At 39.7% G+C, this 144,179-nt stretch overlaps 4 protein-coding genes and 1 pseudogene across 4 annotated transcripts; 3 read left to right on the top strand and 2 right to left on the bottom strand.

The window, feature by feature from the left end:
- Positions 1-16,602: 16,602 nt before the first annotated feature.
- htatip2 (HIV-1 Tat interactive protein 2) lies at positions 16,603-21,055 on the top strand. The gene is made up of 7 exons (XM_006793768.2): positions 16,603-16,657; positions 16,758-16,981; positions 17,327-17,516; positions 17,604-17,711; positions 18,193-18,330; positions 18,410-18,471; positions 19,313-21,055. Exons 2-7 carry the CDS (start codon positions 16,857-16,859, stop codon positions 19,527-19,529), a joined length of 840 nt encoding a protein of 279 aa, XP_006793831.2. The 5' UTR covers positions 16,603-16,657; positions 16,758-16,856; the 3' UTR covers positions 19,530-21,055.
- A 9,056-nt stretch (positions 21,056-30,111) lies between these two features.
- prmt3 (protein arginine methyltransferase 3) lies at positions 30,112-87,496 on the top strand. Its single transcript, XM_006793770.3, has 16 exons — positions 30,112-30,163; positions 30,318-30,447; positions 32,294-32,376; positions 32,467-32,516; positions 32,664-32,769; positions 34,544-34,691; positions 35,227-35,368; positions 37,175-37,240; positions 39,612-39,733; positions 42,705-42,804; positions 55,815-55,893; positions 63,633-63,820; positions 69,714-69,800; positions 76,992-77,042; positions 77,636-77,723; positions 87,275-87,496. Exons 1-16 carry the CDS (start codon positions 30,142-30,144, stop codon positions 87,382-87,384), a joined length of 1,572 nt encoding a protein of 523 aa, XP_006793833.2. The 5' UTR covers positions 30,112-30,141; the 3' UTR covers positions 87,385-87,496.
- A 6,679-nt stretch (positions 87,497-94,175) lies between these two features.
- Positions 94,176-98,830, bottom strand: LOC148106442 (uncharacterized). Its single transcript, XM_087844873.1, has 7 exons — positions 98,745-98,830; positions 98,578-98,643; positions 98,183-98,271; positions 97,343-97,448; positions 95,088-95,193; positions 94,877-94,932; positions 94,176-94,629 (listed from the first exon to the last, which is right to left on the bottom strand). Exons 1-7 carry the CDS (start codon positions 98,781-98,783, stop codon positions 94,522-94,524), a joined length of 570 nt encoding a protein of 189 aa, XP_087700999.1. The 5' UTR covers positions 98,784-98,830; the 3' UTR covers positions 94,176-94,521.
- An 8,297-nt stretch (positions 98,831-107,127) lies between these two features.
- Positions 107,128-126,769, top strand: slc6a5 (solute carrier family 6 member 5). Its single transcript, XM_006793771.3, has 16 exons — positions 107,128-107,311; positions 108,326-108,799; positions 110,538-110,688; positions 111,163-111,294; positions 111,466-111,639; positions 113,105-113,255; positions 114,156-114,288; positions 115,426-115,560; positions 115,665-115,768; positions 116,645-116,769; positions 116,846-116,958; positions 120,640-120,771; positions 121,056-121,155; positions 123,034-123,134; positions 124,100-124,267; positions 125,419-126,769. The coding sequence occupies exons 1-16, from the start codon at positions 107,309-107,311 to the stop codon at positions 125,572-125,574; spliced, it is 2,352 nt and encodes a 783-aa protein (XP_006793834.1). The 5' UTR covers positions 107,128-107,308; the 3' UTR covers positions 125,575-126,769.
- A 7,405-nt stretch (positions 126,770-134,174) lies between these two features.
- Positions 134,175-136,495, bottom strand: LOC148106441 (uncharacterized; annotated as a pseudogene).
- Between the last annotated feature and the right edge of the window lie 7,684 nt (positions 136,496-144,179).

The following is a 144,179-nucleotide window of genomic DNA, read 5'->3' as shown; positions in this document are numbered from 1 at the left end:
ATGAATCAACCCCATGGGCCAAAACAGTACTGTTCAATATCAGTGTTTTACAGTAATTCATGTAGTATTTCTGCAACAGTCACAGACATGGAAGAACCACTGAGGATAACTTTGGGGAATTATTACTCCTATGCTATGTTTAAAGGATGGTTAAGAGTATATGGCCGAAACATGAAGTAAGGAAAACTATCACAGTAATATTGCCCCTCATCGTATAATGTTAGTAGAAATGCTTGCACAAGCTTGGTGCCTGATAAGCTTTCACACTAGACTGGACTGTTTAAACATTGAAATCTGTTAGCTGTAGCACATCACCCACACAAAAACCCTGGCATCTAGACTTTAAGCTCATGGCTCTACGCACATAAGAAACTGGGGAGTGAGGAGTAAGCCTTTCCCTGGAACCTACAGGTGGACGCCTGGGCTGAAATAGGCATCAGCACAGACATGTGATGGGGAGAGATGGGATCACCAGATTAGGAGGATATGTGGATCTATGGCATAAGTGAGGTGTGTAAGCATGTATGGTGCACTGCAGCTCAAGTCACCTGCCTAAAGTAGCTTTGCTCCATTTCTCCAACTTTCAGTTTATATTGATTGCCTGAATTAAATACAGGAAGAGGAATCCTCTTACCCTGAGAGGGTGTATACCCAGAAAACAGGGCTGAAACCCCACTGTCATCAAAGCTGGTCAGTTTTTGGTACAGTCGAAAAGATGAGTATTGACACTGAGTAGAATAAATGATAAGCCAGATAGATGTTTAGTTCCCATTGTTTTTAATAAAAGAACTTTGTTCTCTGTTAGGTTTTCACGTTCCATATACCAGAAAGTCCCACTTTCTCTAACACAGCCTCCTCTATCGAGCTCTGGGAAAAGCAGGAGGAGCATCACTTATTCCAACATATGGTCCCGTGATCCTTTCTCCCTGATCTGTCGACAGCATCTGTTGCCAAGTGCATAACACAGACAGAAATTACAAACATTGTGTAGATGACACCAGGAGAAGACCAGGGGAGCACTCAGAGTTGGAAGGAAAGGTACGGAGAGGGCACGGGGCTGGTGGCCACTGGGGTAAGGTGGGGGTGTGTGTGAGGGCACCAGGAGGGCGTAAATAGAAAGGCATAGAATACAGTCATTACCCACCCAGGGCTATTCCTCTCTGGCCCATTAGCTGCTGGCGGCCGTGACCAATTGGGTTTTGTCGCTCCTAGCAGGGTCATCCAGTGGTGGTCTGGGCCTTTTCTATAATGGACGCTCACTCAGCCGTCCTCACACAAAACCTTTAAGAGGGAAAGAAATTCTCTCCCTGACTCCCTCTCCTCTCCCTCTCAGTTTAAAAGGAGCTAGTCAGGCAAGAAAGCGAAAGAGTGAAAAGTGATCATGAAAGGAGATTTGTTGCAATGCGAGACGTGCAGGGAAGTGATCGTTTAGCCACACGTGGGTTGAAGGGGGACTCCATGGCGGTGGGTCTTGTTAACCCTCTTGACTTGTATGCCAGGAACCACATCAAATTGCTCTGCGCCTCAAAGTCTGCGGACGTGGTTCCTTGTGGGATAAGCTCACAACTTCACAACCTAGCGGCGTGTGTAATTTTCAAAGAGGAAAGGAGGACTTTGAATAGGTCATTGCAGATTATCCAGTGTGCAAGAACACAGCACCTTGAACTTCGATGGTGAAAGCGAAGTTCGGTCTTTAAAAGAATCAGAAAAGATTACGAGTCAGTGGAAGAAACACAAATTCCTAGACATTGCCTTTACAGAATCATTGCCTTGAATTATCTTCATCATCGACACACTGCCATTTGAAAACCTGAAACATCTACTTTGTGGAAATCTGTATGAAACTCTCATCTTAATGGCTGAAAAAAACCCAAAACATCATAAGACTCTCCAGGCAAGATGTGGAAATGGGACATTCACACAGAGTGATATTCAATTGTGTGAACATAAATGCATATTGCATCTTATGGGATGTACATCTGTCTGTGTGTGGGTGTTTTGGGTTTTTTTGTTTTGTTTTTTGTCCAGTCCCAAGCTGAATAAAAGGCCAGTTAGCCACCTAGCGGGCTGCTAATTCTCCATGTCAAATACAATAGCTGCAATTATATGGTAATCAGTGTTGGTGGCTCATACCTTTCTGCTGCTTTTCTGCGAGTGTGTGTCTGGTCGAGCTGCTCCTCAGGGAGACGGTTAGTCACGGCTTATTATTGACCCATTAGACACCCGTCCCACTGCCAGAAAGAAACCAGTCAGCTCACAGGCCGTGCTGCATTTGCGGAACAATAACAGAGGGGAGAGTGAAAATAAAGTTAATCATTTTGTTATCTGTGGACAAATTGAACACGTCGCTGCCAAAGATGATTCTTTTAGAGGCACCATATCCAACGTTTTGCATGCTTTCATTAAAAACTAACAAACTAATGACTTTAGAAGCCATAATGCTAGACTTTAGGCTCTTTTCCAGCCTGCACTAATGCATAATGAATTATTTGTGCTGGTAAAGAACAGAGGAGACTTTTCAAATCAGAACATACTAAAACTCCATGACCATCTAGTAATAATGTAGCTTGATAAATCTAAAAATATAGGCTGTCTAAAACTTTAGGAACTTTATGAAAAATATTCCCATGAAACATCTTAGTTATAGTTACATTTTACGTACACACCAGTCCTCCAACTCACAGTGTTGCTGCAAATAAAAATGAGCAGTTACTCATCTTACTTTTTTGGCACCACTGAGTACTTTTTTGCTGCTTTTTTTTGTTGTTGTATACACTGGAGAACAAACTTTACAAGTCAAAAAGATTACTATACAAAGGAGACTCATAACATGACACAAGCTTGTGAAGATATTCTCTCTCAAAACACATCCTCGTGTCTTTGTTGCTTCTTCTCTTCGTCCCATAATCGGTAACTGTGTTGTTTTGATATAATCCTCCAGATCTGTCAACTCAAAAGCTTGCCCTCTGCCCCACCCATCCGTCCATCCCCTCACCCCGCAACACACCCACACAGACCCCTCTGCCACCTCCTCAGCGGTCTCCACCCCTCCAAAGCAAAGCTCTCTTTGTTAACCTAATGTGCTTTTACCAGTTGCTTTCTGCCAGGGAGACATCTGCTGTGTGCAACCAGTCAATATTGTGAGGACAGTTCAAAGCAGCCAGTTCATTATCTGTGTCAGCTTAACAACCCGAAGGTAGCGGTCTAAGGGGCACAAGGAGGAGGTGGTGGTGGAGGGGGAGGAGGGTGAAGGGTGAAGGGGGGGGGGGGTACAATGTGTGAGGACACAATAGACTCCTCATTAACCAGTGATTTATCATGATGGGATGCCCGGTTCAACCTTTGCCCCCCCTCCCTCTTCGTGCACACACCTCTAGCACCCCTAGAATAAGATTCCTATTGTTGGAAAAAGGGAAAAGAGGACTGTGAAAGTTGGGCTCAAAGCAAAATGATACAGTTAAAAAGTCAAATGAAAAGTTAAGGTGGTAAAGCATCCTGCATTGCTAAACTGTGCTCTTTTGAGCATGTCTAAGGTTAAAGAGTCAGCGAAGACCAACAGTCTAACTTATGAGCTTATCACATTTTTTAAACAAATAAAAACAGACAAAGCCGATAGTTTCTCTGTTATATTTTTCAGTCTTCCCACTTAGATCTGAAACATTTAAACACACTTTAAAGTTTGAGACTTCTTTGATTGCCAAATGCTCTAATCCTGACAACTTAAGAGAGAGCCCAGAGGCCTGAAAAGTCAACTTTATTAAACATCACATGCTATATGACTCACACCGTAAAAAATTTGCCTTGCAACATACACACCCCTCCCTTTTCTGATTTCAGGCTATATGAAAGTCAAATCTCTCGGTCATGATGATATCATACATGTCAGAAAGCCTCTAAAGATGCTCCATGCATGCATATGCAGAGAGATCATAGTCCATCCTCGGCCGCTCTGCCCTCACACAGACGGAGCCTCCCTTTGCACATAAAGGCTGTATAATGAGCGTTTAATGTATGGCTTCTCAAAACGTGAGAGAAAAAGAATATTTAGCGTGGCCCATGTGGTGGTTTTGTAAAGCTGCTGCATGAAGGAACACACCCCTTTTCACTTTCTACTTTTCCATCCTTTCCATGCAAACCCCCTCTCTCTCCACCCCTCCCTCCCTTTCTGAATCCATTTGCCTAAATCAATCCCGCAGGAGGCGGTCGTGGATAATGTATCAGCCAGGGTTTGTAAACCGTTTTGTTAACAATGCATTTTGAAAAGAAAAGAAAAAGGAGGAGAGAGATAAAGCGAGACGGAGAGAGTGAGAGAAGGAGACAGGGGGAAATGGGCAGAAGGGTGCTGAAAAAGGAACAGTTGGGTGGGTGTGGTGCACTGGGCTGCTTCGGACAGGCCCTGCCGACTGGTGACACCCCTGTCCCATCTCCTCCTCCCTCAGCTAAAGCCTGCATCCGCCTAATTCGGCCCCAGTCCTCGCTTTAGTCACACCACCTGCTTTCACCATTCTTCACTAACTACACATCCACCCGTCGGCTGACGCGTTGAACACACAGAATAAACTCCTGTGAGTCAGCCTAAACCTCCTTTTTTATATATTTATAACACATGTTACACCAGCAGCAGACCGATAGGCCCAGTGTAATAATAGTGATAAAAAAATAAGCTGTGAAAGGTGATCAGCTCCTCAATTCCAGTGCATCATTTTTTGTTTGTTTTTTAGAGGGAACAAGGGAACACCTGAATACTCTGGAACGTTTCATGTGATCATGCAGACAGTGAGAGGACAGTCATACTTTTAAACTCAGCATCTTTTCCTTTTTTATATTATCATTTGTGTATATTTATTTATTAAGGCTGCCACATCAAAACTGTCAAGATATTTGACATCCATAATTGAAAGCTTTCAAACTTTCCTTGCAAAAAGCACATGATCTAAACAGTCTGGTTTTGTGTGTGAGATTGTATGTGAGCCACTTTGTCACTTTTTAATGTTGTCTCTGTTCACTGCCACACTGGAGTGTAACATCAAGAAGCCATGGACATCACAAAACATTGCGTTTCCCCCTTGAGTCTCTCTCTTAGGCCTTCACTACAGCCACCTTCAGTTGTTGCTTGTTTGTGCGTCTCTCTGCATTTGGTTTTATCCTCACTGACTGACTTGACAGCTGAAGAAAAACACATTTCTTTGCCCTAAGAAACTGTTGGGTTACTTTTGCCGTATGCTAAGGGTCAATGACTGGCAGTGGCTCAGGTGCTAGGGTGGGTCATCTGCTTATCAGGTCGATCTCACCCCAGCTTCTCCTGTGCATGTGTTGACATATCCTTGGGCAAGATACTGAATGCCATGTTGCCCCTGATGCATCCATTGGACTGTGAGTCAGAATGTTAGGTAAAACTGCTTAGGTATAGGCAAAAGCATGTTATGACTCTGTGTGTGATTGGGTGAATGAGACTGTAGTAGAAATGGCACTACATAAGTACCAGTTCATCATTATCCATTTGCACTGTAAATAATGGCAAAATATCGTAATAATATCAAAGTAACATCAAATTAACTGCTAATTAGGATGAAAACAAACTGATCAATACATTTAAGCCCAATCACAAAAGCATCTTGCAAACAAACAGACAAACCAGAAAGGGAGGCACAATTGTCCTCAAAACTTTACCAGTTATATATTTTCAGCATCAGTACTATTACAGGCTTTGCAACAGTTGAGAGGGGAATGTGGACAAAGCTGCTGAAGCTTTTTCAGTCCCTGCCGCATCAGTTTACATATTAGTTTCAGGTAATTAAAATCTGTTCAAATATTGTGCAAAGCAGATCAGAGTTTTAATTCAGATAACTCCAGGTTTGGCAAACACTCAACATATTATCACTGACAAGACTGAAAGGGTTGTCTCTGTGAGCTGTGTTAGCAAGGGGTCATCTGCTTCAGTACAAGTTAGTAGTGACATATCCTATCAGCTGGGACCTGTTTCTCAATGTTCTCTTTGCCCAACTACTTTGCCTATCAAAGAGCCTTTCAGCCTGAGGACGCCTGAGCCAGTTTAACATCATATTCCCTTAGGATCCCTCACATATCCACCAAAGCACCCATTACTGGATCATAAGCTTCAGAATCAGGCAACACTGGACAGGAATCCCCAGCAGAGTCCTGTGGATCTGTGCTGATTTGCAACATAAGCCCCCCTGTGATTGCCCATTAGCCCCTGTCCCCACTGACAGTGGCTAGTAGGGTAGCATGTGTAGGTCCAACCAGCTACTGTGCTTTCCCATTGAAGGTTTGCTACCATTACTTCCCCTAATTGGCTGTGAGGGGTATTAGTAGAGGTTGTGCCTTTGGGGAATTGATACTGACATCTGAACTGATGTCCACTTAAAATGAAGATGATGTTGAGTCATAGTGTGCTAACAGAAGAATATTCCCTTGGGATGCAGCTTAGGGTCTGATGATTGATGGGATATTCTAATACAAGCCCCCTTTGTCAAAACTGATTTTATGTTTGCTTCATTTTCTGTGTTCCTTACAAAAGCTAAAATCTTCACTTTACTGTTTTTCTTAGATTACCTCTAACCATATAAAAGTAACGCAGGTGTGCTTATTAAACAGCCATTTGATAAGCTCAATTATGATGGATACAAAATCTGCACCCAGCATTTGGAACATTTTTTGCTTTGACAGCTTTGTCGCAGGAACCAACTATAATGTGTGACATTGCATGCTGGGATACTATGCTAAATTTTACAAACTAGCATAATGTCCTATTCTTGTGACATTCAAAATAAGCTCTCTAAATTCAGTAGTAAACAGCTTTATGATGTCATTTTCTATTGCCTCTCTGTTTGCTTGGGAAACTCACATTTTTAAGCAATTAGGTAGAAATAAATACTCCATTATATATCCATCTGATATAAGTAAACTTTTAGATTATTTTCTTCTTTCTTCTTTTTGATTTGCACAAACATTTTACGGTCCAAAGTTTGAACATATATAATAAATGCTGTGATTTATTTATTTATTTATTTATTTTTAATTGGCCGTTGACCCATCTTTGGGTCATTTTTCACACATTGAAATCTGAAGTAATGGTTGAACATGAACATCTCAAAAACTATTAAAGCTAAAAGCCAGAAATTTTCACCGGCCCTTTGTACCATCAAAAGTAGCATCTGAATACTCCAGAAGTTTGTTTAATTTAAATTAGACTATCTGTTAATATTTCCGTTTGCTCGATTCAACATGAAAGTTGAGCAACAATAGCATTTTTTTTCCTTCTGTGTTACAAGAATTTCATGTTAAAAATATTGTGTTTTATTTCTGGATTTTTGTGAAATATAATGATTCAGAAATTGTCACTAGTTATTAGTGTATGGTCAAACATGGGATTTTATATGAGTGCTGAAAATGATTTTATATTTTAACCTCGGAGGGAGACAGATAAGGTTAGACCAGGTTTACAGATGCCTTTTGACAATGATGGAGAGTTCTACAACAAAAAAGCTGGACAATTTGTACAAAAAACTCCACTGTCTCAGTATTACTACATAGAAACGTGTCTGGTTTCCTATGCAGACACAGGTCAGGGGATGCACATGATGCTATTGTCCAAAACAGATTTCTCGCAATAATCTTACCCCTGCTTTCTTACAAACTGAAAAGCATGCAAGGCACTTTTTTTTTTTTTAAAAAAGGACTTTGGGAGAAGCGTCAGATACCTGATCTGCTAACACTTTGTAAGCGCACCAGAGGCCACAACAGGCCCACTTGGAGCCACCCACAGTCAGAACTAGTGTGACACATGAGCCAAGGGGCTCACAGTTTTTCTGCATGATGTCTGCAGATCAGAGGACACCAACACTGAGTGTGGTCCATCAACAGGTCTTCCTAATCAACCTCAGAGACCCCAGTCTTTTAGCCGCCAACTCTCAACATCTCTCGCTGTGTTTACACACACTGATTAGTTTGGTAAGTGCACAGAATGTCCCAAGGATGGTGATCTCTGAATCAATGTGCCCCTCAGTCCCATCCTTTATCTTTGCATCCCTCTGTCACAAAAGCTAGAGCTCCTCTTGGAATCGGTGAGAGAAATTAGGGGATCAGAGTCGGCCTACTCTTGGGCAAACAGAGTGAACTAATGGACCAGCCGCTTTCTCCTCCCCTCAAATTATTAGTGCAGTGAGGGAATGTAGCCAGTCCAGTCATGATGTTAATGCTAAAGCTCACTAATCCCTTACACACACATTGGCTTCGCACTCGTCTTGATACACACATGGCTACTGGGTAATCAGCCCACCACCCATGCAGTGGGAGAGGATGGGAGAGTGCAAGACAGCCAAGGAAGCCAAGCGACTGAAAAATATAGGTTTGAGAGATGTGGGGGAAATTCCCAAAAAAGGGGGATAACTTGTGGTCCACAGCATTTTGGGGGTGGGGGACGTCTACAGGAATGCTAAGGTAACCCCTTATTGACCATTTAACACCTTTCCCCTCCTCTTTAGCAGTACATCACTGCTGAAGCTATCTCTTTTGGGTTCAGGTTAGCAACAGCTGGCTTGAGAAGTATATGTTAATGCCACTGTTTGGGAGGAGTACTTTGGGCTTATGAGGGATTAGCACTTGTTGGCCAGCCCTTACTCCCTGCCGAGCGAGCACGCTAATACAGGTGTTAGTAAACTGGCATTAGACTCCAGCTAATTAGCTTCCATTCAGCAAGTGATTGTCCAGCTAGCTCTGCCATTTGTCGTGGTGTTTGCTCATCGGCAGGGAGGTCTCTGTGCTGTGGTGGGTCTGCCATGATCCAGCATGATCTCCCTTTTTCCCTCCCTTTAAACCACCACAAGACAGCATGGCCCATCCAAAGGAGAAATTCAGGCAGTTTTATAAGACGCTAAGATAGAGAAACAGAGGGGAGGACAGAGTTTGACAGCATGAGTTGGGTAAAGCATGAGTTTGACAATGCTTCTTTTTCTTCACGTTTTACCTTCCCTTCACACTATGCCAGCATATCCTACCAGTAAAAACAGAGCATATGGAAATGTATATGAGTCACTTTGAAGACAACTCTGAAGTGAGTGCACCTGGAAAAACCACCAATCACATAGCTTATGCTTATGCACACTACAGTAACTGCAGTAGGTTAAAGCTAAAACAGGGAACGTGATGGATGCATAGAATTTGGATCATATTTGTAATTTTTACTACTCTAACTTTTTATTTCCAAGGAAGTTTTGTCTAACCTGGAGATTTCTATCATCTTACTACATGACCAGACCCTTCATTTAAATTACAGTACTGATATGTAAAGGAATATATATGCATATAGTCTAGTCTATGAATATAAATGTATGGGAGCAGCCCATTACACATAGTTTTAAATTGTTGTGAATTGTGATTTCGACCCTGAATTGGACAAGCGCTTTGGGTGCCTTGAAAAGCACTATATAAATGCAATCCATCATTATTATTATTATTATTAAGCGTAATTTTGGGGATGAATGAATTTTTGGATATTCGACAGTGTGCAAATACAAGGTTGAATTTCATTCATGGCGCTACTTTTAAAAGCATGACTATGTCAAGATAACATGTTTTATTAGTAATCATGTAGTTTAAGCAAATACAATCCTACAAGGTTCAAAAGAAGTTGAAAATCACATCACCATCTTGGCGACTTTGTATTTTCTCTTCCAAAGATAAAGTTGTAATTTGTACAAAACATTAAAAATGTGGTAGGCTAGCTCAATAGGCTCATTACCATAAAAGCCTCATGTCTGCGTGTGTGATATACAAAATAATTAACTGATTACGAATACAGGAGAGGGACAGGAATCAAAAGATAGGTATTACGTGCCCTTCACTGTTGCTTCATGTGGGAAAGAGACTAAAGGTTAGTTGGCTGACATTCCCGAATCCAATCTGCCGGGGATGTCGGCAGTTCAAAGGAGTCATTAGCCTTCATCCGTCCTGCCACAAAAGGGAGATTTAAGACAGCAAATAGATCTGATAGTGAAAACTCAAAGCCAAACACAGATATCCTCTAAGAGGCTTTGGTGTATTATGCTATTATTACATACAAGACCATATAGATTTAACAGTTTCAAGTTTAATTTTCTCCTGGGAAAAATCCCATCCTATGATCATCGGTCTTTTTCATGTTAACTAATATTGAGGAAAGAAAAGGCAAGGAGAAAATGTCAGTGACAGTCAATTACAATTTGCTATTTCAGTGAGTTCTGGAGGTTAGACACTCAAATAAATCCACATCTCAATTAATTATACATTTGGAATGCATTAAATATTGGAAAAAGGTTAGTAAACCCTAGCTAATATATGTGCAATAAGGGAAAAGGAAGGCCCTACCAGTTAGCTGTCTGACTTTAACAAAGCCAGACTCGTGAAATGGGCTCAAAGGCCAATACACATCCATTCAGACAAAGGCAGCAGAAAACATTTGGTAAGGAAACAACTTTTAGTAAATGGGAATGGAAATGTTGACCAAAAGGCACAATACAGCATATCAGCAGTTTACTGACAAAAAAAAATCTGAAATAAATAATATAACCTGAAAATAAAAATAAAAGTGCATTTGGTATCAGCCTTGCTCTTTAAAGTATCGAAGATTATGTCTTTAAAAAAAAATCATAGGACTGTCTTTCTGCACTTTTCTGCCTTTTTATGTCTCTTTATGACGTCTCAATCCCAGCATATGGCAATAGCACCATTTGTTTATTATTTGAAAAATGTTATTATTAATTATTAGCTAAATGAATGCTTACTATATAAACTATATTGTTTCAACTGTATTGTTGAAACAATACAATATAGGCTAAAAACATTATGAAAATGAATGCAATCGCTGCTCATGGCTCTGTTTATGCTACACGCACGCATGCATACAGTCCACTATTTGTTAATTTTTCCAGCAAACCCTGACAGACAAGCAGATGCAAAACCTCTCAGGTTAATTAGCCAAACTTCAGACCCTTTTGGCAGTTACCTCATAACTTCGCTGTTAACATTCAGTTTCAGCACTGGCAGACTTGGAAACATGGCCTCGTGCTTCAAGCAATGTGAGACACTTTGATGTTCAAAGGTCCAGATAAATCATGTTCTTTATGTCACAGCATCTTGTTTAAACCTAGATTTCATACTGTGAAGTCTGTTGACAGAGAAGATAATAGATTTTGCGATTTGTCTTATTTAAGTGCAAAAAGATGCAAAGTAAAGATATACAGTTTTAAGACATCAGAAACCAGCAGGTCAGCCAGATGTGCATGGGCAATCTTAACTCTACATGCTGGGAGCTGCTAGGTCCCCCAGACTCCTCAGGATCATCTATTGAAAAACACAGATAATCTGTTTGCTCTTCTAATGAGCTCATTGTTCCGTAAAGAAGGAAAAAGCAGGTGTCATTGCTGCTTAGCTGTGGCTCTTTGAGCAGGAAAGCTCCTCTGAGTCCAGCTGATACCTTGATTTGGCTCAAACATATTGCTAATGTCTGAGCCTGCAACAAAGCCAAGCCTGAAGAAGACTGGGCCTTTATCTTTCTATGCCATTATTTTTAAAACTTAAAACTGATCAGATGATTTGATGGCAGGTCCGACCTTTTAAGCCTTTAAAGTTAAACCTTCTCTTTTTTAATTTTGATGCACTCTGTAAAATTTGTAAAACATAGGCTGTTTTTGTGTGACTTGATTTTTGTTATATTTTATATCTTCTCTACATATTTACAGGGATTTTCGTTCAGAAAACACATGCTTTTCTTGCTTAGATGGGACTGCAAGGGGAAAACCTTTTTGCATTGCGCAGAATAACGTCTGCACAATGAATTCTCTGTACTACATATATGTTTTTATGTTTTTATATATAGTGCAGTGAAGTGTATATGTCTTTATCATGCCAAAAGTGCAAAACATGTGTAGTGACAAAACACTGTCAATTAATAAAATCAATGAATCAAGTGGGGAGAAAAAAAATCCATATGATTTTTTTTTAACTAATGACACTGACCAGTAACAAGGTCACTTTAGGCATCCTAAAGTATTCATGGATATATTATCATTTGGACCACAGAACACAGTGGAGATGATTTCCCATTAAAATGTATGGCAACAAATGAACGTAAGGTCAGCAAAAAGACAAAAGACACATTTTTTCACTACTGTTAACATTATTAGACGCCGCAACATCTGATGGCAACAGTCGGCTTTAATGATGGAGCTTCGCTCACATTTCTCCCTCACAGACGCACCATATATATCACTGAACCCTCCATCTTGATTAGACAGTGCCTTTCTAATTGAGCTAATCCCCCACTTCAGTTTGAGCGCTGTCCCCTGAGGTCCGACCCTCCACTCTGGCTGCCTCCTGCTCTCACTGTCTCAGCTCTCAGCTTAAAACTCCCATCCCCTCTGAGGCTCATGTGGACTGTAAAGCTGTTTATTGAGAGACAATGGGCAGCAGATTGTGCTGTCAGGCTCCATTAATTACCATCATTAGCATCACACTCCAGAGTCTGTGGAACTCGGGCCTTAAGCCTTAAGCCGTGTTGGTGTACAGATTGTGTGTGTGTGTGTGTGTGTCTGTATGTGACGTGTATATGCAGGCATGCATGTATGCACTTTTTATTTGTCTTAATTGGTCGTATCACTCGTTTTATTTGCTTCAAAGAAATATACATTTCAGAAAATACACACGCACACAAAATCTTATCTATAATTAGATATGTTCATTTTAGTTTGGTATCCAGGGCTTCAATCATATGTCAGCAGTTAACACTTTGAAATGAAACTTTTAAAACATTGTATTTTCTGCAGAAGATTACTTTTTAAGATGTTTAAATTGCACTCTGAAGCTGAAGTGTTGGCAGACTTCAGATAAGTTCAGTTTGATGTAAGCATTGCAGATGTTTTGTGTGACACCTGCAGGCTCAAACAGTTATATTATATCTCATTTTGAACACAAATAAAATGTATATGAGGTGAAAACTGTAGTTTCCTAACTGCATAAGCCAAAAAACCTTTAAATATTTCTGGCCAACCAAATTTTCCACCTTCATCTAAAGTCAAAATAAAAAATTGAGAATTTGGGTATTAATTTAAGTACTGACATCAATGGCTTGGGGCCATTATATAACATAGAGCATAATAAATCATGATGCATACCCACCAACTATTGTAAAAGTTAGTCTTGCACGAAAATGTTTTTGTTAAATGCTATAACTGAAGTGTAAAGTACAACAAACGACTGACGGAAAACCAACTCTTTATGATCCATATGTCCTTTTAGAGACTAATCAATGGTCAAATGCAATTGACCACTGACCACCATTGGTATTTTCACCTCCAACGGCGGAGTTCTAAAAGGAAATTGAACCACGTTTCTGCCACGCACCCACCGAGGCATAAGCCTTCTTACTCCAACTTCCTGTCTGATCAATGTGAGAGACAATGACTCAACAGGTGCGACAGACAGGAGCCCAGCAGCAGCTTTCTTCCCTGCCGCTAGCTCCAATTAGCACCCGTGGCTAAGGAACAAAGAGGCGACATTTCATTTCAGCAGAGTGCCAGTTTAAGGCCTCTTCTCTCAACCTCAGCCTCTTTTCTTTCTGTCTCTTACTGCTGACATCTTTAAAGGATCATCCCTGGCTCCATCATATTCTATTAGATTGGGTCGATGCCTTGTGTTCAAAGTGGCAGGAGTGTTAAAAACATGGGGTGTTGATGAATTCATTGCATGTGACTGGACTTGCTTTCTTTGTGTGGAGGTTTTGACTAATGAAACCCCCTGAAGATCTGATAAAAGGCAAAGACATTTTTTAAGGTTTGGTCCAACTCTGGAACCACGCTGGATTTCTTCACCATAGACTAAAGTGTTGCTTTTCCCTACAACTTCCACTTTTTGGACCTGGTGTATTCTATTTCAATTACACCCCCCCCCCCCCCCCCCACCACCACCACCACCACCACCATACACAGCACTTGCTGTGTAAATACCTTTGACCGATGTAAGAATACACGTAGTGGATTATAACTTTAGCTCTGATGGGTTGAGCAGGTGACCCATATGCTACAAGGGTAATGAAAAGCCTTATAGGTTCAAATCTACCCCAAGGCCCTTTACTGCCTATCTTCCCCCTGCCCCTCTTCTTCTGCCTTAACCTCCTAAGACCCCAACTCTTTCTTGGCCTGCATTTTTAATTTCTCTTTACTATTTTGGCTGATTGGGAGCTGATGGATGTAAAAACAAAGAATTACCTGATTTTTTTTAACCTAATTTTTGTTTCTGAGAAAAATGAGATCCATATATGAGGACATTTGTCTTAAATTTTGATAGAACAGTGGCAGTATAATGTCCTTGTAAGTGGATATCAGGCGCTTGTAGAGCAAAATTGTGTATTTTGGTATAGACAGCCCAAAATGTGATGTCCACATATGTGGACGCCAGGTCCTAGGAGGGGAAGGTTTCTTTTAACCTAATTTTCCTCTAAAGCACTGGCACGACATGAGGTTGAACATTTTGTAAGCATATTTTCTATGTAACTTTCTATGTTTTTCAACAGCATTAGCTAATCTGACTGAGCGATTACAAGTGTGTTCAGCTCCAGTTAAATAGTCATTTACCTATGTATCGCTTACTGTTCTAGGGCTAATATAGGTCTAATTGGCCATTTCTGGTCTTTTATGGTGTTCTGTTAATGGGTGGGATATTTTAGAGAGCAAATGAATATTTTGTGCTCAGAGTTGATGTGTTACAAGCATGAAAATGGGGAAGCTGAAGGATTTGAGTGAGTTTGACATGGCTAGCCGACTGGGTCAGAAACTAAATTAAACCTGGGTCTAGCTCAGAGGGATGGTGGGAGTGTCTAAGTGTTTCAAGAATCCCTCTTTGACTCTGAACTGCAACAAAATGATCTCATGTGTTTTACAATCCAGTAAAGTCTGGAATAACTTTTCCACTGTGATTGATCAGAGAGAAATCCAAAAAGTTGATGAGTTTAAATATCTGTGTGTCATCTTAGGTTCCCATCTTAATTTTAAAACTTTTAAAACAGGAAAGTATCCAGAACCATTAAGATCAACATAAACTGTTCCCGTTGTATAAGATCATGTTTATGTGGAAAAGCTGATCATTTGTATCTGCATGATTCTGTGTCATCTCTCGTACTGTGTCACTGTTTGGAGCCAAGCAACTCAGTCTGCTTTAAACCCCATGATGCTGATGTATAAACAAGCACTGAAAGTTTTAGACCAGAAGCCGTGAAGTGGCACCACTGTAAAATACTGGAGAAACACATTCTCTTAAGCTTTGATACAGTTTTGGTATTTTTTCTCTTTTTTAAAACTAACTTTTAAATGCATCAATGGTCTTGTCCTAGAGTTAGTGAGCAGAATGATTCTAAAAGCCAGCAGTAACAAGAAGAGTAGCTCATGGAGACCGCAAACTACCAAAAGAAAACATCATTTGGTCAATCCTCATTCTCACTCAAAGGTCCTCAGATTATTGAAAGAGTTTACCATCTGCAATAAAAATGTTTAACAGATCCTAGAGTTTTTAATTCCCAGGTGAAACAATAGCTGAAACAAAAACAAATCTCTGGACACTGATGTAAACCAGCCTGCTTTGCTGTGGCTGAATAACACGATACATCGCCATATATCCCCTGTTATTAGGTATAGTAACTCTGAGTGCGTGTGTGTGTGTGTGTGTGTATGTGTATGTATTTGTGGACAGATTAGTTTTATTTCTGCTGTATTTAAAAAAAAAGTCCAACCACGGACTGGGTTTTCTAGCCTTTAGCTAGAAGACCTTTGTACAGAACAACGGTTGGATTGTTTTATCATATAACATTGTCTTATGTGCTGTCCTTAATTAAATAAACTTAACTAACTAGCCGCAGACCAGTCCTTGTTCAGTACATAAAGCAGCAAAAATGGATACATGAGCATCAGAACTGGACCATGGAGCAAAAGAAGGTGGTGGCCTGGTCTGATGAATCATGTTTTCTTTAATGTCACGTGGATGGCCGCGTGCATGTGTGTCACTTAACTGGGAAACGCCTGGCACCAGGATGCACAATGGGAAGAAGGCATGTCGGCAGAGGCAGGGTGTTGCTTTGGGCAATGTTCTGCTGGGATACCTTGGGTACTGCCATCCATGTGGATGTACTTTGACACGTTGCAGAGCATCTACACCCTTTCATGGAAATTATATTACTGCCCTTGGCTGTGGCCTCTTTCAGCAGGATACTTCCCTCTGCTACACACAGCAAAAATATGATGCTGATGCGATTAACATCAGCATCAGCTAATTAACATTAGTTTACCAAGAGCTTGAAAACGTTGAATTTCACACCCTTAAACAGTACACCTCCAGTTTCTCCAGCATAAACCGCTTTACTGTGCGGGGCAATGCAAAGACACACTTACGCCGAGCCACGTTTGTCGCAAAACCAACCAACCAACCAACCAACAAACAAACAAACACACACACACACACACACACACACACACACACTCACCTCAGGAGATGAAGATTGTGCACAAACTAACAGCTGGATGCATTGCAAACCTCTAGAGCGCATGCGCATGCGCTGTCCGTAAAGCGTCGTCTGCGGTGGAGCGGAGCGAGGCGTGTTTATAGCATCCCTTTGGTTTGCTTATATATCATGCTACAGTTTAATACAAACATAAAGTTAGCAGTCTGCTGTGAGTTGGTTTCGTGTATTAACCAGCGGCACGCTGTCGTTTCAGATTTCTCCCTCGGCCTATCAACGAAGCAGGAAGACAGCCGTTTGTGTAAATATGAAGCAACCAGGAAGTGTTGCAGCACTTTAATCGTTGCTATCAGCGATGCCTGTTATTAAACTGCTGTGCACCACCCTGGGGAAGACGTTAGGATTTTTCACTATCCTGGTTGTTTTCATCGCAGCGACCTTAAATTATTTCGAAGATTCCGAAACGGTTAAATACACGAGGTAATGACACGCACTCGTCTTTGTTAACGTTGCAGAATTTATACTCAAAACCGAGCTGTACTTAGTAACATACATGCTAAATATGCCACTGTCAGATCGGTCAAGCCAAACTCCATTCACGAATACATGAATTTAAAGTGATCTTTCCTCTTGGTCCCCTTAACACCGATTTCTGAATTCCGTAAATTTAGCACAAATAATCATAACTTGTAGTCACTATTAACCAGTATTTAATACTTTGTTTCACCCTCGATTATAGCTGCCCACCGAGGTGCTAAACGGTACTGTTCAGATTTACATGTGCATTAAACGCGTGATATTTACATGACTGTCTGTTGTTAACAGTATGGCTGAGGACATCAAGACCCTAGAGGAAAACTTCAGGCAGCAGAACAAAAGCTGTTTCATCCTAGGCGCTTCAGGGGAAACTGGCAAGCTGTTGCTTCAAGAGCTGCTGGAGCATAATATCTTCTCTAAGATTACTCTTATTGGAAGGAGGCAGCTCACCTTTGAGGGCAAAACTTATGAAAACCTGGTTAGTGGGCTGATCAGTTGACCAAACCTGCAATAATAAGGCCCGTTAAAAAAACATTTTCTTAAGCACTGTTTTCTGTGGCCCCAGGTCCAAGAGGTGGTCGACTTTGAGAAGCTTGATGATTATGCTGCTGCCTTCCAGGGCCATGATGTTGGATACTGCTGTCTGGGAACAACCAGAGCTAAAGCAGGAGCTGTGAGTGGTCTCAATCCAGCACGGGAACTTGACAACCAAATGATAAGATTTTACTGTTTCACTGTGGCTGTCGGCCATAGCCAAACCTTAGTTTGTGAACAGTAACTATGACTCAACAGTAACAATAACTGAGACGTTTCACCCACATTAATTTGGCTAACATTTCCATTAACACAGCTAATAAATTGACAAGGCTCATGGGCTGTTTTTATAGACACTGGCTTATTTTGTAATATCTTTTATGCCACTAAGTTATAAAACATTGCTTTGAGGTAATTTAGAAGCAGCAATGAGAGCACTTCTAAATCATGGAGGTATTATTTGGCTACAATGACTTATTTAAGAGCTCCTAATGAAAAATACTTACCCATATTATACACACGGAAATGATATACATCAGTGACAATCACCAAAGTTAAAATGTAAAAATGCTGGTCTTTTTTGGGGGTCCTATTTCATTAACTGCATTCTTCTGTTTCAGGAAGGATTCATCAGAGTTGATCATGACTATGTTCTAAAATCGGCTGAGCTCGCCAAGGCTGGAGGCTGCACACAGTTCCACCTGGAGTCTTCCAGGGGAGCAGATAAAAACAGCGGCCTCCTTTACCTCAAAGTCAAAGTATGTTATTGACTTAACATCCTGAAATTTCCTTAGCTAAACTTTCTTGGAGTCCTAAAATTAATGACTGTTCTTCCAGGGACAAGTAGAGGCAGACATCGAGGCCCTTGGTTTTGACAGATTCGCCATTTACAGACCAGGGTGAGTGATCTCACTTAGAGCCTCTTTTCAAAAAGAACCAAGACGCTGTGTAAAAAATGTAAACAGGAGCAGGATGGAGTGCTTTTTAAACCATAAATTTATTTGAAAATAGCACATAGCCCCCCAAAATTACACGAGTCATCACAAAACAAACCCTCTTTCTTAGAAACTAGATTGTACTGGCTGTTACAGAGCCTGTAAATATACACTCACAAGCCACTTTATTAGGTACATTTAACTGCTCGACTTAGCATCAGAATGAGGACGAAAGGTGAATTGAGTATGAACATGGCTGTTTGTACAAACTCGTCTGAGTATTTCAGAAACTGAGGCCTTAGTTCACACAAGCTCACCAAAGCTGGATAATGGAAGATGGGAAAAATGAGTCTTTATTTTTACTGTGACATTTTTCATCGCATAAACAAGATGAAATCATGGACCCTTCCTGCCTTGTATTAAAAAATAATAACTAAAGGTCTAAAGGCCAACAGGTACAACCAGGTATCAGTGAGGTATACCTAGTAAATAGGCTGCTGCAAATTACATGAATTGAAGGGATGAGGAACACCTACCTAGAAAATATACAGGGCTGTGGCTGCATAGAGTTGATTAGAACAATAAAAAAGTAAAATCTGGGATGATCATTCTCTAAAAGAAGAGTCATGTGTGACTTCTGCTAATGTGGCAACAACTTAGGGAAACTCACAATGAAGTGAGTGACTTTTCTGTAATTAAATTCTTGGAAATTCATTCTTCTGAAGTTGAAGTGGCATTTCATCAGTCAGTGTGATCTAACCAAATACAATCTCTCAGTCTCACCTTTTGTACTTCTCCTCCACAGGGTTTTGTTGGTGGATAGGCAGGAGAGTCGTCCCGCTGAGTGGATGGCGAGGAAGTTCTTTAGCGCCGTGTCTGCTGTGGGATATAGATCCATTTCTGTCCCAATCCAAGAGGTGGCCAAAGCAATGGTGTCAAACACTGTGCTTCAGCCCGAGCAGAAGACGGAGATCCTGGAGAATAAAGACATCGCCACTCTGGGGAAAAGTGCAGGGAAATAAGAGAGCGGGAAATTTACAGGGGTGGGAAAAAACATGTTCAGTTTGCACTCAAACTTTCAGAGAGACACATAAACCTTTACATTTGACAGGAGACACCTGTGATGCTGTGAATAACCTAAGTGGGTGGTTGTCTATAATTCATCTGTATCTAAAAAAAATCATCTGTGTTTAAAAAATATTTGGGGTGTCTCAATATTTTCAAGTCCTATAAACTTGTAAGAAATTGAAGCCAAGTAACTTTCCAAAAGTATAAAAAACTCAAAGGTGTGTATGAGAAGTTGCTTAAAGATAAATATTAACTTTAGTTTCTTTTTTATTTAAGGAGATGTCATCATATTCCAGGGTTATTATATCCTCGAATGCCCATCAAACCAACATCATGGCGTTTTGCAGTTGTCAGAAATCCAAAGGTTTTTGTCTTTAAAGCAGTAAAAAGGATAAAGTAGTAGTGCCAGGCCTTTCAGTCTTCATCATTTGTGCTCCAACATATTAACCACTGCCTTAAAATAAATGTTTACTGAACACTAGATTGAGATAATGACGTTTAACCTGTTCATTAAATTATAATACAAATGTAACTATGTGTGTTTAATTCAGGGAAATGTTTCCATATCTGCAGGATGAATGTATGGATCAATGTAAAGATATCTTGTGTGCATAGGTTTTACTTTGCACATGCCAAGATCCCAATGTGTGATGCATGTATTACAATTTCTTTACTGGAGGTGCTGCATAATTGTCATATTTACAATAAATGTACTCATGACAGTTTATACAACACGTCTCATGTACCTGCTCTCTCAGTTTTTTCTATTTCTAATTTCTTTCTAATATTAGTAGATGACCTGCTACCTCCTGAGCCACAGTGACCCCCAGGCAAAAACTGCTTATTAAAAACAAATGATCCGCTAATTGATTTCATGTAATGAATCCACAAAACCAGTTTATCTCTTTGTGTGCTTTTGTACAACTCCAGGGTTTCTCCACACCTCTATTATTAGTGCAGTGTATTTTCCAAGAAACGGAAAGGTAAAATCTGTGTTTGTTCTTTTTCCTGCATTTTTTATAGACATTTTCTTTTTGCCGAATAATAAATTTCATATTCTTGATTTTAACAGTACAATGCAATATCACATGTTTATTTTTATATGTAAAGTGATCTTTAACAGATATATTTTGCATACTGAATTTTGTTCACCCGTTTCACAAGTGTTAGAATTGAAATTTGCAGATTTATTTGAAGTTGATAAAGCAGGTGATACCTCCACTTCCCTTTTTAAGAGACGCTAACTTCATTTGAACATGCGTGACAGAGCGGTGTCACTGTCACGTCTTAGTTCTATCTCAGTTTTCGGTTTTGCCTCCTCGTTATTGCGTTTTGATGGACTTCAAGCTAAATGCAAATCCAGTGAAACGCTTGTATTTGGGATGAATCGCCCCCTTTTCCTCTTTGTTGCAGCAGCGCCCTCTTGTGACTAAATGCTGTAACACATCTTACAGACAAGGATTTGTTCACTAGACATATTTGTTGGGATCAGCAGTCGGTGGTCGGTATACAGGGGCGATTTTAGCCCATTTTTGGGGGTGCTTCAGCACCCCGAAAATGAATCAAAGCACCCCCAAAGATTTCTTACTTTTTTTGACAATATTTGCTGTTTGTGTGACACACTACTAAAAATATAAAAAGCATACAGTACTGTACTTGTTTGAGACGTAACATTTTAACAACAAAAGTATAGATAAGCCCCCCTCCCAAAATGGTTTGTTCCAGCTCGCCTCTCCCCTACTCTGGCTCTAGCGCCGTTGCTGCCAGAGCGATGGTGGCTGAGACGCAGCAGAGCGGAGGTGTGAGCATCTGGCTTAAAACAGGACATATTAGCTGCATTTAACCTTCAGTTACTCCTAATATAGTTAGGTAGGAGTCAGACCATGTTTCTTTTTAGCTGAAAAACATTACACCAGGTAACCTGCAGTGTTGAAAGAGTGTTTTGTGACAATGTTTGCTACCCTACAATCCGTCCTGCTCTGTAGTAAATTCAGCGACATCTGACCGTCCTGTTGCTCCCATTGAAATGTATACAGCCTATTTAAAATCGAAAACTTTAAATTGTCGGCAGCCTACTGTTGTTACCACGTCCTGTTTGAAATGGATACTAACTAGCTAACTGACTGAATGCCCATTAACCTTATAACTCCTGTTGTGTGTGTGTGTGTTTGTGTACAGAGAGACAGCCAGGTTCATAATGGATATAAGGAAGTTTTTTCAAAAAAAGGAGCCACATTCAGGTAAAAGTGTAAAATCAAATGATCCATCAATCAAGAATAATGTTGGATCAGTGTTTCAATGTTTATATCTTTTATTAGATGTTCATGTGGTTTGGTTATTTGCCTTTTGGTTGAAAGTACACTGAGAGAGGATTTTGTTAGTGATCTTAATAGAATTTTTTTCATATTAATGTAATTTTTCATCTAATTGAATACAATCTATTTGTGTATGATTGTCAGTCCAAATAGGGAGAGAGGAAAGAGGGGAACATGAGGAGAAAGTACAAGGTTAGGAAGAACCAGGTAAGAAAACAGACAGGGAACAGTGACAGGCACAACAGAAACTGTTAAACTGGCAAAGAAAAAAAAAAACCTGATTTTACTCACACAATCTGGAAGTTGTGTCCTCCCTATATTAAAGCTGTTATACAGAATCTGCAAAACAAACTGGGTTGAAACATTTTTGACCCTCTTTAACAACATTCCAACATAACATTATAATTGATTGGGGGAGATTAAAATTAATGATATATTTTTATGTGGTTCAGCCACAACTCTACTAAAACCTCAGCCAGTAATAGGTAGGCCAACTTTTGGACCGTCCAGTTGTCTTTATGACTGCCACAGTACGTACATCACATTTGCACACTATCAGAAAGTGCCAAACAGCCCTGGTGGAGTGAGGAGCTGTAAAGAGAAGCAGATGCTCTGTTTATATTCTAAAAATGTTTTAAGCTTGTTTCAAAGATTCTGTACAGCAGCTTTAAATGTTTTCTAAAAGCACACATACACTTCTCAGTGTTTCTCAAGCCTTTTACAGTGTGTACCACCTGATAAAAATGTTAAGCTCTCCTAAGTACCACTGTGAAAGCATGAAACTCATAAATCTTACAACACAAAATTAGTATTATTAAATTAGTAAAATTAGTATCTGCAATAAAGATTTTTTCATACATTGTATACATTCTACCACAGGCAAAGTTGCCTCAATTTTTATAGTTTTTATTAATATTTTGTAATAATTTATTTTAAATAATTTATTCTGTTCTGGGAGTGTATTTTTATGTATCTGTATTATATTATACATACACATTAAAAGTGAATCTCTGTCCAAAAAATGCACTCAGTTTACTTTTTACTCACTATGAGTATCATTCATTATTCTTGCCCAGTAATTAAGGTTAGGATTTTTTCTATTCCAATCCATTCTTCTTGGGCAGCATTTAAATAACCTTAATCAGATTTGATGGTTTTGTTACAGACTTTTCAAAAAAGTGTTTTGCTTTACTTTCACAAATGTGGGGATTAAATTGTGTTAAAATGTACAAAACAGTGATGTCATGTTTTGTGACGAGGACCCAGGCACAGAGAGACTTGATGAATTTAAGAATCTTATGATTTAATAAAGAAATTTGCAGACTTGCACAGAGATGGTAAAATTATGATGACTAATAACGGAGATGAAGACAACAGATGATGAGGACAGGAAGGAACAGGGGTTTAAATGCACCAAAATGACAGTCAGAGAGAACTCTGGACAACATTTAAGGATGCAGGGACTGACAGAGACAGGTTTATCTTGCTTGGCTGGGCAGCTTTCTGGGTGCTCAGCACCCCCAAAGCTCTGATCCTAGAATCGCCCCTGTCGGTATACATTTTGGTCACAGAAACACAGATGAATACTTTGACATTATTGGCAGCTGAATTAAATTTAGACCGTTTTAAAGTCTTGCTGTTGTGTGCTGTGGCTCACTGTCACATATGATATATAATAACTTCAATGTGTACTCAGTATTTTGCTTTTTATATTAATTCCCATAAAGACTTGAATGTTGGGTATTTCTCTTCCTTTCTTTTAATCTAAAAAAACTGCAGTATGGCTACTGTACAAATGTGCCTTTTAACAAACCACCAAAATGACTAAAATTACCCACAAGGTGACATAAAGAAAGGGAATTTACCTCTGAAATTGAGAAACATTCATTATTCCCTCCTGCACTTGTGTGTGAGCTGCCATCATGACCCTGAAGTAATTAGTCCATAATGACAAACACATGCATCCCTCTATAAACGTTTGGAGTTCAGAATACAGTGGGGCAAAAAAGTATTTAGTCAGCCACCGATTGTGCAAGTTCCCCCACTTAAAATGATGACAGAGGTCAGTAATTTGCACCAGAGGTACACTTCAACTGTGAGAGACAGAATGTGAAAAAAAAAATCCATGAATTCACATGGTAGGATTTGTAAAGAATTTATTCGTAAATCAGGGTGGAAAATAAGTATTTGGTCAATAACAAAAATACAACTCAATACTTTGTAACATAACCTTTGTTGGCAATAACAGAGGTCAAACGTTTACTATAGGTCTTTACCAGGTTTGCACACACAGTAGCTGGTATTTTGGCCCATTCCTCCATGCAGATCTTCTCAAGAGCAGTGATGTTTTGGGGCTGTCGCCGAGCAACACGGACTTTCAACTCCCGCCACAGATTTTCTATGGGGTTGAGGTCTGGAGACTGGCTAGGCCACTCCAGGACTTTCAAATGCTTCTTACGGAGCCACTCCTTTGTTGCCCGGGCGGTGTGTTTTGGATCATTGTCATGTTGGAAGACCCAGCCTCGTTTCATCTTCAAAGTTCTCACTGATGGAAGGAGGTTTTGGCTCAAAATCTCACGATACTTGGCCCCATTCATTCTGTCCTTAACACGGATCAGTCGTCCTGTCCCCTTGGCAGAAAAACAGCCCCATAGCATGATGTTTCCACCCCCATGCTTCACAGTAGGTATGGTGTTCTTGGGATGCAACTCAGTTCTTCTTCCTCCAAACACGACGAGTTGAGTTTATACCAAAAAGTTCTACTTTGGTTTCATCTGACCACATGACATTCTCCCAATCCTCTGCTGTATCATCCATGTGCTCTCTGGCAAACTTCAGACGGGCCTGGACATGCACTGGCTTCAGCAGCGGAACACGTCTGGCACTGCAGGATTTGATTCCCTGCCGTTGTAGTGTGTTACTGATGGTGACCTTTGTTACTTTGGTCCCAGCTCTCTGCAGGTCATTCACCAGGTCCCCCCGTGTGGTTCTGGGATCTTTGCTCACCGTTCTCATGATCATTTTGACCCCACGGGATGAGATCTTGCGTGGAGCCCCAGATCGAGGGAGATTATCAGTGGTCTTGTATGTCTTCCATTTTATGATGATTGCTCCCACAGTTGATTTTTTCACACCAAGCTGCTTGCCTATTGTAGATTCACTCTTCCCAGTCTGGTGCAGGTCTACAATTCTTTTCCTGGTGTCCTTCGAAAGCTCTTTGGTCTTGGCCATGGCGGAGTTTGGATTCTGACTGGTTGAGGCTGTGGACAGGTGTCTTTTATACAGATGATGAGGTCAAACAGGTGCCATTCATACAGGTAACGAGTGGGGGACAGAAAAGCTTCTTACAGAAGACGTTACAGGTCTGTGAGAGCCAGGGATTTTCCTTGTTTGAGGTGACCAAATACTTATTTTCCACCCTGATTTATGAATAAATTCTTTACAAATCCTACCATGTGAATTCATGGATTTTTTTTTCACATTCTGTCTCTCACAGTTGAAGTGTACCTCTGGTGCAAATTACTGACCTCTGTCATCATTTTAAGTGGGGGAACTTGCACAATCGGTGGCTGACTAAATACTTTTTTGCCCCACTGTATGTTTATGGGTCTTAAAAGCCTGTTTCATCAGGTTGCTTCCAGCCTAATTTACTCATATGGTGGTGTAAGGTGGTGCTGCTTTTTCTATGCTTCTAGGCCAAACGGGAGTCTAAATACACAGTCTCATATTCCTTTAGAGGCTAAATGTGACTGGACAAAACAACAATCATAATTTAGTTTTCATTTATAATAGCTCATCTGGACATCACCAGAGAATGGGATTAATTGCCTTTGTCACGGATGTCTTCAGTTGTTTTTGTGTTTGCGGGTCTCCCTATCTCCCTTTAATTTTCTCATCAGCAGGTGAAATGAAGCTCAGTCAGACTGATGATGATTGAGACTCAGTATTTCAGAACTTTTTACTTTTAAAGTGCAAAAAAACTTTAAAAGTATGTTTTGGGTCACTATTCATATAAGGGAGAGTAAACTAGTTATTTTTTCTCCATTTGGTTGAATAAGAAGAGACAGTATATCCCCAGCAGTTCAGAATTCCTGGACTCCTGTCTCCTTTAATTTTCTTCTTCTTTTCAGCTCCTTCCTTTAGGGGTCGCCACATCTGCCTTCATCTCACCCCATCACTTGCATTTACTCCTGTCACACCAACCCTCTGCATGTCCTCTCACTACATCCATGAATCTTCTTTGTGGTCTTCCTCCTTTCCTCATCCCTCACAGCTCCAGCTACAACATCCTTTATCCAATATATCCACTATCCCTTCCTGCACATGTCCAAACCATTTCAATTTTACTTCTCTAACTTTGTCTCCAAACTGCTTAACCTGACCTGTCCCTTTGATGTTCTCATTTCTAATTTTAGCCTCGTCAGCTCTGCCACCTCCAACTCTGATTTCTGCTTAGTATGCAAGAAAAAGCATTTCAAAATATAATACGTTGTCACCTTTACCAAGCTATCTCTTTCCAATTAACTATTGTCTGCTTACCCACCAGGCACGTTACAGACACGGCTACAAAACCAGGCAATAGCTTGCTATGTTTGGGTGGGCAGATAAAACAAAGACCAGAGCTGAGATAAGCAGAGCAGTAACTTCATATTTTTCGAGATAATTCAGGGACTATTGTTGTGATTAGGCACTATTTAATAAAACTGAAGTGAATTACACACCCTTACCTCAGAGGTACTCTAAATTGATTGACAATTGATTGAACTTTGATCAGCTGTTCTGGAACAGAAAGCTCAGAGTTCAAAAAGTAGACAGCTCTTTCCATCTTCTTTTGTGAACTGAAAAAAGGAAATGAGACTGATTCCCTTTACAGTGATGACCCAAAATATCAGTAAAAAATTTACTGTTGTGGAAATAAAGCCTCTGCTGTTGGGATGTTCATGTTTTTTTCATGTATTGCATTGTTTGTTTGTTTGTTTGTTTTTAAAATAATTATATAATTTAGTCATACAACAAATCTAAATATGAATCAAGAGGGAAAAAATGTACAGGGAGATACCTTCATTAATGAATCAGACTGAGACAAATCTGATTTATGTCAACATTTCTTCCATTTCGTTCTTCATAAATTGTCATTCCAAGTACACAAAAATGGTTTTATCACAGACACGTTTAAAATGAATTTACTTCTTGAGATCTTCCGTTGTTGTATCAACCTCCAACTCATCCACAGTTAGGATTACATCAGTACCAACAAGTGTGAGTTATGCTGTGTCATTGTGTTTTAACTTCAGCCTCCTGTGGTAATAACATAATGTACAGAAACCTCCAGCACAGAAAGCAATAAGTAGTCTATATGGCTAACATGTGATCATTTATTCTGCAGACAGCAGCTGTATTTTTTCAAACAATAATTTAACTGCAGGGATTTTTTTTCTGAACTAAAGAGATAAATCAATCGCTGGATTTTGCTTGATATGGGAACCTTGAGGCGACTTTTGTTGTGATTTGGCGCTATATAAATAAAATTGAATTGAATTGAATTCATACCCTGTAACACAACCCCTGGAATCAAATACCATCAAGAAGCATTTGTTCTTTCTCCACCTTGATCTTAAAACAACTGCAATGCCTGAACCATTTCTACATAATTTAGTGACTCATCGATATGCTTATTTGTAAATTTCTACATTTCTCAGCCCAAATTTGAAAACAACAACAACAAAGCAGAACTGCTGCATCATGGCATTTGACACTGAGGGAAAACTGCTCCATCTGCAGGGTTTGAAGTTCCTTTGATTTTAATATCCAGTAAGGCATTTACTATTGAATTTAATCTACAATCACAAAAGATTAAAAAAAACATCAGCGCATATCATGATCATTGTCGCCCTCTAGTGGTTGATTAGATTTACTGTCAACCACTTCTGAGGAAAGTCCCATCAGATGACTGTATCCCTGCCACATTTAGAGTTTAGAGTTTCCAGATAAGGTTGATATTTTTGGAAAGTGAGAAAATGTGGGCAACCGGTGAATGAAAAATATTTATGAAATAATTAAAAGCAGACTCCTGTATTTGAAAATATACACTGACATTAATTTTTTAAAGTCAAATGCAGGCTACGGCCAAATAACTAACTAACTAACTAACTAACTAACTAACTACTGGATTAAACTTACTTTAACCATACTCAAACCTACATTATAATATTTTGTTCTTATAAACATAAATGGTAAAATGCTGACTGTATCTCCTTAGTAACATAGCAGTTGGTATTATTATTATAACTTCTCATTCTGTATATTGGATTGAGAAACTATTTAAATATCTCAATGTACACAGTGCGATATATCACCACTTCCTCTGCAAAAAGAAACAGACAGAATACCAGCTATATAATATATTTCCCTTCAAAATGAAATCAAAGCGCTCTGTGAGGAGGTCCAAAATTGGTGATTCAAGAAATTCAGATGCACAATGAGATTGTAGAAGATCTGAATGCTTATATGGTAAATTACATGTGACTGAAAGCAGAGAGAAAGTCTCTTATCAACTAAAATACCACTGCAGATGAAGCTTGAGCTGATGAAGTAAAAGTTCTCAAAAGAGGAAACATTGGAGAAGAAGAAGAATGAAGTTAAAGGAGAAAAGAAGGGCTTCTTTTTCTCATTTAACTTCATTCTTCTTCAGCATGTCAAATCTGGCTCTGCAAGCTGAAGTTACAGAGCTCCATAAAAAACTCAAAGGGATACCCTTTTTAACCTTAACTTAACTTAAAATGACAAATAAAATAGAAAAGGCTGTGGAGCAGAAGTGTGCAGAAATGAAGGAAGGACAAAATACCCTTAAAAATAACTCAATGATCTGACAAACTCTTAGGGAAACACCTAGAGTCACTAATGAAAGAATCCATTTAGATCTTTGATTTTCTATTTTGGCAACAGAGTAATGTTTTGAGGTGGAAGTGCATCAGCAATGGCTGTGAGTTTCAGTGCAGCAGTGTGTAGTCAATTAGCATCAATCACATATCCCAAATATTCCACGGATGACCGGAAAAACATTTCCCTTCATGGACACTCAAGACATATTCTTTCTTTGTAGGTTCTATCCAAGTTGTGCGGGTGCTGGTCCTCATCTGCTCCAGTGTGCAGAATATTATTGAGATAACTCTACACTGTTAATAACTCACTCAGGATTCGATCTATTGTTCACTGGAACAGTGCTGACAGAGCTCAGCAGAACTGCTACAAGGCAGTATCTAAAAAAAGCCCTTTATGTGTGATACTAGTCAGTATTTCACACGACTCCTCTTCTACATGGATCTATAAGTAAGCTTGAGAGAGAAAAATTTTGAATTCTTAATTTCAGTCCTCCATTCATTCAAGCAAACAAGTCATCAATCTGGGGGTACTGCCCTGCTGCCAACACTGTAGTTAGTGTTACTAAAGAGTCTCCACAGATTCAGATTCCACGGTCCTTTTTTAGTGCTGGAACAATGGGTGTGTCCCATGGCAAACCAAAATAGCATCCTTAATAGTGGTGTGCCAGTTGCTTTCAAAGGGGCCTACTCTTCCAGCAAGATGGTCCTCTACATCACTAAGACTGAAAACTAAACAAAAACAAAAGATTACCTTTAATGCATCAAACAACAACAACAACAATAACAACAACAACAAAAAAATCAGGCAATTCAGTAAGCTAAAATACAGAGCACCTAGTCTTATGCTGCAACCTTGGGATGATTGTAACCCTCTAAACAGCCCAGATGGGGTCCAAAAACATAATAACACTACCCTAATAGTTTGATTTTCTTATCACTCTGCCTATTGTCATGTTTTAATGTTTAGAGAGGTCACACTGTTTATGGTAAAAAACACCCATGTGTGTAATAATGCTGCCATAATCACTCCTGTAGTTATATACCTTGAATTTAAATGGATAAAAAAAGAGAAAAAAAAACAGATATTTTGACATGAGAAAGTACCTCAAAAGTTTCAGATAACAATAATCTGACCGCTTTGGTAGCACCCACAGCTAAAACTAACCCAAACCAGTGCATGTACCTGCTTGTAATGCACCTGCAAACACCCAACAAAACATTATACAAACCACGTTATTTACGTGTTACCTTAGTTAAACTTTGGCGACATCTGGTGGTTTGTATGTGGAAATGCTTCTTCGGAATGGGCCCGTCCCATTTTTTACGTCACCAAACGTCACCAGGAAGTCCTCCGGACTCAAAGCGACATCATGGCAGAATACACAGACCCACGTGAGTGAGAAATAACTGTATTGATCAAACACGCATACTCTTCTTTGAGCTAGCTTATTTGTGTTATTGACTTTGGTGAAGAATCGTGTTTCTAGTTTCGTCTCACAGCTGCTTTTACATCTGCGTTTACACTCATGAGATTTAACTTTGGCAGACGTCGATGGAGCTGCTGAGGAGATGCCTGAGCTCTCAGACGGTGATGATGATGACGACGTTGATGATGAAGAGCAGTGGCAGTGGATGGAGGAGGACAGTCAGCCGGTTACCTGTTTGTTCTGTGACAGGTGAGATCACCCTGCTCTGGACCTGTCTGTCACTGCTTTTCTTAGAATGATTGGCGACACGTTTACATGCATTTTTAGTTTCTCAGATCTGAAGATGTTTTACCTAAAAGAGATCGTGTAACAAAACACTACAGATATAACTTGCACACACTAAGTGGCCCTAAACTTTAAATTCATGTGTAATAATTCTACTTGGGGTGGCTGTGGCTCAGGTGGTAGAGCAGATCAGCTCCTGATCTGGTTGGTGGTTCGATTCCTGGCTCCTCCAGTCTGCATGCCAAATATCCTTGGGCAAGATACTAACCCCAAATTGCCCTCCGATGCGTTCATCGGAGTGTGAATGTGTGTGAATGCTTATTAGTTGCACTTGAGTTTAGAAGTGCTTGTATGAGTGGGTGCACATGTTACATGTTGTATAGAGCTTTGAGTACTCTGGGAGAGTAGAAAAGCGCTATATAAGAATCAGTCCATTTACCATTTACCATTTACTTTTGTGTCAGTGCGAATAACTCATGGTCAGAATAAAGACAAGTTCCTTTGACATTATGCAAACCTAGGTCAGTGGTCAGCAAGCTTCACCATCAAAAGAGCTGTTTTTGAGTACTACCTCAGCTGTGCAACATATGATGTCCTTCCATCACCTGAAAGCTTAAACCTTTGAGTAGGGGAGGGTGCAGCCTGTCAGCTATGTTCAGCTTCAGTCAGTCTCAAGCACATACTCGTTACTTGTTGTACCAGTGTAACGCGTGGCAGATACACCTGGAGACACAACCAGGTACTCAAGTTCCCAGCACCTGCACTAGCAGACAAAAGAAGAACCACCAACATATTGCTGCATATCTCCAAGGCTACCCTACTACATTGTAGAGGTGGAAATCACCAGATGCCCCATAATACAATAGTATTGCTTTTTTTAAGTATTTAAGATTTATCACCCTTTTCTAATGCAAAATTATGGCCTCTCCTTTGTCCAATAAGATGACGTTATCTCACGTACTGCAACTTTTTTTTGTTCAGTGCAAAACGAGATTGTCAAGCACATCAACACTGTCACTTAATCCTGCCATAAACTGTGCCATAAGATACTCAGTCGACAATTGAATAGGGTCAAGTTGGCAACTACATGCAGTCTGTTTCTGACAATACATCAATTCACTGTGATAAATCAACGGAAGTCGTATATCTGTTGTGGTATGCATAGACAGAAATTCACATTTAACAGAAATTTGCATTTAATAATTATGTTTGCGCTCAGCAGCCTTCCTGTTCTGTTGGAATATAACCAAAATGGAACCAGCTGAGTTGTGTTGTGTCCCCTCGAGTTGTGCTCATTGACAAAGACTCATTCAGATGGAACCATGTTGGCAATCTGTCTGCATTTGTAAATTACACAGCAATTATTTGACAACACTCGACAATCTCTCTGAGAGTGACTACAGTCAGTCTGAGTCAGACCATAACTATTTGCAGAAAGGTTGCCTCCTAGCAGCCGAGATGAGCCCCTTTGTTCTTATTATTCCCTGTATTTATTTAATTTAATACAGTAATGATATTTGGTGTCTATGTATTGATATAGTATTGACATGACAAATATCGAAATATTATGCTGATTGTTGTAAAAGTAATGTATGTACTGGTTCCAGCTTTTAAGGTAGTTATTGACAAAAAATCTCCACCCTGTGTCTTCTGTGTTTTTTGCTTTTTCAGTCAGGTTTGTTTGCTGTTATGTAAAATAACTGGATACCCAAGTTACTACTCTACTATGAAAGAAAAAAAAAAACAATCAGTTTTTGATTGTTTTGGCTTATAACTAAACAAGTCTTCCTGTCTGTCTTATTTTTTTCAGGTTGCTAAGTTCTGTAAATGCCACCCTGCAGCACTGTACAGCTGAGCACCAGGTCAACATTGTAGATCTAATAAGAAATTACAGTAAGTAGATACTGATTTTTTCTGCATCATCAAAGAAGCAGGTGGCTGTTTTGTTCTCATGAAATATCTCGACTTTCTGTCCCTCATTAGATTTAGATGACTACGGATACATAAAAATGATCAACTTTATACGGTCAACAGTGAGTGCTGTTTTCAAACTGAATTGAACGTCATGCTGTGAAATATCAGGATGTGAATGTTTCTGCTTTTTATGTGTGAAGAATGAATATCTAAAAAAAATTGAGAGTCTTCAGATTTATGACTATATACATTTTTTGTGTGTATAGAAATGTAAAGCATCCAGTCTGAATGGGTTGCCAGATGCTCCTTTACCCTGGGAGAGCGAAGACTTCCTGCAGCCAGTCCTTCAGGATGACCCGCTGCTGCAAACAGGTACAGAAGCAGTTTTAAAACACAGATCTTAGTTTTTGATTTTTGAGTAGCTGCATTTTCTATCAACAGATCTCTGTCCTGTTAGCGCGGCTTTTACGCACAGGTCAGAGAACATGTCTGGCTGTTTCTGCTGTTTTGATATTCAGTTGAGTGGAGAATCTGCTGGTCACTGTTCATACCGCAACACCAGCAACGAAAATAGAAACTATTTGTGATTATCATGATTGCATGATAGGGCATAAGGCTACTGGAAACTGCTGGAATAACCATTGCACATCAATAACATGCCATTTCCAGAAGGTTTGCTGTGTCCCCCAGCACAGTATCGAAATATTCAGTTTCATCTGCTGGTTCTCATCTTTTAGGACTGCTTCTTCTGCATGATTCTTTAACAGTGTTACACAGAAGACTGTGAAATGTCAGCTCTATTGCAAAGTCCTGACTAGGGGTGGGTTTTTATAATTGATTTATCGATTAAAATCGATTCTGGCTTGGATAACGTAAAATCGATTCATTAAAATCCTGAATCGATTTTTTAATATAAATTTATTTTGCATGAAATGCCAGAATCTCTGGTGAAATCTCACAAAATTTCAACAACCACCAAACAGCTAAGACAGTAAATGAGAGCAGGAACACGGATTCTGCACAAAGACTTAAACACACAGCTGGGACCCGCGGATCAGAATCAGTTAGATGTCGCCTTTCTCACAGTCGGGGCTGAAAGCCGACAGCTCGCTGATTTTGAAGCGTCGGCGGGTCGCGCTTTGTGTTTACGTCCTTTTTGCGCTGATTCTAAAGCTGTTAGTTTGATGTCTCTCCAAACAATATTGACTGAACCAGCAGCAAAAGAAGATCCAAACTACGCTTCACATAAACATCGTCATGTATTCACTCTGACTTTTACTGTTTTGCTTTGACCACAATGCACAGCTCTCTCTCTCTCTCTCTCTCCCCCCCCCCCTCTCTCTGTACTGTTTTCTTCATTATTTGCTTGCTTGTTACACACAAGTCTACCGTTGTTTACAGCGCTGTCGGCCGACGTTTTTTTTTTCTCGTTTTATATACTTCTGAAAAGAAAACCTAATTTCTGCTGTTCAATACTGAACAAATTTAAACTTTTTAAAATTATGCAAAATGCTGTGTCTCTAATAAAACCGCTGTAACTTCAGAAGTAATGTTGATTAATGGTTTTCTTTCGTTTTTGATGTACTGCAGAATATTTTTATAAAATCCCAGGAAAATCACCTTCATGTTTTTTCTGTGTTTTATCTTCAGCTACTTTGACACAAAGGCATCTGCTGTGATGTTATCACCTTTGATAAAGTCTTGCGTGTGTCAGCTTCCTTTTTATAGATACAAAAATATGTAAATGTACTGATCTGAATTATAATATTTCTGACTGTCAAAATTTCCCAGATTCAAATCGAATTGAATCGAATCGAATTAAATTGAATCGTAGATCGAACCGATTCTAGAAATCAGTGACGATACCCAGCCCTAGTCCTGACTTGCTTATGTTAATGATTATTTTAATAGTTGCACTTATGCTCTATTTCTGTCTGTATCATCAATGCAAGAAAAACACATAAATACATAAAATGCACACTCGAAGCAAAAACAACAGCCATGTCCTGCATACTTCTTATTGTATGCCACAGGCTTGATCACTACGTGTTGTCACTCATGTTTTCACTCAGTTGTCCTTAAAAGGAAAACTTTTTCCACATTTAACATCCAAACATATCTATCTCTCTGTCTGTGTTTTTGTCAGACCCCGAGGAGCTCTGTGAGAGGTCATGCCTGGCATCTGGGGCCGATCCCCATAATGCACTTGTGCACAGGGCGCAGGCTGCGGAGGAGAGAGCCCGCTCTTCGGAGGAGGCACTGGCCAGAGCCATGGATGACCTGCACAAACTCAAGTCAGTGACTTTTCTGCAGTTTCATCTTCATTAATGCCAGGGTGATTGTGTTAGGTTTTAAATTGTGGCCTTTTATTTATTTATTTTTTAATACATTATTCAGAACTTGCAGTTTAGTCAGTGTAATACGTTGCATTTGCACTGCTCTCCGAGCTCCAGCAGGGGGACACAGTGAACGCAGTATTGCAGAAACATTAACTAGAGTACCTTGTGGAAGAAGTTTGGAGGAAGGGAAAAGATAAAAAAAAAACGGAAGGGAAAATTCCACTGCAGCATGGAGGTTAAAGTGAGGAGGAAAGGTAGGTAGGGGAGCAATAAGGGAATATTGGAGAAAGGGTGAGCTGTGGGGGAGGAGGGGTTGTGGAGGGGAGGGGGGGACTTGGGTGAGAGGTAGAAAGATGAATGCCCCCCATCTCCTCCATTTACTGCTTCGTCCTGCATGAAGGCTGTGTGTGCGTTCTCCTTTCTGGTCGCTGCTCTTGTCCCTTGTGCTAATAAGAGAAGTTAAATGGCGATCTGTGCGATGTTCTTTCAGGGTGCTGGCTCAGGGGTTGGTGCTGAATGCGGAAACAAGCAGGTCTGGCACCCTGGGCGCTGTGGCGGAGCTCCGTGAGGACGAGGACGAGGCCTACTTCAGCTCCTATGGACATTACAGCATCCACGAAGAGATGCTGAAGGTCTGAGTTGTGTAAACACACACACACACACACACACACACAGTGACCAGGCCTGCAGGTCTCTTTGCAGTCTTTGGAATAATTTCCCCAGGGCACAGAAATGAAGCCGGGTTCATTGGCGTGCATCTTGGCTAAAAGATTTTCATATAGCTTATAAATGAAAACGATCATCTTCATGTATGAATTAATACTGAGGACGACACAAGCGCTCCAAAGTGACAAATCAGCAGTACGTGCTGATCTCTCATGTGAAGCAGCGCTCATGCCTCTGCATAGCGGAGCTTTAAGTGTGCAAATTAATTTTTACACTCCTGAAGCGCTGAAACCTGAAAGCAAGCTCTGTGTGTGTGTGTGTGTGTGTGTGTGTGAGAGAGAGAGTTCTCCCTCTCCTCAAGTCCTGTTCTACTTACCGCAGTGCTTCCATATCCCTTTGGCTGTCCTGATTGGTGCTAAGCACGGTTAAGTTTTGCGTCATGTTTTTGCGTCAAGCTTTAAAGTCCATCAAAGCGTCAGGAGGGGCCAGGAGCACGTGATGGGGGGCTTTGCAGTAGAATGTTTCACAGGTTGGCATAAAGTGAATTACCTATGACGCAGTCTCTGTGTGTGTGTGTGTGTGTGTGTGTGTGTGTGAGTGTGTAAGAGAGACAGAGAGTGAGAGATGTCATGTAAAAGAGAGTGACATGTTTCATGAGTGTCAGGGTTAAATTTTTAAAACAACTTTTAATTGGCCACAGACAACATTAGCCTGGATTGCTTTTCAAAAAAGCTGAATGATTAAAATCTTCAGTATTTCTTGATCATTTTAGTTTTTCATTTAATTTTGGTTTTGAAAGGGCATTATCTTAAATCTATCTTAAATATCTTAAAGTAATCAGGCATGAAATGCTAACTTTGTTGTGTTGATTGGGATATTTTTAGCCCTTCTCCATTAGCTTGGCTCAACTTAACTCGCTTTTTAAAGTTATTCATTAGGTTTGATTGGCCGGTCCGTGATGTCACTCGGCAAGTCACCAGAGCCACTTCTTCGCCAAATTAATAAAATATATTTTTGAAACCTGGTAATGAGGGAAATGGCTGCACAAAAGCCAGCACTGTGTTGTTTTCATGATAAACGGGGAGCATGGGAGCTAGTTGTACAACTTAATTAGATCAGATTGGATCTCATCTCTCCAGAACATTTTCATCAAATGTACTGATTCAAGTGTCAGTACAATTCATCATAGTTTTCATCCTTATGCATTAGTTGTTATTTAGTTATTGTCTTGTTTTCTTCAGGAAACAAAATCAGAGTTACTATTAGCTTTGCTAATGGAAACAGGAAAAATCGGAAGGGTATATCGGTACTTGGGGACCGCTTAACTTCTGCCAAACTCTATGAACTGAAGGTTCTAAAATCTGTTTCTTGTAATCTTTCAAAGTCAAAAGTCCAGATTCATATCTGTTCTAACATGTATTAAGCCATGTTACTGTATTTCGTATATAGCTTTTCCCTCAGAGCGAAGTTGCTTGGATTTGTGGGCAGATATGATTGGCAGATTAATCAGCGAGTCCTGACCTGACCTCCAGTGTCCTTCCAGTTGTTATTATCCCAGCGTTTTGCTCATAAATGTTCAGGAAACCAACACAGACTGTTGTAACCTGCTGTTATATACCCCTATATGGAAAAAGCTTTACTTGCCTGGATTTACTTATTTTTTAAGTTTGTAGACAACCTTGAATTCAAAGCTTTGTTACAACATAAACATGACTGTAGATTACAAGCAATCCTTGCTTTAATTCAAGAGCAGCTGTGTATTCTATCCACAGGATAAAGTACGCACGGAGAGTTACCGAGACTTCATGTACAGCAACCCTGAAGTGTTCAGAGATAAGGTGAGTCATCCAAGCAAATGAAATTGCGTGTGTACACATTAATGTGTGTTTACATGTATGAGTTAGCCAGTTTAATGTTCACTGAAGCCTGTTAACAGGAATGTGCATTTTCCAGAAAAAGACATTAATAATGCGCCACGGTGTCCGATTTAAAACACATCAGGACTTTATTAGCATGTCTAAATATGGACTGCACAGTCCTGATAACAGACACATGCAATCCACCACCAACCCCATAGCACACGCCCCCTCTGCACAAACCCTTCCAACTAACCGCCCCACCCCCCCACCCTATCCGTCTCTTTTCCATTGCTTTTAGCTGTGGGAAGCAGTGGCCTGTATCATGACCATCCATTATATGGGTCGCTGCTGGTTAGTGCTGTGATGAGGCGGTAGAGGGGGGGAGGAAGGATGTGTTGATGGGAACGTCCATTATCCCTGTCAGGCTGAAGCAGTCGGCAGAGAGTTGAAGCGTCTCCTCCTTCAGTAACCGGTAACAGAACCAAGCAGGATATTCTTGTTGCAGATCAAGCGAGGAGTTGCGTTCTGATGTGTTAGCAATATGTTGGCGACCCTCTGTGAACCCATAAAGACTGCAGGATTGTAACCAGGGAGTTTCCTTAAATAGAGACACAGAGTCACACAGTGTTATACATTTGGGGCATGTAGTCGCTGCGTCCATGTCTCAGTCATTTAACTCAGTTGGTGATGAACAAGAACAAATTAAGTGAAAGCAATGGGAACCTGAAATAGAGGTGATTAAAAAATGCAAAGAGCGAAAAAGCTGAGAGAAAATAAGGGTTTAAACAGCAGTTTGAGCAAGTTCTTTAGAACATGCTTGACATGAATTCATTAAGTAATCCAGATGTTGATGCGGTCTTTGAAGTTGAAACAGCAAGACATCAGCGAAAGAAAAAACCCAACTTTTGTTTCTTTGTTTCTTTTTTTAATAATCGTTTGATTATTAGTAGCCATGTAATGTAATATCAGTTCCTATCTGATTATAGTTTGCCAATAGAAGAGCCTGTTTGACATCACTGTCAAATGTGGTGAAAGTGAGCTCACTTCTGACCACACTGGCCAAAACTGGTGGGTAGTTGTCCTAAAATTCCCTGAAAAGTCTTCAGTTGATCCAAAATGATGCAGTGAGAGTACTGACAGGGACTAGAGAGAGAGAGAGAGCATATTTTGCCCAGGTGAGCATATTACTGCCTTCTCATTATCAGCTCCATGTTAAAAATCCTTCTCCTCACATACAAGGTCTTGAATAATCAGGCCCCACCATATTTTAAAGACCTCATAGTTCCATTTCACCACAATAGAGCACGTTGGTCTCAGAGTGCTGGTTTACTTGTTGTAACGTGGGTATTAAAAAGTAGAATGTGAGGCAGATGCTTCAGCTTTCAGGTCCCTCTTCTGTGAAGGCAGCTGCCAGTTTGAATTCAGGAGACAGACACCTTCTCTACTTTTAAGATTAGGCTTCAAACGTTCCTTTTTGATATAACATTTAGTTCGTTACACTGCTGTAGGCCGAGGCTGCTCAGGGTTCTCATGATGCAATGTTTCTTTTCACACTTTAATCATTAGTTATTATTCATCTCTGGCTCTCTTCCACTGCCTGTCTTTTGTCCTGGTCTCCTCCCCTCACTTTCTACTGGTCACAGCAGATGGCTGTCTCCCTGAGCCTGATTCTGCTGGATGTTTCTTCCTGTTAAAATGGAGTTTCTCCTTCCCTCTGTTGCCAGGTGTTTGCTCATAGGGGGTTGGTTGATTGCTGGGGTTTTCTCTGTATCATTTTAGGGTCTTTACTGTATAATATAAAGCATCTTGAGATGACTGTTGTTGCTGTTTGGCTCTATATGAACAAAATTGAATTGAAAATTTGATGAGGTTAAATGTTAAAACTGACAATTTCAGTAAGTGAGTGTAAAGTCTTTTGTTAAGTTATTACAGAGCCATAGACTGGACGTGGTTGACTTATCTGTTTCCTGGAAGTGTAGAAAAGATTTCTCAGAAATGTGCAAGTGGCATTGCCAGCAAAATATGGCAGCTGTCATTTTAGCAGTTCATGTCTTTATTTCTTCCAGTTATATTTGATTTTTTTCTTTTGTAATAACTTGCACAGGCTAGAATCTTTTATCCTTAAAGCTGTAACATGATTGCGTTTTCCTTCGTGATCTCTGTTGTTATTGTGTTGGATGACTTTTTGGGGTCAGCAGCGCATGGACATGACGAGAATTATGAAGAAATCAATCGTAAACACTGTTAAATGCTCCTGTTTAAGTGTTTGTTTTTGAACCCCGTGACTGTGAAGAACTTTCCATGTTTGTGGGTAATTTGTCATTTTGACTCTGTGCCTCGCATCCTTTAGGTGGTGCTTGATGTGGGCTGTGGCACTGGCATATTATCAATGTTTGCTGCACAAGCTGGGGCCAAAAAGGTTATAGCGGTGGATCAGTCCGAAATCATCTACCAGGCAATGGACATAGTCAGGTGAGACTCTTCCTGTGCTCTCTGTTTCTGTTCAGCTCCACCAAAACACATGAGCTGTCAGCAGAATTTCCTTTGCGGTGCTCACAGCAATGAAAAATTAAATTTTTTACAACTTAAGTGCAAATAGTCAGTCAGTACTAATCAGATTTGGTACAAGCCCCTGTCAGTCATGTGACCCTCACCTCATATCGGCCCCTGTGGAGCCAAGACAGTACGCAGATCTTCTCCCCTTTGTGTGTAGCAGAAGATGGTGAGAGTGGAGGTTTGTGTGACCTCCAGCTACCTTTTATTTGTTTCAGCTGGTTGACTTCAATAGAGCTGCTGTCAGCTGCCTGGCCATAATGTACATAATTTACACCTGTGATCTGACTCGTTCACCCCTCTCCTCTGCAGTATCTCCAGTCTGAAAACTATAGTCACCCCCAACATTGCCCCAATACACAGAGATACACAGATGAACATGCAGATGAACCCCCTGTTGATTCCCTTTTAATAAAGTCCTCGGTCCAATTTCATTTTTTCTGTATTTTTCCTGTATTTTTGCAGCTGATACTCCACAGTGGAGTCCATTTACCTCAACAAGAGCTTCTGCTCTCCTTCCGTCTACCTGCAGCCACTATCATACCCCTGCCTCCTAAATGGTTTTTTGAGTTGGGGGCCATTATGACAGCTATTATTTCCGTTATGTAAGACAGTGCCGTATAAGCAAAACAACAGGGTTTTCTAAGGGAAGAGGACGTTTTAATTTTACAGCCCACTGAATAGCTGTTGGAGTGTGTGTTGGCATGCAGGCTGCATTGCAGGTTTGCCAGCGGTGAGGATTCAGCTAAAGAAAGATGTTGTACATCCTTCAGCACTCTACCCTTTTTTTTCTTCTTTTTTAAAAAAAAAGCATACATCCACACATGTGCACACACGTAAATACAGCAACGCATACAAAAATCCACCCATGGCTTCTTTGGGTTGTGATTTTATTTCTGTGTGCGTGTGTGTGTGTGTATGCACATAGAGCTGGCCCCTGTGTGTGTCCGTCACTTCCTCCTGATGTTAATATCGGGATTGTAATTAAAGTGGCTCCTGTTGGTTGGGCAGGAGCATCCATCTCCTGTTTCCACTCCATCGCCAAAGTTTAAATGAAAAGCTCGATGTGACTTCCTCCCTTCACAGTCACTTCCTTAATAGATACTGTCTAAATACTTTTAGAAAATGGATGGAATTGATGGATTAGCTGATAAGACGTAATTTATTCTGACAATAAAGCGTAAAAATGTGAGACGCTGTTTTTTCTGAGTGAGCAAAGTTAATGGTGGCATGAACTGAAGACATGGATGTTTTTTTTTTAGCAAGTATTTGCCCGTGGTTTGCCCAGAAACTCAGTATTAACGAAAGTAAATCGGGGTGTTTTAGCCACGTTTGGTCTGTGCTATTCTTTAAAAAAATTACTAGGTTCACCATCATGTAAAGCCTCTCTTTTTCCTTTTCCTCACTTCCTCTTTCTCTCTAGCACACACACACACACACACACACACACACACCTACAAAGCTGCGCAGACACGACTCTCTCCCCAGAGTCCTGACATTGTCCTCTAAATTACCCCAATAATGAGATTACAGTGTTTCCTTCTTGTGAAAGGGTGGTGGTGGGCGGGTGGGGTGTAGGGTGTAGGTGGGGGCCATTGCATTCTGGAAGAAGGTGATAGCAGCAGTAGAAGAGCAGCTGAGAGGGGAGAGACAGTTCAAGATAAGGATCGCTGCTACAGAAATGCACTCTGGGCCGCTGTGAGTAATTGTTCTGTCCTCTGTAACATTAGCTGTCATGATAATGGAATATTCACAGAGATTGATGCCCAAACTGGCTGGTCTGAAAGGAAGGATCATTTAAACAGCAGCGCTGATCTCACAGTGCTTACCTGAACCTGACACATCGCCGGCCCACGGGCTGGAAATGCACAGAACAGCGAATATGCCCCTGCACAAACCACGACAAGTTTTGATGTTACTCAAAAAAGGGGAAATAGTCGACCATAGTTTTATTAACTTTAGCTGGTGCTGTTTGTTTTGCATCTGTGATTATGTAAGGGGTCATTGGGGTCTAAGCAAGAATGGTAAAAGAGCGATAAATCTTCCAGATTTATAGCTAATATATGGAATGTGCCTCCACCTGGTCTAGAAGCTTGTATAATAGTAACAGTTATATATTTGTGGTGTCTTCAGCTGTCTGAACTTACAGGGGACTATAATCTATGCCTTAGGGCACTTTTTATATCTGCACTTTGGTTTATTTGATCCAGACCAGACCAGGGAGAACAGATTGTTCCAGTGGTCAAACTTTACACGTTGCAGTTTTCACCGGACTAGTGTGCTTTAACCTGCCATTAACTGCTCTGCAGAGCTATCACGGTACAGGAAAATGGAGTTGTAGTGTGATGTTGCAGATCTTTGTAATGCGGTTTGTGGTCTCTGTTTCAGAATGGTTACAAATCTAATCAAAGTTAACTTGAAGTGACAGTGGGAGTGCTGTGTAATATTAAAATGTGACTCCTCGGGGTTTAATACCATAAAATAAAATATTATAGACAGAATTATTCTTATTTTTTATTTAATTTAAAAATACTAGGAATAACCTTTGCCTTGGTTTTTAGATGCCACGTTGAAGAAGTGCTCACTGACAAACACGTAACAGTTGACTTATTTATTTATTACCAGTTATATTGGTGCAGCGGTAGGAAATATTCTGTCAGCATCAGCAGAAACTTAAAATTTAGATCCGAGGTTTTTCATGCTGTGCAAGGAATTTTTCTTCCCTCAGAATCCTTTTTCCCCTTAATTTCATGAAGATTTAATCTTTAAGACCATTAATTTCGGGATGTTGGGTGTTGTTAGGGTTTCAGAATTCTGTGGAAAATGTTTAATTTGTTTAATGTAGGTTGATATAAAATTAATATTAGACATATGTCTGTGTTTTCTACAGGTCCAACCAGCTGGAGGATAAAATTACGCTGATCAAAGGTCGCATAGAAGATATCAAGCTCCCTGTAGAGAAGGTTGACATCATCATCTCAGAATGGATGGTCAGTACATATTTACACATACATAAATCCACAAGTGACAGTTTGTAACTAGCTGATCTTCATATTCAGTTTCCTTAGGTCTTGACAAAATGCACTAGTTTAATGGAGACTGCCTCTCTGTCTAAGCTCTTGCAGTATGTTTTGGCATTTACTTAGCTACACTAGCAAACCAGACAACAATAGCAGGGAGCACTGTGCTGGGTCTATTTCACTTTGAGGGTGCTATCTACCTGGTTTTTGACCTACTCTTAAATCAGTAATTGGCAATAATCGTACCTTACATGAATAAGTACATGTAAGCTGTATAACTTGCTGTAATCACTCTGAGACAGGGCGATATTGCACAAATGCAAGAAAGCAGTCATATTTATTTGTTAAATTATAAATATCCTACATATATGAGCACGAAAAGCATATCCTGCTAAAAAGTGACTCCAAGATTTCTTACAGTGTTACTGGAGGCCAATGTGATGCCATCCAGAGGAATTATCTCCTTAGACACCATGTTTCTAAGATTTGTGGGTCCATCATAGGTCATAAACTCATTTTCCGCCCGAGAAATGAAACTCTTTTAACAGATCTCTTATAAAAAAATATACTCATAATATGAGGTTAATTTTTGAGTGAGTGTTTACAGGCTAATAAGGATTCAGAATCCAAGGTGGCAGCAGGATGGATTTATGTTTTAAATACGGCTCGGGCAGGCTAAATGCGGCCATGAGCGTCTCTGAATATCTTACCTGGAGCTGGAGGAGCAGTCTTCCTTCGCTGTGATGGCCATTTATCAGACAGATTCTGCTCAGCGATACATGCGGGACAGCCAAAGTTGAATGCACTGCTGAAGTCATACCTAATTCATGAGCATCCCGTATCTGTCCCCCCTCCACTACCTCCTCCATCCACTGTGAAACCCCAGGGTCACAAGCAGGGGTCGCCACGCAGAGCCTTCCTATCCTCTAAAAGGGGAAATTAAAATTCGGTGGCTGACATGCCAGTGGACCGTTGAAGGATAGGGGGCGTAATCTCTGATGACACTGGCTCACAGACTGATAATAAATCTAAGAATTCTCCAGTCACTTCTCATCAGGGCAGCGATGGCAGACATTTCTCAGAGTGGCTTGGACTTGAGAAGCTGCCCTCCGATCTGCCTGTATAAAAAGGAAAAATGACAGTCGTCAAGGGAAGTAGGCTCTGTGGCTAGGGTAAATGGTCTTATATCCAGGTCGTGCCTTAATGTCTGAGAGAGTGTGTGGAGATGTGGTGGATGCATTTTTCATTTGAATTCTTTTATTCACCCACATCTTTAAAAAAAGAAAAAATAATGAAGCTGGCATTACGGTTGGAGGGTTTCACTGTAATACTGTACATGTAATATGCCTCAACAGTTAATCAAGTGAGTTATATTACACCAAGTTACAGGTTTTTATCATAGTTGCTATATTTTCATAGTTATTAATAACTTGAGAGAACACAGTGAATTAATAGTTCAGACCTTTCAAACTGAAGTAACTTGCTGATAGATTCAGATAGATGTCTGTCTTCATATCAGAGATGTTTATTTGATTGCTTAATGGAGTGACCGCTCTTGTGCTGTCTGAGGCTCCTGCTACTGTGTGACGCTGCAGCTGTAATAACAGCCAAACTGACTTCAGCTGATATTTTATCAAATCACAGATTACAGTCATGTATTGTAGTCACATTGTAGACAGATGGCGTGTATTGTTAATCTGACATTGAATTCACCATTGAAAAGCCAGAGAGGGTTGTGTTTTGGGAACTGAGTGAGAAGGAGCTCAAGAACACAAAAAGGTTTCAAAGATTTTTCAAAGCTTTTAGTGAGGTCATTTTGTGCAGCACGAGACTGAGACAGAACAATCACAACTTTAGTGAATTGAGCGACTCAAGAAGACAAGTTAAGATGTTAATGAGTTCAGACTTGTGTTATGTTTGAAGTCAGTTGTAAATGTTACTACTTTTGATGTGATAAGACTAAAGTCTCAACTTCTGTGGAAATGTGACCAGGCCACTTATTCAGAAATGAAGCCCACATGTTGAAATACAGTTAGATTAATGGATAGAAGTGAATATGTAGGTTCTACAAGCGTCATCAGAATCTGTATGTGTTGGGCATTTTTTTGGTAATGCCCTGTTCTGGCAAGGTCTTAATGCCTACCACTGGTGTTGTCTGACCCAACTCAATGCACACACATTAGTGCAGAATAGGCTCTCGAGGTATACTACAGAGAGTGCCCTAATTGGGTCAAAGCAAAGGCAGACATGCACAGGAGGGAATTTAGTAACTAAGAATAGATTAGCAACTAACATCTCTGTAGTGCAGAGAATCTGCAAGCTTTTTGTTCTTTCCTGTGGTGTGTTGTTTTTATTCAACAAAAGTTGAATAAAAAGATCAGAATTAAAAACAGAGTAGTAGCGTAGAGCAGCCACACCACAGTAAGTTTCTGTGGCACGCTCTAATTGTAATTTGTAGACTAAATAGGCTTATAAATGCAAGCTTTGTAGATCAAGAGAACGTATTGTGGTTGATGTGGCAGGAAAGGAACCATGACTGGCTCTGTCATATTTGAATAACCTCAAAACATGTTTTTCCTAACCTGGATTTTGTGATGATGAATTCTACATTAAAAGAAAAGATTTGTCTATTTTTATCTATCTGAAGCATATTTAATGAAAGAGCTTTACTAAGCTAAAGTTAAAGTTTGAGTAATTATGGTTGAAGAGAGACAAAGTTATGTCCAGCTGTTAGAGTTTATCAAGCAGATAGTGGTTGCAGGGCTAATAGACGGAGATGGGTGATGAATGTGGAGTATCTGTAGTGGTGGTGGTGGTGAAGGGGGCAAATGAGTGCCTTGTCTACTGTGGCAGTGTTTGAAAGACTGCCCTCAGCAACACCACTGTCATTTCATAACTCAGAGCATTGATCGGTCGTGTTTGTCCGCACACCAAAAAACAAACAGTGCCGAGCAGATAAGAGACCAGTGAGCTGATGGGGGGGAGGAGAGCTGAGTTTCTCTAAGGCTAAGTGAAGATTGTCAGTCAGAGATCAATCAAAGATGGTGATTGATAGTGTTTAATGGCACAGACATGCAGACTTGTAAGGAGACAGGAGAGTTGGCTTTAACAAACTTTTCTTATATAATACTTGAGTCTTAAAATTCGTATTTAAATCTTCATATTAGTGATAAACCATAACAAGGATAATTTTGTTCTATGATCTGCATTTGTCTGCCAGTATATGCGACAGTGTGAAAGTCATGAACTCTCTTCTTCTGGTTATAAACATCAGGGCTCGCAAAATCGCTAGCCCGACGTCCCGGGGCTGGCGATTTTTCCAGTCGGGCTACCAAGATCTATCTCTGCCCTGCCCGTCGGGCTGTTAGAGGAAGGAAAAATATATGTCAATGCTTTTGCATTCTTTCGGAAATGTAGCTGGGTAATTATGTCATTGGCATCGGTGAGCCACTGTCAATATGTGACACATTGAAATCGCGTTTGAATTTGCGCTTGTTTTTTGCTTTCACTTTGCAATCGCGCAAACTGTGTATAGAGAGCGACAGCACTGATTGGTGAGTGACGATAATTTGTGCACCAGTTCCTCTGACATCGTCTTATCAATTGTTAGCTTACTATGCAAACATGACAAGTGAAATCTCCCGCAGCAAGCTTAAACATGTGAGAGGTTGATCACGCAGAGAATCGCTGAGCGTTACGTGAGTGCGTGTGTAAAAGCAGCAGGATATATATTTTAGTTCTGCTGAGCCAAATAAGACAGGTCAGGGTGAAGAAGTGACAGCCAAAGAAAAGCTTACCACAAAACGGAAAAGTTATGACAAATCAGACTATAAGGCAAAAAGAAAGTGCAGCTTTATGGTTTCATGGACAAAAGAATTTCTGTGGCTGCAATATGACGAGCTAAATAACCAGGTCTACACATAAGTGGTCCGCATGTGCGCATTCGCTGTCAAAATAAAAAACGCGCACAAGATAAGAAGTTGCAACGCGTGTTTGCATACATAAGATTTTCAGGAGGAGGACAGACATTTGTTTAGAACTCATAAAGATGTCGAAGAAGCTCCTTTAAGCAATTACTGTGATGTTCCTCCACCTCCAAAGAAATGTCAGAAGGAGTCCAAACCACAAAAGAAGCACGTATTCACGGAAAAGTGGTTGCAGGAGGTGAGCTGGCTTCAAACAAATGATGAACGCACAGAGATTTGGTGCAGAATGTGCCGTGAAAATCCCACTCTAGCGGACAAAAACAGCCTTTTATATGGATGCAAACGTGCGTTGCAACTTCTTATCTGGTGCTTGTCTTTTATTTTGACAGCGAATGCGCACATGCGGACCACTTATGTGCACCCGTGTAAATAACATAATGTTCTGCCGGCTGTGTTGTTGGTTTTCCCTTGATTTCTGAGTCGACAAGCGCCTTTGTTACTGGGACCAGTAATTTTAAGAAAGGCCCCCATTAGAGCCCATGAGAAATGCAAGAAATACATTATTGCTCAGTCTGCAATATCTTTCCCAGAACAAACACCAATTGCAAATAACATACTAAAAATAAACCTGAAAAATCTGTTTAGAACAGCGTACTATGTTGCAAAGAGTGAACTACCACTGGCACAATTTAGCAGTCTTTGCAAACTTCAAAAAGCAAATGGCCTAGATCTTGGTTCCACTTGCCTCTTACCCGTGACTAAAGGGGAAATTTCAAATTCAGGATCTGACACAGACTGATTCATGTTCTACACAGTTCTTACAAGTTCATAGAAATTTCTGTTCAATTAGAACCAAGTATTTGAGTTGATGATTGTAATTTTTATACAATGTTATAATTTGTGTTTCAACAGTTTTTTGATTAATGTTTTGTTTCCGTTACAATATTATACTTTAATGTATAATTTTGTAAAGGAAACAAAACAGGAAACAAAACATCAATCAAAAATTTACTCTCTTTTTATTCGGGCTACTTAAATTTATTTTGGGCTACCAAAAACTGAAGAGTCCCTGCCCGAAGGGCTACCAGGGATTTTGAAATTTTGCGAGCCCTGAACATGTTTCATACAAGAACCTACCGTGATGGCTCTTACAGTCGCTGGTATATATGGTCTGTTAGAAGTGGTATGTAAAGGTCTCCTCTTTATATTAATAAATGAGGAACACATTCAAAATAGACTTTACAGTCTCTGACCAGGAGTGATTACTCGTTATGTGCAGGATACAAACAATAAGTGCATCTGCTTTAGTTAGATTGTGTTTCTGTGATTGAGACTTAAAGGATGAGATGACCACATTTTGGGAAATCAGTTGATTGCTATTAACTCATTTGAATAAATTCTACCAACTTTTTCCGGTCTAAACAATAATCAGGTCTGAGTCGCTGTGTGTGGTGGGGGTAAAGTCAAATTAAAGGCAGTTCTTCCTCTTTAGCCTCATTATCAGTGCTGGCAGCCTCACCTGCCCAAGAAAAGGGTGGTAGTCATCAGTCATCCTGTCCTTTAGTCTGTCAGTCAGTCCCAGACACACACTTACACAAAAACACAACAGGAACACACACAGACACTCACAGAAGGACTGAGATGCAGCAAAATAGTCACACGCACAAACAAGCAGACACACACAACAGTGTAAGTGGCACAGGTGTGTTCGCGCTCTAATGAGGATTTATTGGCCGCGCTTACTTCCACAAGACCTTCAAATACTTCACTGTTTTTCAGCCAGCTGTAAAAACCAAAAACTTCTGCTCCTTGTTATATAACAGACCATTGGTGGTGTGGCGATGTCTACACGCTCATAAAAGTTACTGCTTGCTGCTGCAAAAACATGCCAACTAGTTTTCTTTACTGTAAATTATGTCCTCAGTAGGGTCACGATAATAGAGTTTCAAACTCGATAACAATACCTGGGAAAGTGTGTGATGCTGTTTTAAGTCGTCTGATGTAATGCAAAAACAAGATTTACATGATTTCTAAGATTGTTTCAGATACACACACTGGTTTTGCTTATTTGTAGTTATTCCAACCTGAAACAATCTTAGAGTAATGTTAATGTTTTTTTCATTACATCTGACATTATAGATTATATTATAGTATATTATATAACAATAATAATATATTATATTAAAAAATACTGCTGATTTGGTAAAGATTCTCTTCTCAGCAGCTGATAGCAACTGATAAAACTGAAGTTAAAAGTATTGTATTGTATTGTATGTCTTGTATTATACATTAAAAACACTAAACTTTAAAATATTTTGCAAACTTAATAAAACAGTTTTAGTTGGTTGTGTGAAACTCTTACCGCCATCTAAAAACCTAATTGATTTCATTTCTAATACAGCCTCTAATAACCTTGTACCTGCACTGCAAATACACTATCTTCCATCTCTATCTCTCATTTGCATATCTTTAAATGGAAATTATACTGCATTCGCCAAGCATTAACACCCTAAAAATCTATTACAGGGATTTGTGTGTGTGATATGTTGATGATAATTCAGTGTCATCCAATCCTGGATGGTACAGAAGAGGCTCATTGATGTAGAGGTGCTGCCTTGAGTGTTCAGTGAAGCATGGACCTATCCCCCCACACATGCATTCATTCATGCACACCATCTCCTTTATTTTGCCTTGGCCCTCCTGGGACTGGAAGCGATGATGATCTGCAGTAATTGAGGAAAACGTGTTGTGAGTGCAGAAGGAGAGAGGAGGTACTGAGGAGCGGAGGAAAGTGTAAATTGCTGATGCAGATTTTGTACCAAAATTCCTCATGCTAGCAATAACAGAAAGCAACTCAATCTCCAAAGGGTTGATAGGCATAAAATGTGTAGCTATTAGATACAAAGTTTTCAATATGTCTTCACCAAGTACATACATGAAGACACAGTAATTACAAAAGTTTTCTTTGTAGAGTTTCTAAAGAATACTTATGCTTAAGAGATAATAACCCAGTGAAATATCTAAATATCTAATCTATTCTTGACAGATGTAAAACGGAAAAAAAGGAAAAAAGAAATACATATTTTTTTCCTTTATGTAGATATATCTATGTATCTATATATATATCTATATATATGTGTGTGTGTGTGTGTGTGTGTGTCGATATGTATATATATAGATGTGTGTGTATTATTCCACTTAGGGCGATTGTGTTTTATATGCTAATTTGGTTAATGGGTATAAGCTGCTCCGGCCCATTCTCATTAGGTTTTCATTAGTCTCTTTTATGGAAATGCACAGTGACTATAGTGTCGAGTATCCAAACAGGCTGTCTGAAAGGAAGTCAAGGGAGCTGTTTCCTCGCACTTAGCTTGCCTGTCTGTGGTACTGAGCCCTTCAGACAGGTGGATCAATATGTGGAAATGGTATAAAAAAAAAGCTAGTAAGTCACTCTAGTGGTGAGATTTAATCTTGTTTTTCTTAACACAAGTCAATACATATAAAGTGCAGTTCAAAAAATGAAGAGGGGACAGATAAAGTCTTTCTTGGTTTACTTTTCATGGAACTATTAAAAAAACAAAACAACTCAGGCTCATCCCTCTATTCTTATTCACTGGCATTGATTAACCAACTTGTCAGGGACAGTGTATACAGCTGGTAAAATAAGTACTGAACATGATACCATTTTCTAAGTAAATATATTGCTAATGTTGCCATTGACATGAACTTCTTACCAGATGTCGGTAACAACCCATCCAATCTACAAATGCAAAGAAATCAAAACATAGATGTCCATAAATTAGGTTATATTTAAGTTGTGTGTAATGATGAAATATGAACCAGGGAAAATGTATTGAACATATGAAGAAAGGGGGTGCAAAAAGACATGGAAAGTCATAACACCAGCATAAATCTATCAGAAATTAGAAAGCAATCCTGCCACTTAGTGCAAATTAATATCAGCTGTTTCAGTCCCATCTGATGGCCTATAAAAAGGTGTCTCATTACCAAGATGTCACATAAGAAACACCTCACGAGGTCTCTCATGACCTTTACAACCTTATTGTTGCAAAACATACTAATGACACTGGTTACAGAAGAATTTCAAAACTACTGAAGGTTCCAGTGAGCACTTTTGCCACTATCATCCGGAAGTGGAAAGAACATAATTTCACCATGAACCGTCCACGACCAGGTGCTCCCACACGATTTTAGACAGAGGAGTAGAAAGAACAATCAGAACAGTTGTCTAAGAGCCAAGGATCACTTGTGGAGAGCTACAGAAACAAGACTGAAGACTGGATTGCTAAAGAAAAAACACGTTGAAGCACATTTAAAGTTTACTGAAGAACATTTAGACAAACCTGTGAAATACTGGGAGACTATAGTCTGGTCAGATGAGACCAAAATTGGATGCTCTTTGGATGCTGTAATACACACCATGTTAGTTGGAGGTGGGAACATAATGGTGAGGGGCTCTTTTTCAGCATACGGCACTGGCAAGCTTCATTTAATTGAAGAAAGAATAATTGGAAAAGTGTACAGAGACATTCTTGATAAAAAAAAAGAAAAGAAATTGCTGCCATCTACCAGGATGATAAAGACGGGTGGACTTTTCAGCTACACACTGATCCCAAAAACACATTCCAGGAAACTCTCAGTTGCTTTCAAAGAAAGAAAAAGCTGATAGAATGGCCCTGCCAATCACCAGATAATAATAATAATAATAATAATAATAATAATAATAATAATAATAATAATAACTTTATTTAAAAAGTGCTTTCAAACAAAGTGCTGTACAGCTATTTGAAACTAAAAACATAAATAAATAAAAGCGATACATAGCAATACAAATAAAAAACACAATACAAGTTAAAAACAATAAGAATTTAAAAACTAGAAGTCATAGAATTAAGACATGTAAGATAGGTTGAACAAATGTGTTCAACTTCAACTTAGTTTTAAAAACCTCCACAGAGCATTCCTGCCTAATATCTTGAGGGAGGTTGTTCCACAGAAACGGGGCACGAAAAGAAAAAGCATGCTCTCCAGTTGTCTCTTTTTCTGGCTCTAGGAACCTTTAGAAGGCCAGAGTCCTAAGATCGTAGAGCACGGGATGGAACATAAAGGTGTAAAAGGTCGGAGAGGTATGAAGGTGCCAACCCATTTAAAGCCTTATAGGTGAGCAGCAGGACCTTAAAATCTGCTGGAACCTGACAAGATAGCCAATGAAGAGCTCTCAGTACAGGGGTAATGTGCTCAAATTTCCCAGTTCTTGTTAAAATGCGAGCAGCTGCATTTTGCACAATCTTTAGACCTCTAAAACTTTCCCGGAGCATTACAATAATCAATACGTGAAGACACAAATGCATGGACAAGAACCTCTGTATTGTCGCTTGACAAAACTTGTCTTATTTTGGCTATGTTCCTCAAATGATAAAAGCCGGTCTTTGTTATCTCTTTTACATGAGACTCGAAGGAGAGCACCATGTCGAACCACACGCCCAAGTTTTTTTTTACCTTGTCCCTGCAATTTATGACATTGTCATCAATTTTCAAGATGAAATTTTGGGACAAGTACTGAAATTTTTGTGGTCCAATGACCATCAACTCTGTCTTATCAGTATTTAGGAGCAAGAAATTATCCGATAACCAGCCCTTAATTGCACATAGACAAGGTTCTAGTTTAGAGGCTTCAGCACAATTTCCAATGGTTAGAGGAACATAAAGCTGCAGGTCATCAGTGTAAGAATGAAAGGTTACATTAAAAGAACGTAAAAGAAGACCAAGAGGCAGCAGATACATAGAAAACAGCAATACATAGAAAATAGCAATAAACGACAAAAGAGCAAAACGGGACAGGCAAAAAAAACAAACAAAACCCCCCCAAAAAAAACCCCAATCCAGCAATAGAAAACAGAACCTTCAGGATTTGAAGACTGTGGAAGAAATCACACCTGAGCAATGCATGCAACTACTTTCTCCAGGTGTTTTAAAGCTGTCATTGCCAACAAAGGCTTTTTGTAGCACTTTTAAAAAATATATTTACTTAGAAAATTGGAGATGTGTTCAATACTCATTTTATGTGCTGTAAATAAAGATAATAGAACTTTGGCTGTAAAAGAAAACTTGTTTTGAGATCATGTCAATTTCATCTGTTTTTAGTACAGAGATGGTCTCCAGCCTGGTATGTAAACCGTGAGGTAACTGAAAGAAAATGAGAAGCAGCTGAATAGGAAAGAACATGCATAGATTCCAGTCGTGATACATATTAACATGCGTGCTTAGTATAAAAGTATGAAATGCAGTTGCCTAAATTTTTTAACCACAGTCACACAGACCTAATGCAGCATTAATTTGTGTGTGTAAAATAATGGATGTAGCTTCCAGATACAAAAAAACCCAACAAAACTAACCAAATGTGAAGTGTCTAAAGCCTGTATTCAATCTGAAGGCCACCAGATGGCATTAGCTGTGGTTACAAAACAAATTTGGGTACTATAGAAGTCTACGAGAAAACAGCTTTCTGACTTTACCACTGTAAACACTTTTCTGCTACGTTTATGGTCTCAGTCACTCGCTTTTGGTTATTGAATAAAAAATTAAGACCATTCTGTAAGTCTTGGTCATCGGTCACCTCAAGACGCTTTATATTGTAAGGTAAAGACCCTACAATATTACAGAGACACCCCCCCCCCCCCCCCAATAATTAGACGGCCTCCCATTAGCAAGCACTTGGTGACAGTGGGAAGGAAAAACTCCCTTTTAATAGGAAGAAACCTCCAACAGAACTAGGCTCAGGGAGCAGCAGCCACTTGCTGCAACCAGTTGGAGGTAAAGTGAGGGAAGTCATGTCATTACAAATTATACAGACAATATGTTACACCTACACCTAGAGTGAAGCATTTCCAGAAAGAAGTGAAATGCCGTCATTTGTACTTGGTGTGGATACACTGCTCTGTCATCACAAACAGAGGCGAATCGTGTTGCTCTTGGAGCTATTAAATCCTGACCAATTGTTACCACTGTAATCTAGGAAAGAGAGAATGTTTCAGAGTTGGTTGACTCTGTACAGTGTTTGTTAGAGCTGTGAAAACAAGAGAAACAGCATTTACTGCAAGATTACTAGCTATTGCATTAGCTTTTTGAGCAAGCTGCAGCCTATTAAAAGTCACTTAACTGAGGCATTATCCTTACTTAGTGGACCAGGGACATGTAGTTACTTCTCTGGGAAGGTAAACGCTAAGTTAGTGTGAAGATTACAGTGAATAATCTTCACTGACTGGCTTTTAACTTGTTATAGGCCCATCGTATGCTGCATAATACAATTTTATTGTCTCACTAATAGCCCGGGATAACTTTTAACACATGTTCACCGATGGCTTCTTGTTGCTTAAAGTTTTCTTGTTAGGCAAACCTAAATACTGAAGCCTTATTGTCCTGTGTGAACTGAAATAGACCAGTGTCTCCATGTATTTTTTATTATTTGGTCATTAACATTGCAGATGTATAAGTTAGGGAGGTGTGGTAGTTGATGTTGGAAGGACATGCAAAGCGGCCGGCGGTGTGGCAGTGGTGTTGGTGTGGGGGTCAGTAATTTTGGAGCATTGTTGATAAAAAAACAAGGTGTGACTGCTTTCAGGCATCTCTCTCTTATGTCCTCCTTCCTTCAAGTGAACCAGTGTCCCGTGAAATTGGGCTCTAAATTATAAGACTAGTGTGCTCTGTGCAAGGGGTTTAAAAACGACTCGCTCTGCAGCTAAGGACATTGGCTGGACCACAACAGTCAGCAAACAGGCGATCCGCAGGCCTGACTTTGGTTTGAGACTGGTGTAGTGTTGATAAAGGGAAACAATCTCTCTGTTTATCTCCTTGTGGAGGATGTGACGGTTATATCTGTTTCATCGCTGTCATCATTATCAGCGTCGGCCCATGACAGAGATGGTGACGATTTTGGAGTTCCAGTTATAAATCAGAGCTGTTTCCCTGTTTGTCTTTTCCCCCCTCTCCTCCCTCCAGCGAGAGATTGTCTTTATTTGAATAATAAGGCTCTTATCTCAGTGAGTTGCTATTGTGCTGGCCACTGCATTTCCTCAGTATCACTCTGTCTTCTTCCCCTCTGTTTTGTCCTTAATCATACATGCCTACCAACCCACACACACACACACCGCTCATTCACTTTTTATCTTCTGTCCTGGACCTCACCTCTCCTTGTCCCTCTTTCCCTCCACTGAAGGTAATATAGAGATACTGGATTCTTAAACATAAATCAGTCTGTTTTTTCCAGAAGTTTTTCCATCATATTGAGTTCACACTACAGATTTAATCAGCTGTCTCGCTTGTAGAGGACTCTTCACTATAGTGCTAGCAAGCCATTTCTGAAATATTAAACTGCCCATCAGTTAAATCACAGCACAACTGAACTTGGTAAAAGACAAACTCAGGCATGTAAGCCTTAAAATGTTGAGCTTAAAATACAGATCTGAAAGCAGTCATGGGCGTCTTCATTCCTGAGAAAGTCAGTCAATGCTTTGACAGCTTTGAAAAGACTGCTGTGGATCATCAGTTACAGGATGTGCATGTAATGATTTGTCTCTGCCTCAACATCCCAGATGGAGATGTAACCTCCCCATATGTTTGAACCCGCCCAAATCATATGCTGAAAAATAACATACCGAAGTGGCCAGGCTTTTCTGATTGGTTGATGCTTTGGTTGGACTGGCAGTAGGTGGAAAAGGCCATTTGTCAGCAGTATCTGCCGCTCAGGTCGAAGCCAACAAGATGTGGACAAAAATCTATTTCAGCATTAATGGAATAATACCACGGTTAATGTGCCACCTACTGGAGCAGAACACAAGGTCAACCCGAGGTCAAATCCATGGATGCTGGGTTGCAGATATCCCTTGATTCACAGTCATGGCCATGTCAGATTAAAAAAAATAACCCTGCCTTGAACTCTTTGAGAAACATGTTCTAACCTCTTTTTTTGTTCATTAACCCCTAACTCTAACTTTAAGATGTCGGGATAGTGATGTTTATTTCCTCTCCTCCTAGGGTTACTTCTTGCTGTTTGAATCCATGTTGGACTCTGTCCTGTATGCCAGAGACCTCTACTTGGCTGACGGGGGCTCGGGTACGTCACATCTTCTGTTGTGTTAAGTCATCATTACAAGATCAAGACAGCAGAAAGGATGGTTACGTCACAGCCAGTTGTTAGGCTAATGATAGGATTACATTGAGAAATGTTCTTCAGAGAAATGGGAGTGCATGCGAATGTGTTAATCACTCAAAACTGAGTGTGTGTGTGTGTAACTTTGTAATTCCTGTTTCAGAATGAGACCAAAGGGATGCAATTGAATTCACAGGCCAGTTTAATTTTACTGTGGACGTATCTGTGTCAGCCAGTTAATGGAAGTCATCAGTGGCTATTATATTAACAGGGATTGTTTGGATTGGTTTCCTTCTATTTTTTACTTATGTCAGATGGTACACATTGATGCAGAGTTTGGCCTCTAAACTTTCTATTTTTGCCTCAGTAGCAACTTGGTTAGGTGTTTTTAGGATATTTGGGTGAAAATGATTGGACCTTATAATGGAAACTACAGCTTGACACACATGGAAAGACCTCTCTCTCAGGTCACCCCATCCCTGCCAAAGTCCCAATTTAATGACATGTGCCAAATGTGAGGGAGCTATAGAACGGTTCCACCACAGTGCCTTTAGTGGCTCTTGGGGAAATGAGAGCGAGGTCTCACATGCACACACATGCACACACATGTACACACACAGAGGGACAGCCAGAATGCGTATAGAGACAGATCTTTTAGTGAGAGAAATCAGACAAGTGAACGTTTGAAGTACGTGAAGCAAAGCTTAAAGGTCAAGATAGCGTATGGTTCATCATGAGCCTTTCAACTCTTATGGTCATAGCACAAGCTGCTCTCATTGCCTCTACTGAACCATCGCTCCACCAGAACTGCAGAATGTCAAATGAAAACACTCAAAAACAAGAAAAACATCTGACAGCAACATGGACTTAAAGCAGTGGAGCACTTGAGTGTCTGTCTGTAATGTCATCAACAGGATATAAAATCCAAAGTTAACCTGAGGTACCCTCATTTAGATTGCTTGCATGTAACAGCAGCGTGATTAAGTGACTTTTGTTTTCCCATAAATGTACTTCTCATAGTTCATTATCTTCTACACTCACCTACAGACAGCTCAATCAAGTTATTGCATGTTACTTTTGACAAAGTAATTCCAGCAGCATGTTCCTCCCTGCTCCCATTGTGGCTTCACTATTCCCAAAGGAGTTTTTAGGAGTTGATTGCTCAGATATAATAATAATGAATAATAAAACACGCTAGGAGGGACAAATGATGGTAATTATTTTTGTGTTACAAAAGTAATTCATGCTTTTTCATTTTTGGCTCTCTCAGATATGTTTGATTTGATAAACTACAGTCTGATCAACCTGGACAAGATTGTGAGCTAATGATTTACTCGGCTTTCTGCCTTTATCAAGCCGGGTTAACGGTTCTTTACCCGAAAACTGTAAATGAAGTCAGCAGAAGATTGCTAATAAATGGCTAATTTGGTATGCAGGGTGCCAGACACTAAAAAGAAGTTAGTTACCTGTGACAGTAATATGAGTGGAGCCTTCCCTCTGTGGTAAACATCCCCAAGGCAGTATTTGTGCAAATAAACACAGCAAATATTCTGTATACGTACAGCTAGACAGTACCTTAAGTTGTTCAAATCTACCAGTGTTTGGCAATAGCAAAGTTGTTGTGTCACCTTAAATTGATCAACTTCTGTTCTCGAGTTTGTTTTAAGATTTTCAGTGTGTGTGCACGTCTTAGCTGAGTTATTAGTCCAGCCCTGCAGCACTGCTGCTGTATGTGTGTTTAAGCTACATTAGAAGAGAGTTACAGCAGCTCTCTCATTCTCCCCACTACATTAACCTCCCCTTCATCCTTAAATGTGTCCCTGCTTGCCTGGCGCAGCACAGCGTCCAGGGAAAAGGGATCTGTTTTGTCCCATGCTCCCTCCCACACCGTCTCTCCCTCATTCACAGCCGACCAATGGGGGAGATGGTGAGAGAAGGAGAGAGAGGTGGGGGGGTAGGCATGGAGGGGGCATGAGAAATGGGCTGCGAGCAGTGAGTCGAGAAGGACGCAGATGTCAAAGCCATGAATCTGGGGACGCCCCCCCCCCCCCCCCGGCACGTTTCTTTTTCAGCTATTCCACAATACCCCCTCCTTTGCCCATTCATCTCTCAGTCTTCATTTCTTTTTCAGTCTTTCTCTCAGACCATCAGTCCAGATTCTGCCCAATCAGCACCTCTCGCCTCACCTGGCCCTAACTCGCTTCAGTAATCAGAGTAAAATGAAGTGACAAGTCCAATGTTTACGTGCCTATGTGTTGGTGAAAATGTGTGCGCACAGTCATTAGGTATAGTGACACTCACAGGGTCACAGGCAGGCTTCAGCTAATAATGAGAAGCCAAGAGATACCCATCACTGAGCTGTCACTATCCATTCACGCATTTTATAGCCTGGTGGGTCGAAGGTCATGTGAGACACAAACACATATGCCAGCAACAATGATTCAAATGTGATCATTTTAAATCTATAAATATCTTCTGTGCAAAAGTTTATGATATGCTTCACAGGAAAAACAAGGCCAGGTTTGTCACATTACACGTATATTACAATTAAACAATCCATTGCTTATAATATTTTATTCTTTACCCTTTCCTTTATTACATAAAGTACTTGATAAATTGATTTTGTTTCATGTTGTTTTTATGTTAAAAAAATCTCAAAATATTGTCCTTTTTCCATCTTTTCCAAGTGCTGCTTCATTCTAGGGTTTTGCATATCAGGACATAATAAAAAAAAAATATTGTCATTACAGGTTCTAAAATGAGATACATCCTGAGATGAACAGCAGCACAGGATATTGCGTGATTGTTGCGGTTACCCTGTTTCATCCAAGTTCAGCTGTCTGACAGATGGCTTCACATTTAACACTAGTACTGGTATACAGTGGAGTTCATGGTCTAGTCACTGATGCGTAGCTCCTGTGGCTGCAAACAAGCCCAAACCATTACCCCTCCACCACCATGCTTGACAGTGGTATGAGGTGTTTGTGTTGATATGCTGTGTTTGGTTTTCCCCAAATGTGGCGCTGTGCATTTTGGCCAAACATCGTCACTTCGATCTTGTCTGTTCAAAGGACTTTGTTCCTGAAATCTTGTGGTTTGTTCAGATGCAAACCTAAGCTGTGCTACCATGTAGTTTTCAGAGAGAAGAGAAGTTTCTCTAAGAATTGTTTGACCTTGGTGGGATGTCCACTCATGGCAAGAGAGGAACACATCTTGAATGTTTTTCAGTTGTGAATAATCTTTCTCACTATAAAACGATGGACTTGAAATTGTTTGTAAATGGCCTTATAGCCCCATTTGCTTCTCTAAGATCATTGCACTACATTTTTCCTCCTTAGCATTGTGTTGAATACTTGAGACGTACAAACCGAAAAACACCAAAAGTTTGCTTTCAAAGAGCTGCTCACACTTAATCAAGTGCATTTGGTTAGCGGCACCTCTCCATATAGAAATGATTCCTATAGAAATTGTGAAATTATAATAATAAAAATGGATTGGATTTTATAGCGCTTTTCAAGGCACCCAAAGCGCTTTACAATTCCACTATTCATTCACACACTGGTGGAGGCAAGCTACGGTTGTTGCCACAGCTACCCTGGGGCAGACTGACAGAAGCAAGGCTGCCATATCGTGCCATCGGCCCCTCTGGCCAACACCAGTAGGCGGTAGGGTAAAGTGTCTTGCCCAAGGACACAACGACCAGGACAGAGAGCCCGGGGAACGAACCGGCGGTTACAGATGCGCTTCCCAACCCCCTGCGCTTCCCAACCCCCTGAGCCACGGTCGTCCCAATAAAGAATACGTAATGTGATTCATGTTTTGCAGTCCATCTGAAGTCGTATTTATCTGATTTTAAGACATGTTAAGAACCAGATTATTTTTTATTATGTTGTGATATATAAAACCTTAGAACTCAAAGAGTTTCTTTTTCCTGTGATTGTTCGTCATATGAATTTTTTTAATCACTTTGTTTTTGTTGCAGAGGAGAAATAAGCTACATGAAGATAATGTTAGTGTGACGTTTGTGTCCTAGGACGTGTGTTTGTGTGTCTGTGCGTGTGTGTCCCCTTGGCAAAGTCTAGTGCTGGACATGCCTACTGTAGCAGGGATTACCTCAAAGGTGACTTTGAGTACTTTGGCAGGCATTAATATGTCTGTCTGTGGAACAGCTATCCTGTACCAAAAACTCTTTACGGGTATATAGTTGACATCAAAACAAACCCCAGAGTATGACGATGGTTGTGATGTAAGAATGTATGTCCATCATGGCTTGAGTCACAAGGTGGTCTCTAGTTAGGTACGAAACATTGTTTATTTTTTGGCTGTTTGTTATAGATGTCTTTAGCACAGGGGCTGATACTTGCATTACTAGTAGCAGGAGTAGTTTTATATCCTCATGAGTGTTTTAAACTCTAGTTTAGGCCTTAGGCCTCAGTGTTGACTAATGTTGCTTCACAGTAGGAACAGCAATGGCTTCAAGCATCTCAGCTCTAACTTAATCACCAAGCATATTAGTCATCCAAAGAAATTTATTCAGATGTGAAAATACAATGACAAGACATTAACTCATGTTTAATGCTCATTTTGTGATGCAGATAGTTCATTTGATAGACAGTGTTATATAATTATAATACATCTTATAAGAGTTTTTTTCCTATGAGGTGGCAGGATATTGTAAAAAATTGGAAAATAATTTAAAAAATGTGCTTATTTTTATCAGTAATTATTTTGTGTCAGTTAAAGTTTTGGGGTCATACCACAATCTTAAATTGCCTCAAAAGGCTACCATTTCATATGTTTCTGTAACAATCCTCAATCTGCTTTTCCACAAGTACTGAATCAGTCGTAGTCTGGGATCACACCAATTTTAGTTTTTTCTCCCTCATTCTTTATCACACAGCATAGTTATCAGTGTTGCTGCTGAATGAGAGAGAGAGGGAGAGAGAGCAGGCAAGTGCAGGCAGAGTAACACTATTATTGATGCTGTGGAGCTTTCATTAGCACCTAAAGTAATGAAAGGGATAATGGACAGAAGGAAGTTGTTGGTTGTGTTTTTTTGTCTTTGTGTCTGCTTGAAGGGGAAATGAGTTAACTATTTTTTTCCTCTTCTTTTGTAAAGTAATTTGTGCAGTAGAGAAACTTGGCTCATTAAAACTTGGACTGTCAGGAGAGTGTCTCAAATCTCAAGTCTTTTTGGTTGCTCATGCTTCATATGCAGTTTCTTGGTGGACAGCAGTAATATTTAGATGTTGGTGGACAGAAGTTATCCAGTGCACAATGCTAACTTCTTGACAAGATATTTATTGTGAGAACTCTGTGCACAGAACTGTGAGTGCAGTTTGGGTGCTGATACTTAATGGAGATAAAGCATTATTACTTGACTTCTTTTATGCTTTCAAACTGATAAAGGGGAGTGAATTTCTACTAAATTCTACATTTTTTTGGGAAACGTTTCTAGCCATGGTTTTGGAATTAGATGTGTGTCCACACCCTTTGTCTTGAGCCATTTAGTATTAAAGTAAAGTGTGAAGAATGAAAGTAGGACAAAGTGGTAATCAGGCCAATGTTTTGTGCACATGTGATGGATACAGTCATTAAAGGAGCTTCATGAAATTGATGCAAAACTCCACACCCCCAGGATCTTAAGGCGTTCTCTGATTAAATTTGTTGAATAGTTTGTGAGTTATTAAATTTGCTGACGTTAAGGATGTCTCATCACTGAGAACAGACATTTATGGGAGCAGATTTTTTCACTCTCTCCTTTAGTTGTGATTAATGATCTTTTGAGTGGAGTAAATAAAATCCCAGAATATTCTCTCATTGTTGTCTGGGCAGCCTTCCAAGTGTTCAGGATACAGATTCAGTGTCCTTCAAAACTGTGGACAGCGATACATATGTTTGGTGCTGTTATTTTACTGGAGTGTGTTTTGTATTGTTCGGAAAATTAAAGCAACAGTTAAATTCAATTTAAATGCATTACCAACTGAGGAGGGGCATATCACTGTTTAAAATGCTTTTGGGGGATTTATCCTGTTTTTTTGTTTTTTTTTACCACATGGGGACCCAGTACGGACTCTTTATGTCGGCGAGGCGTGATTGCGAATGTCGCTCAGGTGCATCCGTCTCCCCTGCAGCTGCACCGCAGTTCATGCCCCACCACAGACTCCTATGAGCAAGTGCTTAGGCGACAGTGGGAAGGAAAAACTTCCCTTTAACAGAAAGAAATGTCCAGCAGAACCAGGCTCAGGGAGTGGAGCCCATCTGCTGGAACCAGTTGGGGGTGAGGGGAGGAAGACAGGGCAAAGACATGCTATGGAAGAGAGCCAGAGATTAATAATAACTAATAACTGAATACAGCGAGGTGTATAAACACATAGTGAGCGAAAAAGGTGACTGAAATAGACTGCAAACAGGGTGTAGCATCAGCAGACAGGGTGCCGCAGTCAATTTTAGTTGGAAGATGCTGACTTGTCTACAAACACTTGTTAACTACTGGCCGAGCAGGAGTAAAACTTGGAAGTAGTTCAATTGAGACCAGAAATGGAGAACATCTGCCTTCAAAGTAAAAGCTGCATGTATTACTGTAGCCAACACCTTTTTAGAGTTTTTACTTTGAAGGTAGACGGTCTCCATTTCTGGTTGTTATCATACTTTTCATACTTGCACCACTGGTGAAAGAGTAGTTTAGGAGTGCTTGCAGACAAGTCTTCATCTTCCACAAAAACTCTTGAGCAACCACAGCAATCTGCTTGCAAATAAAGTATTTGCAAGGAGGTTTTCAGTCCAGCACTGTGTTGCTCTTTGTGAATGCCATCATTCCAGCAACCACTCACGAACTGGTTGTGGGAATACTCAAAATGATCTAAGTGGCAACCATGATAACAATCTGGGGAATTTCCATTTGTTTGCTCTCTTATTCCAAATGTTATCAATCCCGCTGACTCCACCCACAACTATAAGTGCAAGTGGTCAATTCAGCTGCACCTCATAGGGTACACAGCACCATCCCTTACCAAAGTAAAGGAGCTGAAGTTTTCCCAAGTGATGCACCACCCATCACAGGAAGATCCTCACACATTGCTGTTGTGTTTTCTATTTTAAAGTATTACATCATGGTATGTTGTATATTTTGAATGAACCTATAAAGAACTTGCACTATTACAATATTCATAGTTCAGTATTTATGAGATTGTGCCTTCTGTAAAGCAGTATGTAAGATGAGTAAACAAAGATCAATAGCTACATTAAAAAACTAAAAGCGAGAAAGAATATTTTATTTGAACTCTATTTGACGTAGTTGTCTCCTCATTTTTAGTGTTGCTCTATTGCGTGCCTTTATCATCATCCTTAAGCAATATTACATCAGTCAAAGAGACTGAAAGCTGAAATATAGGCAAGATTTAAAGTAAAGATTAACAGATCGATGAAAAAGCTCAAAGTGGGCAGGAAGAGAAAGTATGCATGTGCTGAAGGATGAGCAACTGTTGTCAATCTTTACAAGGTCAAGAAAGGATTTGAAGGAATATTCATGTTATGGAAAAGAGATATAACCTAAGTGTCTTTTGTTTTGTTTTTTGGCTATTTGACTTTAGCCCAAATTTGGCAGTTTCTCTGCTGGATGTGAGTGTTGAGGCTTACTGATCAAACAGTGGTGATGCTGTTTTACTAATTTTTGTTCATTTGTTTGTTTCGCTTCCTCACAGTGTACCCAGACCTTTGTAACATCAGCCTGGCAGCTGTGGGTGATGTACAGAAGCATCAAGACCGCATTGCATTCTGGGATGATGTATATGGCTTTAACATGACATGCATGAAGAAGGCTGTGGTGCCAGAAGCTGTGGTGGAAGTGTTGAAAGCAGACACACTCATCTCTGAACCTACAGTCATACAGGTAAACATTCAACCTTCTGTGTAGCTCCTTTTCAAATCCAGTGGCAAGGCTGATATTTAAAAGTAAAAGTAATGTCCTTTACCAAATAAAATGGCAATACAACCTGAATGGTTGGCTTGTCTCTGTATTTATTTGGGGTTGTTTTTGGCTGGACACACAGATAATTAAACGTGACTTGTCAACCAAAATAACTACTAGAAACCTTTTGTTTCTTTAAGTTAAATTCTATTTTTTCTCTTTATTTGACTTTGCACAGATATTTTTGATCAAGCTTACAACTTTGACTTTTTTATTGTTCTGCCTTATTTGTGTTGCACTGATCAGCGTTGGGGAGTAACGGAATACATGTACCGCCGTTACGTATTTAAAATACAAAATATGAGTAACTGTATTCCGTTACAGGTACCGTTTAAAAAGGTGGTATTTAGAATACAGTTACTTTGTTGAAATAAATGGATTACACGGCGGTATTTTCCTGTTTCATATTGTGGCGGGTCAGCACTGTTTGGGTTTTGTTTGACAGCTACGTTCTGTTGTTCCAGGCGGCAGTGTTACGGTTGCCATGGTGACGCGCTCTCTCTGCGACTGTGTGTTTCCTGGGTGAGAGAGCGCTTTTGTTGTTGTTGTTGTTGTTGTGCTAAGCTAATAGGCCTAAAGAATGTAGCCTTATGACAGTGTAGTCCGTGCTGCAGGGAGAATGGACTGCCATACCCGTTATGTGTCTGTGAGCGTGAGGAGGGAGAAAAATGTGAGTGGAAAAGTACAAGCTGTCACTGAGCAGAAACAATAATAACCACTGCAGCCAAGAAGAGTGCCTGACGAGCCCAGTTGTAAGTAAGCTATTAAGACTCGACTGTACACCGTGTTCGTGTTTTCCTCCAAAAACAATAAGTTCCGTTGGAGCAGCCTTTCAACGCCTCTCTCTGTCTCTATTTTTCGGCTACGAGCCCGACACGGAACCGACGTATTAGCCAGAGGTCCCTTTACTACGGTTCGGAGCTGCGGACCTTCAGTAACAGTAATAAATCACACAGCAATAGTACATTCATGCAGTTGTAAAAAGCATGATAATATATTAAGTAATCCAAAGTATTCAGAATACGTTACTCTCATTGAGTAACGTAACGGAATACGTTACAGAATACATTTTGGGGCATGCATTCTGTAATCTGTAGTGGAATACATTTTAAAAGTAACCTTCCCAACACTGGCAGTGATCAGAGATCAGATATATATCTTCGTTTGATGACACAAACAAGTAAAAATGTTCTGCAGCAATACACCTGTACACACAAATGGGAGAAATAGAGTCTTCAGGGCTCAGGCAGTTAAAACATCGACAGAGAACGAGAGCTGCAGTTAGCTGTATAGAGAGATAGGGCCTTATAGTTTGTGTGTGTATGTGCGTGTGTGTGTGTTGTGATGCTGTAGAGCTGGGTGATTGATCTGTCTAATCCTTGTTTAAGTTCTTCTTAAGGAAACTTCATTACTCTCAGCACACTGAGGACAGAGTAGTTTTAGCTGTGCTGGTGGGAGAGTGGTATACAGAAAATATGCAGATAAAGACACAAGGAGTCTCATATCTAAGAACACCTTTTGTGGATATATCTCAGAAGGAATGCTCTTTCCTCTTTTCTCTAATACCTTTTATACGTGGGTTTTTTTCTGCCAGTTGGCCTGTTTGCTAAGTACCGTGTCCTCCACCCATCTCAGAATGTGATGAATGAGGGTAGAACTTGATGTAATGGAATTTGAAACCTCTAATCGATAGTTTCTCCCCTCCAGTGACAAATAGACAGCCCCTCTGCCCAAATTACAAGGACTCTCATCTATTGCCTCCCTTTGATACGATCCAATAACATTCCATTAAAGCTGGCTGCTACTCCGGAAAATTGAGAGCCCTTTCATGGAATTATATATTCCAGCTAAGCAGATACGTTTTTTTTTACTCTCAGTGAGAAGAGATAGCAATGTTAAATCTGGGCAATGTTTAATTTGCTCCCTTTGTATATGACTTTAAACCTGCCTTATGTTATGCAGTTGTTTCCAATCATAAATAGCTTAAGAAGTAATTTTGCTCCTTGGTACTTCAAATTGTTTCTTAAGAAAAGCGCAATGTTTGCTACATACAGTAGGGGAAATCATTATTCGATTCCCTGCTAAATTTGTAAGTTTGCTCATTTACAAAGAAATTAACAGTCTCTCTAATTTTTATGATACTTTAATTTTAATAGAGAGAGAGAGAGAAAACTGCAAACAACAAAAACAAACAAACAAATCAAAAAACACATTACATGAAAGTTACTACCCAGCCAGAATTCTGGCTTCCACAGATTGGCTGTGTACCCAAAGGTTACAATCAATCACTTAACTACAGATACTACAGATCTCAACTCGTATGCTTAAAGCACTGTCCACAGAAACAGTTTCTTCCATGCCAACATCTCCACCACCATTGCCAAGAACACAGAGCTGTCAAAGGGCCAGGGACAAGGTTGTAGAGCTACACTAGGCTGGAATGGGCTACAAGACTATCAGCAAGAAGCTTGATTAGACAAATATTGGTGCAGCCTTTTGGAAATAGAAGAAATATAAACAATTTCAGTCTCCCTGCCTCATGGCATGAGGATGATGATGAGAAAGGTGATGGATCAGCTCAGAACTACACGAGAGAAATTTGTTAATGATCTGAAGACAGTCGAGACCACAGACACCAACTACACCATCAGTAACACACTACACTGTAATGGATTGTAATCTTGCAGCGTCTGCAAGGTCCTCCTGCTCAAGAAGGCACATGTACAGGCCTGTCTCAAGTTTGTCAGTGAATATCTAGTCATAGAAGGCTTGTGAGACAGTGCTGTGATCACAGGAAACCAAAATCAAGCTCTTTGGCATGAACTTGACCCGCTAAGTTTAGAGGGAGAGAAATGTACGACCCAAAGAACACTATCCCCAAAGTCAAGCATGGAGGTGGAAACATTATGTTATGGGGCTGTTTTTCTGCTAAGGATACAGGATTACTTCACTGCCAATAGATGGGACCATGTCTTGGAAGAGAACCTCCTTTCCACAGCCTAAACAGTGCAGATTGGTCTTCCTGTGTGACAATGACCCAAAACATACTGCCAAGGCAACAAAGGTGTGGTTAAAGAAGAAGCACATCCAGGCCATGGAGTGGCCTAGCCAGTCTCCAGACCTCAGTCCTGTAGAAAATCTGGAGAAGGAACTGAAACTTCAAGTTGCCAAGTGGCAGCCAAGATATTCTGCCTCTCTCATTTCTTTTTGAGAGAGCAAACTTACAAATTCAGCAGAAGACCAAATAATTATTTTCCCCACTATAGCAGTACAACTTGTTGGGTCTGCGCTTCCACAGGCCCCGCTGGTTTAGAAACTTATTCCCGTTAACGAAGCAAGGAAGCAAGACGAACAGCTTTAACTGGTTTTTACTTGCTAGCAAAGGAGGCTGGTTGGAACCAGGCTCTTGGAGCTAAACGCTCCTAACCTGTCTCCTAGCCAACTTCAAATAAACAGCCTTCCTTGCAGCCTTTTATTCTGAGAACACAAGCATTACTAAACAACAAAACAGAACCCTCACATAGGATGTCCCATAATAAAACACTATAGCCTCCCCCACCAACAGACTGGCTGGGGAGGTGGGCAGAAACAAATGTCTTTAATCCTACAGTTTGAACCAAGACTTACAAATTTATGTACAATAATGGCAACATTTAACAATTTGACTCCAACACAACTGTATTCCTCCACCACCAGTAAGATTCTATCCAAAATCACTCTATATTTAAATCTATATTTTACTTTTTAGTCTGATCTAATTCTAGTATCTGAGTGATGAATGTAAAAACAATATCCTCTATGTTTGAGTCCTCGCAATTGCCAAAATGAACAAAGAGAAGTGTTCTTGGCATGTATTCAATTTTCTGCTTTTGGCTCTCAGCTTCCAGTTACTATTGAAAGCTGTAGTAAGTAAATTGTCACAGCCCTAATTAGTCACCATAACTGTTATAAAGTAACATGATTCATTTAACTGATCTGGGTGCTCAGTGGGAGAGTGTATCTAATTAGAGTTGCTATATAAATAATGTCGGATGATTGTCAGAATGCTGTTGAGGAAAGTCATTTTTCCCACCCTTAACAGGATAATAGACAGGTGCAGGATATGATTTAGGAATCATTTCCTCTTTTGTGACAATTGTAGGGGATAGTACCCTTTAAAGCGCCCTTTAACTGGGCTGCAGTCAGCTATTTGTCTCCAGTCGGGAGACATTTTTTGTTTTTTTTGGCCAGTTCGAGTTAGTCCAAATATAATTACTTTCCAACTTTTTTTGTAAGCATATATTTGCATGAGATTCCTAAAAGAAATGCAATTTATTTAAAAAGTCACCATTTATTGTGAGTGAAATCATAGCTTTGTACCAAAAAAAACCCAAAACACAGTGATGGCAGGAAAATATGCCAGTTTTCAATTTACCAGGGAGTACCTGAACAAAGCGCTGATGTTAACATGTTCGCATTGACTTCTAAAACACAACTTAGATTAACAAAGGCATCCTGTTCAGCACATTTAATTTTCTCAGTAAACAATTCTGTGTACAGGCAGTGTTGGGGAGTAACGGAATACATGTACCGCCGTTACGTATTTAAAATACAAAATATGAGTAACTGTATTCCGTTACAGTTACCGTTTAAAAAGGTGGTATTTAGAATACAGTTACTTTGTTGAAATAAATGGATTACACGGCGGTACTTCCCTGTTTCATATTGTGGCGGGTCAGGACTGTTTGGGTTTTGTTTGACAGCTATGTTCTGTTGTTCCAGGCGGCAGCGTTACGGTTGCCATGGTGACGCGCTCTCTCTGCGACTGTGTGTTTCCTGGGTGAGAGAGCGCTTTTGTTGTTGTTGTTGTTGTTGTTGTTGCTGTGCTAAGCTAATAGGCCTAAAGAATGTAGCCTTATGGCAGTGTAGTCCGTGCTGCAGGGAGAATGGACTGCCATACACGTTATGTGTCTGTGAGTGTGAGGAGGGAGAAAAATGTGAGTGGAAAAGTACGAGCTGTCACCGAGCAGAAACAATAATAACCACTGCAGCCAAGAAGAGTGCGTGACGAGCCCAGTTGTAAGTAAGCTATTAAGACTCGACTGTACACCGTGTTCGTGTTTTCCTCCAAAAACAAGAAGTTCCATTGGAGCAGCCTTTCAACGCCTCTCTCTGTCTCTCGCTAGCAAAGTTGACCCAGACAACAAAGTAAAGCTAGTTTTCGGCTACGAGCCCGACACAGAACCCACCGTATTAGCCAGAGGTCCCTTTACTACGGTTTGGAGCCGCGGACCTTCAGTAACAGTAATAAATCACAGCAATTGTACATTCATGTAGTTGTAAACATGAATGATAATATATTAAGTAATCCAAAGTATTCAGAATACGTTACTCTCATTGAGTAACGTAACGGAATACGTTACAGAATACATTTTGGGGCATGTATTCTGTATTCTGTAATGGAATATATTTTAAAAGTAACCTTCCCAACACTGTGTACAGGTATGTTATTTCCAACGTGTCAGCATTGGTTCTCTCAGACATAGTGACAATAGAGAACTACTGGGGAGATTTTGTAAGATAGCCACACTATTATAAGAAATCTCTACTCGCCCAAACTTGGTGAAGAGCTTTGATTTGACCAACTCTGCTGTTATGAACAAACAAACTCTGTCACAGACTCTTTGTAAAATTCAAAAGCAAAGCATACCAACAAGTTTTTTCTGTTATTCTTTGAATTACTTCACAGTTCACACTGTCATTATTATTATTAATCTTTTTTTAAATGCAGTGTATTTTATTTTGATTGTGTGTGTGTTTTGCCTTTTCCCTACAGACAATTGACTGTAACAGAGTGTGTCTGTCTGAGCTGGAGTTTTCATCAGATTTCCACTTGAAGATAACAAACACCACAGACTGCACGGTAAGTCAGATATATACGTACTGGCTTTTGTTCATTTGTAGTCTGTCCACATGCTACACAAAAAGCCCCTGAAACAACATTGTACATCCACAACCATTTATCAGAAATACTGCGTGAAAGGAACAAGGTGGTACAAACAGAAGAGATATCTGTCAGCACGTGCTGATATATTATGTCTCTGTATTGTCTCTCAGTTGGATGTTCAATAGAGTTTCAGCTTGAATTGGAGACACCAGGCTAATGGGACTTTGTATTGCATGCCATACAACATAGTCAGTGTACACGGCCTGCTTTGCTTTCCATGTCATGCATAATTAAATACTTCATCACCCACAAATACTTTGTGGGTTAAAAACATGTACGCACATATTAAAAGAAAGGATTTCAAAGCTAATCCAGCCTTGTTAACTGGTAATATTCAAACCACATTCGTGCATGTCCTTCCAAAAGTTTGCTCAACCTGTTAACTTATTTATTTTTAGCACTCAAAGCACATGTGGAATGATGAGAACAACTGTAGTCCTGTGTGAGGCATTATCTGACTCCTAGTTGAACCTGTGAGTAGGTCAGCTTGACCAAAAACTTCAGTACAAAATTGAAGTGCATGGCACCAAAGCATGAAGAATGCTTTATGAGTCTATTTGGACTGGCTCTGGCAGCCACCATCAGCCCCTCCAGTCATGCCACCCAATTCCATGAACTTCCTAGAGCATCACAGACACATTTCTCTCTGCAACACCAATAATAACCACCCAGCTAAAGAAGAGCCTCACTACTGTGGGCTCTGAGAGAAGTGATTTGTCCATACCAAAGCCTGTTGTGTTGAAGCAGCTTTGTGCTGTGCTGCAGTGTTACCGCACTGGTGTATGGGTTTAATGGATAATCAATAGGTGGTTATTATCTGGCTTGTGCTCCCTGGGTAAGGCTGGTGGATTTAATGGGATTTGTAAACATCCTTTCATTTTTCCTGTCTTCTCGGCTCTGTAATTGAAAACATCCCATTTCTATTTCTGGATTGTAAGTCCAGTCATGTTAGAGGTAACAGATGATAGGATCATAGATTACGGAAGTGGTTTTTAGTTTATTGTTATTTTTTGGCAATACTACTTTCTTCCTGTTGTTTCACATGTCTTATTATTCTCAGTTGCTGTGATGTATGTAGGAGGACAGATACTGTATGTGTGTGTACGTCTGATGTGTACAATTTATCGTTCAGTCATGCTTGTTTCATGTAGGGTTGTTTTGGTTTTTTTGCATTTATAATGCAAGTACTCGAAGTGTCACTCGTGTAAATTGTAAATACCTGCCTTGAGTATCCAGCCTGCTTGTCTAAGGATTTACAGACGGACTGTTGCCCTGTGGGAGTAGCAGGTTGTTACCATAAAGACACTGACCTGTAGTCAGTATTGGCCACAGCTCCTCAGTAGTAGTTAAGATTGGGGTGTGTGAAGGGTAAACTGCTCCTGGACCAGTGCTCAGGGATTGGTGAGAGAGAGCTGCTTCTCCTATCCTGTGATGGAGCGCCTGCTTTTGTTCTCCTGTCGACAGTCCATTCATCAGCTCAGCCTGCCTAACCTTGCATTAAATGAACAGCACAACCCCTGCGTCTGCGCCGCTCACGCACAAGACAAATCCTTTCATTCTTGCTGGTTTTTTTTCCAGTCCCTTTTTCCTTTCCTCCCTCTTGAATTCCACACACTTTGCACCCTGTTTACATGCAAACGTTGAAATCTACCTGCTGCATACAAACTATATGTGCTGAAATTTTCATTAAAACTCTGACTGGTCTGGCATCTGTATTTTTTTTTTTTTTTTTTTGGCTTAACCCTCTAAAGCATTGCTACCATCATGATCCATTTACCTAAACTGTAGAGTGAGTAGCAAAATATCTCACCCCATCTCCTAAGGGTGGAAAAGATGAATGCTGATGGCATAGCAGGAGAGAATAAGTTTCTGTCTGTAATTAATTTTAACACTGCTGTCTCGGTGCTGCTGACATAGCTACTGTAGCGCTACAGAGGAAAAAAAGTGAGCAATCCATCTCTTACCTGCTTTCCATCAAATTTGAATTGGGTGTATGGGGGGGGGGGGGGGGGGGTGGCCTTCTGGACTGACAGGGCAGGTACTCTTCAACTTCAAGGACAATTTTCAGAAATCCACTCTAACTCTTAACAATGCAGCACAATGCAGCATTTTGAGTTAAGCTATGAGTTGATTGTCAGAAAAAAACTGCCTTGGCAGGTTATTTCCACTTACAAATCATCATCAGCATACTGATTTATGCAAATGTCCTGGAAGTTACAGAGGAAGTGTTCTGAGTTTAAACTTAAAAGTCTGCATGTCTGTCTATAGGAGGGCAATACACGCAGCACTTTTACTGGCGAGATTATATTTGATTGAGGAAAGAAATGTGCTTAGAATGTGTTTTCCCTTCAAATAGCATTGTCTAACATCGATACAGTTCACTATTACTACTGTTATTATTATTATTATATATGATGACAAAGTTGTATAAAGCTTGTTCTGGGCTCCCTCAAGTTAGGTCAAAGGAAACTGATATCCACCAGGTCCTTAACACTATGGCTACTGATGAGTAGTCATAGTGGTTCTAACAGTAGTAATTCTAGTATGTATTTATGAATAGCGGTTGTAACATTCAGCACTGAGTATTTAAAGAGGGCATTTGCTGACCAATGCAACTCCAATCTACTAAATTTGGTAAACCTGTTAATTAAACAAAATTGTGACCTGTATAAAATTAGTCAGTAAATACAGGATGTAATCAATTAAGAGATAATTAAAAGAGCCTTTGGCCTGATTAGTGATGGATTACGTGATGCTCCCTCACACTGTTTTGGAGAATTTTGGGAAACAAAGACCTTGGAAAGACTGGCTTCTGTTAGAGCAGCCATTCCCAAAGTCAAGAGTGCTGCGGCCCCTCCAAGATATACTTAATTTCAAACTGAATTTCTCTTATTACTTGTTACTGTGTCCCACACTTTGGGACAAACAAATTAACAGTGACCAACGCCCAAAGGTAAAGGCTTTAAAGTGACAAAGCTGGAGTTTGTCTTCATGGCGTGTGACTATGCTATTTTAACATGCCCTCCACTCGTGCATTCGTCAAGCACTCCAGAGCAAAGCTCAGCAGTGGAGCAAACAGTCGGTTTTGCACAGCTTGCCTCTCGACCTTCTCTAACTGTTACTGTAGAGCATCACGAATGAGGAACACCACCTGCAGGTGTGCTGACTCGTGCTCCACCTGAGCCTCACGGCTGCAGTTGAATGGCGAGGCTGAGAAGAGAAACGTAGGGGGAAGGGGGGGAGGAATTCACAACATCTTGCTCGTGAGGTGGTCGTGCTTGAAGCCTCCACGCCTGGATAAACCCCATCAAAAGCGCATTAGCCCTCTATTCTCCCGCCCCCTCCCTCCCTCCACCTCGCCGCCCCTTCCTTTCCATCCTTTTAACCCACCCTCTCTTTTCATACATCCCCCTCCCCACCATCGTATAATAGTATCTGGACGGGCCACGCGGCTCGCTGACACATAGCCAGGCGAAAGAGGAGCGATGATGAATTGCTCCCTGTTGGTGTTATCCATGATGATAATTATTAATTTTCCCCCCGTTCTTCCCGGAGAATGGGGGCCGGAGAGCTGCAGTCTTGCAGAGCCTCCTCCGTGGGCCGCCAAGAATCCCACTGTCATCACTTATCACAGACAGAGCCGGGGCCCAAGGCTAAACGCTGATGAAAATGAAAAGCGCTCGTTCTGATTTGTCCTGTTTTTGGTGTGTGGTTGTGTGTGTATGTGGCTCTGTGCTTCCTCTCCTCTGTCTTATGTTTTTATCCCTTTTTGCCTTCATCCCCTATATGGTAGGAAACATAGGCTTTTATCTGATTTCATAAGATGTCAGGTATGACACAAATTCTTTTTTGTTAAACCACCAAACAGGACAGCTTTTTTCCAGCAAACACCTACTATTTGCTACCTGCTTAGTAGATGAAGCAGTCCATCTACTGGTGAAGAAAATTGTAACATTTAGCATAGAGATCACTGTTTAGCGTTGGCGGCGGTCTTATATCGGTCGATATTAGCTGTTTGCTCATTGCCAGTACTGGTACCATTAACTGTTGAAAAATGTAAAGTAAAAAAGCAAAGATGTGTGAGAAACGCCATTCAATCATGTTATGAGTGTTGATGGCATATAGTTTGTGCACATGAGCGTACTCTTTAGTGTCCCTCATGACACACACATGTTTGGAATCTGAGCAAAGTTATCGGTGACAGCATTGTCACATTATAAGCTCATAAAACTGACATAAATGCTGAGACCAGTACTTTTATCAAAACATCGGCATTAGTATTTGTCTTAAAAACGCTATATGCTGTGCTGTAATTTAGTATCCTTCCCAGTTTTTGGAGAAACTGAGGAATAAAGAGAGAGATTACCATGCTTAAATTCATCAGGTGGACAGAGACAAGGCTCAAAATAAATATGGGAGTACACAGGCAAATATTTGCCCTCTGGTTAGCTATAACAGCTCTGTAATCTGTGACATGATGCCTGTTGTCTATTTAAATACTAAAATAATTTCCATTTCAGGGAATTCACCTTTTTTCCCATGCAAAAATAAACAAACCTTTTACTGTTTTCAATAGCCATCTGAAGTTGAACTTTCAAGCTTTTACTAAGTCATTTTGGGCCCCCGGATAAGTTTGATAAGTTCTTCTCTTCCTCTTTAATTAAAAAAGTGCTAAAACATGTACAAATCAGGTGAGAGTCATCCAGACCTCATTTGATCTTCTTCTGTTTTATTTATGAGGCATTACATCCTGTTTTTTCAGTTGCGATTTTAATGGGGCTCTGAGCTGCTAAGCTGTTTGTGTATTTGCAAGTTTCTCTGGCCTAAATTTTAATTGCCCGTCTCGCTGCCTGTGTGAAAGTTGCACAACGCAAGAAGTGACAATCAATCTCGCTTATGAGGCATTGTCATCGACGAGGCGTGATGAGGATGATCTCTGCCTCTCTGGCTGAGAGAGGTGAATCCGCTCTGCCTGACGAGTAATTACAGCTAATTTCCTAATTACCTGAGCAGCGAGCTTCTCTGTAGCGTTCATTAAAAGCCATAATTGCATTGGGTTGACATGCTCTTTTATCCACTTTGGGTTCTTTTCTCACGGTTTAGCTGCGAGCTAGCGGTGCTGCCCCTGCCTGTCTCAGTCGATAAAGGTTGATTGAAGCCTCGGTGCGTGGAGTTTATTGAACGCAGCTTCTGACAGCAGCATGATTATCAGGGTTGCGTATGTGTATCTTTGAGTGTGCTGCAAATACTTTTAGTATTGCAAAAAAATCTTAAATTGTTTGGAGAGTTTTACACAAGCTGTGAACAGATGGTACTGTATTTTATGTCTTGAAAGAAGAAGCAGCATTCCCTCTGGCATTTAAATGGTTTCCCCATCTTCCATTACCTTGCAGTTTTTGTCTCCCTACCTTTTGTCTGTTTTCCTACCTTTACAGCTTCCTTTCCTCTCTTCTGTATACTATTTTCCTCTCTTGCATTGATTCAGCTCTTCTTTGTCTCAGAGAGCCGGCCTCCAAGTTGTCAGCTGCATCAGGATTAAAAGCTATTAGTTCTGCATCATTGCCACTACAAGTGCGCTCCTGAGATTGATAGAGTGGCTTTGTTCCTCCAGTGGGGGCAGATATGAGAGGAAAACAAACCTGGGGGGGGGGGGGGGGTTACACCTCATATTTGACAATGGTCACCTAAAGACTTTCCCTCAGTTTGTTTTTCAGTCAAATGTGTTTATGGCGCTGCAGGACTACAGAGCATGTTTTTACTTGCTGGCTGTTAGTGAATTTATACAACTGTAAGACATGTTAAAAGCTACACTGGGCAAATCTGTGGTGCTTGGTTTGCATCAAGGTCTCTCAATGTAATTATTGGACCAGAGATTTTTCAGATGTCTGATTTCCCTTTTCCTTGTGGGAATTGTTCATTTAAATTCAAATGTATGGGGTAAAGCGTCATTTGTTTCCTTAACCTTTCCTTTTCTTCTTTTCCTGACTTTTGAGATTTTATTTTTTTTTACATTATTGGAACACTTCCACCAAAATAGCCACCTTTGATAATTTCATATAACAAGCTATCTAAGGTATATATTTTTGTTACTGTCAGCAAATTTCGCCCAATGCTGCCTCATACGGTAATTTGTTTCTTTTGTCCAGTGACAAGTCTCAAGCGAGGTGAGAGGGAGCACGCGGGGACATGTTGTTGACTCAGCCTCAATGAGAAAGCAAGTCGTTTTTGAGAAGACGTGGGGCTGAAGAAAATAGAATGCAGTTCCCATACAACTCATTTTGATATCTACTGCATGTAAGCTGGCATTGCCACTGTGGCTCTACAGACCACACACTAGGGCTGTGCAATACTGCACACTGGCCCTGTAAATAGATGGCCAGTACTGCCGATACCAATACCAGTGGAGAGCAGTGTGTCGTGATTCATGAGATGAATCATGTTCAGTTTTCAAATTCTGAACATATTTTTATGACCACCAAGTTTGGAGGCCTGGAATGTAAATATCCATCTGATCATGTCTCTGTCGATGTCTGTGCTTTAAATGTTCTATAGAAATAAAATAGAAAGTCAACACAAAAAGGTTCAAACATTTTTCATTGTGCATGTTTAAGGTTTATTTTATATTATTTTTTAAATTAATGCAGTCTAGTTGGCTTCCTACTAAACTTAGTGGCAGTATTGATCAAAGTATCGATCCTATCATGCTAGTATTGATCCAATAGCAATACCAGCCTTGATATCAATACTATTGATACTATTGATATTTGTATCGATATGCCTAACTCTCACACGTAAGAATAACATGACAAAGCTGAATTGTGCTTTCTCCTTTAAGGAAGCACTTTAAACACAAAGATAATGGTGCATATTGAAACAGCAAGTTTTTTTTTTTTCTCCCAGTTTGTTTTTACTGTCTCGTTCTTGAACACAGTCCTTATCATGCTATCAGGCTCATATTGCTCATTAATATCTCGAGACATGGTCTGCCTCCAGCCTCGTGCGCACTCGCTCTCTCAGCTCTGCATGTCACCGTTGCAGTGTAGTCAAACAAATCCAGGGGTTTATTGTACTGTCACATTCTAACACACCCCTCATATTTCATTGCAGGCAATTGTGGGCTACTTTGACATTTTCTTCGACAAAGGCTGCAGCAACAAGGTAAGCAGCGACCGAGCCATTTAACGGAAACTCAATTATGTTCACGCTTTAGCGTGTTCCTCCTCCCTGAGGCATTCGCTGGCAATCGACGGGCGTCCTAGCCGACTGCTGATACAAGCACTTACCCAGCAGAGCCGGCCAGTTGGAACAGGCGATGCCAAGCTGTGTGAGCAGCACAGACACGCCTTCTGATTGCACTTCCTCTTTTACCTGAAACTCAAGTTGCATTCTATTGATTTGAATTTCAGTAAGATTCTGTTTATTGTACATACTCAGCTATAAATGATTCAGAGACCAATAGCTGTAAGAGTGGGTCAGCTTTAACAGAAACTCACCTCACCTTTTTTTTCTGCTTTCTGTGGCATATTTGACAGGAATCAAAAAAGCATGGTTTCCTCTTTTGAAATAGTTTCACATTAATGCTCATTTCTTTCACAAAAATCTGGCCCTATAAATAGATTTGAAGTCCTTAAGCATTCAAATGTTTTGTTTTTTGCACAATAATACAAAATGACAAAGTGATCCTCCTTTATAGAAACTCAGTACTGACTTTAGTACTGCTAATGTTTTTTTTTCCCTCTCCACATTACTAGGTGATGTTCTCCACTGGTCCTCAGGTCACAAAGACACACTGGAAACAGACCGTGTTCCTGTTGGAGAAACCTGTGTCTGTCCAAGCCGGTGAGTCAACACTTCACTGAGAAACACTCTACGACACTGTGCAACGTTTAGTGCTGCTGCCTACTCAGTTCAGTTTAGTTTTATTTACTGCAGGTTTGCATTTAATATTCAGGTGTGGTAATTCTCATGATATCATTTCACTCTTCTGGACCCTTTGGGGTGCGTCATAGCGTGTTGCAGTCAGTAATCTGTCTGTGGTGGAGATGTAGTGAGGCTGGTTGACACCCATTATCCGTCAAACACAGTGACAGCGAGGGATCAAAACAAATCGCATTCAGCCATCAGAGGCACCATGTAAAACTTCATCTGATAGCCAGCTGCAGGCCTCTGAATCATGATATGTTACAAGGGAGGCGTTTTGTAACTGGCCAGTCAGATATCTGTGGAATCGCTGTATCAGCACGTTAAAAGACAGTTAACTGATAGAGCTTGATGTGAGTCGTATTTGTATGATTGTTTATGGAAATGACTTTCTTTAAGCCCAATCTCCACCAAACTGAACTGGACGTCTTGTCCTGTGTCTTGTGTTCACTAACAGCATCACACAGTGATTCATCTAATAGCCATATTTTTTTTTAAATATTACAGATTTCACTTCATTGTGAGGACACTGACGCAGAAGTACATTATTAGAAGACATTTTGTGTTATGGTGTCATGTGTGTCCATTAGAATCACAAGCAGATGCCCAAGGCAGGGTACTCAGAGCCATTATGCTATCGTGTCAAGGCCCCTTGTGGTGTGAATCTCACACTTTACAAAATGCCATCAGTTACTAAACCCTCATATAAGCACAAAAGTGTGACACAAGCGTGTCACACTTTTGCCTCAACTAGGTTTAAAAGGTGTTTCAAAAATTGAGGGCTGGCTAGACCTAAAATTTCATCCCTCAGATAAATCATACACACTCTTTTTTTCGGTCACTCACTCATGTTGCTTGCATGAGCAGTTCGCGAGAAAGCTGCAGTTTATGATCACATACACGCAAGCAGCAAGGTGGTCCTTAAAGCTGGCTCTCCAGCAGTAAAGGCATTCTTCCTCAGTTTAACACACAGGGGTTTTGGTGTTAGAAAACAAGGTCAGATAACCTTATTAAAAAGTTCTTTCATCTCAGAAATGGTTGAAGAATTTGAAAGTTCCAGCATGTTTTCCTTTTCAGACACGGTGCTGATTCTCAAACTCAAAAGAAACGATTATTGCTGCTAGTGTTGCATTCAAAAATGGTGTTCCCGTCACAGTATATCAGTTTATATACAGTGGTGTGAAAAAAGTATGTGCCCCCTTCCTAATTTCCTGTTTTTTTGTATGTTTGTCACACTAAATACCAGACAAAGATAACACAAGTAAACACAAAATGCAGTTTCTAAATGAAGGTGTGTTATAATATAAACTAAGTGTGGTATATCACATCTTGGGACAGCTGAGTTTAATTTCTCTAGCCACACCCAGACCTGATTACTGCCACACCTGTTCTTAATCAAGAAATCGCTTAAGTAGGACCTGCCTGACAAAGTGAAGTACCATACCAAGAACATACCAAGGAAATTCAGGAAAAAATGAACAACAAAATAAATGAGATATCTTAGCTTGGAAAAGGTTATAAAGCCGTTTCTAAAGCTGTGGGACTCGAGCCTACCACATTGAGAGCCATTATCCACAAATGGCGAAAACATTGAACTTTACCGGGGTGGCTGGCCAGCCAAAATTAACCGAAGAGCACAGCAGCAATTCACCCAAGGGGTCATAAAATATCCCAGAAAACATCCAGAGAACTGCAGGCCTCACTTAAGGTTAAGGTTAAGGTCAGTGTTCATGTCTCTACCATAAGAAAGAGACTGGGCAAAAGTGGCCCGCATGGCAGAGTACCAAGACAAAAACCACTGCTGAGCAAAAGGAACGTAATGGCTTGTCTCAGTTTTGCCAAAAAACGTATTCATGATCCCCAAGACTTCTGGGAAAATACTCTGTCGACTGACAAGACAAAAGTTCAGTTTTTTGGAAGGTGTGTGTCCCATTACATCTGACGTAAAAGTATCACAGCATTCCAGAAAAGGAACATCATACCAACAGAAAATATGGTGGTCATTTAATGGTTTGGGGCTGTTTCGCTGCCTCAGGACGTTGAAGACTTGCTGTGGTAAATGGAACTGTGAATTTTGCTGTCACCAAAACATCCTTAAGGAAAATATTTGGCCATCTGTTCGTGACCTCAAGCAGATTTGAGTTCTGCAACAGGAAAATGATCCAAAACACACCAGCAAGTGCACCTCTGACTAGGCCACTCCAAAGTCTTCATTTGTTTTTCTTAAACCATCAAAATCCTGATCTAAATCCGATTGAGATGCTGCGGCACAACCTTAAGAAAGGTGGTTCATGCTTGAAAACCTTCCACCGTGGCTGAATTACAACAATTCTGCAAACATGAGTGGGCCAAAATTCCTCCACAGCCATGTAAAAGATTGCCAGTTATCGCAAACGCATGATTGCAGTTGTTGCTGCGAAGGTCGGCCCAAACAGTTATTAGGTTTATGGGGGAATCGCCTTTTCACACAGGATTTTTTCCCCTTTAATAATAAACACTTTCATTTGGAAAAAACATTTTGTGTTTACTTGTGTTATCTTTGTCTAGTGTTTAAATTTGTTTGACGATATGAAACATTTAGATGTGAAAAACATAAAAAAGAAAGGGAAATCGGGAGGGGGGTAAACACTTTTTCACACCACTGTAATACATAATGTCTGGAGGATTTCACATTTATTACTGCTGTAAACTCTTTCTTTCTATGTTATCATAATGGGAATCATGAATATGTCTGCTGAAGTGGGAATGGATGAGCTTTGAGACTGGCTGTCCACTCAGTGGCCAGATATCAGACTTAGTCTGCTGTAATAAATGACCTGTGTGGGGACAGAGCCGCTTGATGTCCAGCTACTCCTAGCCGTGCTCAGCCTGCGAGGCCAGCACCCAGGGTGATAAGAATGTCAAAACCTCTGATGCTGCTCAGACGCTATCACGGGCTTTGCATTATCCTAGGGAAGATAAATGCATTAGAGAGAGCAGAGAAGAATAGTGCTAAAAAACAGAACAGAACTGGGAAGCTGCACAGTGATACCAAGAAGCATTATGCACCAGATTTTTTCACATAATAGTGCATGACATGGTCATGTGAAAAAAAGATAGTGTGAAAAACACAAAAGGTTCAACCCATCATTTAGTAGTCTGTGGAACCTTTAACAGTAATAATTTTAAGTTTTACTTTTCTGTTTAATTTTGTCAGTCTAATACATTGTTGTGGAGCAATTCTGACCACACTTTTTTAATTGATGTTTGTTGTCATTAATTTATGTACAGCTCTCTTACAGACCTACTACAGCATTTCAATTATGTTACAGTCAGCATTTTGACTGGGCCACCTTGATTTTGTTTTTTCCTTTTTCAGCCAGAGATTTGTTGCTATGCTAGGCATATAACACCGCAGATCATTTTTACCATCTGAAGCAGTGCCATCCTTTAGAGCATGCACAATGCTAGACTTTACAGTCCCAGACAGACTGTCCCATCCCTCTCCTTGTGCCAAAAAATGAAGAGAGACTGCGATAATATGAATGCATCAGCCTGTTTTTTGGTAAAAGACATGTTGGTAGTAAGAATAGTCAAAAATTGGGTCTAAGGTCCATCTTAGGTGAAATCTCACGGCACAAAGTGTAATTCATCAGAACTGGTCACCCAGAGAGTGTCCCCAGACGAGCAATATGATCATGAACAGGAGATCATTTAAATCATTAGATCATTTTTTGAGGCAGAATTCTGTTTATTTCAAGTTCAAAGATTTAAGGAGCACCAAAACTGTTCTATGGGCTTATGACAAAACAGGGCTTCGTTATTATTATTATTATTATTATTATTATTATTATTAGTGTGCATTTTTGTAGATTTCTAGATTTCAGGAAACTAAAGAGCTGATTCTCTTTAAATATGCGGTGTACATTAATGCTTATTATCATGTATTATCATGTTTTCGTGACCTCCAATAAACAACTATCCTGTGCACAACCAGTGAACACCAAAAATGTAAAAAACCTCATGTGCCAATGGCCAGTCTGTTCACTGAGCATATTAATGTCAGAAAATCAAACAATAACATCTACAAGCTGACAGTTATAGTTTTTGCTAATTTAGGTAAAAAAATTACAATTTAAAACGAAACAGCAGATTTGAATATAAGTCTGGAAGACAGCTGGCTGGTGGTGTGTCTAGGTATACTCCTCCTCTTTTGCATGTGCTGCCATCAGCTTCTGGCTCTGGTAATCCTTCATAGGATGTTACCTTTCCTGTAGAAACTTCTGAGCTCTGGTTATTTTTGGAGTGTAATGGCTATGACTACCTCTAGAGGCCACTAGACCTCAGTTTGTAGACTTAATCTTGTTCATTCCTCCCACCTCTACACATGTTCTGTCTCACTCTGGTCTTCTTTGATCAGTGCCTATTTTACCTAGTCCTGCATTATCTAATTATCTAGAAGGCATAATGTCATGTTAGACCATTAAACAAGGCACAGACACAGATGTGTTTGTAGCCTGAGCTTTTTCAGCCTAGAAGATTCTGCCTCAAATTAGACAGATTAAGTCCATAAAGATCCATCAGTTTGTGCATGCGTCTCAAGCTTGAACCGAGCAGTGCAAGCAGAAAAAGTTAAATGGAAGAATAAAATGAAGGGAGAAGCAGGTTATTGATGTGCTTCCTCTACCCCAGCACCCTAACGGTCTCCAGCCTCCTCCAGGGGCCGTAAACCAGAAATGGAGTTTTTAACAGCATTCACCGGCTGCCTGCTAGGCTCCCATGGTGTACTTTACAACACCCATATACACACATTCTTCTTTACACACTGAAATGCACAATTGTTTTTGCATAGTTCTGTACTAAACTTCCCCCTGGCTGTAAGAGAAAACTTTCTAAAGTCACCTTGAAGATGATAAAAGTCTCTGTTACACACACACACATACACGCACGCACAACGGCCTCTCCTCTCGGGTTATGACTGAGAAGCACTTTTAGCTCTGATTGGCCGAAGTAAGGGCTGAGCATAAACAGCCAGCGGTTGTGTTTCATATTGGCTCAGGCTGTCGTGATTTATCATGGCGGGACCAAATCTTATTTGATGTGTTTGTACGAAGTGCAGCAGTAATTAACTCTAAGGCCGCACTTCTGTGGGAGGCCCTTGCTCAAGAGAGAGTAGGCACGCAGCAGCCTGGAACAAAACATCGCTGCAAATCCTCCCAACTGGCAGCGTAATAAATTAAACAGAAAATCATTTGTCATGCTCTGGTGTGTTTGTGTAGCTCTAGTATTGAAGAGGAGGGTCTGTTTTTCACAGTTTTACCTGCTTAATGTTCACTGGAGAAAGGTCACATTTTCTTCTTTGCCTTTTTTTTGTTTCGGTGCAAGAAAGTACCTTGAGCTGAAGCAGTGCACTGGTTACGTGCTCAGAGCTAGTCAGAGCAGCTAAAACATGGGCGTGCATCGTCATCCAGGCTTTCATTGGTCAGTCAGGTAGTCTTTATTCCTGCCCCCATTTTCATGACTCACCTCGGGTGTCCTGAGTGGAACCGTAGCTCTTCCAAATATCCTCACCCCTCCCTCCCTGCCTCACCTCTCCAAGCACAGTTTAAACACCTCTTTACCTCCTCAACCCTCCCCCTCTATCCTGTTTGGACTCTGAGGGTCCTTGAGCTGTCGAGCAGCAGTGGCCGAGCTAAGCTTAAAGTTCTTCAGGGTTGTAATTCAACACATGGACCAGTTGTGAGTGCAGACCGGTGCTCGGGATATACAATCCATCATCTCTGCACCTCTGCCTCTTCGCTGTGCGCTGAACGAGACCTGAGAAGCAGAAAAGGATTAGATGAAGGCAGATTGGAGCAAGAGGGTGTATGCCAGAGAATTATGAGTGAAATGTAGCTATGAGCATCACATCAGTGTCAGGTGAAGTCAGCTGCTGTGGTTTGCCCTTTTGTATAAAAATATACATCAGGATGACAGAAGGATCCCCAGAAGCTTTAAGAGTGAACATTGTGCTTGAAATGAACTATTTTTAGCTCTGTTGTGTTGCTAAATTAACTGTGCCCTCTTTATACTCTCTGCGACTTTCCCTCCTCTCCTTGTATTCCCTTTCTTTACGCTTTTAGAAAAAGATTTTTAGAGGGAGATGGTGGTACTAGTTCTACAGGAGACTACAGGAGTGCTAAGTGAAATGTGAATGACAACAGTTTAAATGAATCACATATAACTCTGGTGTAATTTCATGGAGAAACGCTGCACTGGGCTGACATGGGCGCTTTCTGTGGGCCTGGTTGTGCTTAATGATACTGGCACGGTGATGTACGACATCGCAGTGAAAGCCCGGCACCGTTCCCCGACTCATTTCCACACATGGTTAACTCTTTCTCCAAGGTTCTGAACGGCCAGTTTACTGAAAGCACGAGGCCCTCTTCCACTGGGAGTTTGCACTGACTGATTACAGCAGAGCTGCTTGCGTACACCGTGACTGAAAAGACACTCTGTCATGGGTTGTTTGTATGCTGCAATACACAGCTGACATTAGACGGACAGCTTAGAGAGCATGAGTCTTTGGTCACAAGACATTTTTATTTTCCTTTCAGTGCTGTTTTAACAAAAGGTTACCAAAGGTCAAGCAATTATTTCTTTGGCCTTTATCAACCTCTTACCAAGTGAAGTTTGACTGCAGCCTCCCAAAACCACCACACTCTGTCACAAGACTACCAGTAAGGCAAAACCCAGTCCTCTAGAAACTTATGGCTTAGGTATATTCAGTTTCTAAAAAACAAGGATAAGGAAAGAGAGTTTGTTTCATAGCTATCATTGACTGATTTCTAATGGTTTTCTTTTTCAGCTTTAGATTGTGGAAATTGTCTCATTTTATAAGTCAAATGCACAGAGACCAGACTTCAGCCTTTGTAGAGACACAGGAAAAGACAAACTAGGCATGTGCGTCAGTGACCTTTTCCTTCACAGTTGGGTAGTTTTGCTTCTATATTGTTGACCGATGACCAAGTTTATTAAGTCGGGGGTGGAGTCGGGGGCAGAATGGTGTCTTTCACTTTATTACTATGGGATGTATCTTGTTTTCAGGTTTGCAACATTTCTGTGTATTGTCTTTTGTAGAAATCTTTCGGTAAAGTTTTATTAGTTATAAAAAAACAAACTGGATGATTGGCATGAAAAAAGAACATTACAAAAGTTATTAACCAGTGTAGTAATTCAATTCAATTTTATTTTATTTTTATACCAATAAATCATAATAACGGTTGCCTCAAGGCGCTCGATATTGTAAGGTAAAGAACCGGAAGAAATCTCCAGCAGATCCAGGCTCGGGGAGGAGCGGCCATCTGCTGCAACCGGTTGGGAGTGAGGGAAGGAAGACGTGCTATGGAAGAGAGCCAGAGATTAATAATAAATGATTAACTAACTAGTACAAATTTAATTCCTAAAAAGGCTGCGATGCTGTGTAAACCCTTTTTTTTCTGCCATTCACAAATTAGAAACAAATCAAGGGCAACAAAAGACTGGACACGCTGCTGAAAATTAATTTGGTTATTTGTTGATGATCTTTGGGTCCTTAAAGGAGCAGCTTTAATAAAACAATTGGTGCCTAGCTCAGCTACCATAGGGTGAGATGCGGGGTACACCCTGGAGAGGCCACCAACCTGGCGCAGGGCTAACACAGAGAGACACTCACACCTATGGGCAATTTTAATATATAAACATATGCTATCAACGCACAGTTAAAAAGAGAGCATTTCCAGTGGGATCAGTGTGCACTACTGCACATGAGGTAACTTTATCATCTGTGAGTGCTGGTGTGTTAATGCTGAATGATATATGCAGGTCTTGGAGCAGCATCGCTCCCTTCAAGTGACTGCTTTGCTTATTTTAGTAAGACAGCACCAAACAATATTCTCCTCTAAGATTTCTTGTCATGTGTACTTTTGGTTTGGTTACTTGTTTTTAAATTCTCGTTCTGAAAGTGATTCAGTAATAAAGTTGTAATAAACTAGAAAGTTTCCACCACTGTTCTCTCCCAACATAGCAGTGGCCCCACTTTCCACACCCAAATATGGAATATTCTTATGTTCCATTACAATTTGTCACACAGTGGTTTTTGTTTTTGTAAAAGCCCCCACAGAGAAACGCCACGGCTGTTTGCCCTCTCTGTAATGAAGTGACAGCCCCAGAGCACAGCACCAGCAGCAGATTCTGTGACAGCACCGTTGGCATGGAAACGAGTAAGACATGACAGCAGCGATGGCGGACAGTTTGCTGGAGAAAGCTCCACTGTCAGCATTTTCTCTCGTCGTCCTCCTCTAACCTCCAGCTATGTGGAGCGCGCAGCATGCAGAGAGGAGGCAGGCCGGGGATGGAGAGCGTGAGAGGATGCTTGTTTGCCATTTGGGTAAACATTCATTTACCTCCAGCAGTCAAACGTGAAGTTAATCAGAGTGATTATGCGTCATAATCAGCAGCGCCTTCTCACAGCCTCACCGATCACTCGTGCATCGCACTGTAGACGCGCTGCCTCCTTGCTGCCATCTGGGGATCGCGACACATCTGCATTCATACACGCACGCTCACAGACAATCTTGCTTATTAACATACATTAAACCACATTGCCTTTACACACATCATCATTTCTGTAAGCGACAGTGCGTTCAACTCATACTGCAAAGGCCTGAGCTCAGCAGCACTGTACTGCTGCAAGGCATCAGGAAGACTTGTTTTTATGAGCAGTTACTCATTTCTGGTTTACTATGGACACACGGATCGATTTCAGTCTAATTGTTTTCTGTCTTTTGATTTATTCATTTATTTATTTTTTATCAGTGCATGATATTCTATAAGGTGAATAAAAACAAAATCCACACACATCTGTTTAAACACCCTATTTGGAACAGTAGTGCACTTGAGCAAATATGACATATGTAGCTGCATGTATACTTTATAGCAAAAATGAAAAGCAAAAAAAGTGGTTTTGGTGTTTCTTTGTTGTTTGCGAACACTATAGAATGTAGAAAATACTGAAACACTGTCCTTCTTTTACAAAAAATGCTCTTTTTTTCTCTCAGTTTTGGTTTCAGTGCTTTGGGACTTCCTGCCTTTGTTAGTAATCCTACCTGACTAGAATATATTAAGACAAACTGATGGTAGAAATCTTCTCTTCTCTGAAACTGAGTTTCATTTGCAGATTTTTATGTGGTTTTTGGCTGTAACTGTTTATATTTGATTTCTTTTAATTCATATTACTTCAAAACTGATGATTTACTGTAATGTGTCTTATTAACAGCCTTTATATTTTGAGCAAAGTTCTACTTCTTGTGGAAAGTTATCCCTCAGGGGTAGATTTCAGCTCACAGATGAGTTAATGATGACGCACCCCTTCAAAGAGAAAGAGGGAGAGACCCTCCAGTTAAATGTAATGTGACTTCAGTATAAAAAGGTGTACTGTACTCATATTTCGCTGTCTTTGATATTTTCTTTAGGGGAAGAGCTTCAGGGAAAGATCACTGTGCGCAAAAACAAGAAGGATCCACGCTCACTGTGGGTTACCTTTGAACTCCGAGACAGGAAGCAGACTTATAGCCTCCAATAAGGACAACCATCACATGGTCCTTGTCACGAGTAGTTCGAAAGAATTAATACCTTAAGCTTTTTAAATGTTGGTATTGTTCTTGGCTTTTGAAATAAAACATACTGTAATATGAGATTTCCTCCTTGTCAGTGTCTTTTTGTGCACATTCAGTGTAACTACACAAAAATGCATATTCAGCGTGACTATGTGTTTATTATTGCACATACTGCCAAATGCATGCTGTTGAAATAGTAACTGCAAATGGTTAACAAAGGATCAAGGCTTATTTGCTCTTTGTGCACTTAATTGTTTTATTTATTTAATTTTACCTTAGAGTAAAAAATGTTCATTTTCCACCTTTAATGTCCCACTTTATTTTCCAGTTATAGCTTCAGGTCTGTCATACTGAAACAGGAGCCATCACACCAGCCACAGGTTCTGTGGACATTTAGTGCAGGTTTATCTGGGTTAGGTTTATGCCTGAATTTACTCTTCTCTCAGTTAGGATGAGTGTCACTGTCCCTGCTGCCAAGAATCAAGCCCGTAGCATCATATTACCACCAGGAACCATGTTTTACAGATAGCTATAGACACTTTTTGAGTTCATCACTGCATCAGACCTGTTGCCACTGATTTCCAGTCCAGTTTTGATGTAATTTGGTATACTTCAGCCTTTTCCCCTCCCTTTCTTAATGATGGCTTCTTGATGGCCATCCTTCCACTGAGACCATTTCTGATGAAGTTTTGGCTGCTTTGGCCTGAACATACCATTTAAAATTCGTTCTTTACTAAGTTGTCTGTTATTTGCGAACACAACATTGGTTCATGCCTTAAGTTATCATTGTCAATAAGTCAATAAAACGAATTACAAGGAAGTCTGAAGCCCAGAAATTAAGATGTAAAGAAAAAATGAGTGACTCAAAGTTGCTTGAGTTCTACCCAAAAGAGTTTTTAAGATTTATCTTATAATATAATTAGAATCTTTTTTTTTCCTTTCATGCTCCTGGGGTAATCTTGGGTAATCACTGTGCTTGTGGAAACCATCACAGTCATCTTGTAGTTCTACAGTGTTCCATAGACATCATGACTCAGTGTGCACAAGCAGTGTGAATGTTTGCTGCCTTTAAAATACATCCAGACTTTTATGTGTCACAGAGGGTCTCAAATCAAATCCAGTCAAGGTTAATCAAGAAGCACAAAGTGGAGCACCAAAGGCAGAGTATATTTTTATAAAGAAAAGATTTCCATTGGGGATCATTAAGTAGAGGATATCAGCTGGCCAAACTCTTGTCTAAACCATTTAAAGTCAGTTCAGCAATCAGAGAGGCTGAATACTTTCTGAAGCCACTGTACGTGCAACCTTGATGTCTGAAGATTGTTTAACAGTTAAAGACAGCGTCAGGTGCAACCTTAAGTCTTTCTCTTCAAATCCGCAATTTTACTAATTTCACTAATTCTTCAAATCATCACTCACATGCATCTCTGCCTCATCCAAAGGAGACTGCTCTTTGTTACAGATTGTGTGCGTTTGCCAGGTATCCCTCCTTATTGTCCTACTTAGAGCTGTGTGATACCTCAGCAGGGGCATCATCCATCTTCCGTGAGTTTACTGGGACAATGCAAAAATGAATTTAAGCTTTAAAAAGGCTGACTGAAGCCTCTTTACATACTTCACTGAACAGCTCTGCTTACAATTAAAGCCCCCCCCCCCCCACACACACACACACACACACTCCGAGAAAGAGGAGTCATCTGTGAGGAGGAGCAGCGGATTCTGGGCCTGGCTCCCTGTCTTAATGATGATTTGACGGTCACATTTCTACCGCTTCCCTGTCGTCTCTGGCATTCTATTCATACAGTGTGCTGTACAGGGTGACATCAAACAGGGCGAATGCTTTTTTTGTGTACATGTTTTATTTTTTCTTGTAAAGTTGGATTCGTGGGATTTTGGTTGCGTGGAGTCAGCTCTTTAACTACGCTCCATTCAGTAGTGTCATTTTTTGGCTGGACTGCGAGGGACCTGCATCTAGAGACTTTTACGGAAATCGTTCAGCATCATTCCCACATTTTCTGCGGTGTTGTTTCATAATAAACGAGCACTGATGTGTCCTTTGATATAACTGACGAAAAAAAGAATTCACAAAGCTGGCACCGCCGTGATTAAAAGCCTTAAAAGAGCCTAATAACGCGCCTTTGTTCACAATTGATTATGTTTATTGTCTCACAGCCTGTGCCATTCGTTTTCTCCACATTATTCTGTAAAAAAAATGACGCTCATTCTGAGAGGTAATCAATTTTGTAAATCTATTGCACTTAAACGCTCATTTACAAAGCAACATATTTATGACACATACATTGCTTTGGGTTGGATCACTGTGTCTGAAATAATAATGAAAACGAACGTCAAACAGAAGGAGAAAACAATCCTGAAGCTCAAAGAATTTTCTTTACTTACAACGAAATAGCTCCTTAAATGAAACGAACCCAATTTATTTATTAACACTCTTAAAAAAAACACCTTGGGGTCTTTGTCAATGGACGAACTTGAACTGCAGTGTGTGAAGGCTCTGTCAGGCCCGACTGATGAGGATGCTGATAATGGGAGTCGTGCGCCTCGGCATGAACCCCACCCCCCCAGCTCACCCCCCTCCGCTGAATCACGGCTTCCCAGGCGTCAGAATTGGTGCGGCTTCTTATCGCTCAGGCGACAGGGGGAGTGATCAATTAATTACAAGAGCTCACATAATTAACGAGCACGAGGAGACACTCCGCGCTCCGCGAGAGGCAGTTCACATCCTCTGTTAGGAGTAATGAAATATATATATATATATATATATATATATATATATATATATATTGCAGGGTGTGACGCATCTAATGCGCACTTTCTTCACTTTGGTGCGCGTGTGCAAGTAGTGTAAACCACGCTGTCTCAGAAGAAAATACAACAAACCGGGGTCTTTTTGGCAGTGGGCGTGTATGTGCGCGCGCGTGTGTATGTGTGTCAGTCCGCGCGCACAGCGGTCTCTGGAAGAAGAGCAGAAATCAATTACAATTATTCTCTGTTGACAATATAATTAAACTCAAGGCTGTGGCTAATACAGCCGCTCCAGACTCTTATCTGGAACGGACGGAGATTTACAAGCGCAAGCAGCCCGGCGTGCATAGCAAGCGAAAGGCCCCGAGTGAGACCCTCGCGTGTCCTGCTGGTACCACACCGATCACAGCGGGCGAGCAGAAACTGCCCCAAACTTCCCCAGCTGTCCAAAATAAATAAATAAATTAATAACTTAAAAAGAAAAAGAATCAGGGCATTAAACGGACATTTAATGTACTAGTTTATTACAGCGGTTCAGATGACGTGTTTAAAAGCGCTTCGAGTGCTTAGAGAAGAAAAACGCCGTAGCGACCAGTTCACAGTATAGCAAGTTAGTTTAAAACATAAATTATTATTTTCGTTTATTTATTTTATTGTTTTTAGAGGCTCTTTGAGATTTCTATCGCATGTTAGTGAACGCTACCTGGTTAAACAACGTACTTGACTGGCAGCGACGCACTAATTATTTTTCCGTTCACTGGGATTGACCTGACTTGACTTCACTCTTGTGAGCAAACTTATGTCCACGTTGCCGGTGTTGTGCCAAAAAGTGATTGTCTGCCAGAAACTGATTGCCGTCCGCGGGAGCGCGCGCAGCTGCTTAAAGCTGCAGCGCCCGGATTACTTGCGTTGCCAGCTACTTCCGTGCAACTGATATAAGGGGGGGGGGGGGGGGGGGGGGGACAAACAAACATATTTATGCCTTTTGTTATTAGGCAAAGGTATGCATTTATGGAACTTTAACGTTTCTTGTAACCGAATTATGACGCTTATCAGAAGGTTGCTTTCAGTGTGTAGTGCGGTCACGAATGACTACACGCATCACGATGGAATTTTAGTATGTCTACTCTCGTTGTTCATATTTTCATATTTGTTATAAGACTGTCGAATAATAGCTAAAACAATAAAGACCTATTGTGCCAGTATCACCATGACTCTTTCTTGTTTGTTCAGAATAACGACTGAGAACATGGCATTTTAGCGCTACCAAGAAGTGATTGTGGCCTATAACTTGTCACTGAAACAATATTTCGGCTTCAAACTTGTTGGATATATTCCAGAAGGGTCACATGTGATATATTATATCCCAAAAACTCTCCAAGAACAGCTGAATAACTTTTACAGGAACAATAAAACTGATAATATGCAATTTCCGACCTGCCAAAAAGTGATTGTGGACTATAACTTGTCACTGAAATACTATTTCTGCTTCAAACTTGGTGGATGTCATTCAGAAGGGTCCTATGTGACATATTATATCTCAAACGGTCCATTAGAACTGCTGAAAAACTTTTAAAATAACATTAATACCGATAATATGTCATTTTCGACCTGCCAAAAAGTGATTGCCGCCTATAACTTGTCACTGAAACAATGTTTCTGCTTCATAATTGTTGGATATCATTCAGAAGGGTCCTATGTGACATATTATATCTCAAACGGTCCATTAGAACTGCTGAATAACTTTTAAAAGAACATTAATACCGATAATATGTCATTTTCGACCTGCCAAAAAGTGATTGTGTACTATAACTTGTCACTGAAATACTATTTCTGCTTCATAATTGTTGGATATCATCCAGAAGGGTTACATGTAACATATTATATCCCAAACACTCTCCAAGAACTGCTGAATAACTTTTAAAAGAACATTAATACCGATAATATGTCATTTTCGACCTGCCAAAAAGTGATTGTGGCCTATAACCTGTCACTGAAACAATGTTTCTGCTTCAAAATTGTTGGATATCATCCAGAAGGGTTACATGTGACATATTATATCCCAAACACTCTCCAAGAACTGCTGAATAACTTTTAAAAGAACATTAATACCAATAATATGCCATTCTCAGCCTGCCAAAAAGTGATTGTGGACTATAACTTGTCACTGAAATACTATTTCTGCTTCAAACTTGGTGGATGTCATTCAGAAGGGTCCTATGTGACATATTATATCTCAAACGGTCCATTAGAACTGCTGAAAAACTTTTAAAATAACATTAATACCGATAATATGTCATTTTCGACCTGCCAAAAAGTGATTGCCGCCTATAACTTGTCACTGAAACAATGTTTCTGCTTCATAATTGTTGGATATCATCCAGAAGGGTTACATGTGACATATTATATCCCAAACACTCTCCAAGAACTGCTGAATAACTTTTAAAAGAACATTAATACCGATAATATGTCATTTTCGACCTGCCAAAAAGTGATTGTGGCCTATAACCTGTCACTGAAACAATGTTTCTGCTTCAAAATTGTTGGATATCATCCAGAAGGGATACATGTGACATATTATATCTCAAACACTCTCCAAGAACTGCTGAATAACTTTTAAAAGAACATTAATACCAATAATATGCCATTTTCAGCCTGCCAAAAAGTGATTGTGGACTATAACTTGTCACTGAAATACTATTTCTGCTTCAAACTTGGTGGATGTCATTCAGAAGGGTCCTATGTGACATATTATATCTCAAACGGTCCATTAGAACTGCTGAAAAACTTTTAAAATAACATTAATACCGATAATATGTCATTTTCGACCTGCCAAAAAGTGATTGTGGCCTATAACCTGTCACTGAAACAATGTTTCTGCTTCAAAATTGTTGGATATCATCCAGAAGGGTTACATGTGACATATTATATCTCAAACACTCTCCAAGAACTGCTGAATAACTTTTAAAAGAACATTAATACCAATAATATGCTATTTTCAGCCTGCCAAAAAGTGATTGTGGACTATAACTTGTCACTGAAATACTATTTCTGCTTCAAACTTGGTGGATGTCATTCAGAAGGGTCCTATGTGACATATTATATCTTAAACGGTCCATTAGAACTGCTGAAAAACTTTTAAAATAACATTAATACCGATAATATGTCATTTTCGACCTGCCAAAAAGTGATTGCCGCCTATAACTTGTCACTGAAACAATGTTTCTGCTTCATAATTGTTGGATATCATCCAGAAGGGTTACATGTGACATATTATATCCCAAACACTCTCCAAGAACTGCTGAATAACTTTTAAAAGAACATTAATACCGATAATATGTCATTTTCGACCTGCCAAAAAGTGATTGCCGCCTATAACTTGTCACTGAAACAATGTTTCTGCTTCATAATTGTTGGATATCATCCAGAAGGGTTACATGTAACATATTATATCCCAAACACTCTCCTAGAACTGCTGAATAACTTTTAAAATAACATTAATACGATAATATGTCATTTTCAGCCTGCCAAAAAGTGATTGCCGCCTATAACTTGTCACTGAAACAATGTTTCTGCTTCATAATTGTTGGATATCATCCAGAAGGGTTACATGTAACATATTATATCCCAAACACTCTCCAAGAACTGCTGAATAACTTTTAAAAGAACATTAATACCGATAATATGTCATTTTCGACCTGCCAAAAAGTGATTGTGGCCTATATCTTGTCACTGAAACAATATTTCTACTTCAAACTTGACTGATGTCATTCAGAAGGATCATATGTGACACATTCTGCTGAAAATTTAAATAAAGCCTTTATTGGACAGTGCATAAAATGTCAAATTTCAAATATAACACCAAATATAACACCAAATGGAAACAGCTGGGAGGAGATCTGCATAAACAAATTAGGAACAATAAGTAATAGGAAAGAGAAAACAAAAGGTAAAAAAATGTCATTCCAATACAGCACTTATTAATTTAAACGAAAACCAAAAAACAATAACAATAACATCCAATTAAAGAAGAAACCACCAATTTAAATAAACTAACAAATATACCAGAAACAGGGGGTATAGTGGAAGCTGAACACCAGTAAACCATGAAACAACATATATATTAATTCTTCTTAGGAAACAGGAAATAATTGAATAATCCTACAAACTAATTCAAATCAAAGCTGAATTTTAATGTTGTTAATAATACAGAAGCACACACAGCAACACAAACATAAATGAATGAATGAATAAATAAATAAATAAACAACAAATTAATATTATTGGAGACAACGATACAAAACACACATTTCAAAGCCTTAGAAAAATTGCCAGAGAACCTAACTGTCTGACCAGCATGCTTCACAGACAAATTTGTTTTCTGTGCTCTTGCGGGGCTTCTTTGCACAGCCCCTGTGGTACCACCGTGGGCAAATGTCACAGCCAATCTGAATTAGACAAAACAAGGAAACACAAGTATTATGTTAATAGTGTTATACAAAGAAGTATTTAAATAACAATTTTTCAAAATACTCAGATCATAAAGCAGTCCACCATTCATTACAACTACAATAAGTCAAATGATGTATTCACATGGTCTGTGACATTTTTAAAATTATATTTTTGTTTTGTGATTTTTTTTTACCATCTTTTTAGACTGAATGGGCTATGGACACATAAAACATAAGCATTTACCCATTCGGTGTCACCATCGTGGTTCCCACAATAGTGGCATAGGTCAGTCAGGTCATCTTCAACAACAAGAAGCAATTACTTTAATTTTAATAATAATGAACTCTGTTTGCATGACTACATAATAAGATTATAGCAATAAAAGAACAATGTTAAAAACACGTTCAATATAACAGTTTGTAGTTTACTATTTAATTTATATTTGTAATGATACCTGTATTCTCAAGAAGACATATTGCAATCTGTTGTCTCAGACTTGCAATACTTGAAGCAGAGTTCTCAAACTCTACTGGAACATCTTTTAAGATGCACTCTGCAAACTGTGAATAAAACATATAACAATGCAGTCATTATTTGAAGTAACATTTGCTATTCAAAAAATTGGAATCATATTTATTTTTTAGAAAATCATAGTAAGTGCTTGTGTTGAACAAGAAAGAGGACACAAATGGAGACACTGGAAGAGACAGAGCAGAGACTAGAACCAAAAGCAAGTGATTTTATTAAGGCAGGTAAACATGAACAAAACTCAAGCAAAGATGGAACAGGAGTAAGAACTAAAGTGGGAAAATAATTATAAAAACTGTTATGAAACTATGCTAAATATGAACCAATTTAGACAACTATCACAGCTCCTTCCTGAAACATCCTTGCTGCAGGAAGGAGTGCTTTCGCAGATCATTCATCCCAACAGCAGTTAAACTCTATAACTCCTCAATGATGATGTCATAATTCACTGGACTTTGTGGACATCCATGGTCAAAATTAATGCAAAATGCACCTTCTCTGTTTATGGAGGTGTGCAGGTATATATGTATGTATACATATGTATATTTATTGTCTACGTGTGTGTTCATGTACATGTCTATACGTATAGATATCTATTACTTCACAGGAACAGTAATGGTAGAATAGTTATGTTAAGCTATATAGTTTATGTCTTGGATATTTCCACAAGCACATCCATAAGCACATACTTTGTATGCTACCGTTGTATACAGTGTATTTTATATTTGTTTGTATTTATTGGTATTTTTGTATTTTCCTTCTGATACCTACTTTACCTACTTGATCTGAGGTAACGCAAAAATTTCACCATTGTGTGATCAATAAAGTCTTATCCTATCCTATCCTATCATATCTTATTTTATCTTATCTATGATGACTACAATGAGTATTGTGATGAGACGTGAAGGTAAAATACACAGATGACTTGACAGCAAAACAAAGGAAGAAAAAGGTCTGAGATAAAGACAGGAGGTGATCATGGAAATTGGAAACATATAGGGAAACAACTAAATGAAATGAAAATTATGACATCACAGTAGAAGAGTAAAATTAAACACTAAGAAGAAAGAAGCACAGGACTGTCAAAGTAAAACAGCAAGTATAACAACATGCAGACATAACACAAACCAACAAGGGAGGCTTGACAACATGAAACATACAGACAAGAAATACATGTCATATTAACTAAATGACAAGAACTGGCTTACACAATGGGCTATAGATGATAACATTAACTAACATAACACTCAAGTAGTTTCCTTCGGGATAAATAAAATATTAATCAATCAATCAATCAATCAAGTAATTCCTAACTGACTACTTACTTACTAACACAAGACTTAACATATTTTTTATATAATATGAGAAATCGAAACTACAAGATTAATTCTAAGTCAAAGACAAAGCTTTATGCTAAATGTTCAGACATCGTAGCTGACATATGCATATACACTTACTGGACAATTTATTAGTTACACCTAAAAGGCTGCTCGTAAAGAGAAATACCTAATCACGTGCCAATCACATGGCAGACATGCATTGCGGCATGTAGACAAGGTCAAAATGAACTTCGGAGCTTGTCATTGACCATCAGCATGGGAAAAAAGTAGACTGAATTGAATTAGAGCGTAGCATTGTTGTTACTTGCAGATAGGCTGGTCTGAGCATTTGTGGAACTAATGATCTACTGAGATTTTCACACAAACATCTCACAACAGAATGGTTGCAAAAAAACAATTAATTTAGTGAGTGGCAGTTCTCCGGGACAAATTGTCTAGCTGATACATACCAGAGAATGCATTGACTGCTACAGCTGGTAGGGGGACTACATAAACACAACAAAACTGACCATTTACAACCAGGGATGGCAATAGAGCATCTTGCTCCAAGAATTGAGGAAGTTCTAAACAAAATTTGAAGTCCATGGACGGTTACATACTCAGAACATAAAATATTGAAAGCTGAAATCTTATAAACGTTTACTCTTACACCATGTAAGTAGTTATGAAGTTAATCTCATTGCCACTAACATATGGAAATTAATGTAAGTAATTGTGAAAAATATGTATATTTGATGCTATAATTTATCATAATTTGTGGTCCAAGAGCTGGTCTTTATTGCTGCAGATTCTGCATGCTTTTTATTCATTATGTTTATTTCAGTCATGCTCTTACACATACCTTCAATACGTAGGCACCACATGAAGTTGCATCCTGCTGAATAGGATGAGGCAGTGTGTCACATGCCCATCTTGATGCATTAAGCCCTCTGTGTCTCATGAAAAATCTGAAAGACATATGTAGTAAGGATTAATAAGTTGTTCTGTATAAATGATTTACATGTTAAACCTAGACATGTAAGGTGCGTGTGGGGTTCTGGTACAAGGCAGGGGAAGGACATCCAGCGGACATCTTGGCCAAATTAGAAAAACAAAACACCAGTGTTGTTGACCAGAAGGTGGAAACTGTGCTACAGTTGGGTAAACAAGGCACAAGAACTTACCTAACTACATAAACAGTCATACAGCGGGATACACAGAGGACAGCTACACAGGAGGAAATTACTAAATAATCTGGGAACCAAACATAATCCAACAACCCCAAAATATGACACTTTTCTCTATAGAATAAACTCAGGGTTACAAAGTGAGCTTTGAACATAAGCCATAATACAAAATCACAGGGACACAAGACAACTCAAAACACTTGGTCGATAGACCCAGGATCCCAACAAACTGTGTTTTTGATTAAATGAGGCATAACTTACAAATGTAATTACATAACTCATTTTAAAATACTACATCAAAGACTTAAAAATAAACGGAATGTGTCAGCTTGTGTATATTTGGCAACATCCAGCAGCTCCGAAATGTGAGATGAGGATGCATTAGACAGATTATTTTAAAGATCATTGCAACTACTACAATTTTAAGGTAACTTATAATGTCACTTTCTGAGTTTTAAATGTTTTTCATCTACTGGATTTACATTGTGTTAACATATATGCAGAGACAAATTTACCTTGAAATGTCCTGGCATTGTTTGACTCTCCTTTTGCTTTCACCAAGTGGATCGAGAAACACGCTTCTCTTTTCTCCAGGTTTGATCACCTAAATGTTGAAGCACTAGAGTTACAAATAAATAAAATTGAAGATGTACTTGTGTCTCGCAAGGCACACTGAATGCACTACTTAATTTATGCTTGAACATAAGATCAAGATGGGTGAGAAATGAATTTTAAAAAGACATACAATGTCTTAGTAATATGCTCTTCTACATTGTGTCTCTTCTTAATTGCAAATGATTCTCCAATTGTCCAATTTGGAGAATGTTTTAAAATGTATTTATATTGTTCCTTTAATTGGTCACCCACTAGTCTATACACAAATGACCATGAAGTATGAAAAAATTCTTACCACCAGCATCCAGTGATGCCCTTCATTGACAACTCCCAAAATATAGTTGTAGAAGAGTGGGTCAATCTGTAACACATTAAAAAACCAAGTTAAATAGACCCACCTCACTGATAATACATATTGCAAAGCTTTTAAGGACAACTTAATGACAGAATATTGTTTAATACCTTAATTTTTGGCTTATTCCGCTTCCATACCCGTGTCATTTCATACGTGTCAACCACAAATGCTCTTTCAGCACTGTCTTGGTTGAATTTGCTTACCAAGACAGTCAGATAAGCATTAATAACCTGGAATTACAACAAGAGATTCACAATAATTGATTTAAATTTTTAAATTCATTAAATAAAGTTAGTTATGCTACAAACATTTTTTTGTTGGAAACAGTAAGCATAAAAACAAAAAGAAAGAAATGTCACTTTACCTCACTTTCTAGTTCCCTTTGGGGAGCTGTATTGTAAATGTCATCAAAGAATATCTTGTATGGTCCGATTTTTGACAGGAGTACATACGTCTTATTTCCCTCCCACGCATCTGTCACATCTGTGAAGTGTTTCCAAAAAATAATGTTGTAGTTGGATGAACCGTAGAACAAAAAAATATCCCTCCCCCCCCCCCCCCCCCCAAAAAAACAACAACAACAAAAAAAACAACACAAAAAACAACAACAACAACTCTAAATTGTTGTAAAATAATTCAGCTGACTATTTTTAGACATGATAAGAAGATAATATTAGATGAGTTTTAGTGTTCCTTCGGCTACTAGATGTCAGTTTGCACATTAAGTTAAATGTTTTATGAATATTTCAGAATGCTTTGTGATTTAGACTAATGCAAAAGTGACACTGACAGTATTACCTAACTGCAAATTAGTGTTCCAGGTTTAAGGAACACATCCTCAGGGCTATTCAGCTGTATGTTACTGTTCATCAATCTTGTTTTACAACTAAAAGATAGACAGAACTTTTGAATACATGAGCCCACAACTCGTAAACATTCTGCATCAACAGTTAAAGACTACGTAGTCAGTAAATGCTATTCCAAAAACGCCAATAATTTTAGCACTTCTTAAAATGAATAAACATACTCTTGATGATCGAGGGGTCTACTGTAGATTTTACAGAGGCAGTGGAGGCATGCATCATGCCCAGAGCGGCACTGGACAATGCATTGGTGTCTGACCCAGGTGTGGACATGGTGGTGGAAATTTCAGGTGTGGATGGGGGGTTAGATGGTTCAGAGGCTGACATGGTGGTGGATGTTTCACAGGTTGACGTGGTGGTGGATGGTTCAGAGGTTGACATGGTGGTGGATGTTTCAGAGGTGGATGTGGTGGTGGATGTTTCAGAGGTGGACGTGGTGGTGGATGGTTCAGAGGTTGACATGGTGGTGGATGTTTCAGAGGTGGAAGTGGTGTTGGATGGTTCAGAGGCTGACGTGGTGGTGGATGGTTCAGAGGCTGACGTGGTGGTGGATGGTTCAGAGGTGGAAGTGGTGTTGGATGGTTCAGAGGCTGACGTGGTGGTGGATGTTTCAGAGGTGGAAGTGGTTGTGGATGGTTCAGAGGTGGACGTGGTGGTGGATGGTTCAGAGGCTGACGTGGTGGTGGATGGTTCAGAGGTGGAAGTGGTGTTGGATGGTTCAGAGGCTGACGTGGTGGTGGATGTTTCAGAGGTGGAAGTGGTGTTGGATGGTTCAGAGGCTGACGTGGTGGTGGATGGTTCAGAGGCTGACGTGGTGGTGGATGGTTCAGAGGTGGAAGTGGTGTTGGATGGTTCAGAGGCTGACGTGGTGGTGGATGGTTCAGAGGTGGACGTGGTGGTGGATGGTTCAGAGGCTGACGTGGTGGTGGATGGTTCAGAGGTGGACGTGGTGGTTGGGGGCCCGACTGTGGATGTGGTAGTGGTGGATGGCTCAGAAGAAGAAGCATTAGACAACTTATGTGGAATTCTTGGCTGTTCCTCTGTGAATACCATTAAATGATCAATGTTAATTTTTGGTATTGTCACACCTTTGCTGTCCAAAAGATCCACACTTTTTCCTGCTATCGCAGCAATTGTGTAGGGGCCGAGGTAATTGCGATCTAACTTGCCCCCTTTCCTCTGCTGGCTCCTCGTGTTCATCCTCCACACTTTCATGCCGACTGTAAAACTCGGACTAGGTCTGCCTTTATTTTTGGTTTGATATTTTGACTGTGTTTTTTTGCTATTGGAAATAGCAGTCTGAAGGACTTCATCCAGCTTAAGAATTTCTTCTGTTGCCTCTTCAACAGACAAAATGTCCTCCACGCTGCTGTCCACCTGTAAGATGTAGAAAAGGGATGTGTTATTATATGACAATCAAAAAAAAATTCAAGAAAATACATTAAAATCTTATGTATTTAATCCAACAATGTTATTTAAAATAACTTACTCTGTATTCATCTGGGATTTGAGTAGGGTACCTCGCCTCTCTACCAAACATTAAAAAAAAGGGTGAGTACTTAGTGGTCATATGGCGCTTGGTTCTCAGGCCGAACATGACAGGATCCAAATGTTTGTCCCATTCCTCTGGCTTTTCATTTACCAACTTGGAAAGTGCTCTACAAAATTAAATAACAAAGCAGTTATTGGGATATGAAGGAAAACCAAATTAAAAATATAAACATATGAAATGCGTAAATAACATTATACCTCTGTATGGTTCCATTCATCCTTTCTACCAACCCATTTGTCTGTGGGTGGTATGGGGCACAGAGACTCCTTTGAATGTTTAGGATTTTGCAAACATTTCGGTTGATCTGAATTCAGAAAGAAACAACAACATTACACTAGTAAAACAAGATAACACTTTGTTAGACAGTTAATTTAATTCTAACTGAGTAATGGATTTTAGGTGTTTCTTACTTACTTCATTCACAAACTCCTTCCCCTGGTCTGTTAGAATGCGCTTCGGTGCTTCAAACTGGTAAAAGAACTTCAGAATGCATTTTGCTACCTCTTCAGCGCTTTTGGACTTCAACGGATATGCCTGGGGCCATTTTGTTAAGTAGTCAATAAGTACACATATGTACTGGTTGTTATTTGAAGTCATTTTTAGTGGACCAATTAAATCCATTCCAATAAGCTCAAATGGCTGGTTGACCTATTAAACACAGAAATCATTAGCAATTCCTTATTTTCAATATAGTAATTTGAATTTTAATCAATGTTTTTTATTTTATGTATTATGTCACAAACCATTTACAGGAAAAAATACACCTAAAATGTTTACCTCTATCGGTGTGTACTCCACCTCCTTTTTAATGATGACACTGCTGGCCTGGCATGCCACACACTGAGTCACCTGAAAGGAGGGCAAAATAAATAAAATAATATTATTATAATATAATCAGTATAATAATTTAAATCATATAAATCTCAATAAAAAGACTTTAAATTTTTTTCTGATACAAAACGTATAAGACATCAACAGCTAACTAGTACACTTGTTAACTTGAAATTAAAGACAATAAAGAACATTTTGCGAGACAAACAATATGCATGTATAATCAAATTGTATACAGACCCATAAATTTATGTCCTCTGACATTCCAGGCCAATAAAATCTTTTTGAGATTGCTTCTCTTGTTTTTTTCTGGCCACAGTGCGAACCACCACTGCTGGCATGAAAGTCAAGGAAAACTTCATTGGCTTTGTTGGGCCCACACAGCACTTTTGCCTTAATGCAGTGATTTGTGCCTTTGTACCTTATGTAGTACAACTCGCCATCTGTAAGAAATAAAAGAAATACATGAGTAGTTTTAATCAGCTATAATATAGTCATAAATGTGGAATTATTACAGTACTGTAACATGGTCAAAAACACATGTGTATTTGTAAATAGAATTATTTCCACAATATCAATGTACCACACCAAAGAGTTAATGGTTAATTATAAATATTTCCTGAATAACACACCATAGTTCATTATGAATTACAGTTATGAGCCAATGCACGCATTTAAAAATCAAAAGCAGGGCATTTTTCTGTTTACTTGAAATTAAAAACTTCATTAAGGGGGAGTGACTGTTGTATTGCTGACACGTGTATTATTAGCACAGCAAAATAAAAAACAACACACGAACAGAACACGTGACCTCACGATATAAATTCCTTTTTTTTTCTAAATTTTCCCTTTTTGTCAAATTATGTTTTTCATTTTAGAAAAATTACAAGACAACAATAATATGTTGTTGGTGTCATTAACAAAATTCCCATTTTTAATTTTCAAACAGAATTAAGTTGTAAACACTACGAACTTCTAAAGCTAGCCAGTACTAGTTACAACACCGTCACACCTAGTAATGGCGGTGATGGCGATGATGTTGGTCACTTGGGAATTAGAACACACACTATACATGTTTTAGGACAAATATTATGTATTCCTCAAGAGACATAACTAGGATGCCCTACTTTTGTTCGCTGTTGTGCGCAGCTGTTAATGAAACTCAAATTTGGCAAACAGTGGAAAGCTAAAAAATTACGTAAAACATTCGACAAACTCACCTTGAACCTCAAAGTTCTTTGCCTTTCGACGAAAATTGCACTTTTGTGTGGTGGAAAACCCACTAGGCAAGGCTCCATTGGTTTTAAACGACAGGATATCGGAATAAAGAGTGGGGTCCATGACTCTGTAACGCTTTGCTTACACTCTGCTAATTGAAGCACCTTAGGCCTACCAATTGAGCTCTAAGCAAAACAACAGGATGTTGAGTAAATTTAAATCGGAAAAACATTTTTTAAAGGGAAAAGAAAAAATAATATTCTAAAACAGACATATTTTATGAAAGAATGAATGAAAACCTTCCAAAACGTGAAATTATCCTTATATTTAAATAAGACAATGTATACAATCTAAAAGTTGTTTATTTTTATTTTTAAAAAGAAATGTCATGTCATTATGTGCGTAATAAATATTGTTTCGCTGACAAGACATAGTCCACAATCACTTTTTGGCAGGCTGAAAATGACATATTATCGGTATTAATGTTCTTTTAAAAGTTATTCAGCAGTTCTTGGAGAGTGTTTGGGATATAATATGTTACATGTAACCCTTCTGGATGATATCCAACAATTTTGAAGCAGAAACATTGTTTCAGTGACAGGTTATAGGCCACAATCACTTTTTGGCAGGTCGAAAATGACATATTATCGGTATTAATGTTATTTTAAAAGTTATTCAGCAGTTCTTGGAGAGTGTTTGGGATATAATATGTCACATGTAACCCTTCTGGATGATATCCAACAATTATGAAGCAGAAACATTGTTTCAGTGACAAGTTATAGGCGGCAATCACTTTTTGGCAGGTCGAAAATGACATATTATCGGTATTAATGTTATTTTAAAAGTTTTTCAGCAGTTCTAATGGACCGTTTGAGATATAATATGTCACATAGGACCCTTCTGAATGACATCCACCAAGTTTGAAGCAGAAATAGTATTTCAGTGACAAGTTATAGTCCACAATCACTTTTTGGCAGGCTGAAAATGGCATATTATTGGTATTAATGTTCTTTTAAAAGTTATTCAGCAGTTCTTGGAGAGTGTTTGAGATATAATATGTCACATGTATCCCTTCTGGATGATATCCAACAATTTTGAAGCAGAAACATTGTTTCAGTGACAGGTTATAGGCCACAATCACTTTTTGGCAGGTCGAAAATGACATATTATCGGTATTAATGTTCTTTTAAAAGTTATTCAGCAGTTCTTGGAGAGTGTTTGGGATATAATATGTCACATGTAACCCTTCTGGATGATATCCAACAATTTTGAAGCAGAAACATTGTTTCAGTTACAGGTTATAGGCCACAATCACTTTTTGGCAGGTCGAAAATGACATATTATCGGTATTAATGTTCTTTTAAAAGTTATTCAGCAGTTCTTGGAGAGTGTTTGGGATATAATATGTTACATGTAACCCTTCTGGATGATATCCAACAATTATGAAGCAGAAACATTGTTTCAGTGACAAGTTATAGGCGGCAATCACTTTTTGGCAGGTCGAAAATGACATATTATCGGTATTAATGTTATTTTAAAAGTTATTCAGCAGTTCTTGGAGAGTGTTTGGGATATAATATGTCACATGTAACCCTTCTGGATGATATCCAACAATTATGAAGCAGAAACATTGTTTCAGTGACAAGTTATAGGCGGCAATCACTTTTTGGCAGGTCGAAAATGACATATTATCGGTATTAATGTTATTTTAAAAGTTTTTCAGCAGTTCTAATGGACCGTTTGAGATATAATATGTCACATAGGACCCTTCTGAATGACATCCACCAAGTTTGAAGCAGAAATAGTATTTCAGTGACAAGTTATAGTCCACAATCACTTTTTGGCAGGCTGAAAATGGCATATTATTGGTATTAATGTTCTTTTAAAAGTTATTCAGCAGTTCTTGGAGAGTGTTTGAGATATAATATGTCACATGTATCCCTTCTGGATGATATCCAACAATTTTGAAGCAGAAACATTGTTTCAGTGACAGGTTATAGGCCACAATCACTTTTTGGCAGGTCGAAAATGACATATTATCGGTATTAATGTTCTTTTAAAAGTTATTCAGCAGTTCTTGGAGAGTGTTTGGGATATAATATGTCACATGTAACCCTTCTGGATGATATCCAACAATTATGAAGCAGAAACATTGTTTCAGTGACAAGTTATAGGCGGCAATCACTTTTTGGCAGGTCGAAAATGACATATTATCGGTATTAATGTTATTTTAAAAGTTTTTCAGCAGTTCTAATGGACCGTTTGAGATATAATATGTCACATAGGACCCTTCTGAATGACATCCACCAAGTTTGAAGCAGAAATAGTATTTCAGTGACAAGTTATAGTCCACAATCACTTTTTGGCAGGTCGGAAATTGCATATTATCAGTTTTATTGTTCCTGTAAAAGTTATTCAGCTGTTCTTGGAGAGTTTTTGGGATATAATATATCACATGTGACCCTTCTGGAATATATCCAACAAGTTTGAAGCCGAAATATTGTTTCAGTGACAAGTTATAGGCCACAATCACTTCTTGGTAGCGCTAAAATGCCATGTTCTCAGTCGTTATTCTGAACAAACAAGAAAGAGTCATGGTGATACTGGCACAATAGGTCTTTATTGTTTTAGCTATTATTCGACAGTCTTATAACAAATATGAAAATATGAACAACGAGAGTAGACATACTAAAATTCCATCGTGATGCGTGTAGTCATTCGTGACCGCACTACACACTGAAAGCAACCTTCTGATAAGCGTCATAATTCGGTTACAAGAAACGTTAAAGTTCCATAAATGCATACCTTTGCCTAATAACAAAAGGCATAAATATGTTTGTTTGTCCCCCCCCCTTATATCAGTTGCACGGAAGTAGCTGGCAACGCAAGTAATCCGGGCGCTGCAGCTTTAAGCAGCTGCGCGCGCTCCCGCGGACGGCAATCAGTTTCTGGCAGACAATCACTTTTTGGCACAACACCGGAAAGGGTCAAGAGGAGCCAGTTTGGCTTGTTTCCGACACCGTTTACCACCCGTCCCGTGGCCTTTGTTTTCATTTAAGCTCATAATTAACGCTTCATTCTTAAATCATCAGTTCACCAGTGGGGTTTTAGTTTTGGGGTAAAACACAACTCACGGGACACGTGTACAGCGAGATTCGGAGAATACGCAATGCAGTGTTTTAGACTGTACAGTATGCCCCCCTCCGCCTCTTTGGGGTGTCACTGCTTCCAGTGCAGGCTCCAGTGGTTGGCTCCGGCTCCCCTTAAAACACGTGACTTTAACTTAAAAAAAACCCCAGAGATCTTCTTGCGTAAGACTTTAACAAATGAGTAGCTTTGTCAAGACCTCGCCCACTTTTTTTTCTCTGTATTTGATCAGTTTCCTATTGGTGACGCACGAAGGAACGTATAGAGCCCAGAGCTTTGTGCGTAAAACCCGCCATGTGGAAAAACTATTTATAGTTCAGGCCATTTTTAGCACATGGTGTATTCCACCCATACAACTTCTGAAAACTGAAAATGTGTGTGTGTGTAATTGTAATTGTAATTGCTGAATGTGAATTTATGAGAATAACTATAAAGAACTCCCTCATCTTTGATTGTCAGCTTAAGGCACAGTCTTAGTTTCTTTTCTGTAAAATAAAGTATTTGATGTTGCTACGCTAATTGGAACTACTGGCCTATCCTGGCTCAGCACAATGCAAACATTACTTAGGCCTCGGTGCACTCCAGTCTATTCAAATTTCCCCCAATAATTACCCAAACCTGGAAATCTTTATCCAGACAAGCCACGTGAGATCAAGTGGGACGCTCCCCTGCATGCGTGTAAACATCCCACACTTCCTTAGAGACAAGTGTATTAATCAGGTTTTGGAAGGCTCTGTCCGGCGCTCACGCATTCAACTTGCGTAACCAGACAATTCACGCACGCACACACGCGCGCCCCCGTCGTCTTGTTCTCCTGTTGTCCCTTTAAAAATCCGAATCCAAGGCCAATGATTTATCAAACTCCTATTATCAAGAAAATGTCACAGGAAGGGCACCTTGCTCTGCACTGACGCAAACCCCACTCTTTCCCACGGAGCTATAGAAAAGCTTTGCAGTTGGTACTTTGCTGAGCTACAACCAGTCCGCTTCCAGTCGTCTCCTCGTCGGGTTTTTTTTTCTTTACAGCTGTTTCCAGCCTGCTGGCAGAGCTCTGCAAAAAATGGTAAGTGTTCCAAACTAATTCGTGTAACTATTCTCCTGCAGTTTCTATCTATCCTCTGTCCTCTGAGTGTATTCTCTTCTGTTTTTATGCTAATCTGGCACTTTTCTTGCAGGGGGGCACTGTTTAACGCTTTCAGGCGCTCGAGCTGTCCGTGGTGCTGAAATGCAGCTGTGGTTTCACACTGAAAAACTTTAACCGCCTTTTCTCTTCTGTGTCACCTAACCTTTTTATTTCTTTATTTCCGTTTTCAGAGAAAGATTTAAATGGGAAAGTTAACATTTGGTTGATCGTGTCTTTTTTTAGTAATCTTTTTTTTTTCTCAATTTACTCGCTCTCTACCGACTTAAACGGAAGCCAGGTAGTTAGTCCCCCGCTAAAAACACAACTAAGAAAACAACAAACTGGTCAGTAATTTTTATTTTTTTAAGGATTTATTCCTGTTGCCCCCCCCCCCCAGTTACATTTCAGGGGAGTCATTTGTAATTCCGCGCCCGTGGTCTGCTCACCGCTGGTAACGCCGGCGATCTTGCATGCCTGCGGGGAGAGCGAAGCCACCGAGAGACCCGCAGCAGCTTGTCTATTGCCCATAAAAATCAGTGGATGTGTGTGGCTGAATGACATGAGGGGGGAAATGGGGCGTAAAATTAAAGAATCTTGCAGAAAGCGAGAACCGGAGAAGCAAAAGCAACCCCCTCCCTCCAACAAGCACAAGCACTTTCTCCACACACACACACACACACACACACACACACACACACACACACACACACACACACACACACACACACACACACACACACACACCCGGCAGACATTGAGCTGAAACTATGGAGCGACCAGAACGACAGCATACAGCAGAAAAGGGAAAGAGCATAATTTTATTATGATTTTTTGTTTGTTTGTTTGTTTGTTTTTAGTCCCAGAGCAGCGATGGCCTGCAAACGCCTGCTAGTTTCATGGTTTCTGCCCTGCTGTTTTCTTTTATCTCGCTGATCTGTCGCTCCCATATTCCAGGATCTGTCTGACCACAGAGACATGGCCAAACAACCGGCCAGCGCTCCCACCGGCTACATCCCTGCGCAGCAGTCCGACGGAGCCGCGGGACTTACAGGAAACAAACCGGACAACACGGCAGCGTGCCCGCCGTCCACCCCTCGCCATCACCCGGCGCCTCAGCCGCCGCCTCCTTGTAATGAGCGCAACACTTTTTGTCCCGCGGAAAATAAACCGGGGGAACCGGACAGCAATAAAGAATACGGGACGTTTAAAAACACCCCGCCGGCCGTCCCCGGATCCGTTGCCGTTAATTCGGCCTTGAGGAAGGATTCCGTCGGTTCGGCCCGCGGGGGGTCCGCCCAGTACGGCGACCCGCTCCGGGCCACCGCTGAGCAGAACAACACCGCAGGCAACTGGACGTCTATGAGCCAGACCACCATCATACTGGGAACAGATGGGAACACGTCTGTTCAGCCTGGAACCGTGGCGGGGGTAAGTCAGCTAAATGAACCGTTACCTTAACGGAGGGTGGCCGCTGTGGAGGCAGGTGCGGTGTGGATGTGTTTCCGCTCGTGGCTGATCGGAGAGCTGACTGGATTAACCTGCTGCCTCCAAACAGGGGGACAGTGCCACGCAGACCTTTAGTAATATCTCTGCTGTGAATAACAATCTGTGGAACTCTAAAAAAAATGTGGTAGCTACCCCAGGCATTGATTTGTGACTGACGTGTTAAGCTGTTCATTTGTAGCCCCAGAACTTCTGAGCTGAATCAGAGGATTCTTTAAAAGTGGATCTTAAGAGGGAGCCGTCATTGTGAGGACAGACCGTGGGTTCGTTGTCGGGATGCTTAAACAGTATTGTCTGATACATAGTTCGTGGTCTTTATTTAGTTATTTTTCTTTCATGCACCGGTTCGGGAAAGCCTGTATTGGGAGTGAGAGTGGTTCATTCAGCGTATGCAAAGATTGTAAGCGCGCGGAACGCCCACAGGTGTAACAGACTATGGTGAACCTCTTCGCAGTGATACCGGGTTGAATCACGCACGTGTTGTAATTTGGGTGGACCCTGAGCTATTTGCTGTCCTTGCTTTGCGCAGCGTCTGTTCTGATGCTCTGCAGCAGTCTGCGGTGTCTGATCAAAACTTTAAAAACCGCTTATGTCAGCTAAACATGAGGAAAACAAAGCGCGCACACTGGACTGTTTTATTTATTCATGATTAGATCCCCCCTTTAGACATAAACCTATGGCTATTTCCGGTGTTTTTATTTTTCTTATTATTTTAGTTAAAATTCTAAACTTGATTTGTGCTTGGTGGCGATAACATGGTTAATGAAAAAAAGAGAACTGAATCATACTCTCGCTGTATTCTCGGTGTTCCCTGCCCACACTTGGTATGGCCCAAAAGCCCAGGTGTTATCCGGCTGATAGACAGCGCTGTATTACAGGAGACTGCGGATTGTTTCCAATCCCCAGGAGGGCATCCCCCACCACCCCTACCATTTCACACGCTCACACTTACAGAATCAGACACACAGACACATTCCCATGCAGCGCAATGTTTGTGAATTGGAATCTATATGAATTTCAACACAGTCTGTTTCCTGAATCTGATAAATGAGGTTCTGCTGTGTAGTAGTAAAAAAAAAAAAAAAAAAAAAGTTCCCCTGAATTTTCCTGAATCGATCTTCAGGAAATGTTTTTAATCTCCGCATGAAATTCCACGAAGATTTCCAGCGGTTTGGTGGAGGTAACAGCCCTTAAGCGTAGCAGAGGATGAGACGAGTTATGTGTGTAAGCTTTGAGAGCCGCTATGGAATTCTGATTGTCGTGTGTAAAACGGAACAAAATTAAAATATAACGAACACAGTGAACAAAATGTAGATGGCCCAAAAAACGTGTTTCGGATCGGATTCGTCAACATCTTGTAAATAAAAATGTTCCAGATTTTCAGTCAGCATGATGAATGTGGAAAAAACGCGCTTTGATCAGTGAGCATGTAATATTATTGTCTGCAAAGGACAATTCCCCCCAGAATGATGAGTTACTCTTTTTAATTATGTATTTATAATTTGTTTTTAAACTAGAGAATGCTTTTAGTTGATGGGAGATGAGTTAGCCTGAGTGCTTCTTCTTGTAGTTACACTTAGCTTTTTTTTTTTTTTTTTAAAAAAAGATTATTATTACTTTTTAAAGCCATTTTAGAGACTCAGTCAGTGTTTCCCCCCCTCAGGTTAACGAAGATGATGACGAAGGAGGAGATGAGAATAAGGCCAGAGGAAACTGGTCTAATAAACTGGATTTTATTCTGTCCATGGTTGGCTATGCAGTGGGACTGGGAAACGTGTGGAGGTTTCCTTATCTTGCCTTCCAAAACGGGGGAGGTAAGACTTTATGTGTGTGTGTTTTAAATAATAAAATAAAATAAAATTTCAGTCAGGGCCGGAATTAGCCCCATTCATTCATTTATCCTGTTAGGCCTGTAAGCATGCGAATGCTAAGAGAGCTATGTTAAAAATGAATAAAAAAAATGTTATAGTGTTGGGATTTCCTCTGGTGGTGCGCAGATATAATGTGCTTACATCGCCAAGCAAAATCGACTCTCATTATTTTAACTGGCATTCTTGTTCTTGTTATAACTGCTTTATATAGGAGTTATTATCAAATAATATCCTTAAATGTTGCAGAAGTCATTAAAAGCTGCCGTATGTTTTTCCCCATATGCCGAATGTTTTTTTTTTTAGAAGCAGCCAAGTACACACTTCACGTTTGATGATTTTCACTTTATTCCATAGTTAGGTTCAGACTTTGGTGCTTCTGAAACTCCGCTCTGTAGCCTGGTCTTTAATTCCCCGCAGGAGCTTTTTTGATCCCCTACCTGACCATGCTGGGCATCGCTGGGATCCCAATCTTTTTGTTGGAGGTTTCCCTCGGCCAGTTTGCAAGCCAAGGGCCAGTGTCAGTGTGGAAATGCATCCCCGCTCTGCAAGGTAAACTGGCCCATCTCCTCATCTTTAAGAAATATAATTTTAACAAAGAAATAAAAAAAAAAAGAAATAAACATATAAAACCCAAATAAAAAATAAATACATTTTATAATCACGAGTTCTCCACTTTCCTTAAGAGTAATTTATCTATTTCGTCTCATTTATTTATTTTAGGTTGCGGGATTGCCATGTTGATAATATCTGTCTTGATAGCCATATACTATAATATTATTATGTGCTGGACACTGTACTACCTGTTCGCTTCGTTGAAGGGCTCACTGCCATGGGCTAACTGTAGGAATGAGTGGAACACGGTGGAATGTAAGGACAAAGACATGCTGCTGTTAGGTAAGACACACACCTTCACACACACACACACACACACACACACACACACACACACACACTAGAAAAGCACCCCACTCTCCACAATACGCAATGCGTCATGCCTCCCTCAGCTAAGGTGTCCTGCAGTATAATGAATACTGACCTGTGATGTCAGCGGTGTTTCACTCTGAAAAATACTTAAACTTAAGAGCACCCAGTTTGTTTTCTATATGATCCAGTTGGATTGTTAGAGGCCAGTAAAGTAGGGGATGAGGGCCCCAGGGAGATAAAATCCCACCCGAAACACGCTATATTTATATCTTCGATTATTCTTTTGTGTGATTCTGTCAGATTAAAGCATTGCTTCATGTTTTAAAGCTGCAGCATGGAGCAGAAGCAGCCTGTTAGTGGTCTGACACTGAATTAAACTGTGGATAAAATTATGTTTTAACAAAGAAAACGTAAAAGCGGAGAATCGAAGGCGTCTTGGCGTCGATTTGCATCGAATAAAAGTCGAAAAAGGCTTCACTTTGTGTAATATTTGCCTTTAGCGATTCTGTGAATTCAGCACAAAAACTGCTTGCTTGACAAATTTACTGTACAGGCTGAGCTGCTGCAGTGCTGCAGTGAGCCCGAGACTGACCCCTGCTGGATGAAACGGCCTATTCGGGTCTGCATGTCTGCGTCTTTTGAATGATGAAGCAGACAAGAGGGAGCAAAAACGTGAACTATGTAGCCTGACGTATGTTAATGTGTTTACATATATGATTTTATTGTGTGGGTGAGCGAGGTCTGAACAGGTTTGCAATGCAATGCACAAGCTCTGCAAAAATAATCTGTTATATGCATACTTTAATGTTTCCCTTTTATGCCAAAGAGATGTGGATATATTAAAATATGTATATGCAGTGATATTACACTACAATGTAATTTTTAAAGCTATATTCGTGGCCTAGGGTCATAAAGGATTCATGTCATGTCATCGCATGTTGTCCACTGAGTGTATTCAACTCCCCCCCTTCAAAAAACAAACAACGACAACAGCAACAGCAACAGCAACAAAAAAACCCCAACAGTTTCACAAGTGTGCAAAGCACAATTAAAAAAACGTCCTGAATCTTTAAGACCCAGTTAATATAAGTTTGAAATGACTGAAAATAGAGTCATATAAAAAGCTTAAACCTACTTCTGTCTACCTTGTTTGCATGAAAAAAAAATTGTAAATAGTAAGAACAGGGCTCAGAAACATTTATTTAATCATATCCAGCAGTGTAGGATTTTAACAAATACAAGTGGAAGAAGTTTCCAGTGAGGCTACACTACACTGTACACTGTGTCCATCTGGCCTTTTCCTCCCACTTCTTACTCACGTCCATCTCTTCACCCCAATTCAGAGTGTGTACCTGAGCGGGCAGTAAGTTGTGTCCCACAGCAGCTTTCTGCCAGCCTCTCCAAGCTGACGTGTATTGATTTCTGATTGAAACAGACTCATGCATCCTGCGGGACAGAAACATCACGTCCATCAAGAACTCCTCTTTCTGTACGTTGGCAAACACAGCGGGAAACCTGACAAAGCTGCTAAACATGAGTATGGACGGAAACAAGACATATGTCAGCCCCAGTGAGGAATACTTCAAGTGAGTGAATCCTCTGGCCAAAATAAAATGTTGTTTTCAATTCCTGAAAAAAAAGATCTATACATTTTTAGCCAGATTTTTTTTAAAAATATATATTTTTATGACTGGATGAAAGACAGAATCTGATATTTTTTAAAACTATTCTCTGCGGTTATCAAGCCATCAAAAAAGTGATCATTTTGCTTCAGTAAAACGTTTATGGATGCTTAAATAAGGTTTATTCCTAATAATTCAAGTTTTATGTCTTCTTGTTTTATATTTTGCATTTCTTTTTAATGTGACAACACACAAGTACATGTCCAGATAGTTGCCCGAAGCCACAAATTAATCTTTTAATTTCATACCCCACAAAATCACCCACATAGGAGATATTCACGTAAAACAATTTAATAATAATCTCAAAAATGTACAAAAAAGTACAGCACAATAATAATAATAAAAAAAGTCCTGCAGCATTTTATGAAAACATGTTTATGCACACTTTAATAATATAACAATATAAAGACAGAAAAAGCAGAAGGAAAGAAATCAAGTCCGGAGTGGGGTAATCGTACTGTTTTCTATATACAAGGGAAAAAAAACCCTGTACAGAGACTTTGTAGTTCTCCACCTCTTATTGCAGTCATTCAGCTTAATATCTTTAAACACAACGAGACTATCCTCGCAATATATAATTAATGATGATTTATGGAGATTTGTGTCAAAAGTTGGGCAAAAAAAAATCTTACATAAATCTTACATCTCTGGCGGACCCTCTGACATGTTTGGGACTCTGTAATGTAGATAAATGACTCGGCAAAATGAAAGAAACAAAAACAAAAACAGTGTCAGCATGAACATTTGATCTGCATTGTTTTTTGTTTTTTAGACTTAACCTTTCTGTTTGAATAACACCTGCAGGTACAATGTGCTGCACATTTCCAAAGGGATTGAATATCCAGGAGACATCCGCTGGCCTCTGGCCGGCTGTCTCTTCTTGGCCTGGCTCATTGTCTACGCCTCTTTAGCCAAAGGAATCAAGTCATCGGGAAAGGTAACAAACTAAAAACAAAACTAAAACCTGCCTTCCGATGTCTTTCTGCTTGAAGTTTGAAGCTCAGAAGACATGCTGCTATTAGTTTTCCTTTAACAGATTGCGTTCCCTTTAATGATAATATCGCCACCTAGTGATGAAGTATGTGACACACAACCTTTCATGAGGAAAAACTGTCATTTCCAAAAATGTAAAAATACCGCAGATCTGAGTTCATTTCCAAGAAAATATTTCATATGCAAATACCCAGAGTCTAGATAAACGCAAAACAAGTGCATTATATTCTGTTTAATAAATTATCTACTTCACAGCAATTCTTTTAAACTCCGTGTTTGAGTTTTTTTTCTCATAAGAAATACTTAAATGTTACTTAAAATAACTGAAAGCCATTTTCTTAGTTTAAAGAAAGCAAAAGAAGGAAAAAATAAATACACAAATATATAATTTATAAATATATAAAATGCCGTTTAAGCCCAGGTGAATGTTAGAGCTGCTTTAAAAAGACAGTCTTATGGTCTCAGACCAAAACAACACAAAGAAACTGAATAAAATTGCGATTGTTGTATTGTGGTGCCCTCTGGTGGACATAGAGATGAGCTGCAGCACACATAAGCCTGTCACTGTGGAGTGGAGCTTCAGGCCTGTGTCAGAGGTTTTTCTGTAATAACTGTAAACTTGGGATTTTTTAGTGTACAAATTCCTGTTTGTACCACAATCTGGATCAAAAGTGATCCTAATATAATCCTAATATATATGTTAATGTAGTGTTTTTGTGACGAGAAACAGCTAACTCTTGTTTTTTTTAAATTAAAAAAATAAATGTATTTAAAAAAACAAAAACATAAAAGACAAGGAAAATAAATAGTAGTAATAAATTGAACTTAATTAACTTAACAGAAACTTCTATAGTCTTCTTTTTAAAAAAAAGATTTGTATATGTAAATATAGAAAAAAGGAAGGAGAAGGTCTTTACAGTGGAAAAGAAAAACTAAATGTTTAAAAGTCCACACACAAAGAGAGGGATATAAATGATCTTTCAAAGTTTACTGACTTTGACCGTTTTATAAAAAAAACCCTGTTTTATCTTTGCATGTGTGTGTGTGCTGATGTTGCTCATTTCTTTTCTTTTCTCATTAGGTGGTGTATTTCACCGCCACGTTCCCTTACGTGGTGCTCGTCATCCTCCTGATCAGAGGAGTGACCCTCCCCGGTGCGGGTGACGGCATCCTCTACTTTATCACACCAAAATGGGAGAAACTAAATGATGCAAAGGTAACCAGCATTTCCTCACTGAATTCTACAAACACTAAAGTACAGACAGAAAAGAGGCCTTCCAGTTCCTGCCCTTCTCCTGCAGCTGCTCCTCTCTCCCTCAGGTGTGGAAAGACGCTGCCACTCAGATCTTCTTCTCCCTGTCGGCTGCTTGGGGCGGCCTCATCACGCTGTCTTCTTACAATAAGTTCCACAATAACTGCTACAGGTAAACACACAAAAGGTAAACTATGCTTCTGGCAGACAAATTCCACCTGTCACCACAGATGCATGACGCTATGTCTGAATGTGTCTGAATGTCTGGTAGGATGAAATGTCAGTAATAAATGTGACTTTTTGCAGCAAGCTGTTTCTTTCATTTTCTCTCAATTTATTCTTCCTGTGCTTTGTTTTATCGCTAAAGTAAGCCACAGCATTTGAAGCCAAAAATGCAAAAGCCTAAATGTGTGAAACTTTTTTGATTCACAAGAAATATATATATATATATTTTTTTACTTCATGCAGTCACAATACCTGCACATTAACTGAATATACACATGGTTCATTACTATAAATGAAAGCTTAGTAGTATTATCCACTATTATATATTTGCCAATTGTGTTTTTTAAATATTGTACACAAGACAGGGCTCTAAGTATGAGAGCATCAGAGACGTTATCAGAGGGATGTGACACTCAGATCGATGAAATGTTTGAGAATTCAGTTGCAGTAAAGATGGTGATAGAAGTTTGACTTCTTATTAAAAGCTTTTCAAATAATTACTCTGTGGCAAAGTTGGCAAACATTTAATAAACAAAATTCCGATTTGACTCGATGGTAATGAGATTTTTATGTTCCAGTGATCATTTTAATTCAAATGAATTTAGGCAATGCTTCAAAATAACCGCCCAAATAAGTGGCAAGAGACGTTGCAAGATGGCTTCCTCATCCCGAGACCTGGTTCTAGAAGGACTTTGGCACCACTGGACAGTTTTCATATTCATATTTCTATGTTTTAAATACTTAAAAACTTTTGAAGTCACAACAAATATATTTGCTCACTTCACGTTTCTCCTTTCTCTTCTTGTTTTCCTTTTCATTGCAGGGACACTATCATAGTGACATGCACAAACAGCGCCACCAGTATATTTGCTGGGTTTGTCATCTTCTCTGTCATTGGTTTTATGGCACATGAGTTAAAGGTGCCAATAGAGAAGGTGGCTGATGAAGGTAAGCTCCCAAACTGGCCGGCAGTAGCTATTGAAATACTATACATGTAGTATATATGTTTGTCTGTGTGTGTTAGGTCCAGGTATAGCTTTCGTGGTGTATCCAGAGGCTCTGACCAGACTTCCCCTGTCTCCTTTCTGGGCAATCATCTTTTTCCTTATGCTCCTGACCCTTGGCCTGGATACTATGGTAACCTTTACATCCTCTTAATACTATCCATCCATCCATCCATTCGCTTCCGCTTATCCTTTTCAGGGTCGCGGGGGGCGCTGGAGCCTATCCCAGCTGTCATAGGGCGAGAGGCAGGGTACACCCTGGACAGATCGCCAGTCTGTCACAGGGCCAACACACAAGGACAGACAACCATTCGCACTCACGTTCATTCACACATTCACACCTAGTGACAATTTGGATTATCCAATTAACTTATCCCCACAAGCTGCATGTCTTTGGACGGTGGGAGGAAGCCAGAGTACCCGGAGGGAACCCACGCAAACACGGGGAGAACAAACTCCACACAGAAAGACCCCGGCCTGATGTTGGAATTGAACTCAGGACCTTCTTGCTGCGCGGCAACAGTGCTAACCACTGTGCCACCGTGCTCCTCTTAATACTAATGAAAAAAAAATCAAGTTCCAAGTTTAAATATGAGCTATGGCATTTGGAAGTTATAGCTGGAAACAGGCAAACAATTTGCCCATAAAAGGACTTTTAAGTAACTCTATTTGAACTTACATGTTAAAGAACATGAAACAGCACTTTTAGTCTTTGCTCTAATGCTGGAGTAAAATCCTGCACAACCTCTCCATCTGCTAAAGATGATGTCAGTCTTCTTACCCGAATCTGAGCAAGAATGTAAACAAGAAAAGAGTTTCCTTTTTTTTTTTAGCCAGTTGGTGGCAGAAGAACTCCACACTACCTATGAAACCAATCATCACCCTCTTGTCCACCACAGTGTTTGCGTAGTGGATGAGATGATCTTGTTCTTGTGCTTGAGAGAAACATCTCCTCTCACCTTATCTCTCAGTGTGTTCGTCTTTGATTGTCTTCCTCGCCCTGTTTCCTCACATCTTAGTGCTTCCCAACTGAGATGGAAGCAAGAAGGAGAAATGAGGAGAAAAGGTTCGAGGGCAACACGTATTTAAGAAAAAGTGACACTCTCACTTCTGAGCAAGATTACAAGAATGTTAAAATATTAGTTTGTTTAAAATTACAAGCACAAACGAGGAGCACAAAGTTTGATTTTCTTTATTAACGAATATAACTTATTCCTGCCAAAGCTTGTATAGTCCAGTTGTGTGTCACTTAAAACATAAAATGAAAAAATGAGCTGATAATGGCTAAAAAGCTCTGTGAAGTGCAGAGTTGGGGATAACTGTAAAGATTTTCAAGCAATAATTAATATAAAAAATATTAATAAAAAGCGCAGTGAGGGGAGGTTGTTTTGTTCAAGGGTCAAGATTAGGGAAACCAATCTCGACCTTGATGCCAGTGTTCATTTTTAATGTGTAATGTGTTTGTAAACGAGGTGTCGTGAGATGTTGGTCTGTCAGGTAAATGATCTGTTTCTGCTGTGGCAGGTATTCAGGCCCACTTTGTTTTAATTTTGCTGAAGATCTCAAAGTTTGTGACAGTCAGAAACACGAGTCTCTTGACTTTTGTTTGCTCCGAGGTTAACACGTGGGTTTGGTAGCTGATGTATAAACACTGCACACTGCACACATTGACCCAATTAACACAATTACAAATGCACAGCACCCGCTGTGACTGATTTCACCTGAAGTGCCTGAGCTCTCCATGTACTTGAACAGAGGGGAGTCTGTGTGATTGGAGTGAGTGAAACTAGGTTGACCTTAAAGTCTTGAAGCAACATCAGGAAGCAAATACAACAATCAAATGTGATATGTGAACACAGCGCTTTACACTGTGGGTGATAAGAATTCATTTTGTTAACCATTCCATCACAGAAATGATGGAAAGATCAATCGTAATATTAATAAAACCACTCCAGCTGCAGTTTGAGCATATGGAGTGTGGAGAATGCCAACAATAACTGCACAGATGTGTAATTTAAGATATAATTCATTTTCAGGAGGCTATTCTACACTAAAAATGTTTATGTCCAAAATCCTTAGTGGAATTTTGTTCTATAATTATAATGTAAAACATTACATTTAATGGAAGCTGGCCAAATAATACTGAATTGATTAGTATACTTTCAGTTCATACCAAGCTTATTTTCCTTAATGATTAATTAAGCGTGTAAATAAACCATTGTTTTTATATTTTTCATTTGCATTTTACTCAAAATGAGTCATCAGCTTTGGGCCCCTTTTCCCTTCAGGACTGCTTTAATTTTTCATGAATTCAACAAGTCGCTGGAAACATTTCTCAGAGATTTTAACATGACAGCTTCATTCAGCGTGGCATCACTAAGTTTGAACTTCCGCAGGTTGTTTTGAACATGTCTAAATTCCTAAATTCTCTCAGTTGTTGCCACATGATTGGATGGTTAGATTTTTGTGTCAAAAAGCAATAGCTTACAAAGTGGCCTGTGCCTTTACATTTTAAAAAGGAATTACAGTAAACAAAAAACCTATAAGGTTTTCATTTTAAACGATATATCTGTCTATGATATTGATCTATTGTCACATTTACTTACTTTAGATATCATTTACAGTTTGTATTTGGAAATTGTTTTAATTCTTCTAATGTCAAAACAATAATTCCACTAGCAGAGCCATAAATGTAAAAGTGAAAGACGAGTATACTGAAAAACTTCAAACTGACTATATTATTGCTCCATGTCAGCACTATGTTTTCCTAAAATAACCCAAAACGGTTTCATTTGGACCCACTAGCCATGATATCGGTTACTGCGCTGAGTTATTCCTCACGCAGCTTCAGCGAACAAACACTTTTCGTCTTCGGGATGTTTTTAAAGTCCAGAGCACCTCCCGCCATGATCCTGGGTAAACAGTTCCTGATAAAACACAAACTCCTTCAAGTGCATTGTGATGCTCCTGAGCTGAGCAGAGGAGCAGAGGGCACAGTGGTGCATTAAGACACAAGTAAACAGTAACAGTAAATGATGATGTTACTTTGCCTTGGCAGCAGCAGCACAGAGGAGAGGGCTTGTGGTTTTGTCGTGGAACGCAGCTCAGCAGTAATAGGCTTGGGATGTTGACGGGAAATTAGTTTTGGGAGCTCAGGAGGAAAAGGAAGAAGTGGGGAAGTGACAGATAGCTTGATGGCAGCGCCATTTCTACAATAAACTTATGCATACGCACACACTATACAACCCTCGCTCAATTTTCATGTTTATGTATTCATCCGCGGCTGTCCTCTGGGTTCCGAGTCCCTTTTACCATCATGTTACATTTGCAATTCTCTAGACAGGCTCATCCTATCAAAGTCTATCCATTGTAAACTAAACCCTTCATACTTATTTGTTTTCAGAAGTTCTTCTGCTCAGGGTTAGAATAATGTTCTTTATTTGTTTGTGAAATAAATGAAATTATGTGTTTATTGGATGAACCGAAGACAAATGCTGGATGCTAAAGTTATGACAGCAGCGGCCGCTTGGATTCAGATGAGGTAAACTTGCTGACTTGAGGCTTTTTATTTAGTGGAATTGCTGCTACACCCTGGCCTGGGTGGACAATTGTTAGTGATTCTGCAGTGGAGCCAAGCAGGATTACTGTAAGCTGTTGCCAAAAGTATTAATATTAAATAGGAATTATAAAGAGTTGGCGATTATTTTCAGCAAATGCAATGTTTGAACAACGTGTTTATTAAACATCTGCCATGGTTAAACATATTTCCTCCCTAGTTCTCTTTAATATTTCCCCCTTCTCATCTCCATCCCAGTTTGCCACCATCGAGACCATAGTCACCTCCGTGTCAGATGAGTACCCCAAATACCTGAGGAAACACAAGCCGATCTTCACCCTGGTCTGCTGCGTCTCTTTCTTCATCCTGGGATTTCCCATGATCACAGAGGTATGTGCTCTGCTGCACTCAGGGTTCACAGTGGATACTTGAGCATTCTCCTTGCACCCTCTGACTCTGTCTTTGAATACAATCTTTCTGCATGTCAAGCAAAGTTCTGGCCTTCAGATGTCAGGCGCAATGATTGGAACAGTAGGCTGAGTCTTATTAAAAGGAAGTTGTGACCGTGGACAAATCCAAGTGTCGGGTGACAGGAGGGATGACATTGCAGGATGAAGGCTGAATAGATTTTGTAATAATTTCTGTGTGTGTGTGTGTGTGTGTGTTTGTTACAGAGTGGGATGTACATGCTCCAGTTGGTGGACACGTTTGCAGCCTCCTATTCTTTGGTCATCATTGCTATCTTTGAGCTGGTGGGGATTTCATACCTCTATGGTAAGTACACAAGCTGCCAGGAAAGCTCACTCTAAGGCCACTCTAGGTTCAGCATGTGAAGCCACAGCTGTGATTTTTTCTTTCCACAGACAGTACCTTTAATCTGCATTCTCTTTAATGGCCAGTAGGGAGCGACTGCTTTGGTTGCAAATGTAGACAGATAAGATCAGATTACATTTGTTCTAGTGAATACTTCTCTGATGATTTCATGGCCTTTTGGGCTAACTTACGGTTGCCAAGTTGTTATTTTATAAGTCTGTTGGTTTTTCAGTCAAACCAATAGGTGACATACCTATACCCACTGTTTTTTCATCTGTATTTCTTACATAAAAAGCCAGTGGCAGCTTGATTGTGTGTTCAGAGAAGCATATGTATATATATATAATAGAATAATAAATGCAAGAATAGCTTTCCCTTCTGAAAATCTAGATATCTGATATTGTGTGTGTAATTTCTTTGCGTTGACTTTGCTTCTGTGACACATTTCCACAGACAGCAGGGCCGAACTGTATAATCAGCCGAGAGACCCTAAAATATTACTGTCAGCGCAGGGTGCAGCTGAATGCAGAATGTTGGTGGTTTTTGAGGCATTTCTATTTCTGAACTTAAAATCCTTTGTCATAGTAAAACAGATAAAATCAAAATATCTTAAGATAAGATAAGATAAGATAAGATAAGATAACTCTTTATTGTCATTGCACAGTCATACATAGTACAGTAGTACAATGAAATTGGAAAACTGTCCTACGTCGGCACTACATATAACACAACACGACACGATATGACACATCACAACGCAACACAAACAACACAACACAGTATAATAACTAATAAAAAAGAAGAATAAGTGTATTTGCATTGCACACTGTTATTATTGCACATTAATTATTATTGCACCTTGTTATAAATATAAATATTATTATTGTTATTGTTTTAAACATTGTTACCTCCCCCCTAAAAAAGCCCAGGGAGGTAGCCAATCAGGTCAGCTATTTGCATTGATCAGGGCTATTGCCCTGTTGTAAAAGCTGTCCTTGAGTCTATTTGTTCGGGACCTCAGCAGCCTGAACCTCCTGCCGGACGGCAGCAGCTTAAACACCCGGTGTCCTGGGTGTGTACAGTCCCGTAGGATGCTGCGTGCCCTCTTGAGACAGCGAGTGCTGTACAGGTCCTTCAGGGAGGGAAGAGGATGTCCAATGATTTTTTGGGCCATATTGATGACCCTCTGGAGTGCCTTTCTGTGTGCTGTGGTGCAGCTGGAGAACCACACACCGATGCAATATGTCAGCACACTTTCAATGGAGCAGCGGTATCTTCAGGCTGTAGCAGTTTTAACAAGAAAAACAAATTAAACTGAAAAGAACAGCGTAGTTAAAATAACGGGTTTCTGCATCTCAATTATGCGTATCTGCAAAAGGGGACAATCATCCAAAGCTCCTTCATGCTGGAAACAAATTCTCACTTGTTAATCCTGCGGTGACCACTAGGAGTCTCTGTTGTAATGCACAAGTCTCTCTCACACATACAGGCAGAGAGCTCAGGTGTGTATCAGAAGGCTGTTACCAAGAAGCAAAGCTCGCCTCCAGTTTGTCAGAGCATCAGTGCAGGTGACATATTGAAATGATTGTGTGACTCTGCCACTTCATGTCACTCACAGTTATCCGTCAATAAAGGCAGAGGAATGAAGCCATCTGCTCGCTCACTTTTTCCAGGGACCACAGAAACGCATTCACATGCGCTCATGAGGACAGATTGAATTTACCGATCCTTTTTTTTTAAAGGGACGTTATTAAACCCAGGTCACACTCCATGCCTTCTCTCTGGAAACCTCCCATTTCTCTTCTTTTATTTCTTCTCTTTTTTCTTCTTCCTTTGCAGGCCTACAGAGGTTTTGTGAGGACATTGAAATGATGATTGGTTTCCAGCCAAACCGATTCTGGAGACTGTGCTGGGCCTTTGTGACTCCAACCATTCTGACGGTATGTTTGTTTTTGCTCATCTCATTCTCTGGCATGCGCATACACGCACACTCACTCACACACACAGACACTCGTACACATGGGCACATATGAACATGTGCAGCCCAAAATGCCTCTATTTTCACTGTCTTCTTTCAAGTTCATTGATTTGCAATCATAGAGGAACAGAGGAGAAATTGCTCCTGTACTCAGAAATCGAAAAATTATTTCCTCCTTCACGTTCCCGTCATGTCACCCGTTCTCACGTTGATTGTCATTTTAAAACTGAAGCTGCCAAATTCCAAATGTGTCAGCGTTTGATCTGCACTGAACATATACATGATCAGTAGAGAGTATACACATATCTCCAAAGAAACCTGTCTCTGTAAAGCTGAGAGTCTTTAAGTAGAATGCTGTGTAGTCGTAGTTCACTACAAAGGCACGTAAGAGCTGGACACTGGCCAGCATTAATGTTAGTAGTCGTAATGGAAACTACTGTACCTCCAAAGCAGAGGTGACGATGACAAATGGAGCAGCAGTCGAGGCGGCTGGCCATCTTGCTGCTCTCTCTCTCTCTCTCGAGATCACATTTCCTCCGGGAGCTCATTGATGCACAGCCTCCGGCTAACCTAGTTCTGTCTGCCATCTTTTCTCTGTTTGTATTCCTTTTGGTCTTATTCTAATCCTTCCAAACCAAATTCACTTTTTTATACTTTTTCCACCCCCCCGACCCACCCTTGCCTTTCCTGTCTTTGTACTCTCTGCATATAATAAAACTAAAGATCTAATTTTCTCATTGATATAGAACAGCAGACAAAGTTTTAGCCTTGGACTCTGAGGTCAGTGCAGTTAAGCTACTACACAGTCCATACCAGTCAGTGCTGACAATCACTGCACAGTTGAGCAGCATCAGGTAACGGCAGTTGAAATACTGTGCTGTGACATTTCACCTAACAAATGTTTCTCGGGTTTCCGGGCGTGTGCAGGGCATCCTGGGGCTGAGTCTCTACCAGTGGAAGGTGATGACATATGAGGACTACACCTACCCCACCTGGTCCATGGTTATGGGCTGGCTCATGGTCATCTGCTCTGTAATCTGGATCCCCATCATGTTCGTCATTAAGATGCACCTGGCCCCCGGCACCATCATCGAGGTAATAATTGTGATAAAACTGTCACGTCATGTTTTGGGTTTGTCTGCTACGCACACACTGTCCCACATGCATCTTTGTCTCTTTCTCTTTCTCTCTCACGCCCACACACACACACACACACACACACACGCGCGCGTGCACTGTCGAGGAAATCAATAGTCTCATCCTTCGCTCATTAGCAGAGGGAGGAAGGCTGCAGGCTGAGTATTAATTTGAACATTTTTTCTGGGAGTCTTGTGGGTCTCTTTAAAATGCTTTGATTAATGGATGATGATGACGACGAACGGGCCTTTCTGGTCTAACATCTTTGTGCGCTCTGTATCTCTGACAGTAGCCTCTATCACACACCTCTAACACTACATTTGATTTGCTTTGCTTGATCATAATTAACGCGTAATCATCACAGTGTCAAATTCTTTTTCACCTCGAAATTCTGCACACAATGCCCCCTAGTGACAAAGTCAAAAAGTTTGCTTGAAATTTTTACAAATTTATTAAAAATCAAACAAAATGAAGCACATACACAAATCTTCACAGCCTTTGCCATGACACTCAAAATTGAGCTTGGGTCCATCCTGTTTCCACCGCTGAGCTTTCAGATGTTTCTACAACTTAACTGAAGTCCAGCTGTGGTGATTCAGTTGATTGGACATGATTTGGAAAGGTACACACCTGTCCACATGTAGTTCTTGGTCCCATCCCATTAACTGAGGCGAAGGCTCATTTTCCAAAATAATAGTGAACCCCAACACGCAGCCAAGATAACAAAAGAGTGGCTTCAGGACCACTCTATGAATGTCTTTGAATGAACACCTCTTGAGATATCAGGCTGTGCACCGATGCTCCCCCATCCAACCAGGTTCTGCAAAGAAGAAGAAGAACAAAAAATATGTGTGCGAAGCTTTTAGAATCATACTCAGAAAAATTTGAGGCTGTAATTCCTGCCAAAGGTGCATCAACAAAGTATTGAGCAAAGGCTGTGAATATTTATGGACATGTTAAATGTGCAAGAAGTAGCTTTATCAATATGTTAAAAGTCAGGGCAAAAGCCAAAACAAATGTAATTTAACAGGAGGCCAGCATTTGTTAAAGAGAGCAGTTCATGTATTATCGCTACCTGTAAGTGCTCCGTGTTTCCTCTTGTCATGCAGCGCCTGAAGTTGGTCTGCTCCCCTCAGCCTGACTGGGGTCCTTTCCTGATGAAGCACCGTGGAGAACGCTACCAGAACATGATCGACCCACTGGGAACCAGCTCCCTGGGCCTCAAGCTGCCCCCCAAGGACTTCCAGCTTGGTTCTTACCAGTAGCAGCCATCCTGACAGCACCACATCCACCACTTCCAAGCCCTGTAGGAGGCACTGGTGGGTGGTGGGAATCGTCTCCATCCCCACGTCTTCTCCCTTCTCTCTCTCTCCTGCTCTGTACTTAAGCCTTCTTTGCTTCTTGTCTTCTTTGCTTTATCGTGGATGTGGAAACAAGCTCCTTCTCTTCTTCCTTTATGTCTGCATCATGTCCTTTCTTCTCTCAGGGAGGAGTAGCTGCCCAAGTGGAGTCTACTCTTCCACTGCTGCTTTGTACACTCTTAATGGGCTACCATTGCCTCCCACACATGACCGCTGATTACTCCAGAACCCTTCCCAGGGATCTTTATTCCAAGAGAAAAATTGTGTCATAAAATGACACAGCTCAGACTGCACTTGCAATATTAGACTCACCCTAGTTGCTCCCTATGGAGTTGTGTGTATTTCTCTGTGTGTGTGCGCGTGAGTTTAAGTGTATGTGCGTGCCATCAAATTCGTGTGTACAGATAATGAATCATCTTGGTGCAAGCAGACGCAGGAAAACAAAAAGAAAATTGAGCGACAGAGAAAAAAACCCCCCCAAAAACAAAAAACGGCACAACGAGCTCAGTGGGGATCTTTGTTTGGTTCCATCTGTGTACAAAATTCCATCGGCAATACAAATAATATCAACTGTCTGGAAAGAAAAAAAAAAACACAATATGCTCTGTTATCATATTTTGTTCCTATCCAGCAGTATATATGTATATTCATATGAGCTTCCACTCAGTCGCTATTGCTTTGTCAAAAATAGATTATAAGATCTGCAATTTGTGCCTCCTACATCCTGGCAGAGTAGCGAATGCATCCTGATTACCACTTTCCGTAGATACACTTTGACCTCGGATGACTCTGCAGTATGGTACAAACTTGGGTTTATTTTTCTTTCTGAACCCGAGGGACCATTTGTGATACCCTCTCTCTTTGTCTATTTATTAAGTTGTATTCCTGCTGTATTGTCCTAGAATTTAAAGTAGCACATTCCTAACGTAGGAGTAGTCTAGCCTTCTTCTAGAAGGCAATAACGTGGCCATTTAACCTTCTTAGGTCTGAAAACCTAGTAGTCGCTATTTGTGCATATATTTTAGACGTGTATTTGTGAAAGTGCTAAGCCATCTGACGAAACCTTCTTTCCAATATACATCGCATCAGTAGAGTAACAGTGTAAAATATATACATATATATATATATATATATATATACATATATATATATATATATATATATATATAGCAGTGATAGAGGTAGCAAGACAGGGACTCACATTTGTGTGTGTGCGTGTGTGTGGGAGTGGCAATAATGCCTCTCTGAACCCTAGTTGTGGAATATTTTGTACAAAAAAAAGACTTTCTTCAAGTAGTAAGCGTGTGTTGTTGTCCTGTCCTCAAAAAATTAGGAACTGCTGCTATATGTGAGCAGATGAAGATTAGAAAATGGCCTCCTTCTATCCTGGAAGTGTACTTTGTCTCTTGTTGTTTGTGGTAGAGCTCTTGAGACCTCTTTGTCATTTCAGACGTATGCCTCGCTTCTACGTGTGTCCTCATGAAAACAGGGTCTCAGGTATACTCGATCCCTTCAGACTACTCTGGTAGCTGTGGGAACAGTAGCAGCCAGTGCACAGAAAACAGCAGAGCCACCCCAGTGCTTAATTATAATGGGAACGGTGTGGAAGTGTGTTGCAAAAGGTCAGATAATCTCAATGCAGCACTGCTTTGGTTTTGCTTGCTGTTGCTTCAGTGCAATGAATATAAAAGATACACAAGTGATTTAGCCTGTTTTGACCAACCCTGTGCACTGCTAAAGGAGGGTCATTATGAGTAAAATTAATTAAAAAGAAAGTCACATTTCAAAACTGGAACTTTAATTAGCTCTTGAAACAGTTTTGTTGATCATCAATGCACTGATTAGTTTCATTCTAAAACGCAGAAAATTCTGAGCTCTCACCAACTTCTACTCACACTGTGATCCTGTAGAATTAGCCATAATGCTGTAATTTAGCACATATTTCCCTTTAACTCATCCTGTTAAGATATCCTCAGCACAAATGAGCCACTGTTTCTGGGGGCGTAAAAGTCATCTCCTTATGTAACGCCACAGCAACTTGAAGAACAGTTCAGTAAAGCTCAGCAGGTGGACAGACAGGCTTTGCACCCTCTTGAAATGTGACATGACAGGCAGCCAACTTTTACTTTGTGGGCTGCTAACCATTTACCTTCAAAGTAACACCATGTATCCACTCGGAAGCAATTAGTACTTTCCATAATTTGACCAGTTGGATATGCATTTTCATGCTGACAAAATTCCTAATTGGCATTACTATGCTTTTAACACTGCAGGTGATGAATTGTGGAGTGGCGTAAGCGTTCTTAATGGAGGCTGCAGGTATAGATTCTATAACAGTAGACAAGAGTTTAAAGGTCTCCTTAACTATTTCTCTAAGCCATGTATTTTCAAGAACTTGACATGTAAATAGCACAGATTCTGATCAAAGAGGTTTTATGGTTTGAAAACAAAACACGATCAATCGATGAGCACAAATACCCTGATGTTAAATAGTGTGCTTGCTAGGCAGTGTTGCTTTGGGTAATATGTAGTGCATTTAGCTCTATTTGTTCCAATGTGATAATAATGTATGTCTGTGTATGCTTGTATGTGTGTTTGTCTATATATTAGTTCAAAGGAACTTCCACTTACCTGTCAATCAGATGTTTGCATGGTCAGTCTTAAAGTAGATTGCTGAAAGAGGCAGAGGAGATTTACAGGATGTTTGATGCACCAAGTTCTCATTTCTGATGATGTGGGGATCTTGGAGAACAAATTATTAACTCGAGCTGGGTAAAGCAGACTATGAACACTAATCTGCTCCAAAAAAACATTGAACTCTATGGCTTTCATGCAAATTAGAGCAGGGCTGGCCAAATGAGCAGGTTGGCATTTTAAATCATGTTGGATGTAGTAGACCGTTTGCGTATTGCTATAAGACTTGAATGATTAAAGCCTTTTTTGCCCTGAGAGAGATTTTAATGCTTTCACTCAGGGCCTTGTTCTGTGCCCTGTTATGTTCAATTTCTATAGAGATTCTCTGCCTTTATTTTTCAGAAAAAAATAAAAAAATAAATTAGGGTTTAGTTGAAACCACATGGAGCCATAAAATGTAATGAAGAGCTTGCATGTGCAGTTTGTGTTGCTGTAACTTGATGTCCATGTATAATAATCTTTGTCCTTTTCCTCCCGATAGTATAATACAATGCATGTTTACTTTAGGTAACTTTATGTTCTACATAAAGAAACAGAAGGTTGCTGTTGTCCTTTTACATAGGTGAAAGAATCAAAACAACAACAACAGCAACCAAAAAGAACTGCTAATTTGCTTAGCCTGCAAATCAACTTTGGGCAGTATAAGTAACCAAAGAAAGAGCAATTTATATAAGGGTTGTAGTGAAAACAGAAAGCAATCTTTAAAAGAAAAAAGGAATGTGTCATCTGCGTATAGGAGGTCGAGATACTGCCATTCATATAACATGTAGTGTTCTTTGATGTTTGCCAATATGTTACAAAACATCTTCAGGTAACCATTGGCCTTATAGATGTCCTCTTATGGTAGAATATTATATGTATTTCAGAAATAACATCACACAATAGCTGTCTGTCTCATATGGTACCAGTATTCCTATTGTTATGTCTGTTGTGTCTTTTTGGCACTTTATTGTGTGACCTATGAATGCATAGGTTAAATTTCTAATTACTTGAGTAATGTCATATATTTCTGTGTGTTCTATGTGAGGTACTGCTGCCTATGGATATAGATATGTGCCTCCAAAAGCCCATGACATCAATTTAATTTTAAAATTAAGAGTAGATATACACTATAACAATTATGTTTTAAAATGTGTGTGATGTGTGTAAACCCCCCAAACAAAACAAAACAAAACAAAACAAAAAAACAAGAAAGAATATATATATAATATATGTGAAATGCATTTATTTATTTTCAACTTCATCAATCTTTGAGGCTCTACCTCAGATTTTGTATTTATGTATAGAAATGCTATTGGATTATAGTATCTTTGCCAATTATAATATATCGCTATTATATCATGAAATATATACCCTATGAATCAATAAATAAATGTTATTGTTTTCCTTGTTGTCACTGGCTTCTTTTCAGACAGCACACATGCTGAGCTTGCAGAGCTATGAACAATAACAAAACGGAAATTTGGCTGAGACAATAAATCCCCTCTGCAAATCAGTCTGTCATGGCCATAAGAAAATATATCATACTGTTTGCTGTCGACTGAGAAATCACAATCAAAGAAGTGGAAAGTATAATGATAATACTTTAAAAGATACTGCAAGCATGTCACTCGTTGACCTATATTGAATACCCTCAACTGACTGAATAGCCATTAAGTGATTCTTGAGATAAGGGACAAAACATGTCCGGCAGATAAAACCCAATTTTGTGGTTAAAAATAGGCATACAAGTGTTAACCCAACTGCCTAAAAGACAAACCAAGGCAATGTTTATACAACAAAAGTATGATTTTGCATTTTTTATAAATATATATTTATTTTAAATGGTACAATACATTACCAGTACCTTAAAAATCCATTGTCCAGAAGCAGGTGTGATAATATTAAAATACAGAAAAAAAATTAAAAGTAATGTAAAATTAAACATCATGGCTCTCGTCACTAAGTATTTAAGTCAATACCTTATATAATATCAAAATATGCAATTGAAAATTAATTTTTACATATTTGGTAAGTGATTAAAATTGTGTCCATAGTTTTTGTCAACACCATCAGATTTTTTTTAAAGTACAAAAAAATCAGGAATTATTGTGGGTAGCTAACACTCTGAGGACCCCTTTACCACTTCCTGTTTGATACTCATGCCATGTGGTCACTGCTGTGATAATTTATTTGTTTTTATTTCATTTATTGCATACCTTTCTGTCACAACCATAGTGCGTCAACACCAAAGTCGATGTAATCCAAGATTTTATTTTCTTTTTTTGTAAAAAGAGCTTAATTTAGGTAGATTGTAGAGGCCATAAGCAACTGATGAAAAACAAGATGGCTTCTGTCAGAAAAACACGTGTTATGAGAGAAAGTAGGGTATTTTGTCAACACCATCAGATGTCAACACCATCAGGATTTTTGTCTGACGGTGTTGACCCTTTTTCTAATGGTGTTGACAAATTCCACAAAAGTGTGCTATTCAACATTTATATTAAGTTATTTTTTTTACTAATATTTCAGATATATTACTTCCTGTGTATTTTACTGATATTTCTGCTTCACAGATGTGTCAAATATGATCAAATTTGCATTATCTTGAATCTCATTGTTTATGTATACATTATTAATCCTGTAGGAAAATGCTTAGTCCACTGCATTTAACCCATTCACTCAATGATGCAGTGGGCAGCTACCAATCCAGGATAGCCGCTGTTCGTTGGATTTGAATGCCCAACCTTCCGATCATGTGGCATCTACTGAGCTATCTCTTCCCCGAGAGCTGTTCTTCAAGTGATGATGTATGAATCCTGCTTCCGGGCCTAAACTACTCTGTGTTTATTAAGCCTGTTGTGCTGTTAAAATGTTTTAATCCTTTTTATCTTGTTCTATTTCATCTGAACAAGCCCCTAAAAACAGCCAGTGATCACTGTCAGCCTAACCATCGGGAACCCTCACGGTAACTTTTATCAAGTGGAAAAAAGTTAGCATTCATCCTCCAGCTTCACTGTGTTTATATTATGCTAACATACAGTGGCTTGCAAAAGTATTCGGCCCCCTTGAACTTTTCCGCATTTTGTCACATTACATCCACAAACATGAATCAATTTTATTGGAATTCCACATGAAATACAAAGTGGTGTACACGTGAGAAGTGGAATGAAAATCATACATGATTCCAAACATTTTTTTTACAAATAAATAACTGAAAAGTGGGGTGTGCGTAATTATTCAGCCCCCTGAGTCAATACTTTGTAGAACCACCTTTTGCTGCAATTACAGCTGCCAGTCTTTTAGGGTATGTCTCTACCAGCTTTGCACATCTAGAGACTGAAATCCTTGCCCATTCTTCTTTGCAAAACAGCTCCAGCTCAGTTAGATTAGATGGACAGCATTTGTGAACACCAGTTTTCAGATCTTTTATTTGTAAGAAATGTTTGGAATCATGCATGATTTTTGTTCCACTTCTCAAGTGTACACCACTTTGTGTTGGTCTTTCATGTGGAATTCCAATAAAATTGATTCATGTTTGTGGCTGTAATGTGACAAAATGTGGAAAAGTTCAAGGGGGCCGAATACTTTTGAAAACCACTGTAGCTGTGTCGCTAGCGATCACGTAGCACAGGGGTGTCAAACTCAAATACACAGTGGGCCAAAATTCAAAACTGGAACAAAGTCGCGGGCTAATATTAATATTTATTGAGAAAAAAAAATCTTCCCCCAGATATAAGAATGAATCTTTTCTTATGGACTCAAATAAGTTTTGCTGGAAAACTGAATATGGAACAAGCAAAGCTTAATACTAAACGATATATATATATTAGCTGTATAATACCAGTAGGCCAGCTCTAATAGTAATTTGGTATGGCTTCGCGGGCCAGAGTTTGACACCTATGACTTATGGCAAAGTTACAGTCTCAATGTTATTCTTTATTTTTTCTCAGTGTCTTCTTGAGGGACAGTATGTGTATATGGGTACGTGATATTAAATGAATGTTTAAGTGCAGGTTATTGTGCAGACTCAGCACAGAACATCAAAGAGTTGATTTGTAGTGTGTCACATCAGTGTGGTGGCAGCTGTCCTGGCAGCCATTTTTGGAATTCCATAAGATACTATGATTCATATCAGTATGTCACACAAAAACATATTGTATTGAATGACACAAAAACAGAATCTTATGAGAATTATAAGATTCTGCTAACATTCTGTCCACATTTGATAACCTGCTTAGTGATGTGAAATCATCATCAATGTATGTGGGCAAAACAGAAGCAACTTTGGATTTCTAACTACAAATCCATTCTCTCTTGTTTCTTTTTGTCTTTATCCCACTCTAAAAGTTGGATGTAACAGTGAGACCAAATTCACAACCCAATAGAAACAGATCCAGCTACATTTACTGCAATGTTCAAACTGAATACAGGCTGCTGGCCATTGACATGTAGTATCCTTTTGACTTGAAGTCACCTGGAACTGTAGCTGTTCTGTAAACAAATAATGGAGCACAGTTTGACCAGAATAAGAACTAGAATCTTTAACACACTAAGATAATAAAATACACAAGCTATTTGGCTGGTAACTGGCAATAAGCCAGAGGACTAATGGCCCAGAAGGCCCAAATGAAACTAGTAATGTCCAGACATCTAGCCTATATTACTTAATATTCATTAACCTATTTAAAAAGCACTTTTGCTCTGTTTCAGGTAAAGTGTAAATCTGCACCTCTGATTTGTGTGATTACATTTTCTCTTTGTCTTTTTCTGCTGCAGCAGCCAAAGTCTGATTTATTATTTGGTAGAAGCATCATAACATCAAGAAAACTGGACAGTTAAAGGATTTTTCTTTTTACATAAAAAAGAAAAAAAATGTTTGATGATCTGAAATGTTTAAGTGTGACAAACATACAAATAAATAGGAAAACACTTTTTCACACCATTGTCATATAAAAGACTTACTTCCTTCATTCTGTTCATTGACCCCATTGTGGACCACTAACATTTTGTATACTATGTAGTATATACCTTATTTACTTTATTTATCAAATTTTGGGTTTGTTTTGGTTTTTTTGCACTACATTAGACAACATCAAAATAGCGTTGACATTTTTGTTATTTGTGTTTTGTAATCTTTATAAAAACCTAGAAAAAAAACCACCTCTTAATCTTTGGTATATGGCGAGGCGCTGTGGACATCCAAGTTTGTGATTGTGTAGATTTTTCAAATCAATACCATGGTTGCATCTACTGAAAATCTCTGTGAAGCTTAAATCTCAGTGACCTTGACTTCAAGGTCAGAAGTCAACTTTTCTGAAAATCGGAGGAGTGTCACATTTATAACACAGGTATGTCTACTAGGAGGCTGAAGGGTAGCACTATATATTTATAAACAATCAAAAACAACAATTTATTTCCAATTTGTATGGAATTTATTTCTGTAAACATGGTGTTTTAGGTCGGATTAAAGGACTGATGTGATGGTAAGGTGTCCGCTGCTCTGCTTTGAATATTGGTAGGCTTTTTTAAAAAAATTTTCACAAGAATTGCTACTTCCCCTAGAGTTTTGGCCACCCTAGCAATCAGAAGATTCCCTATGAGCAAGCATTTAGCGACAGTAGGAAGGAAAAACTACCTTTAAAAAGGAAGAAACCTTCGACAGAACCAGGCTCAGGAAGGGACAGTCATCTGCCGCGACTGGTTGGGGTGGGGGGAGTGAAAATTAAAAAAAAAAAAAAGCCAAAGTGATAATTATTGGAGCAGGTTAATTAATATTTCCAGTGTAATTTGCTGTTAATATCCTTTTCCAACCCCAGTTTGTGTTTTTATCACTTTTGTCCAGGGTGGAAGATGCCATGCTGGAGATTGACTCTGTATGGTTTTTCAGTGTTGATACTTGGGAACCTGTTGGAGAGGCCAGGGCTGAAAAAGGGATGCCGGAGAACCTGAGAGGGTGTTATCCGCTGGTGTGCATCCAAGGCCAACATCTCTTTAATTAGGCTGACAAATAAGCGTTGGCCATCTTCTGGTCCTCGTCTAAACATCATTATTTGTTCGAGGTCATCCAGACGTTTATGTTTTATGTATCTTGTCTCCAAATATCCATATCCTGTCTCGTATTTAAATTGTTGGGCGGTCTTAAATGTCCAGCGTTGTTGGTTGTAGTTGTAGTTGTAGTTTGTGAAATAGTCTTCAGTGTACAAGCCAGGATCGAGAACATGATCTGGTGGCTGACCCTGAGTCTCTATGATGAATTTCAAAACATCATAATATTTTTTTCCAGGGTAGAGTGGCACCCCGTAACAAGCTCAACAGCCACCAGCCCCAGAGACCACATGTCACATGCTTCGTTATAAGGAAGGCCAAGCATAACCTCAGGTGCACTATAACCAACTGTCCCCACACGGTCACCAGGCATCACTGCAGACGCAGGACATGCGAGGCCAAAGTCTATAAGTTTGACTTTGATGGGAGACTCATAGCGATTTACAACCATGATGTTTCCAGGTTTGAGGTCAGCGTGCACTATTCCCAAAGAACCCAGGTGGGACAGAGCATTTGTGAGTTGACCTAAAATTGGCCTGACTTCACTTATGGGGAGACGCCGGTTATTTGGGTCCCGTATGTAGTCCCACAGGCATTGATCTAGGAGTTCAAATTTCAGGCAAACCCGCTCTCTGTCAAGGAAAAAGCCGTTCCATTGAACAATGTTGGCGGCATCTGGATCCAACCTTCGCAGCTGCTCCAGGATGAAAATTTCCTTTTTTGCCTGTTGCAGAATATCAGTACGGTTCTTATTTACCTTAATAGCCACAGCTTGGTTGGTTTTGGTATCACGGCATTTGGCTACAATACCAAAGCCCCCTTCTCCGAGGAAAGCCTCTACCTTGTAGTGGTTTCCCAAAATGCTCCCTTCAACTATTTCAAGCTCATCTGAGCTGAAGGATGGGCTGGCTGATGTGTGGACGAATACTTGCTGAGAAAATTCAACCGAGTTTTGAAAACTGCAGTTGATTTTCTCTGATCTCTTGCATTTCAAGTTTGAAGGGTGCTGAAAGACCACAGGGTTTTGTGGTCTTTCAGCACTCATGTCAATGCAAGGGGAACTCTTAGGGTTGAAAAAGGGATGCCGGAGAACCTCCGATGGTGTTATGCGCTGCTTTGCATCCAAGGCCAACATCTGTTTAATTAAGCTTACAAACAAACGTTGGCCGTTTTCAGGTCTTCGTCTAAACATCATTACTTGTTCGAGGTCATCGAGACGCGTCAGTTTTATGCATCTTGTCTCCAGGGACTCATATCCTGTCTCGTACTGAAATTGTTGGTCAGTCTTAAATGTCCAGCGCTGTTGGTTGTCGTTGTCTTCAATGAAATAGTCTTCAGTGTACACGCCAGAGTCTAGAACATGATCTGGTGGCTGACCCTGAGTCTCTATGATGAATTTCAAAACATCATAGTCTTCATTTCCAGGGTAGAGTGGCACCCCTGTACCAAGCTCCACAGCTACCAGCCCCAGAGACCACATGTCACTTGCTTTATTGTAAGGAAGGCCAAGCATAACCTCAGGTGCACTATAACCAACTGTCCCCACACGGTCACCAGGCATCACTGCAGACGCAGGACATGCGAGGCCAAAGTCTATAAGTTTGACTTTGATGGGAGACTCATGGCGGTTTACAACCATGATGTTTCCAGGTTTGAGGTCAGCGTGCACTATTCCCACAGAACCCAGGTGGGACAGAGCATTTGTGAGTTGACCTAAAATTGGCCTGACTTCACTTATGGGGAGACCCTGGTTTTTCCGGTCCCCTATATAGTCCCACAGGCATTGATCAAGGAGTTCGAACTTTAAGCAAACCTGCTCTCCATCGTGGAAAAAGCCGTTCCATTTAACAATGTTGGCGGCATCTGGATCCAACCTTCTCAGCTGCTCCAGGATGAAAATTTCCAGTTTTGCCTGTTGCAGAATATCAGGGCGGCTCTTGTTGACTTTAATAGCCACAGCTCGGTTGGTCATGGTATCACGACATTTGGCTACAATACCAAAGCCCCCTTCTCCAAGGAAAGCCTCTACCTTGTAGTGGTTTCCTAAAATGCTCCCTTTAACTATTTCAAGCTCATTTGAGCGGAAGGATGGGTTAGCTGACATGGTGAAATGTGTCTGCTTGGTCAGTGAATTGCTAAGTAACGTGAAATTCTCTCAAAACTCTCCAAAAGGGTTTGCTTACTGTCAGGTCAAGGTCCGTTGAACAGCAAAGTTTAACAGAGCAAAGCTCCTACTTAAGGGTTTTTTCTCTCAGCAAGATGATGACATCACAGGGGATCAAAGGCATTCTACTTTCGATCAAAGGCATTCTATTTTGATCAATGGCATTCTATTTTTTCAGTTGAAACACTGAAAAAATAGTGTTTCAACAGGGCAGGCTGGCGCCCTGTGGGAGGCAGAGGTGATAGGGTAAGGATGCAGAGGATAAGAAAAGATCTTATCTGTCAGCTCATCAGCGAGCAGCCGCAGAATCACAGGTGCAGCTTGGCAGGGGATGGAGAGTGAAGACAAAATCAACAATGACTTATGGCAGGGGTGTCAAACTCAAATACATAGTGGGCCAAAATTCAAAACTGGAACAAAGTCGCGGGCTAACATTAATATTTATTGAGAAAAAATCTTCCTCCAGATATAAGAATGAAACTTTTCTTATGGACTCAAATAAGTTTTGCTGGGAAACTGAATATGGAACAAGCAAAGCTTAATACTAAACAATATATATATTAGCTGTATAATACCAGTAAGCCAGCTCTAATAGTAATTTGGTATGGCTTCGCGGGCCAAATGTTATTAGGCTTCGCAGGCCAGAGTTTGACACCTATGACGTAGCACATCACTATATACCAGCTAGCCCAACTTTAGCAACCCTACAGAAGTCACTGCTGTTTAGTTTTCTGTCTTAATTTATGTTGGAAGTGATAGCAGAGCTGGTATATCATGTTTAGGTGGAAACAAGCAATTTATTATAACTCTGTTAAATTTCATATATTCTGTTTTCATGGATTCCTGCTGTTACACCTGGTAGAGCAGCCACACTGATCATTTTATTAAAGATGAAAGAATTTAGACAATTTGTAACTCTCAGTGATGCCGCAGAGTTCCTTTGACTTTGGGATCTGCAGCGGAGTTTGGACCTGAAAACGACTAATGACATCAGACTTAAAGACCGGATAGCATTTCTATTGCTTAATACATTATTGTGTTGTGAATATTCATCCTTAATCTGTATGCATTTATACTTAATCTGTATAAATGCATATGGGTCAGATGGGTACAAGATGGTACATTTCAGGCTAGAATGGCAAAGGGGAACCTGTCAGTAGAGGAACAAAAGAGAAGGAACAGGGAGGATCAAAAAAGAAGGAGAGAAAAGATTAACAGCCAGCCTGAGTTGAAGAAAGAGTTTCTCATAAAGGAAAGGGAAAGATGGAGAAATAGAGTGAAAGAGGGAAAAATAAAGAACATCAGGAAGAGAAAAAAGGCAGAAGAGAAGGTTTTGGAAACAAGCACAGAGAGACAAAAGGAGAGACAGTACAGGAGGGTCTAAACACACAACCACAGAGTACTTTAGGAATCAAGGAGTAGTAGGCGGCTACTTGCTGGAGAACTATTAAGATGTAGAACTTGACATGTGCAAAAACAGAATTGTTAGATGTGTCTTGTGATATTACATAAGTTGTTAAAGTTTAATGGTCATTTTGAAAGAAATAATATCTTGTTTTCTACTAGTGTGTCACCACCGTCAGCACCTTGTCAACTCCATAATATGGAGTTTTTGTTTATTTTTCTCTTTTGGAGAACCATATATTTTCCTCCCTCATGATCTTCCAATAAAAATACGTAATTTTCTCAATAAATGTGTAATTTGCATGCTGCTTAATATGATTGTTTCTTATACAGATTAAATACAAGCTTCTGAAAATATGTATGACTGTAACTCTAATAATAAAAAGCCAAAACAATCTTACTTTTAAATGTGGTATAATTACTTTGAAAACATATGTGCATAAACAATAGAATAGAGAAGCTGCTAATCAAAATAGCTGAAACAACTTAATTTAAAATATATATTTTTGCATTTCTTTGTGTCTGACGGTGTTGACAAAAACCTTGCACTGCTCCAGCAAAAACGTAAATCATTAAAAAATGTTACACCTGGGAGATTGTACCAAAACATGGTGAGTCAGCCAAAACTTTGTGTAACAATTATATGTAAATATGTTTTTTTTAAAAAAAAAAAAAATCAAAAAATATATTTTAGAAAATTAAAACCTGTTTTGTCCCTAATGTCAGGAATCACTGCATTATCTGATGTAATCACTTCTATAGGTGTGGTTAATAGGCATCCTCTTGTACCCTACTAGTATTTTAATAGGTGATTCATCTTCCATCATGCTCATTTTCGAACACAAGTATCCCTGATTATATAACAGGCTGCTATTAGTTCAGTAAAACTCTGATTGGTTTTGTAAAGGTATATACACAAATTCTCCAGTGGATGTCAACTGTTCTGACATGTGGCTAATGATGTGCAAGGATCATTTTAACCCTGACACATTATCTTTATTCTGACCCCAAACAATTACTGTGGTGCCAAAACTTTATCAAGAAATGGGTCAGTCAAAACAAAATTTAAAACAGAGGACACATCTTGAACTCGGCTAATTTATAGTGGAACCCTATATAGTGTAACACTTTCGGCATCAGTGAGTACACTAGGGTCTGCTGGGGTCAAAAATGACCCACGGAAAGTATAATATATGGACTTTGGCTGCTCTTTTAAAGTGGAAACAAGCCATCCATTATTTCTCTTCAGCAACATGACAGGACCACTGTTAAATGAGGCAATAACAACTTACTGAGTCTGTTAGGGAGTAAATGAGGTTGCCTACGGGTGATACTCGGTGTGATAAAAGCTGATAAAAGCCATCCACTGGGTCAGGCTGATAACACTCTACAACTTTGATGATACAAATGCTGCTCACTATAGTAGATAATCTGCATATTTTCACATCCAACACATTTGCAGTTCCTGTTCAGTTTAACAGAACACACTGATTATTATAGTGCATTATTATGTATCACACATACAATTAAGAGGACCTTAGCAATGTTGAGCAAGACTAGACTACAAGTTAATGCTCAACTGTCTTTGTTTATACATTTATATAGTTTAGTATTGCCAAAACTATCGTTGACGCAAACACTTTATATGTGTGAACAAAATTCATTTAAATTAATAATAATGGATTGGATTTATATAGCGCTTTTCAAGGCACCCAAAGCGCTTTACAATGCCACTATTCATTCACACACTGGTGGAGGCAAGCTACGGTTGTAGCCACAGCTGCCCTGGGGCAGACTGACAGAAGTGAGGCTGCCATATCGTGCCATCGGCCCCTCTGGCCAACACCAGTAGGCGGTAGGGTAAAGTGTCTTGCCCAAGAACACAACGACCAGGACAGAGAGCCCAGGGATCAAACCGGCGACCTTCCGGTTACAGATACGCTTCCCAACCCCCTGAGCCACGGTCGCCCCAATTTATATACCCCAATAAATATATTTGAAATTGCATTTCAAATATATTTTCTTCCAAAAAAACGAAAACCATATTTGATTATGTTTGGCTAAAACTAAAATGAATGCAAACTCAGGTGATAGAAGCAGTTTGAGGTGATTGCTGACCTGCTCATGTTTAGCTGGTAGAATTGTCAGGCTCACCATCAAACTGAACATGCTAACACCTAAGCATGAATTAGGGCTAAATACAAGAAGAGCTGTGAGTACAGCACGTTTTTTTGCAGGCTTTTACAAGTATACTATATTGCTTTACATGGATATGAACTTGAGCGAACCCATAGGGTTTAATATAATATCAGGTTGCTCTTTGCAGTTATATGAATTTCAACTCTTCTGGGAGGCCATTCCACATGGTTTAGGAGTGTGTTTATGGGAATTTTTGGCCATTCTTCCAGAAGAGCATTTGTGAGGTCAGACACTGATGTTGGACAAGAAGGTCAACATCAGTTATTAGAACAGTCTCTGCTCTAATTCATAACAAAGGTGTTCGGTTGGGTTAAGGTCAGGACTCTGTGCAGGCCAGTTATTTTCTTCCACACCAAACTTGCTCATCTGTGTCTTTATGGACCTTGCTTTATTCACTAGTGGGGAGTCATTATAACAAGAAGGGGCCATCCCCAAACTGTTCCCACAAAGTTGGGAGCATGAAATTATCCAAAATGTTTTGGTATGCTGAAGCAGGAAGAGTTCCTTTTAATAGAACTAAGGGGCCGAGCCCAACTCCTGAGAAACTACCCCATGCTATAATTTTCCTCGACCAAATTTTACACTTGGCACAGTACAGTCAGACAAGTACTGTTCTTCTTGCAACCTCCATTGGATTGCCAGATCCAATCACGCCAGAAGCGTGATTCCCCACTGCTCTGGAGTCCAGTGGTGGTGTGCTTTACACTAAATCCAATACTTTTAATTGCAGTTGGTAATGTAAGGCTTGGACATGGCAGCTGCTTGGTCATGGATATCAATTCTATGGTCTGTAGCAGTTGGCTCTGCAGAAAGTTTAGCATCCACTTAGTCTGCTCTGGCCATGGAAGTGATTGGAACACCTGAATTCAATGATTTGGATGGGTGAGTGAATAATTCTGGAACTATAATGTAAAACAAATGTAGAGGCAAATGACCGGATAGATTTTCTTAAGCAAAATCATAGGGAAATACAAAGGTGTTACTAACACATTTATTGTAATAACCAGTTTAAATATATTTTACATGCTTCCTTTGATGCTGTACTGCAGCATGAAAAGTCCAGCATCAAGCAGAGAGAAAAAAAAAATCAACATCTGCCTCATTACCTTTAATGTTTTTCTCTTTGAAAGTGCTTTGTTTCAAAAACTGCCAGCAGTCACTCAGCAGGAGCAGAGAGGGAACTTTTGAATTAAAAAGTAAAGGAAACGAGAGACTTTTGCACAGTCAGTTAAACTGTTTTACAACAGAATGCTTTGATTTTTCTGCATGTGAATGTTATCTCTCTTGTCTTTTGATATTTTGCACTTTTAATAGATTTTTTATGAATTTTCTCCAAAATGTTTAATCACTCTGAGTAATAACTGATAGTATAAACAGAGGATACAGAAGTACAAGTCTGGAATAATTTTGCATTTAAAAAATCCACAAAACTAATAACATAAAGTACACACATTTTTCTAAATTGCACAACCTGGCCAGATTTACTAAACTAAATTCATCAGATGTCATTGGCTGTGGAATTTTGTACTTCACTATCCAGAGATTCACATTAACAACAACAAACAAACAAACAAACAGACTAATTATTGCAAACTGGAAGGGAAATTTCCTTTGTTTGCTTCAGGTTAGCATCATTTACCATCTGTTGAAAGCACATACAAATTAAAAGTTTTTCTTTTCTTTTTTTAGTACAAGTGCTAGTACCTCTCCTCATGCAGCAGATATGTCTTACACTTTTACACTTTTTTACAGTAGAAGAAAAGTTTAATGCTTTAGACACTACTTTATCTCCTTCTTTGTAGGTGGTGACATACAGACATTTATCACTCTGATTGGGGCAGTCTTGCCCACTCACTGCCCGGCAGCATCTTTGTTTATTTCATCATCAGTTAAAAGTTGCCTGCCCAATGGCTAGATGACACTAGACTCAGATCACAGTTTCCTGCCTGTATTCATCTGACATAAAATTATTTAAGACTTCTCTCGTCAGATGATGAAAACTCATGAGATCAGTCAGGAACTGAGCTGTCCTCAGTGAGCAGAAGACTTCAGCGGCAGATGGGGAAAATGATTTTATGCCTGTAAAATACTAAATTTCAAGTTATGCTGACAAATAAGAACACTGTTAAGAACAACATATGGTTACAGAGCAACCTGATTTACTACCTGTTCCTGCAAGCACTTGTATTGTTCCACCACTGGTGTAGATAACTGAGTGATGTCTGTCTATACACTGTTTTATTTATCTGCCTTTCTGCCCCTGAAAGAAGTTCAGATAATTAAATGGCACTGCATTAGAGAATACTGCTCTGTTCACACTTAAAGACAGTTCTAATTGTTTCTTCTTGACTTGAGGGCATGATCCTTGGGAGTTACCTGAGAAAATTTGTTTATGTCTTTAATTTGTACCACTTTCAGATTCTGTGACTGACACATTCCTCTCCCTTTTAAAAGTTTGAGCTGGGAATCTGCTGTGCTGTGTGAGTAGCATCTTACTGTAATGATTGTATCCTATGTCTGTATACAGTGGCTTGCAAAAGTATTCGGCCCCCTTGAACTTTTCGACATTTTGTCACATTACAGCCACAAACATGAATCAATTTTATTGGAATTCCACATGAAAGACCAATACAAAGTGGTGTACACGTGAGAAGTGGAACAAAAATCAAACATGATTCAAAACATTTTTTTTACAAATAAATAACTGCAAAGTGGGGTGTGTGTAATTATTCAGCCCCCTTTGGTCTGAGTGCAGTCAGTTGCCCATAGACATTGCCTGATGAGTGCTAATGACTAAATAGAGTGCACCTGTGTGTAATCTAATGTCAGTACAAATACAGCTGCTCTGTGACGGCCTCAGAGGTTGTCTAAGAGAATATTGGGAGCAACAACACCATGAAGTCCAAAGAACACACCAGACAGGTCAGGGATAAAGTTATTGAGAAATTTAAAGCAGGCTTAGGCTACAAAAAGATTTCCCAAGCCTTGAACATCCCACGGAGCACTGTTCAAGCGATCATTCAGAAATGGAAGGAGTATGGCACAACCTTCTTTTTCCACTTCTTCCATGTACAAATTGGCCACGATGGGTGAAACTGGGGAGCCCATGGCACACCCATGTTTCTGCCTGTAGAACTGACCCTTGTATGTGAAGTAGGTGGAATGAAGACACAGTTCCAAAAGCAAACACACTTGGTCGATGCTGAGAGTGGTCCTGTTGCTGAGGTTGGTGTCATCCTGTAATCTCTTACGAACTACCTCCAATGCTTCCGTGACTGGGATGCAAGTGAAGAGAGATGTAACGTCTTGCGAGACCATGGTTTCATCTGCCTCCATAATGACATCTCTCACCTTCTCAACAAAATCCAGGGTGTTCTGGATGTGGTGTTCAGAGCTGCCCACCAGCGGGTTGAGGATCGAAGCCAGAAACTTGGAGATGTTATAGGTGACCAAGTTGATCATGCAGACAATCGGTCTTAAAGGTGCACCCTGTTTAAACAGAAAAACATGAAGGCAATTTTCCTGGCCTGGGATTTTATAAAAATATTCTGCACTAGATCAAAAACGAAAGAAAACCATTAATCAACATATGAACATTACCTGATGCTGCTGAAGTGAAGCAGAGCAAAGTTACAGAGGTTTTATTAGAGACACAGCTAAGCGTTTTGCAATTTTTCCTAATTTAAAGTTTACATTTGTTCAGTAGCCTATTGAACAGCAGAAATTAGGCTTTCTTTTCGGAAGTAAGTAAAAGGAAAAAAACAGCCGACAGCGCTGTAAACAACGGTAGACTTGTGCGTAACAAGCAAGCGAATAATGCAGAAAACAGAGATTTTTAGACGGGAAACTGTTCTTGAAGTACACTGAGAGAGAGAGCTGTGCATGAAGTGTGATTTTATCATGGTGGAAGCAAAACAGCAAAAGTCAGAGGGAATTCATGACGATATTTATGTGAAGCGTAGTTTGGATCTTCTTTTGCTGCTGGTTCAGTCAATATTGTTTGGAGAAAGATAAAAACTAC

Source organism: Neolamprologus brichardi, chromosome 1 (genome assembly GCF_056152115.1).
Source record: "Neolamprologus brichardi isolate AB-2024 chromosome 1, ASM5615211v1, whole genome shotgun sequence".
Lineage (NCBI taxonomy): Eukaryota > Metazoa > Chordata > Actinopteri > Cichliformes > Cichlidae > Neolamprologus > Neolamprologus brichardi.
This window is presented reverse-complemented; position numbering and strand designations above follow the sequence as displayed.

Bases quoted from the DNA above. Each gene is read 5' to 3' on its own strand.
- htatip2 (XM_006793768.2), top strand. From the start codon at position 16,857: ATGCCTGTTATTAAACTGCTGTGCACCACCCTGGGGAAGACGTTAGGA. The intron at 17,517-17,603 runs GTTAGTGGGCTG...CTGTGGCCCCAG, and splicing joins GCAAAACTTATGAAAACCTG to GTCCAAGAGGTGGTCGACTT. The intron at 18,331-18,409 runs GTATGTTATTGA...CTGTTCTTCCAG, and splicing joins TCCTTTACCTCAAAGTCAAA to GGACAAGTAGAGGCAGACAT.
- prmt3 (XM_006793770.3), top strand. From the start codon at position 30,142: ATGGCAGAATACACAGACCCAC. The intron at 32,517-32,663 runs GTGAGTGCTGTT...TTGTGTGTATAG, and splicing joins TCAACTTTATACGGTCAACA to AAATGTAAAGCATCCAGTCT. The intron at 42,805-55,814 runs GTCAGTACATAT...CTCTCCTCCTAG, and splicing joins TCATCATCTCAGAATGGATG to GGTTACTTCTTGCTGTTTGA.
- LOC148106442 (XM_087844873.1), bottom strand. From the start codon at position 98,783: ATGACACGGGTATGGAAGCGGAATAAGCCAAAAATTAAG. The intron at 98,272-98,577 runs GTAAGAATTTTT...TTCAACATTTAG, and splicing joins GGCATCACTGGATGCTGGTG to GTGATCAAACCTGGAGAAAA. The intron at 94,933-95,087 runs GTATCATTACAA...TTGTTGTTGAAG, and splicing joins ATGTCTTCTTGAGAATACAG to ATGACCTGACTGACCTATGC.
- slc6a5 (XM_006793771.3), top strand. The intron at 113,256-114,155 runs GTGAGTGAATCC...TAACACCTGCAG, and splicing joins CCCAGTGAGGAATACTTCAA to GTACAATGTGCTGCACATTT. The intron at 116,959-120,639 runs GTAACCTTTACA...TCTCCATCCCAG, and splicing joins CCCTTGGCCTGGATACTATG to TTTGCCACCATCGAGACCAT.